The sequence below is a fragment of the Anguilla rostrata genome, chromosome 5 (assembly GCF_018555375.3).
Source record: "Anguilla rostrata isolate EN2019 chromosome 5, ASM1855537v3, whole genome shotgun sequence".
Lineage (NCBI taxonomy): Eukaryota > Metazoa > Chordata > Actinopteri > Anguilliformes > Anguillidae > Anguilla > Anguilla rostrata.
Genome location: NC_057937.1, coordinates 47,238,437 through 47,352,272, shown reverse-complemented (window position 1 = coordinate 47,352,272; position 113,836 = coordinate 47,238,437). Strand labels below are relative to the sequence as shown.

The 113,836-nt window shown below is 42.8% G+C and overlaps 4 protein-coding genes and 1 long non-coding RNA gene across 19 annotated transcripts; 3 read left to right on the top strand and 2 right to left on the bottom strand.

The window, feature by feature from the left end:
- Positions 1–2,139: 2,139 nt before the first annotated feature.
- Positions 2,140–22,813, top strand: LOC135255477 (lactadherin-like). 2 transcript variants are annotated; one of them, XM_064336709.1, is made up of 10 exons: positions 2,140–2,326; positions 9,292–9,417; positions 9,572–9,703; positions 15,156–15,269; positions 15,711–15,892; positions 16,286–16,441; positions 16,784–16,928; positions 19,119–19,303; positions 19,563–19,718; positions 20,422–22,813. In XM_064336709.1, the coding sequence occupies exons 1-10, from the start codon at positions 2,248–2,250 to the stop codon at positions 20,563–20,565; spliced, it is 1,419 nt and encodes a 472-aa protein (XP_064192779.1). In that variant the 5' UTR covers positions 2,140–2,247; the 3' UTR covers positions 20,566–22,813. The 2 variants fall into 2 exon arrangements, with proteins under 2 accessions (XP_064192779.1, XP_064192778.1); XM_064336708.1 differs by having other exon boundaries at positions 19,101–19,303.
- A 3,571-nt stretch (positions 22,814–26,384) lies between these two features.
- LOC135255476 (hyaluronan and proteoglycan link protein 3-like) lies at positions 26,385–32,450 on the top strand. 2 transcript variants are annotated; one of them, XM_064336706.1, is made up of 5 exons: positions 26,385–26,526; positions 29,500–29,681; positions 29,794–30,162; positions 30,276–30,578; positions 30,867–32,450. In XM_064336706.1, exons 2-5 carry the CDS (start codon positions 29,558–29,560, stop codon positions 31,148–31,150), a joined length of 1,080 nt encoding a protein of 359 aa, XP_064192776.1. In that variant the 5' UTR covers positions 26,385–26,526; positions 29,500–29,557; the 3' UTR covers positions 31,151–32,450. The 2 variants fall into 2 exon arrangements, with proteins under 2 accessions (XP_064192776.1, XP_064192777.1); XM_064336707.1 differs by having other exon boundaries at positions 29,482–29,681.
- A 2,330-nt stretch (positions 32,451–34,780) lies between these two features.
- Positions 34,781–55,302, bottom strand: LOC135255475 (aggrecan core protein-like). 2 transcript variants are annotated; one of them, XR_010330171.1, is made up of 19 exons: positions 54,953–55,302; positions 48,656–48,741; positions 47,655–48,038; positions 46,388–46,562; positions 45,868–45,995; positions 45,455–45,748; positions 44,908–45,210; positions 44,359–44,533; positions 44,059–44,186; positions 43,450–43,743; positions 43,255–43,332; positions 41,958–43,127; positions 41,508–41,621; positions 38,498–38,656; positions 38,330–38,412; positions 37,750–37,894; positions 37,397–37,579; positions 36,244–37,065; positions 34,781–36,211 (listed from the first exon to the last, which is right to left on the bottom strand). XR_010330171.1 is itself a non-coding variant. In XM_064336705.1 (18 exons), exons 2-18 carry the CDS (start codon positions 48,732–48,734, stop codon positions 36,977–36,979), a joined length of 3,981 nt encoding a protein of 1,326 aa, XP_064192775.1. In that variant the 5' UTR covers positions 48,735–48,741; positions 54,953–55,302; the 3' UTR covers positions 34,781–36,976. The 2 variants fall into 2 exon arrangements, 1 of the variants encoding a protein (XP_064192775.1); XM_064336705.1 differs by having other exon boundaries at positions 34,781–37,065.
- A 15,193-nt stretch (positions 55,303–70,495) lies between these two features.
- LOC135255474 (inositol hexakisphosphate and diphosphoinositol-pentakisphosphate kinase 2-like) lies at positions 70,496–107,140 on the top strand. Of its 12 annotated transcripts, none has more exons than XM_064336691.1 (32): positions 70,496–70,699; positions 75,218–75,745; positions 76,438–76,633; positions 76,998–77,088; positions 77,476–77,561; positions 78,597–78,751; positions 79,693–79,794; positions 79,947–80,108; positions 80,210–80,331; positions 80,438–80,539; positions 80,934–81,020; positions 81,111–81,186; positions 82,011–82,120; positions 83,576–83,661; positions 84,582–84,707; positions 85,830–85,874; positions 87,504–87,625; positions 87,856–88,038; positions 88,870–89,011; positions 90,125–90,348; positions 90,603–90,730; positions 90,822–90,936; positions 91,232–91,339; positions 91,428–91,544; positions 91,628–91,768; positions 92,461–92,554; positions 93,501–93,626; positions 97,241–97,303; positions 100,528–100,707; positions 103,874–104,011; positions 104,411–104,524; positions 105,036–107,140. In XM_064336691.1, the coding sequence occupies exons 2-32, from the start codon at positions 75,599–75,601 to the stop codon at positions 105,617–105,619; spliced, it is 4,272 nt and encodes a 1,423-aa protein (XP_064192761.1). In that variant the 5' UTR covers positions 70,496–70,699; positions 75,218–75,598; the 3' UTR covers positions 105,620–107,140. The 12 variants fall into 12 exon arrangements, with proteins under 12 accessions (XP_064192761.1, XP_064192762.1, XP_064192768.1 ...); XM_064336692.1 differs by having other exon boundaries at positions 70,496–70,729; XM_064336694.1 differs by lacking the exon at positions 70,496–70,699 and adding an exon at positions 71,364–71,588.
- A 1,787-nt stretch (positions 107,141–108,927) lies between these two features.
- LOC135256130 (uncharacterized) lies at positions 108,928–110,131 on the bottom strand. The gene is made up of 3 exons (XR_010330395.1): positions 110,009–110,131; positions 109,658–109,788; positions 108,928–109,468 (listed from the first exon to the last, which is right to left on the bottom strand). It is a non-coding gene; the product is annotated as an uncharacterized LOC135256130 (long non-coding RNA).
- Positions 110,132–113,836: the final 3,705 nt, after the last annotated feature.

Genomic DNA, 113,836 nt, shown 5'->3' with positions numbered 1-113,836 from the left:
GTATATAGTATGCATACAGACTGCACAATGTACTTACAACACAGAGTCAAAGTGTGTATGCATACTAAAATCCAGATACACAATGACTTATAATAACAAGTTTATTTTTAGTGTGCATTTTAGGTGTACATTTTTAGTGTACTACAGAAATCCATCAAAAAATAAGATTAAATATAATATTTTAAAAAAATAAAATAAAGTAATATATACACCTACTACCTCTGGAGGCATAGGATCGCTGTACAGGCTGCTTTTGAGTTTCCTAAAGTGCATGTTCCTGCTTTGGACTGTAAACCCCGGGTGCCCCTAGACCAGTTGTTGTTAAGCTGCAGGTCTTCAGAAACTTCTCTAAATATCTAAAATATCCTCCATCGCTGACAGAAACTGTTTGGGCCAATTGAAAATATACACTAAAACTCTTTAACTTTGGATAATTAACTCCTGCTTAGAGGCGCATAACGTCACATTCAGAATTGGCCTGCCCATTAGGCCATATAGGTGATCGCCTAGGGCCCTGGTGTAGTTAAGGAGCCCCTGTGCGGTGTTTGTACCATGTTTTTAAGGCCGTCATTAAGAAAATAGTGAATGAAACTGTAATGCAGATGTACCAAGGTTATTTGCAAGAGCAGAATGGGTTACTAAGGGAAAATGATGAGCCTGAAGAAGATGAGCAGTGGGCACCATACCACGATGCTCAGTACACAACTCTGTAAAACGGGTAAAAATCTCAGTGGTAGCTGGTAACCGGTCACTTACAAAACAAATGGAAGATCAAGGAGAATGCATGCTTATAATCAAATAATTGTTTTTTAATGTTAACAAAAGGGTGGAGGTGTGATAGAAAATTGTGATTTAATGGCATTAAAAATGAAAAAAACTAAATTTTATGCATTATGTACTGTGCATGTTCTAAACTGTGCCTCTGTGTATGTGAATGTCTGCTTGTATTTTTAATGTAAAATCTGTTGCAACCACTATTTTCTGTTTCTCTGGTAAGCCCCCGCAGGTTCCCCTTAGGGAGAGGCGGCAGTACATCCCGCTCCTCTTTTATCACCAAGCCCAAACTTCATGCCAGCAGACTAGAGTCTGTGTGACCCACACAGCCTAGGGTAACAACATGTGAGTTGTGAAGTACTGGTGTGAAGGAACAAAGGAGTGTGTGGCCCTTAGAAAGTGTATAAATCGAACACGAACAGAAGCTTTTTTGAGATTCGCTTCTCGAGCTCCTGCGAGAGCTCTTGAACCGTGTCTCCTATCTGCAGATATAATAAAAAGTCTAGAAGTTTTAAGCAGTGTCTCAGTCTCTCTTCCTTAGATTAATAAACCGTGTTGATTTTCCACAACAATACTTATCCTTTTTATTATTTACTATTTTGGGGCTCAATTTAAAGATCTTGCATGGGGCCCCGCAGACTCATGGGCCGGCTCTGGTAACACTCCAACATGTCGCCCTATTCATTTTTGTCCTCCATCCTTAAATTTGGCCAGAGTGAGAGGCCCACAAAAATAACCTGTCATCAAACAAATCACATGCTGCAAGAAGTACCATAGACGTTGGTGGCCTGGATTCAATTTACATGTCGTTATAGCTTTTATGATTAAAGTGTTGTTCATTTAATTCTTTACTATCACAGATTGATTTATTTTAGTGATTAATACATTTCCCAAATTTTATTAATCAAAACTTGCATTTTATTATAAGTCAAAGGTGAATGCTGATTGAATTCAGGTCATTGACATGTTTTTTTTGGCTGGAATGCAACAGCTGGCCCAGCCCCGCAAATGCGAATGTCTGTGACTGACTGAGTGAGTGACTGAGTGAGTGATGAAGTTACACCATTGGTCAGCCGAGTTATGAAGTCACACCATTGGTCGGCCGGATCACATGTGTTAGGTCCAGCCATATACTAGGTTTTAACCTGGTCTTGTTAAATGGAAAATAGCCTGCTCCTTTAAACAACCTTACCCATGTTCTTTTTTTCTGTTCTTTGTCAGTATAAAGTAACATAATGACGTGACAGGCTGTGAAATTGCAACACAGGCAGCAATCTATCCTGGCTGGGGGTTATTTCAGAAAGAGTTCTAATTGGATAGACGCACAAACACACGTGTTGCTGTTAATCCGCCTAGTCTAAATGTGATACCCACCCCTTCTCTTTCAATCACAGCCGCTGACCAAGAACAGCAGTGTTCTCGGAGGAAATTTGAAAGTAATGTGAGTAGAGAAGTATCGGGAGCCAAAACAATATGAAAACTCACAGCTTCACGTTGTCCTTGCCACTTACCGCTGCTTATTTACTATTTGGCGTTATCTTCACAGTGAGCGGTGAGTCTGATTTTATTAAGTTTGCATTAGTTAATGCTTTGTAATACTGTAGCAAATCGGCTCGCCAGTATAGCTACATACAGTACGTCATTTTTCTGTACGCGGCTGTTTGTGTTGTTGCTGGGTGGTTGTCCGTGTTCATTGCACATGCTCCAAGATTTTCTTTATTATATAATTTTACAAGAAAAGTCCATTGTCTCCGTTAAGTTTGCTTGCTTGTTTTGAAAATTTACGTAGAAAGCAAAAGGGCAGTTTTATACCATATACACTTGTTTTGTTTTACTGAACTTTGATAAAGTCATGCAGTACAGCACACATCTTAAATGTAACGGTGCCCTGCAGATCTGTATTTTGTGGATAAACTCTTTGGTTAAGTGCTGCAACTCTTAAATAATACGGCAATGTTGTGCTCGTTTTGTCCACGGCACAGGCTAGACTCGTTGTTTTGATTCTATCTGTGCTTTGTTTGCTTGTTTTCACTCGAATGTTCGCACGGCATCTGAATGAATGAAAAGCTCCTGTTTCCAGATCGCTGCAAAGACAATGTAGCCTTAAATATTGTACTGAATGAACGGTGGACTAGTGAGCCGGGCACTGGGACAACTTCAATCAACAAAACCTTTGGCTGGACAGCCAAATGAGGCCTTTCATGGAGTATTTTTTTTATCTTTTAGTCGACATTTCCCAATAGTAAAATGGCAAGAATGTACGAAAGTGATTACTTGTTTTAACAGCTTGCCCCCTTAATCACATCACTATAATGCAGTATATTAACTGTATGTTGAGTACCTTAACGTCGCTTGCCTTTTGTAGACAACCGTTTATGAGAGTGCAGTGTTTCAATGACAGTAGATGATGTTTCTGAGGGGCTGTAAAAATAGCTGACCTCATTATAAATTTCATATTAACATAACAGTTGCTACAGCTATGTAGGCCTAATAAAAAAAGTAAAGATAACTCCACCAAATGTTCCTGTATTTAAAGTTGTCATGTCTCCATCAACAGGCTTATCATAGAAACAAATGGGACTGGCGTTGTCTTTCATCAGAATGCCAAGCTCAGTTTTATTGTAAAATGTAAAAATTGGTCTGGGAAGAGTTGTTTCTTTGCATTGCCTTCAGCGCCTACTTAAAGTGTTCAAATTACGTGCTGCGTTTGGTAGACACGTTAGTCTCCTGTGACAAGATGGTGGGAAGATGCTTTCATGTTTCTTCACTTAGGCGGCACTAGTACAAGGTGAATGCATTTATTTCAGACCATGGTATGGCCCTCAGCTTGTTTGTGTGACTGTCCAGTAAACTGATCACTTAAGGATGTCCTTGTTAATTGTGATGCACGGCATCCATTTTGGCTGTGTCTGTTTTTCATGTGCTGTCAAAGATTATGCTGTATCATTGGAGTTAACCATCTGGCAATCATCGTCTTTTGTTTGAATTTATGTGCATGATTAGTTATGATTACAGTACTTTTAATGGCAACCCCTCCCAGTCCAGGCATATTGGTTTTGTCAGGCATCTTCGTAATTCATTGCTCGGTTCTGTTGTGAAATTATTTTATTGCCACTCTGTTTGTGCTTTGGTACATGTAGACTAACCTTTTAAAAAAAATATTTAGTGACTTTTCCAATATGGTTTCTATAGGACTGTTTCTAGTCATGGTCTGGTGCTTTTCTGGGAAACATAGCTACAACAGATGTCAGTGTTGAAACATTTGACATCTCTCCACTTGAGGTTACGCTGTGTGGAAAATCTCATAAGCCTCAGAGAGAAAGAGAATGTACTAAAATGTGAAGGATATGACATATCCTGTTATTGGGAACAATGAGCAGGCTAATTTTAATGTGTGATAATTAATTGATTGGTCACATCACCAGCGTTCTTCTTGGCTGCATTTATCAACTTGACATTATAATGTCCCCGTTTCCAGATGATTTAATGAGGTCCATTTTGCACTGTTGAGTAATATCACGGTTTGTGCTCCTTCAGCAATGTGGAAAACTTTCACTTCAGACCTTTTGTGTTTCTGGTTGTATTTTATTTATGTTTTCATGTGAAATCCTTTATTTGGAGAAGAAAAACAACAAATTCGGAAATTATTTGCTCCCTTTTATTTTTAGCAGCAAGTATCTCCGCTGCTTTGGGATTGTGCCTGAAGATTATAGAAATCTTGCCTGGAACCATTTCTCTAACCAATCCATGTGCCTGCTTATCACTTGGGTGGATTATTGTTTCAGCTGGGTTCACTGTGTGCTGTCATACTGTTCAATTGTTTTGTTGCCATGTAACACGGATAATTGGCCTTGAAATATGGAACATGGTCATTTACAGATCTTTCTGTGCAGTGCCCATATTTCACTCAGTTGTTTCTTCTATTTATGATAATTATAGTTCACCGATTTCTCAACTTGCCTGCAACTGAACCTTATTTTGAAAAAATCTGTTTTTGAAGTCTGTCAGTGCTTTGCCACCTAACTAATTTAAAGCCTTGGGAGTAGGAAAGTGTTCACATCATTATTGGTCCACACACAGTTAGCTGTTGAATTCCCAAGTTAAGAAACCAATGCATTTTGGGTCAAATATCATTTTTCTTGTAGAGTTCTGGTTGCCATGGTGCATGGAGATTTCTCTCTTTCATTTAAATAATATTGGTTGTTTTTCATGCGGATAAAGGATTTTTGCTTTTCAAATCTCTTTGAGCTTCTCAGCACAAACATGTTGAGGAACCCTTTATGTCCGAGACTGAAATGGACAGGGTTTGCTCCAGGAAATTTAAAATAGAGGATTAATTTGTAAAATTAACTCATTAAAAACTGTATACACATTAAATTGAAGTTGCTTGAACAACTCTTGGATCCCGGGAATCAGCTCCACAAAGTTTCTTCCACTGTCCACATAGAATGCTAAATTCTGTGGTCTGTCTGTGGTCTAGAGTAGAATATGTCATATGGAAATATATTATGAAGGTATGCCTATATGACTCTAAGGTTTGTGAACAATTCAAAATCAAATTTTTATCAAATTCATATTCTGTGCAGTAGATAAAGTGGAATGATTTTCCCCCCAGTGCTTCTTAGACAATTCCAGTTATAATATCTCTGTATATGAGATACTGTGTCTCATTTGTAACTAGATTTTTTCCCCATATTTATAGTGAAATGCTAATGTCATGAGGTGTTAGCATAGTGTAATTAATGAGTTATGTATGATTCTTGTGTTTCTAAGATTCCTGTTGAAGTTCTTGTGAACACTGATGGTTTTGACTTGACCTTGATTCACAGTATTGTCAGTAGTTGCTTCACTGAGATTAGAGCGCAGCTGGAATTGCTATCAAAATAAATAGTCCAGCTGCAGTAACTGTAGCTGGGATTTAAACCTCGAGTTTAAACCACAAGGCCTCTGAACTCATCTCACAGCGAACTGCCCAATTTGTAGACCTAATAATCAAAGCACGTGGTGATTTAAGCCTCTGACGGGGTCATTGCAGTTCACGCAGTGTGTTAGTCCTCTGTTGGTATTAGGTTAGGGTCTGCCTCAGAGATTTGTCACAGTTCACTCAAAGTTTATGCTGAGGAGTGAGATGTGTTGGTGCAGTTCATAGTGTGGTTGAGTCTCAAGCCATATGTGATTTCCATACTATGGTACTTTGTGAGCTGTGATCCCTTCTCTATCTGTTACCTTCTTTGCTTTCTCCCTGTCTGAATAAAACAAATACGTGAAAGGAGGGTGAACTTTCCTATAAATCAATAAAAAAAGTTGTGGTATATCATAATGTCAGTTCAGTATATTTCACCTAAATATATGCTCTCACAGTTCACCAGAAAGGCCTTTTTAAGGCCTTTTTAGATTTGTTTGGTGATGTTTTGATCTCCAGGCACATTAGCCTGTCCTTATTTTCTGAAGGTCCTCATAATTTCTTCTGACTCATGACGTGCAAAGCTGTTTTTGCACTTTTGAATTTGGATCAGGAAACGTACATATTGCATTACTCATCGGGAAGAGGATTCCACACCCTGTGTTCTTCCATTACTAATATGGTAAAATACAGTCCAGGAATTCTGACTTCCTGTTTAAAGAAATGACAAACACTCTCACGGAACATTAAACCTAACAATTTGATTGCCCCTGGGGTGATTTTTTTAATGGTGTTCTTAATCTGTTTTTCCCTTTTGTCTGTTGTCAAGGGATACTGTAGTATGTTTGACAACTGATTAATCCATCTCCACTTAAATTTTTCACTGTCAAATTTATATTCTAGCCATTTGTATGGAATGACTCCCTTAGCCAGCAAAAATGTGTATTCTATTTCTTGCTGGCAACAGATTTTTATTGTCTTTAGCTAAAAAAAAAAATACATGTGGAAATACCAGTACAGGCTGGTTCACTGTCATCTGATTTTGAATGCTTTCAGAAGAAAGTTGGTTAATGTGAACGAACTTAGCATGAAATACTGAGGCATTAAGAATGCCTGCTAATGTCTTCTGTAGTGTCTTGATATTCATTTTGTGAAATGTTGAGTTCAGAGTTAGTCATGCGCCTCATTATTATGGCCAAGTGAAATAACAGCCATTGTTAACCATTTTTTGAAGTGTAGTCTATTCAGTTGAGATTTCTTTGGAGAACTGACCTTCTTGTCTTGTCTGCTGCCAGTTTTTGTCTGAACAGTGCTTAAGGCAGAGCTGTCAAGACTTCAGTGTGAAGCTGGACTATGACAAAATGAACGGTGTTTCAAATGTGTTTTTTGTTCTACTTTCCTTAGACATGAAGCCAAATGGGTTGATGTGCAGTGTGTGTGATAAAAGCACTTGTAGCTCTCTAGCCTACACAGTGGTTATAAACAGCAGTGAAATGGCTCATATACAGTAGCATTACGAGTTAATTGCTGAAAAGACCTATGAGTGACAATATTTATAAACAAAACGTGTATCTCAGTTTGGTAAAAATTAAACTGCTGCATTTCTACCAAATCAGTTTAGTATCTAATAACCAACACAAAATACTGTAGACAACATGCTTTTAAGTTCTTAATGCCTCAGAAATGCCGGTGAAACACTCTTGTTCGGGCAGAAACATGTCGGTTAGTTGTCAGTCCAGTCCATTCATCAAAAGTATTAACCAAAGCTCTGGAACAACCTGCTGTTTTCTCTCTCATTGATTGCATAATGAAAATACATTTGTATTTGGGTGATTTGTGTTGGGTGAGTTGTGGGTGATTATAAAAGGTGTGAGTCTGAGTCAGACTAGACTTGATTGAGCTGAGACAATTTGTATCCAATCTGTGGCTATGGTTTGGTTTAGTTGACATCACAAGTAAATTAATCCGTATTGTACAGGAATACCACAGAAGCCTTTTGATTATTTCTACTTGTATAATGAATGGGGCCATGTAAAATTTAACCACCTAACTGAAGTTCAAGAGATCACCTTGTTTGCGTTGTGGCCACATATACATATTTTGTAGTGTTAGTTTGATGTATGCAACAATCAACAAGACTTCTCACCCATAGTGTGGTATAAGATATTTTAAATATGCCAAACCTCAGAAACATAAATTATTAAATGTTTGTCACAGAGAAGATGAACATGGCCCTCAAAATATAATTTTTACAGTCAAGACCGTTTGAGTTTGAAATCATGGGATTAGCAACAATTGTATGTCACTGGTGTTTCTACTGTTCCTGAGCACATTTAGTACGGAATCACGCTGTAGCGTAGTGACTGTCTGTGAACACATGCTACACTGAAAAAGCTGCAGTGTCATCTGGGAGGACACCCTTGAGTGTTTCCGTTCAGATGAAGTTGAAATTTCTGACAGATCTGGATGTTTTGCTCAGTTCATCTTTGAGAGCCATTGACCCCAGTTATATTTTCTCAGAATTAAGAGCCTGCTTTTTGAAGATGTGTGAATGAAGAGCTCGGAGACGTATAGGGTGTGCAGTCTACACCACAGTATATCTTAAAACCCATTAAAACCTACAAGAATTATAATACCAGCAAAATGATGGGCTAGGTTTCTATTTATATACTGTTTTTCCATTCCTATAACTCAAGACTTAGTGGGTTATGCCCTTGCTGGAAGCAAAACTGCCTGAGGAGATTTGGTTCTAAAAAGAGAACTATGGCTCAAAGCAAAACATCACAGCTTGGGTTTAATTAATCTGTGGTAAACATGACAATTAAACAATATCATTAAAGTCTATTTTTTGCATCTGAAAAAAAAAATTATGAAAATTATGTTCTCTGAAGTGTAAGACACTGCTAAAGGTTAAATCATCTTTAAAATCTGTGTTTTGGTGTATAAAAACAGTTTTTGATTCTGTGCATGAGCTGTTCCACCAAAATAAATTTTTGAAAGAAATTGTTGTGTTACAGGCATTATATAAATTTAAATGAAATTGTACTTTTTATTGTCTATGTTTTGAATACACTTTGAGTAGAACTGTGCTGAAAAGTTTTCCCTGGAGGCGTACCATGATGGCCTGTTTCTGTGTGGCTGAATGCACCATATGGTCGTGGTCACACTTAAAGCCGGGGAAACCAGCTGGCGAAACATATTGCGCCTGTCCTAATGGGAACATCTAGCATGAGTGGGTTTATATCCCCAGTGTGCATTGATGGCTGTGCCCTCAACCTATACTGAAGAGGTCACACGGGAAAATCAGTCGTGGGTGAATTGAGCTATCCAGTACAGTATGTGGCACCTGACCAGTCTCACTGACCAGCATCTCTCAGACAGCTGACTGTAGTCTCTTATCACTTAGCCCTTATCATTTCCATGTGTGAAAGCCAGTGGGGTGTCAGCCACACCTGTTGGTGTCCACAGTGCGTGGTGCTCATCGATGAAACAGTTTTTTTTTTTTTTTTTTTTTCCCCTCGATCCTTATATAATTTCTTGTTTTAAAAAAAAAAAAAAGGGACTCGCTCACCCTGTAAAGCAGCAGTACTGTACTGATTTCTCTGCCTTTTCAGGAGATACCTGTGAGGTGAACCGCTGCCACAATGGAGGGACGTGTGTGACCGGACCGGGGGAGAGCGCCTTCATCTGCATCTGCCCTGACGGTTTCGCCGGAGATACATGCAGCGCCAAGGAGAACGGTAAGGAGAAACCATACTTGATGCCGATTGGCTGGAAAGTTGTCAAGGAGCAGCAGCTCACAAATTTTACAATTGACGGCAGAAGTGGTCGAGGTGGCGCGTCATCCTGTTAACTGGAACAGTTCTCTTACGTCTCCAATGCTATTCCATTCAGGTCCCTGCAGCCCCAACCCCTGCAAGAACGATGGCAAGTGCGAGGTTGTCAGCGAATCGCGGCGTGGGGACGTCTTCAGCGAATACGTCTGCAAGTGTCCACCAGGCTTCGATGGCGTTCATTGCCAGAGAAGTAAGAGCCCCGTCCATTTCTTCTCTTGACAGCTGTTCACAAAGTGATGGCTGGTTGTGCTTGCAATCACATCTGTGCAGCCCGCGGCTTAAAATGGTTGCCTGTTTCAGTTATGTAGCTTTTGCAGTCATGCGGTCCCTCCACGGTTAAATAAATAAGTAGGCTATCCTACAGGAGGAGATTTTTAAGGGCTCAGCAGTTCTCAGTGGAAAATTATTTGTATGCGAGCAAGGGCTGGATCTTGATTTACAATGGAAAAGAGAAGCAGTTGGCTTCACAGACTAATACTGGAGGCACTGTAAAGATAGGCCCATGTTCAGCATATAATGTTGCACCATAATGAAGACCCTTTTATGTCTTTTTGTTTCATAATCCCTGTAATGTAGAGAGAGATACAGAAGTTCATCTGTCCGCAAAACTTATGAACTTAGTGTCGAGTTGTCTGCAAGGTCATATTGTGACCCACAGATGAGCCCAGTATGTATTTGGACAGTGTTGTACTACAACCAACTGATCAGTAAAATGATGTTACTTTGAGTTTGAGAAAATGCACGATAGGTCTTCATAATGACACTGTTGTTTTTGAAGTGCGATATCCATTTTTAAAGTTCATTTACATATGTGGTTGGCTTCATGTGCCGTATTGATCTGTGCGTGGGCTGTGTAGTGGCTCAGTAGCTCATCTGCCTGTAGTTAGTGTTCTGTGAACAGTGCTCTGCCTGTGGTGATCTTCTATGTGAACACAAGGCTCTTCCTGTGGTGATCTTCTGTGTGAACGCAGCGCTCTGCCTGTGCTGATCTTCTATGTGAACGCGTAGCGCTCTGCCTGTGGTGATCTTCTATGTGAACGCAGTGCTCTGCCTGTGCTGATCTTCTACTGAAAGCCGCTTGCTCAGCTCTGTGGAGCCGGAGCAGATGAAGCCTGTAATTGCCCCGGCGGGCAGATCAGCCCCCGTAGCAGGCACTGACACGCACATGCTGAGGAGGCCACAGGCCCTCTCCCTGCACACGCCCACCCCTCCTGGAGCTGCCCACCGACAGGAGGCCATCGAACCCTGTCCACCTACGGTGTACCGCTGATTTTCTCTTTGGGTGGGAAGTTAGTCGTTGACAGATGCATTAATTCTTTTCTGTTCATATGACAGTAGTAATGATGTTTTCTTGTACCTCACCCAAATCAGAGAAGAAGCTTTTCAATTTGGCACATGAAATCGGCATGGCTGCGCCATAGCGTGATCGTGAAATTGGTGCTGACAGCCCCTTAGCCTCTGCTGTGTTTATTTTGTGACTAAGAAGGATCCAAATCATAATTTTCACGGTTTTTGGCAGCCCTTTAAAAAAAAAAAAATTTCTAGCTCCCCCTGTAAAGTTTGTAGCTCCATTGGGGAATTTGTCAGAGTCGGAAGAGCAGAACTCCGGAGAGTGTCTGTGACAATCCCGTGGGATGTGGTGGAGTGCTTGTTGATGGAGCCCTCTGCCCCAGAGAGGGCGGGGTCAGCTGGGCCTCCAATGCCACGGTTCCGCTCGCGGTCGCTGACTCACTCTGAAAAACGCTGTGTGACTCACGTCTGGCAGGAGTCCCTACCTGGCCTAAATGTGTCAGTCGCAACTTTTACATTCAGCACATTGAAATGAACACCCCTTTTTTTGTTTGCTGACAGTGTGGTAATTGTGGTTCTTTTTTCTCCCCCCCGTTTGTTTGGATCCGTGCAAGCTGACGAGGCAGGGAGGCAGTCCTGTGCATGCTATGGAAAGTTATTCCCCCTGTCCTGCACAGATGGCAGTCTGTACCCTGGTTTGTGAGTCATGTCTTCCGGGCAGCGCCAGGTCTTTTTATAGAGTCCATGGACCGCTGGCCTGCACTCTGCCACCAGGGCGCCCTCAGGTTGACTGGCCACATTCCTAGGGCTGCCGGTAATGAGAGATTCTAATGCTGGGTATGGAAATGGCAGCGGCAGTGTACTGCTCCTCCGCATGCTGTCAGGTTACGCCACGTTTCATTGTGCATTTAATTAGTCCGACTAATTCCTAATGAGTCTCCAAACAAATTAGCCTGTATGTATGCATTCGTCCTTGTTGGGTTTACTCAGGCTAATTAGAGTAAATCTTGTTTAATCTCTGCTTTTAGTCACACTGGCTGGGCTGTATTTATCAGTGGAGCTGTTGCTCTATTGTTTTTGGTATCGCAGGCTGACTTCAAATTTAAGTATCGAGTTAAATTTTAAGCTCTGTGAGCATTTTTATCATTGCATTCCCTTTACTGCTTGCTCGCCTATTGTGTTGACCCAGTTTGTTATTGAGTGCAGTATGTGTGTACTGCTGTACTTAACTCTAATGCAGAATGTCTAGCCTGTTTTGTGAGAATAGCTAAATTTGTCAGCACAGATCTCAATTCTAAATAAGCGTGTGGGTGATCAAGCTAGATCCTGCCCGAATAAACATTTTATGAACATCAACAAAATGTAGCAGAGCTGAAATTTGGGCTAGTGACCCACTAGGTCAGGCAGTGTAGTCTTCTTGCTTGCGAGCAGCTGTAATGTTCTGGAATAGTTTTCTGTTTTCCTCAACTCTTGCAAGAACATTCTGTTGTCCTGCTGAGCAGGGACATCGCCACTGCGTTTCGTCATTTCCCTAATGCGAGCCATTAAATCTCCCTGGAGCTTCCCTTTCCTGTTCTAGTTTTCTTACTGCAGTCATTGTCATGCATGGCTGACAACAAAACTCCAGTGCTGGGGAAAGAAACCCACGTCTGGTTTAATTAAATCTCTCAGTCCAGCTGAATCCAGTGTTCAATGTATGCAAGATTCATATTTTCCAAACAGACTCTGTGAATAGTCACTATTTATTTTGTTGTTTTGAGCTGCCTCCAGCTGTTAAGGAAAATGTATCCATAAAGGCGAAATATTGTGTCTCAGCACGCGGTGTCGCACAAGGCCATCACGCTATGCTGTGGTGTCACAGGGTGTGGCTTCCTCCCTTTAACGCCCCCAGTTCACACTGCCGGTCCCGCCTGTGAGGAACAGCAGAAGGTGCAGACGAAGCGCTTCTGGCGCTGGGATGACACCCCTCTAAACAACAACAACTCTGACCTCAATTAAGCAGATTATGCGCCTGATGAAGTGTGGTGTTTATGTGTGTGCGGCCGCGAGGGCATGGCGGTTTGGACCGCCATCCAATCCTCTTAATAGCACAGGGAGAGGTTGCAAAACAACCACAGACGGAGCAGACGTCGAACCCGTGTCTGTCTTTTAGATTACAGCCTTGGCTCGTCTCCTGGGGAGGGGGGGGGGGCACCATTAGTCTGTGATAATCAGGGTGTCCACAGGTGCAATGCACTGAGCCTGTTAGAACCTTTATAGCACAAGCAGAGCAACAGGGTTTTGGCCTTACCTGTCAGCGCAGCCTGAGGATGTGTTCAGTTGTGCCATCTGAACTGTGGAAACCATCTGTCTGTAAACAGATGCCTGTAATTGTAATAATTTAGGTCACAGACTGTGTGGACTACATCCAGAGTGTAAAAGCGCTTTCATTCCAGTTTTTCTTAACTTTTTAAATATACTGGCTATTAAGCTATTAAAAGTGGCCTGTCTAACCAATTTAACCCCTATTCATTGTTTTTTTTTTGTTGACAATGTTTCAAACAGACTTCTCAGATAAGGTTTGTCATTTTTTCCATGAAAATGTTTTCCCTAAACTGCCCAGTGGAGTTTCTTTAGTGTGGGTGCACTGAATTTATTTATTTTGGCTGCTTCTTGATGTGCTTATCCTTTTCACATGAGTCATTTCAAAATTATGACAAGGAATTGCGGTGAGAATATCCATCTGTATGTTGAAGGCAAGTGTGCCACTCAGTGGAGATTTTGGGAAGTGCAGCGAATTGGCTCGGATTGAGTTTCTAGAGGCAAGGAATAGTTTTCATTCTCAAACTAAAGTGTTTTAAATTCAGTTACATGTGTGTATATATGGCTGTTTCCACTATTCAACAGATCATTTGATTTCCAATTGATAAGGATTGCAGCAGAATCTTTCACAAGTCACTTGCACATTTCCTGTGTCTATGTAGGTGGCAGAAACGGACTCAAACAGACTCAGTCAATTCCAGTAAGGACACGGGGCCACACCTTCCTTCCTTGAGGTCTTAATGATCTAAATTAGGAAGGATTTTGGTGTCTACAGTTGCCAGGTGCCATGTGGTTAAATCTGTCTGGCTTTAATTCCTCCATTGGATAACTTCCGGTCAATACACACACACACACACACACGTACACACGCACTCTCTCTTCCCTCTGAATCAGTCTCTGACATACAGCTGGACATGCATTTGACACAGGTACAGGCTTACTGCCATAAGACCTATAGAGAGCTAAAGAGAAATCCCTGGACTCTAACTTTCTGTGTGCTCCTTGCCAGTTATTTTATAAGTTTGTATTACTTATTCCTCACAGGGAAAATGTGATTATTCATTTTCTGTATTTTGTAGCTTTACAGAAAGGCCATACATTAATGTGAACTATTTCTTTCCAGCCATAGCCGTTGGTCAATAGCTGCATTTATGCTATTAATAATCATGAACTCAGGCGCAGCCCCTGAATCCCGCCCCATGCATGTTGTCCTTGGCCTTGAGTGAAGCTCCTCCCACTCTGATAACACGGCTGCCATGTGGGAGCAGGTTTACGGGCCCGAGCCGCCGCCCTCAGCACCTCCCCGTGCTGACCTGCCAGCGCACAGACTCCGCTCTGTCTCCCTCCCCGCTGGGCCCCCCGGCCCCAGCAGTGTGAGCGGGGCAGAGCACCTGCGGCCGGCGCAGCAGGAGACAGTCGCAGTATTGTGGGCCTCCGGACTTCAGTCGTTAAGCTAATTAACCGGCCCACATGCCGGAGCTACAGCGTCTGCTGGCAGGCTCGGTGCGCCGGCCACGCCCGCTAGGTCAGTTAACCCTCTCCTGCGGGGAGCCAGAACAGCAGGCCACAAAGAAAGCCGTTTCACAGTGGACTGGCAGTGCAGAGCTGGGCGTGCTGGGTCTAAGGTGGAACCCCTGCGACCCTTGCCTGAATAATCACTCGAATTTAATGGGATGCAGGGCCCTGGCTAAGGCCTTTAGTTATGCTTGTAAATGCTAACATTTGAGCATATGGAAGCAGTTGTAAGCCTGTTCATTTTGGTTTTCTTCAACTGATTTTTTTTTTCATGAAAACCGTTTTGAATTGTGGCAGGGTGTGCAAGTGTTTTCAGAATTTGAGAGAAGCCTTTCTGGAAAGTGCTCGCTATGTTGAGATGCACGTTATTTACATGATGTCTGACTGCACAAATGGATCACAGAATTTTACATGCAGTTTTTTACATGTAGTTTTGCACATTATAATTGGAAACAGACCACTTTGGCGGTTGTTTTTAATGACCGATTGTTTCAGCGGACTCGGTGTAGTGAGTGAGCTCTTATGTCTGCTTGCAGACGTGAATGACTGTGCTGGCCAACCTTGCAAAAACGGAGGGGAGTGCCGAGATCTGGACGGCGATTACTCCTGCAGGTGCCCCTCGCCCTATGTTGGGAAGCAGTGCCAACTGCGTGAGTATCTGCCACACGCAGCCCCTCGAGAGCCCGGGAAACTGGTTCCCTCTGTAAATTAAGTATTCATTTTATGGGTGGGTAGTGGTACAGGCAAAGAACTGCGCTAGTACAAAATCTCACGAGGCAAATCGGCTCTTTTGTGGAAGAACGTAAGTATACAGCCAATACTGCTGTGCTAATACTTCAGCAGAAATGTTTTTCCTGAATTAAATGTAGACTCATGGACAAAATGTATTACACAATATAGATTTTAGGTAGTAATTTAGGTTTTAGGTAATAACCTCAAATGCAGAACTTTAACCTCAAAAAGAAGGAAGTGGGGGAGGTGGTTCTCAAAAGCCCTGATTTATCCTATATGGTTAGTGGTAGATGGTTGAAAGGTGTGTGACTGAGGGACCTTGAGGTGGACCTGAGGCCACCTTTGACTCTGTCTCCCAGGGTGCATCTCTTTGCTGGGGATGGAAGGGGGTGGGATTGCTGAGTCTCAGATCTCCGCCTCCTCTGTGCACAATGGAATCCTGGGGCTGCAGCGCTGGGGCCCTGAGCTCGCCCGTCTCAACAACAACGGCATCGTCAACGCCTGGACTTCTGCCACTTATGACAAAAACCCCTGGATCGAGGTGACACCTCATTAGGCCTGCATTTTCTTTGGTTCTAATTTTGATTGCAAGTAAAACCTCAGGTGATGTGCGATTATGTATATACGGAGAATCCATTAAAAGTATTACTTCTGTTGAGCTGAAGAGTTCTTAAGCTGGTTTGAATGGAGTCATGAGTCATGTGGGTTTGGGCAACCAGGCGTAAATCAGAATGTTTTTTAAATGGGGTTTGTAATCCTGGGATTTTGTTGAATGGAATTGGTCGTGATTGGAGCACCCAGGGTGGTGAAGAGGTTAACTGTTTGTGAATGAGGTTAACTGAGGTTCTCTGTTTGTGAATAAAAATGAGGGATACTGCTGCCTGTTTTCTCTGTAAATCACTGCTTGAAATCCTTCCTTCCTGTGTATTCTCAGATCAACATGCAGGGAAAGATGAGAATCACAGGCATCATTACGCAGGGAGCCAGTCGCTTAGGCACTCCCGAGTTCATCAAGGCCTTCAAGGTGGCGTCCAGCCTCGACGGCAAGACCTATACTGTCTACAAAGAAGAGGGACAGAGTAAGGACAAGGTGAGACACAAATGATTCTGGAAAGAAGCAATTTTGAAACCGTTCAGATGCATCTGAGCATTATAATTACATTGTCTGGAAATCAAATCACTTAAACTTGCAAAGTTGCAATGCATTACACGCTGTGATTCTGAGAAGATTATTTCTGGTGTGTAATTTTTATATTGGTCACACTGCATCAATCTCGGCAATGTGATTGAAGAACTTGGCTCAACTGCAGATGGCCTATCTACAAATAGATCTGAAATGAAGCACTAATCACATTCCGGTCTTTTACAGTAGGTTTGTGTGGCAGTATCGCAGTGCAGCCGCTGAGCGTTTTTTGTACCCGATGTTTCGCAGGTGTTTGTCGGGAACGTGGATAATGACGGCACCAAGACCAACATGTTCGACCCGCCCATCGTGGCGCAGTACGTCCGCATCGTCCCGGTGGTGTGCCGCAAGGCCTGCACGCTGCGCATGGAGCTGGTCGGCTGCGAGCTCAACGGTAAACAGCCGTCTGCGCGGCACACGGGGCCTCTGACATCACCGGTGCGGCTCTGGGGAGCCATTACAAGGCCGCGAAACATAAACAAAGGCAGAGTATATAGATGGTCCTACGAACAGGTGTTGTCAACAGTGTAAGAGCCAGCTCCTTTGTGTGTGCAGGCTGTGTCCAACCGACTTCATACGGTTTACTTCTAAGGACAGCCAAAGGTGCCCGTTAATTGAGATAAAGAGGCCGTGACATGACTTACAGGAATGTGAGCTGGTGTTGGTGGGGGGTTCTGGTGATTAGTAGGGAGGTTTAATGCAATTTATTGCTCTGGATTGCATTCCTTCAGTTGAAAGTAGCTGGATGAATCCATTGGTCAGAATGACAGTTTTCGTAATCTGAAACCAGGTGTGGGGTACTGCCATTGTACCCTTGAGATGTAGTTAACCTTTGCTTCAGTCAGAAGGTCCAGCTGAAGAAGTGGATAGTATGTTAGAATGTGAAGTTGCTCTCTCTGGATTGAGACATCTGTTTAGCAAATCATGTAATGTAATTTAAGTTAATTCCCTGGGTTCCCTTCCTGTGGACTGTAGCCACTCTACTATGGCTGGAATTCTTGCTTGTGAAATAGTTTTTTTCTGGTCTAACTTTTGTTTATCTTTGCAGTTAGTTTGGCTGATTTATATTGAGAATTACTGAACCCTTGTCTCAAAATTTGATGTATGTATTTCATGGTGTGTTTTAAGTATGTGTGGGGTTGTTTGAGCAATCAGAACTCCATTCTGCAAACCTAGACCCTGGCTGTTCTCTCCCAGTCACTTATACGAGCCAGCTGGCTATACTAGCATCCAGTGATTTTCATAGTGTAGAAATACATCTGTATACATAGCTCCTCTTGGCATTTTACCATGATGGTATCTGAGCATACTGTGTCAATCAGTTTGTGGTCTCTGCATGGTGGTTTTTTCCAGTACAGTTCCTTCTTGCATTTGCGCATCATTTTCGGTTTCCTATTAGTTCTGGTTCAGTTGTTTTTTTTAAGCATTTCTAAATAAGGATGTTAGCACTATTCACTAGCTGCATGGTAACATATTGCTGTATAGCTCTGTATGTGAATTAGGCTTTCTGGGGGCAGCAGAGAATGATTCCTAAGGATTAGGAACTATGTGGGAGGGATCAGGGGTGAAGAGTGGGTCGTGCCAATTTTGCATTCCCCACATTACAGCTTCTCTTTGTGTTGACACATTACATTCCTTTTCACAGAGGCACTCGTAGTGCTTGAGACCCATCGCTAATGTTAGCTCAGTTCACCCCCCCATAGAGTAAGGTCAGAATTTTTATTGCAGTGATAGAGAACCTCAATGGCTATAGGTTTGAAAATGGAATGGCACACAAGCATTTATTATAAAGCAGTGACTGGGACAGAAGCTGTTGTGGTACATGATTGTAGTTGTATTTGTAGTTGAGTTATTCAAAGAAGGAAAAGCAAGGGGTTGAATGGCTTAATTTAATGCATAAACATATATTTGTGCATCCATATACAATACAGGTAGTGATATATCACTAATCACTCCACCTCCTCACAGGTGAATATCAGTGAAAAGCGTTGCCATTATTTGGCACGTCGTGTCTCTCATTGTTCACAGGCCAAAGGACCAACCCCTTCAACTGCCCATTCTCCAAGGGTTCCCTAACATTACATTGCAGAAATTCTGGTTACATTTAATGTCCTTAATGACAGAAATGTCTTTTTGTTTCACTGATTGTTTAGGTATGTTATACATTTGCCTTGGCCCTTGCCAGCATACTGGCAGCACCCAAATCCAATGCGAAAGAAGAGCAAGGTCATATTTAGCTTCGGTTAGACCACAGAGTACATGGTATTTGCCACGGTTTCCTATGGCGTGCACAATGGGAGCGGATCACGATTCACAGCACTGACTTTACAGTGCAGTGCGCCTGGCCACGTTTCATGGCTCTGCCCGCTGCTGCTCCGCCCGCTGCTGCTCCGCCCACCGTGCCACTGTCTAAGCTGCCATGCCACAGTGCCCCTTGTTCGCTACCCTGTGTCTCGCGTCTTATTTTCGTACATTTGTTTTGTTTTTGTCCGTTTTCGTCCTGTGTTTGCTTACGCCAGTGCTCGCCCTGTGTCTATCACTCTTCTCTCTGCTGTCTTGTTCACAGTGTATTTAAACACGGCAGGTTGCTCTGAGCCCCTGGGCATGAAATCCCGTCTGATCTCAGACGGGCAGCTCTCGGCCTCCAGCGCCTTCCGCACCTGGGGCATCGACGCCTTCACCTGGCACCCCCACTTTGCCCGCCTGGACAAGCAGGGCAAGACCAACGCCTGGACCGCGGCCAGCAACAACCGCTCCGAGTGGCTGCAGGTACGGAGCTGTGTTCTGCCCCTGGCCTGGGGGTTCAGCTTTGGGTCAATTTAGGATCTCGCTTTCAATTGAGTCGTAACTCATTTTCAGTATCCAGCAGGGAAGTTCACGCCTAACTCTGTGTTCAGTTAGATATTCCTGATATGCTTGTGTGAATAACCCCACATGAGATGGGTGGGATGAAATGGATGAAATATAGAAGACTGTTTCTCTCTCCTTCATAGTCACCTTAGCTTTTACCTCTCTTGGTGGTGGGCAGGTTGACTTGGAGTCCCCTAAGCGCCTCACTGGCATCATCACGCAGGGTGCCAAGGACTTTGGCACAGTGCAGTTTGTGTCTGCCTTCAAAGTAGCGTACAGTGATGACGGCCATTCCTGGAGCATATTCAAGGACGAGAAAACCAAGAGAGACAAGGTCAGTGTTTCACAATTTAATACTCCCGTACTTGACAGGTGCTTTAGTACTCTGTTTAAAATGTACATTTTTGTGGTGTGCTACCATCCAGGTTTGGCACAAGGTCTTGGGCTGCATTCTTTTGTAGGAGTGATCCAGTCCTTTTTAGGGCCTAAGCAAGGGGCTCCACCTCATGATTCAAATTTTTTTTTTTCTGTGCCCTGAGATGCGCAGTAGTTTGCCAACTGTGTGTGCTGGTTATATGTTCTAAAAGAGGTCTGCGCATGCCAGCTGTGGTTATGTATCTGTGTATTGCCACATTCATTCTTTTAAGAGAAAAAAAATCGGAGGGGGGGAGGGGGGAGGGTTACCATTTGTTCAGGTTCTGTTTGGAGACATTTATTGATTTTGTTGGCTGTGCTGTAGCAATGATTGTTTTTGTTTTTGTTGGTATACATTTGTGGGTATACCTTGATTCTGGCCTGGACACCCATTTCCCCTTCCCTCCATTGCTAGAGAGATCAGACCAGCGCACATGCCTCTTTTGGTAAATGAAAATGTTGAATGTCGAACATAGAACCAGTCGCATTACAGTCGTCATTCGCAAGCACAGGAGATGTAGCCTCGCCCCTCCTCAGCGGCCGGTTGTGTGTTGGAGTGGACTGCTCAGCCAGACCCTCGCTCTTGTCTGATTTAACTTTGTTGTGGTTTCGGTGTTTTACAGATATTCCAAGGCAACATTGACAACAATGCGCATAAAAAGAACGCGTTTGACCCCCCATTCTACGCGCGCTTCGTGCGCATTCTCCCCTGGGACTGGCACGAGCGCATCACTCTACGCATGGAGCTCCTCGGCTGCGACGATTAAAGCCCCTCCCCCTCAGCCTCTCACTTCGCCCCGCCCCTCTCTCTGAGCTCCACCTACCTGCCATGCCTGCATTGCCTTGTCTGTAGCTACAGGGGGAAGCAATACCCTGCAAAACTCTTAATACCTTGGTGTGGTTGTGTTGGCTGAACACCTTAGTTGATTTGCCCTCTGAGGATCGTCATACTCAATCTGTAATTCAGTGGTAAATAATAAGCATGCAGTGAATATTGTGACCGCATAAATCTCATACTCTGTGGACTTGACCCCATTCCTACACCTAGCTTTTTGCCTTTTTGTGTTAAAAATCCATTACTTCATGCTTACCGACATTGCAGAGCTCTACAAGATAGATGTGTTTTTTGAAAATTTGTATTTTGTCATATTAATATGATGGTTTTACGATGCGTAGTTTATTGGTGTGGATAGTCTTTCAAGCTTATTTGAATTATGAAACTTATTTCGATCTGGTTTTTTTATGATTCTCATGGAATTTAAAAAGATAAAGATCTTGAATTATTCCACCAAATGAATCTACTCAGGTTTAGACAAATTAATTGGCTATCTTCTGATGTTTTTACTGTCCTGGGTTGGGTAGAGACCAGGCACTACTGCTAATTCTTAACATTGTGAAAAACTGCATGTTTTTTCTTTTTTGAAGATTAACTCTTGAAACTGTTGGTTTATAGTATGATTAGCCTATGTAATAGTATAGTTTTCTTGGATGCTGTTGAAAGAATTGCTTTATTTCTTGAAGAAAAATGCAATGAATATATTTTGTGATTGATTGTGGTCCTACAGGTTCTATATTTGTAAAATGATTTCATATCTCTCAGTGCTAAAACATCTTAAATTGAGTTAGTATTTTCAGCATAATAGATGATGGATAAATCCAAAATATAATTTACTTGGTATTATATAAATTTATTTATAGACAGTTTAAGAATTTTTATTCTTTCTTGAGTAAAATGATGTGGGTCCATTTTGTGATTGTTGTCACAAACACACTACTTTTAAAAGGAATCTTAAAGGTTTGTGTTAACTGAGAACTGGCTTAATCCACAGTGCATTTACTCAGTATTACATGGACCAATCCACCCCTATTTATCGAGGAGAACTGCACATTTGCCATTAAAATGTAATCTTTTATTTCTTTGATCTAAAAGCTGAGGTGTGATTGATACCAGATCAATCTTTCTTTGCAGCAGCAGGATAAAAATACCTATGAGTGATTAATGAAAGCTAGAAATGATCTTGCACAGTGTGCAAGTGTTTTTTTTTTCCTACCAGAGAGTAGTACCTCTGAGGAAAAAAAACCTTTCATACCCTGTCCCAAGCACAAAAGCTCAAGCTGTTCAGCTTGCTCATCCCTACATTCCCAGCCTTTGTTCTTCCGAGGATCCACCAGTTCCAACTTGCTTGGCATGCTGGGACGCTGGTGGGATGTCACTTTGCCAGCACAGTGTTTGACCCCAGTGCTCCTCTGTTTCTGAGAAACTGTGATTCCCTGGAAGTCACACTCCTCCATCACTGTGCGTACCAAACTCACCTTTTACCCCACTGAATTAGCAGAGGTTCAGTCCATACATTCTGATTCCTCATGACTGTAGCCAAAATAAGTTGACTGCCAAATGAAAAATATTTTCTGAAGTTGCATGAAATCGCATACAATGCTTTGTTCAGTAGTTTGCTTCATAGTTAAATATGAAAATGCCCTTGCATACATAATCACATTTGGGAATGTGCAATACATTAGTGAGCATTAAAAGTTTATTTTGGGCATATGCTAGTGAAATAAAAAGAACAGATGGTAAAATGTGGACTATATTTCACTGAAATGCAAGTAACAGTCACCAGAAGCATACCGATTATTCCATGAGAGACATTGTAACATATTTATAAATGTTGTGGAGACTGTCATTGAAGACTTTATTTTAGTGTTTTCCAAAGAGTGTATGTACTGTGTAACCTTGTAATATTCCAGTTTTAACTTTGCAGTTCACATTGCGCAAAAGTGTAACATTATTTTGACCATTGTTAGCAATGCAACAATTGTGTTTCTTTCATTTGGTTTTCCTAGTTTCATTTGGTTAATAAAACATGTTCACCGGTGTAGAATAAAAAATACAACCCTTCTAATAGATAATAATGGCTGGGTTTTGTTTTGCATTCTCATGGTTGTGAAGAAAATAAATCCATTATGTTGTGTGTTTTAAAGTGAATTGCTAAATAAAAACACTGAGTAAGTTGATTCACCTTGTTATTCTATATCAAGTACGCCTAAAGCTACAGCGTGTTGCCTATGACACTGTCTCAGACTTTCTAGTATGCTGAATGTAGTTGAACAAACTATGTTGCATTCAACAGTATGGAAATAAAATTAAAAAAATTGTAATCATTGATAGAATTTCATTAATTTATGCTTGCCATTTTTCTCTACAGAATCATTTTCGTGCTCCACATCTCTTCGACTTGGCTACGATTTCAAATCTGAGCAGTCTTTGTATGATTGTCCTCCACACTACCTCACAAGTAGCTTTTATGTGGCCCTGTGTGTTCAGACACATTGCATTACACAATGCCACGCAGGCACAAAATGAAGAGATGTATGCAGGGAGAGTAACATGGGAAAAAGACTTGAGTGCAACGATATCTGAACTGGGTATCAACACACATTGTCTCCTGTAGAGAATCTGAGCTGAATCAGAATGGAATACTACATACTGTACTACGTACTACATAAATTGGCCTTTGAAAATGTCCATCCTTCCGTCCATCCATCCATTTTCTCAACCTGCCTATTCCTGGTCAGGGTCGTAGAGATTGGGGGCTGGCGGCTATCCCAGCATGCAGTGGGCAAAAGTCAGGAATGCACCCTGAATAGGTTATCAACCCATCGCAGGGCCCATACACAATTCACTTGCTCATTCATATCTACAGGCAATTTGGAGTCTCCAAATGCCCTACACATGACTGTGAGGAAACCCACACTAAGTGAGGAAATGTGAACTCCACACAGAAAGGCCCTCGGTTGGCATTTGAACTTGATACCTTCTTGCTGTGAGGTGACAGTGCTATACACTGGAGAACCCCCATTTGAAAAGGTTTGTTTCCTTGTGCTTTTTTGGCATTTTATACAAAAAAATTGTGTCACAAAGTCAAATTAGATCAGTGTCACATGGTCATGGTGGTCTAAATGTATACTTTGGAAGAATTAAGGATAGTTGGGGGTTTCCCAATCTCATGACATTAAATGACTTGCAGGATGCTTCAATCTCCTGTCTGCATGATGAGAAGGTTTTTCTGCTCAAGCTCACGTCAGACGTCAGCACTGACCATAGGGTTAACACTCAGATCTGGGGTTTTGCCAGTCCATTTAGAAATAGCCACGCCAGTCTGGTCACATGGTCCTTTGATGCCATTGTTCCCGGGCAGCGTGGCAGGATGCAGACCGAGAGCATGTGTCCCCATCGCTTGATAAGGAAAGCAAACTCCACAAAGGAAGGGCTGATCACGCTATGGATCCACTACAGGAACTCATAGTCCCATGACATTCGGGGAACCCCCCGAAGCCCAGTCAGAAATGCTGTGCAGAGTCATGTCTGACCTCAAGGATGGCCAGGAAGATGTCAGGGTGACTCAACCAGTGGGTATTCTCAACTGAAAAACAATTTTTTATTTTTTATTTCTTGTGACACTGCTGTTTCATTGAATTAAATCAAAATAACAAGTGAGCTACCTCTTTATTGCGTTGTATTAACTGTTAAAGACTTTTTTGGCAGAAAGAGTAAAAGGCCTTAGTGTAGAGCAGGGGTGTCCAATCTTATCCAAAAAGGGCTGGGTCAGTGTGCTTTCCTTGTTTTCCTTCTCATTTTTTTGTTCTTTGTTCAGGTTTTTGTTCTAGACCAGCATTAAGACAGCTGATTCTACTCATCAAGGTATTTAATTGAAGACCACAATTAGTTAACTAGTTGAATCAGGTGTCATAGTACTGGGCTAAAACAAAAACTTGCATCCACACCGGCCCTTTTTGGATAAGGTTGGTCCATCCAGTGTAGAATATAAGGTCCCATTTACTATTTTAGAGAAAAATAATGATTCAACGTGAAGGCTGGTGTATGAAAACACATATGCTATGAGTGACATGTAAAGGTTTGTGCTTGAGGAAATGAATTTCCCTGTCAGAAGTCAGAGTGAGAAGACAGAGAAGGATATCCTGCCATGTAATAATCTAATCTTCGTTTATTTAGTGTTTCCTGGAGTCCTTTCAGTCAATCTCTGACCGCAGCCACGAGACCAGAGGGCACTGTTAACCATACTTAGAAAGAGAAAAGATTAATTATTACTGTCATATGTAGTGCTGAATTATGGATAACCATTAGTCTCCCGCTGTCATCAGTGTTTTGTTAGGAATTGTTCAATGGAGAGATGTGTTTGGAAGGATGAATCTCATACCCTTTCTTGGGGAAATTCCCCACTATTTGAGCGGATACAGAACTGTCTGTTCTTAGCTCCTCAGTACATCTTTAAAGCATACTTAACTCTCTTAAAAACCCTGTAATTACACGGCCGGTTCCATCAATCTTTGAGAATAATCTTGTACTTGGCCCGTAAAGCTGTCTCACAGTCCAGCCAACAAGTAGCGCAAATAACGCGTTGGCCTCTCCATTGTGAAACTATCCTACCACAGGGCGATTTTTGTCTGTGGGTCAAACCACACTTCACGTGGAAAGGCTGTATTGCACCCAGACATGCTTGACATGGAACGCTCTTCTGGCCTTGAGTTTATTGTACAAATTATACCTTCCTGCAGCTCCCTGCTATTCACACTGCTCTGGTATTTATAGCCTCTGGCAACTGCTTTCATCTGCACTTTCTGAGTACACAAAAAAACAGAGCTCTTCAAACACATCTGTAATAGTCAAATAGTCAATTGCATCTGTGAGAAGAGCGGAGTGAGACGCTGGCAGGAAAAATGTGTCCAGAAACAACAGCGATACCTTTGTGGTGGTCGGGGGTGGGTGGGAGACGCTGACTTTTAGGTGCTTATTTGACAAAGGATAGTAAATGTGTGTGTGTGTGTGTGGGGGGTGGGGGGGGGTGGACGGACATGGGGGGCTTCTGCAGGGCATTCATGCTAATTCCACTTGGGAGTCATGTGGTACAGACAGGAAGACATCTGTAATCTTAAAAGACAATAATACATTGTTCAGATATGTACACTGTTAAATCAACAGTGTCCAGTGGGCACAGGAGAGCAATGGAATTCCATATTTATGTTATTTATTTACATGGTCCAGTATTGCAACTCACTCACCCAAAACCTGGATTCCAGTGTGTTGAAAGAAGTTTAAGATACAACGAGCACAACTGAAATTCAAGGTCCTTCTTGAAAAAAAAAATCACAGGTACATGTAAAAGAAAAATATATGAAGCCATAAAGAAAATTAGGGAAGTTCGTATCAGTAAAATGAAGTGTGATGCTAAGCACAATACAAACTTGCTGTATGTTGCCTTGAATACCGTAAATACTGAAGACGTCCAAGAAATATCTTCAATGTCAAAGATTGTCCCTGCTCATCAATAAACACCGCTGTAATCTAAAACAACGGCCGTTATACAAACTATAATGCACTGTAAATAAAAACAAGCACTGGGGTAGTATCCTTATCAGTATGTTTTCTTGTTGCCATCATTCTCAAGTGAATTACAATTAATATGCAAAGCGTACGGGTGCTGATTCCCCTGCTTTATTCCCTGCAGAATGTTCATGTCACTTTAACAGCAGGCACTATCTTAGTTAAGAGGGACTGGCTTGCTCTGGTGACGTAATACTTTCTGTTTTTCTACAAAGATCAATGAGGAGAGCGGTGTTTCTCTATTACAACAAAAGTACTTCTCTACCTCCAGAGAGAAAAAGCAGCATAGAAGAAAACTGGAAAGACGTGTGCAAGCGCGAAGTCTGTGAGTAACTGTCTGCCATGCATTTTATAATTTACTGAAGTACATAATTGGTATCAAAATGCATTCGCTTGTTGTGTGTGCTTACACGTGGAAATATTTGCATTTCATTTCACAATTGTGATATAATGTAGTTAGTAAGGCTGTGTCAAAAAAAAAAAAAAAACACTTAATACTTAAAAAAATAAAGTAGGCTACTGTGTATTGCACATTAAACATATTCCAAAGAGTTTAATCATGATATACCATAACAATGCTGGAGACGAGGCAAAAGCATTTGATATGTAAACCGCACGCATTTGGAATACGAGAGTTTAGCTCATGAAACGCTTATCCTTCTGAAGTTAAAGGAGTACCATGGTGATTTTCACACTTTCTCTGTTTTATGTGCTATTTGCACAAGAGGCATTGAAGAAACACAATGAGCAAAGTATTAAATATGTCCGTTCTGTATTTTTGGAGAAATATGCGTTTTAAATTCATCGTCCCATTTTCAACCGGTTGAGAAAGTTGTCATTTTTCTACGTCACGAATACAGTAACCACTCCTATTTCCACGCCCCGTAAAGAAACCCTGCTGTTCAGACAATGCAAATATTTGACTAACGTTAGGTTCACTTAAATTAGAGTTCCTTTAGATTATTTCTGGTTATATTCATTTAGCTAGCTAGCTAACGTTAGCTAGCTAGGAGGTTTGCTTTCATAAGGCAATGTTATCGATAACGTTAGCTTGCTAGTTCGCTTTTATGAGGACGTTATAGTTGTGCTTTTATCTTAACTTGGCTAGCTAGATAGCAAAAATTGTAACTGGATACAAGTCAACGTCCTTACCTTAGCTATCTATCGATACTTGATATACTACTAAGCTAGCTAGCTTGTGAAAATTCAGTCTCCCAAAGAGAGCGCGTATCATGGGGGTAGCTATGGTAATGGGGAACGGTCTGTCAATCATAGCTAACTGACAGTTCTCATTACCACGCCCAGACGGTTCGGGTGAATTTTTATAGTGGGAAATTTAGGCTTAGAAAAATACGTTTTAAAGTACATTGAAATGACTGAAGAATAAAAAAATTATGCACATTTGTTTTGTTGTTGCCTGAAGACAACTGGGAAGTGTCACGTTCAACCACCATGGTACTCCTTTAATACCGGATCCATCCGACTGTTGGAGGAAGACGAAATTCTAAGAAAATAATATTTACCATTTTTGTAATGGTTCATTTCAAAGAATCAAGCAGATATGCAATGGTCACAGCAAATCATTTATCAATATATAGAAAATTTGAGAATTAGGATACGGCATGGTCTGTATAATACGAACACCACCTGATACTTTTTAGGTCAGGGTTCCCTTCAAGCCACATTTACACACTTCATGATGATGGCACTTCATAATTCTAGATCAGGAGGGATTACTAAATTAATGTTGTCAGTGCCAATTGAGGCTGCCTATGAAATTTTATCTTTGAAGAGATGGTTTGGGTAATGTTTGAATGTTAGAACTTACTTGAAGTGATGCATGTGTATAAGCGATGTTATGGAAAAGACTGTGCTTAACGGCGTAGGAAAAAATATTGCAGTGTGTAACGCTAATTGAACAAACATGCGTTTCTTGCTAAAAATACTTATTTTCCGTAAGGAAGGGGTCGCGATGTTAAAAAGTGTCAATAATAGAAAATACGTTTCTATTTAATTCCGTTGTAAATGTATTTATGAATTTTGCCCGCATCTTTTAATAAAGAGATCAGATAGACCACGCCCACTCTTTTTAGTCTACAGGTGAATTCGCCTACATCAATTATTTTTTATTCGCCAGCAGTCCTTTCTGCTAATTTTTCCTATTTTAAAGATTCTTCTGCCATTTCAATTTAATGTGGAAATTTGATTATTTTTTTAAAGAAGACAAGTCTTTAGGAGAATATTATGCTGATGAAAGTTTAGTTTTCAGGTATAAAATACATTAACATTAAATAATTAATATTTTGTTTAAAAGTATGTCAGTCCGTATGCAATGATAGGACTTTTATTAAACAGCGCCATACCTTGGGTTGTTTTAACTCGACAGATCTGTCCTCATTATTAGCAGATTGAAAAAATGAATACTGCCTGCCTTATTAAATTAATGAATGTAATTTGTAAATATTACCTTGACCTTATTAAAATATTTCTGTTATTTGAAATCTAATTTTCATAAAATCCTTTCGTATATATGCATAGCTATGCCTTTTTAAAAGCGTGTGTCTGCGCGCGGACGGCTTTCTTATTAATGAATGGTCTTCGGCAGATGTAAGAATAGTTTCTCCTTTTCACATTGGAAAATATGTTTTAGTGCCACTTATACAACATTTTTAATTATTACATAAATCCCAGAGTCGAACAATGCAACAACAATTATCTTCAAATCAAACAATATTTTCAGTGAATCTATTTGAAAACATTACAAAGTAAGAGTGTATAAAACTTTGTCCCACAATGTTTGAGGGCTGGGATTGTGACTTCACAATATGGAGCATTATTGGCCTCTAGTGGTAGCATTGAGTGATAGCCATCTGAAATTAACTACCTTGTATTTCTGATTGTAGTAAACTATTTATATATTAGAGTTTATGGCATGATGAGCTTATTAAAGTTGTATGTGATTCACTTTGATTATGATTTAAAGAAGTAATGGTTATGGATTATTGCATTTGAGGGGGATTATTTCTCATTGACTAATTGACTGATAGGCCAAGTGAATTTACTCTATTCATATTAAATTTACTGTCATACTTGATGAAGGATATATAGGCCTAGCTATAACATGTCCGTGTTCATCTGTGCCTTATTATGATAGTATTTAATTCTAAATTGTAAAAGGTTGGAGATTGCAACCTTTTCCTTTCAGGTTTTTTACACACATAGTTAATAATATAACAATATGTTGTATACTCATAGATTTTGCTGTTCATATTTTTAACAGAACTTGTTTCCTATACAGCTGCATGTATTTGGCATAAACCCCATCAGGCAGAGACACAGTGAGAGTGACTGGGATCATGCTGAGAATACTCGCCCTGCTGGCTGTGCTGTTGCAGCTTCTTTGCTGTTGCCTGGCTGCTCCAAGCTTCTCCAACGGCTTCTTCTACCATGACATCACGAATGGCAATGGAAATGGAGAGAGTACGTGCTCATGAAGCCACAGATAAAATCAATGTAGTCTGTTTTATTTTGCACCCCAAAGAGCAATCTGTGAGTTTCCCTCCTCCAACTCACCCCTCTTGTGTTTGTGTAGTTTACTTCAACGGGGTGCGTCTTCACGTGGAGACGCCAGAGATGCCCATCTACGCGGTTCGGGGCAGCAATGTCACGCTGCCCTGCCACTACCGCTACGAACCCGAGCTGAGCGCCCCCCGCAGGACGCGCGTGAAGTGGTCCTGGCTGCCCGCCGTCGGGGGCCACGAGACGGACGTGCTGGTGGCGGTCGGCGTCCGCCACCGCAGCTTCGGGGACTTCAAGGGCCGCGTGCGCCTGCTGCAGAACTCCCCGCGGGACCTCTCCCTGGTCATCAGCGACCTGCAGCTGAACGACACCGGGCGCTACCGCTGCGAGGTCATCGACGGCCTGGAGGACGAGAGCGCCAGCGTGGACCTGGAGCTGCGAGGTACGGCCCGCCGTTTCCGTCAACTGACTCGAGCGCCGTCGCACTGTCTACCTGATGTCACGGCATGTGTGACGTAACGGGCAATTTCCCTTTGAACTCCCGCCCCCCCTCAGGAGTGGTGTTTCCGTACCAGCCACCCAGGGGGCGCTATCACCTGAACTTCCATGCGGCGCAGCGGGCGTGCGAGGAGCAGGACTCGGCGCTGGCCACCTTCGAGCAGCTCTTCCTGGCCTGGGAGGAGGGGCTGGACTGGTGCAATGCAGGCTGGCTGGCGGACGGGACGGTGCAGTACCCCATCACCCTGCCGCGCAAGCCGTGCGGTGGCCTCGGCATGGCCCCCGGCGTCCGCAGCTACGGCTCTCGTCACCGACACCTCCACCTCTTCGACGCCTTCTGCTTCTCCTCCTCGCTCAGAGGTATGTAGTCTGCTTCAGTGCAGCCGTTCTCTGCCCGATTGAAACTTCTGTGGTGCTCACTATCCCTGCTCAGCCTTGAGCTGACTCAGGGATCCATTTTAACTGACACCTCTGTTCATAAATTTAACCTAAATACTATCATTGCCTGAGCCAAAAATGTGAGCCAATTTTATAACCGTGCCCACAGCTGTTTACAGAGTTTTAATTATTGCTATTCTTTAGTGGGTGGGGCATTGCGGGCGTGTTGCGAGCTAACGGGCTGCATGTTTGTGCTCCGCCCCTTCTCAGGGAGAGTGTACTTCCTGCAGCACCCTCAAAGGCTCAACTTCACGGAGGCTGTGCAGGCCTGTAGCCATGACGGAGCTCAGATAGCCAGGGTGGGCCAGCTGTACGCCGCCTGGAGGTTGACGGGCCTGGACCGCTGCGACGCGGGCTGGCTGGCCGACGGGAGCCTTCGCTACCCCATCACCAGCCCCCGACCCAACTGTGGCCCCAAAGAGCCCGGCGTGCGCAGTTTTGGCTTTCCTGCCCAGCAACAGAAACATGGCGTGTACTGCTATGGGCCCCGGTAAACTGCGTACGGGCACGGACCACACGCTCTGTTCTCACATCGGTCAATGGGACAGACTGAGACACCTCACCTCCAGCTCTGATCTTCTAGTGTACTTATATCAAAGGTAGTGCACCAGCAGTTAGATGCCTTTAGTAATTGTGCCATTTCTGGCTCAGTGGCCATTTGACAGCCCGGTATCACTGCTGGTACAAATGCGCACAAACTTATAAGGACAAAATCGAGCTATTAGACTCCTGTACCAATCAGTCATACATTAGAACAATACCTCATGGAAGTAATCTAGAACACTCTGATCAGAAACTTGCTAAATAAAAATGGCAGGATAGGACAACAAATGAATTCTATTTTGAAATGTTATTCTTTCCTCACTGTCTTTTATTTGCTTATTAGACACCCCTATGAAATGCATCTTTGTGTACATTTTTTCATAGTATGCTTTATAAGATTTGCAGAAACAATTGAGACTAAAAAGAAGTGCAAGGGTATAATAACAACAGTCTTCCTGGTAGGTCAGCACGTCATTTCCAAACCTCTACTTCATATTGCTGCTCAATAGCACTGACGGCATGTATGCAGTCTGTGATCCTTTAGTAATGATAGCACACAATCAACTCTTAGTCACCCTGGTGTTTGTTTTATGTAGCTGCATCACAACTGAGAAACACCAACCATTTGCTAACTGTAGAAACAGTAGAACTATTTGGCTGTTTTTATAGTACTCTCTAAATGTATCTAAGTATTCAACTGGAACTTTTCCTTGTTTTTTCTAACTTCTGTGAATTGCTCATTATTAGTATTGTTATTTATGTCTGCCATATTCAGTGATTTTTGGCTGGACCGCAACAGCGGGGCCAGCCCTACAAACGCGAATGTCTGTGACTGAGTGATGAAGTTACACCATTGGTCGGCCGGATGAAGTGTATTAGGTCCAGCCATACACTAGGTTTTGACCTGGTCTTGTTTTAAATGTCACATAAATGAGAGAAAAATCTTCTCTTGGAAATCATGCAAAAATCAAGGACTGATTGATTAGAGATTATTTAAGGGGATGAAAGTAAAATTTCAGTGAATTCTGCCATGGACTGTAGTCAAATAATGTGTTCAACAGGAAGTATTTACTGACTTGTGACAACGCTATTCCTGGTTTGAAATATGTACTGTACCTTATATATCTTATGGGACCTCAGTTTATATATTCATAAACATCTGCAATGGACTTTTATGTGTTTTAAGTTTTAAGTGGTTCAAAGAAATGGCATATTTTTTGTAAAATAAAATCTATCTTTGTAAAGACATCACGCAAGTGTGGCACAATAAGTTCCTGTTGTGTTCCATTAACATAACATAACATAATATATTTTGTTCAAATATATATTTATATTTATATCCATAGAGGACAGGTTATCTGTAGTGAAATTATGCTCCCTGATTATCGTGAGCTAAAAGGGCTATAGAGGGCATAATATGAACAGAACCAACTAGTCAAAGCCATACCCTCTGTTTAGCTGTCACTATAATATGCTCATTCAATAAGAGGAAAAGTAGAGTGCTGTCACAGTATATTTAAAGTAGATGAACTTCAGGAAGTGTGAACCAAGGTGCTCTTGAAGGCCAAGTAATTACAGAGTTGTGGGAGGAATAGCCGAAAAGGCATAAATAATCTGATTTACTAGAGACTTCAGGCACACTTGCGGGACATAAAATATTTTTAAAGCCTTTATTGTAATGGCATATCTGCTTATATTAAGTAAAAAACCAACCAGTTTCTTCAGAGCTCACAGTGTCTTTATTTACACCCTGATGAAGATCCTGCAAGGTCAAAACCGGTTGGTTCTTTTACTTGATATCAGCAGATATGCCGTTACAACAAAAGCTTTGCAAATATTTTCTTTCGCGCAGGTGTGCCTGAAGTTTATAGTAAGTTGGATTCTTTAAATCTTTTTGGCTATTCTTATTGCGAATATGCTCATTCAGTTTGGATGAGTATGCCTTTTCTGAAGTGTGTGCCACCAGCCACTCCACCATCAATCTTTTGCATCTGATGAGTGCATGTCATGCAGTTAGTGCAAGCAGGCTAAAAATTTACAGCTGATGTCCAGAGGAGTTCTTCTTGCACAATTAGTCAGGGACAGACCCAGAGGAGAAATGAAAACTAAGGAGACATGGATGACAATGAAAATGTGGTGACAGACATGTGAACTGATTGCAACAAAAATTGATTTTCACACCTTTTTTATTTTTGCCTGTTATAATGGGGAGATTTATGTGGTTATGTTGGTACAGAATAATATATTTTGTAGAAAGGTGTGAATATGAATATGGGTAAACTTCCACAAACCAGCAGTTAATGCTTGTATTGGCCTACCAAGGGTGTGTTTGCATTGGGCGGCTCTCAATATGAAACAGCTATTTTCAAACCTCGATATTTCATAACCTGGCTACTTTTAAGCAATTTGCCAAGGGGAGAGTACATGTTGTTTAAAACACAGTAGACATGTACTGTACGGGGCTATAGCAGTTGTCGAAGCACTGTGCTGATACATCTTCTTGGAGAGCTGGCTGACACTAGCATTAGGGACAATCAATTTAATCTTTTGAAGGGTTTGGCAATACAAAAGAATACACAAACATTTCACTCAAAATGTTGTATATAATTGGTTTTAATAATACTTGCTCAAGATGTTAGTAGTTTGTGTTCTTCTTAGATTCACCAATAGAGGGTGCTGCATGCAGGCAGGACTTCTACGAGGAGCTCTGGGTTAGAGAGGTGAAACGGCACTAACACACAGACGACCAGTGTGAGAGAATCTCTCGATAAGGGCCCCATTCATGCTAGGGGAAGTCACTACAGAACTGCAGAAGCCCCCCTTGAAGAGCAAATAAAAAAATCACTTTAATTTTATTATTCTTATGACTCAAAGACATATCCTATTTACACCAACCTTCTTCGCAACTTTGTGGGATAAAGGTGCATTTGTTCCCCTGCCTTAGCCGTTTTGAGAACTCAAAATGAATGAAGGTACACACTCTGGGGCAAAAATATAGTCAAAGATATGAATGTAATTTATTCCATTTCTAGCTTTGAGAGCACTGGAGGCAAACATACATTAAATTGCTCTTTGTACTGAGAGCACTGGAGCAAGTAACTTAAATGTGTCTTGTCAATGTCATAATTTGGATTCAGTTAATACTGGCATTCAATATAATTTAGTTCATAATATAAGTTGACAAGTAAATGCTTAATAAATGTACTTAATAGATTAGTCACAATAATTAAGGATGGGTATGTATCACAATGCTTTTGTGCATGATTTATATACATCACTGTTGATGCTACAGAAAAAATGTTAAAATTATGAGAAGGGTATGTATTTTAATAAATAACAAATTATATTTTCCTGATATATCTCCAATACTAATAAGAAAAACTAAATATTGCAAATTTTATTAAACATTTTTATGCCATGAAATTTCATCAAAATAGTCAGACATACATACAAGACAAATTTCTGTATTGTGTGAAACACACAAACACACAAATACACGCACAACACCAACCAATCACTTCTATGAAATTTGCACATGCATATCCCTGGGCCAACACCACACACATGAAACTACCGTCCTATCAGACGTAAAATACAGAGTGTTTTATTTGGCATCATTTGCGATGTCTCAGCAAACTGAAAATACACACATCAAAACACAATTGTTTTGTCTCTGGTCATTTCTGGGATGCATTTGCATTCAGCAAAACTCTGACTGACACCAGCTTGGCACCACAACGGTGACACAGTGACATGAGGAGAACCTCATTACAGCAACAGTTTCTGGCCTTTCCCTCTTTCAGTCTGTGGCTCTCCCTGGCTCACAGAGAGAAACAAATGAACCTAACTTATTTGTGAAGTCTACTGATGATTTAATAGTGAAAATGCTACGCAGGGGTGCCCTATCTCACCCCTTTGTCGACAGCGAGTGTACTGTGCTGTTTGTGTGACTACACGTGAGGCAACCATCTCTTTGGTCAAAACTGCATCTCCACCCCACCTCTGAGCTCTACAGCCTAGATCTGACATTTTTTCAATTTTCTTTCTGCAAAGCACAAAGGTTCACAGAGAACTGTGCGATTTTTGCGACTTGTCTGACTCTATACCCCCATTTTACCTTCACAGACAATTCATTTTTTAGAGGATGCACTACGTAAGCCTACCTTTCAAAAAACAAAACATTTTGAAGTGCCCAGTATGAACCAGTATGACATTGTCAGTTTCTTTAAATTAAAATTGGAATAAAGGAGGCACAGCCCCCAGCTAACATTATGATAACAGCGCTATAGATAACACAAGAAAATGTTTCCAGAAGACAGAATGCAAGATTACAAAAGAGCCAGTACATCACCAATGTGGAGCTGATATATTTTTTTCTCTCCTGAATTTAGAAGTGCCTTAGACTAACTGAGAGGAAGTGAGTGAGCGTAAACAGAGAAAGGAAGCAGTTGCTGTAAGCAGGTTGCTCTTGGTTATGCTGGCCCCGCAGAAGTACTGTGCACTGCACAACCCTGGGGGGAGAAGCTGGCAAAAAAAACAATAACAATAAAATGCATATTTTCAGAAAAAATGTACATTAAATCAATGATCCTGTTGTAGCCACAAATGCCCTGTTTGCTCCTAATAACATTCAGTGTCACTCCAGTAGCTGAGGGAAAATCTGAGTCAATCTCTCCCCCTATGGCAGAGTGTGCCAGGCTCAACCAATTGCAGGGCACTGCCAGTCCAAGTGCCAGTCGGATCCCAGCACAATGAAATATCAATAAATAATATATTCACATTATGCAGACCTACCCATCTCCAGAAAATACCAAGATAAGTCAGGAGGATGTCAGCCCCTGTGTGCTTTCTGCCTTGTACTATTCTCCAGGACTGATACTAAATACCCCAGACTCCCCTATTGCCCCCTCCCCTTCTTGCGTACACATTTATTTTTACAAATAGGACTTTCCTGATTCACATATTCTTGATAAATGGGTTAATGCTAAAGTTCTCACCACTGCTGGATTGTGCTGCTGAATCTTGTTAGTCACTTCCAGAAAACTGTTCTTGGACCTCCGATGATACTTACTGAATTACCAGAAATTTATGTAACATACTGTGTACCATTTCTCTCCTGCTCCCCTCAGTCTACATGGGTTTAATAAGAATGTCCCAATGATATTTAATTGACCTGCTCTTTTCTTGCTGTCATCTGTCTAGGCCAGAGAGACCACTTTGGTTCAGTTTGCAGTGCAGTACCAGTCCATTGCAGAATGCTAGCTGGTCTAGGTGAAATATTTACATCTAAATGGGCTATAAGATCCAGATTTGCAAATGTCTTGGAACCTCAGCAATAATTCTTCAATAATGCGACTGTTTTGGCCTTTAACATGGGACTGTGAACTAATATGGCTGACTGAGGGGCCAGTGACACTTTAGTACTTCCTAACTCTACAGATGGCCTAGCGTCCTCCAAATGATAATAAAGAAAATGATATGATATAATAATTCAAACATTTCAGTGTGTCTGGCACAAAAACAACAAGAACAACAAAATAAAATCTTCACTTGTTTTATCCCCCTAAAGCAAGGCATAGAGTGACACTCCGAAACCAATACATCAACCAGATGGACTACACAATTATGTCTAAACTTGCTTTGGTGTTTGTATATACACAAGATGGGAAATTTTACTTCATAATCTGTTTTTTTTAGATGGAAGAATGACTTTTTGAATATGTGTTCTTTTAAAATAATTATCTTTTAAAATCTCATTCAAATCCCTGTTTTCTGGTTTAACGAAGTTTTCCCCAAGATCTGCTGCTGGCTGTTTTTGATCGTCTTTTGATGGATCTTTTCTGTAGACTGTGGTCGGTTGTGGCAGCTGGAAAAAAGAGACACATCAGTCACCATTTTGATTAATCTTCTGAAGTGCTGAATGTGGAAAGTCCTTGATTCTAATGTATACATAATTTGTGTATGTCAGTTTTCATGCCCTTGCAGCATGAAACACTAAAATGTATAAATAACCACAAAATATCAGTTGCGCACACATTCCTGCCATAAATTTGCCTAGTGATCCTTTAAGACACAGATTGTAAATTAATGTGTTCATAGTTATATTTCCTGACATGGGCTAAATGTGTTTTACTATGAGTAGTGCCCTCACTGATGTGATTTGGCGTGTGGCCATTATTGCGACAGTATGCACTCACAGACTTTACATTCCACTTTCGGCCTCTCCCACTGTCCATCTGCCATGCAACGCACCACAGGCAGGTGGCGCTGTGTGAACCCAGGGTTACACTGGTAGCGAATTATGGAGCCCACTTGGTAGCGGTCTCTCCTATTCCCAAACATCCTGGCATTTTCCACTTCAGGAGGGAGGCCACATAAGACTGGTGAGGGGAGGGAGGAGGAGAGTGACATGAAAGATGAGAATATAAAGGTCAGTTAATTGTACTGGAATACTAAAATGTAATTATTTGGGGAAACTAAAATGTCTGGGTTACCCTCTGCTCTGCTCCATTCATAGTACAACCGAATGTACCCCGACCCCAGCACTCACCGGGCCCAGTCTTGCAGGTGAAGGGCAGGTGGTAGTTGCAAGGCACGTCATTCCACTGACCGTTCTCATGCCAGATCATCACCACACAGTCCTCTCCAGAGTTAAAGTAGTTATCCGGCTGATTTGGCCTCCAGTTCTCATATTGCTGAAAGGCATCAAGTCAAAGAACAATGAATGGCACGAAGCAAGTAAGAAAACAATGACTGAAAAGATTTCTTTCTTTTCCTTTCAGAATTGTCCTTATTGAAGAATAGCCATATAGCGCTTCACTTTCTCTGCTGCCACCTGTTGGCAGCAACAATGGCACTGAGGACACAGAAGAGGAAGGAAGGGATGGAAAAACCATTTTGACCAGAGGAATGAATTAGAAGACACCGATCGAGTCAACAAAACAGCCTTTTGCCTGTCTCTTGGGAAAAATCTAGAAAACCTGAGGCCAATTAAGCTCACCCGTGGTATTAACTCACCGCTCTGGGCAGCTCCAGGCCAGGGGAGCGTTATGATTCTGTTCTGTGATCAAATCACTTCATCTCCCATTAATCACACAGCTGGGTGCCCTTCTGACCCAAAGGATACTCACCAAGGCGGTTCCATCTGTCCAGCGGAAGTCATTCTGCACTGTCTTGTCGTTGAGCCCAATCCACTGGTAGTCCTGTGCATTGGCTGCAGGTAAGGGGTAGGAGTCAGGACACACACAACTAAAGTAGGACAGGTGGGATGCTGACCTTGACAATGGGACTGTACTCACAGTTGACGAACTCCTGCTCCTCTGGTGTAACGATGCTGACCAAATGGGAGTTCAGGGCTTGGCAGCGCTGCTCTGCGTCCTCCCAGGTCTGACGCTCTGAGAAGTGTAGGTAGCAGTTGCCCTGGAATTTTATCCATCCTTCCTCACAGCTCTGCACATCTGCAGTAACAGCAGGGGGCGACAGTGAGTCCACAAGCCAAAACTGGAGAGAACTCGGGAAAAGACCAATGGCAACGCAGCACTCCTTTTTTAGGATACAAGTGAATTATTTGATTTTTTTTTAATTTTCTGCATCACACTGGATTACTTTGGATACAGCCTGTAAAAAGTGCAATTTAGAGTGATAAACTTGCTGCATTTCAGAGCATAACCAATATTTTCTAAACAATCATGTCAACTCAGTGAAGACAGGTAAATTGAAGACAGGGATTCAAACTGGTGATTCAGTCATGAACTATGAGACATGGGGAAAAGGTTGAATGTGTGGGAAAAAGGTTGAAAGAGATATGTGTGAAACTTGACACACTTGTGCAAACCACCACCTGAGAATCTGACCATTGTCAAAGCTGGCACGTCCTTGGCATGCCGACTGTGGTTAGCTATGTAAGAACTGTGCCCAGATGGTAAGGTGAGAGTGTCTCCCATGAGATCTGACCATATTGATTCTGAGACTTAACTGAATCTGATATATTATTCACTGGGAATACAGTATCATAAAATAATCAAAAATGGTCCCCATGAGATTATTAACACCTATACACTAGTAAGTGTGCACACACACACACACACAGAATAGGGCCAACCACATGTGGGTTAATCTGCAACTAATGAACATATCCCAAAGGACACATATTTCACCCCTTATAGGCATGACACTTAGAACTAAAGTGCATAGGATTGTGCATCTTGCTCTGTGGATGAAAACACTGTATCTACTATCCAGTTAATTGCAAAATACATCCATGTCATACAACAGTTCCATAGAATTGAGCTGTGTATAACATCTGCGGAGGCATTAGTTAATGCAGAATAGGCTGTATGTGCAGATAGACAGTGCTTTTTATCACAAGAGAACAGCATATCAGTTTGTGCTTTCACTAAACACCTACTGTAGCTACAGTCACCATGTGGTCCCAAGACAAATGACAAGAACAGAGTCTTTTCACTACCATCGATATCTGTCAGCATTGTTTCGCTTTTCAGAAATAATCATTGTTATACATATGGGACTGTTTGTCTCACCTGGATGATTGTTACCAAACATGTCTGCATTATTTACAGGCATGATGGACAAATAGCTTTATTCTCCACTGTTTATTTCCTGTAAAACTCAAAGGTGCCATTTGTTCCTGTACCACACCATAATGACATGCAATTACACAAACTCCACTAGCACACCTGAAGGAAAACAGGAAGGGAACCGGACCTCAAGATAAAAACGTCATCAGACAAGAAAGAAATTAAACCGAGACCAAAAGTGGAACACCCAACACCAGGCAACTGTCACACCAATATTCCAACCGCTGGTGCAAGCATTCCTGTTGTTTGTTGATCTGCTCAAATTTAGTTTGAGGCTGTTAGTACACTTAGCTGAAGCCAACCTCATACCGATCTCACAGTGGCTCCCTCCGTAGCTGGGCAGGCATAAGCATTTGTAAGATTCCGTGCCATCGATGCAGGTAGCTCCATTGGTACAGGGGTTCGAGTGGCACACGTCAACCTCTGAAAAAAAGGTCTTCTGTTAAGATTCCTGCCTGGGGGAGAGGCCCCAGGGTGGGCAGTGCCAAAGCCAGACAAGGCTGGGGGAGGGCAATGCCACAACAGGAATCAGACCGTCAGAGTTGCTGCAACATTGTTATCCTTACACTGTCTTGAGAGCCAAAATGGTGTTGGAAACAAAGCCGCGTTTCCTACGGATAGCATATTTCTTACAGTTGCAAAGCTCATTGGCTTACTTGAGCAAGGTACACGCCAGATAAAGTAAGCTTATTATGGTATAAATATAAATGAATTAGTAGAAGTATTTTAACACCTTATTTGAAAATTATAAATTTAACGTCCAATTTTTTGTGTGGCTGATACTATTAAAAATATGCCAGATGTATGGATCAACAAATTGTTTTGCAGCATTACATGCATTTATTCAAAATGTTGGTTAAATTGAAGCAATGCAAGTGTTGTGGAGCATGCAGTAGGGTTGAGGGTTAGGCTTACAGGAATGCAGGCACTGCAGGACAAAAACAATACAGCAGTCGTGCAACCAAAAGTCAGTTACAAAGAGAGCTTGCCATCTGCAAACAAAGGTATATCCACGGAGACATGCCAAACACCTGCAATCCACAGAAAGCACAAGGAGTGGACCAAAAACCAGGGAGAAGGAAACCAGTACACAGGTTTAAATACACAAACAACAGAAATCAAGATCATGAAAAAAGCAACAACATGAATAATTTAAACATTTTCAAAATAATATGATTATTAAGCACTATTTGAAGGCTTTTCTGCATATGGAAATTCAAGTTGCCAATATATAACTCACCTGATAAATCTCTTGATGTGCCTATATATTGACTAAATTACCAAACCATAATGCACAACATCTATCCAACAATCTAATTTGTTTTGATGGTAGTGCCAAAGAACACTGAAAATGCTATTAATTAAACTTCAGTCAGTCCTTATTAATCAGTTTGACTTAAAAACCGCTTGATTTTAAAAATGTCATCATTCTTTCAGAGATCTTGGACATAGTGTAATATTCAAGAAAATGATATTCAAGAGTGACTTAGGTCAATGAATCTTGTATCAAATGATATTAGTAGACCAAACAGGAACTAGTGTACCCCTAATATAGCCTTTCAAACTTAGGAGGGTAGAATTACAAAATATACCTTTGGATTGAAACTATGAAATGCATAACATCTACTGTAATGCTTTCTGTGTGTAACAAAACTTTTTTCACAATTAAACTCTCTCTATATGTGATTAATGACTTCGCATCATTACTCACCCTGCTGACACTCCTCTCCACTCATACCGGGTGGGCAATGGCACAGCCCAATCCCATCTTGCACTGTGCATGAGCCGGCACCACATGGGTTTGGGTCACATGGGTTGGGTGAAGCTGAAGATTCAAGACAGAATCAGGTGAACGACTAAAAATAAATACTGGGAATAGCACACTTGCTTGATGGGCAACCAAACCGCACTAAAGTGCCGATGTCCAACTTCTGGCTTGACCAGTAGATCACACAGCTATTCAAACCATCCAAAAAGAAATGCAAGGAGACAGAATTATAAGAACACAAGTGAATTTGCTAACAAACATGCCTGATGCAAAAAGTTCAAATGCAAAGTTTAAAAAGATTCAAAAAGCAGAAGTGCCCTGGTCATTGCAACAAGACAGGAAAACATGGAAGTTTACTGAAAATGGGACTTTAAGATAATTTTGATGACATACCCTCCACTGACAGAGGCTCCGCCACAACAGATGGTGTCCGCAGAGAGAGAGCGGGGGCAGTGGTGACAGCAATTGACATTGTAGCAGTAGTATACATCTCAGTGGACTCTAGCAGATCAGAGAGGGCCTCCTCTGGTCCCTCTGTTGTATTCATGAGCTCCTGATCTTCAGATCTAGAGGTTAAGACTACAAGGGGCATTTCACTGGTGTGGACTCCTGAGGTGATCCCACTTGAGGATCCAAGCTGATCCTCACGACCAGAAAGAAGTTCCAGTCCACTGCCCTCTCCACTGAATTCCACTGGTCCCTTGCCAAGCTCTTTGGTCTCCGTTGGCCGAATGGAGACTTCAATCATCCCCTCTTCTGTCATGAAAGTGATGTCCCCACTGGCGGTGTCACCTGAAATGTCTCCAGACAGGAGGCCGGATGCCCCTGAGAGGAATCCACTTCCCACTCCAGAGGCCTCCACTGCCACTGTGGGCCTCTTTGTCAGATCAATGAAATCGGTGTCAACAAAGGCAACCTCAGGGAAATCAGAACCACTTCCGAGAGCAGAAGAGCCACTAATGTCACCGCTGGGCAATCCGCTCACCCCAGATCCTGAAATGTCCCCTGATCCGCTGAACTCCGGAGGTGCGGCTCCGTGCTCCTGCTCTGTTGGCATCAAGGTACTGAGTTCTACCAAGATGTCTTCCACCAGGGTCTCAGAAACCCCACTGCCAGAAACATCCCCTGATATGCCACTCATATCACCTGAAAGAGCGAATCCTGACGGGAACCAACTGTATCCAGAGAATTCCTCACTGAGGCCTGGCCCAGTGACGTCCCCACTTCCCCAAGGGCCAAACCCAGAGGCACTGCCAGATCCAGACAGGTCCCCACTGGTGCCGGAGGGGAATCCGCTGAGGTCCCCAGATCCCATCCCAGACGGAAAGGTAATGGTGCCTGCACTTCCCTCCCCACCTTCCTCTGGAGTGCCAGATGCTGAGCCATCCCCAGATAAATGCCATCCACTTCCCGAAAAGGTCACATTGATGCCAGATCCTTCACCGGATTCCCCACTGGGCAGCTCCGCACTTCCACTCCCAGAGATGTCTCCAGAGAAGCCGCTGGCTCCAGAGGCTGAACCAGAGCCCGACAAGTCCACATGGATGGGAGGTGCGACAGGCACTGCAGACAGAGAAAGATGGTGGGAAAGACAAGACAATCTGAAAAAGAATCATTCACAGCCCTCTGTAACACTGACTGATTCTGTAAAGATGAGAAATATGCCTTCAAAAATGAGTATGCAGTTTACCAGGTCTCAGCAAATCAGGCACCTTATGCACCACTGTTATGTTCAATCCAGTCTCATTGAAAAGAGCCAGCAGGTCAGCTGCAGAAAACACATTAGGGACTTCATTAGTACAGGCTCCACAGAAATGCATTTGGCAGAATTTTGGCTGATAGCTTTTAGCAAGACAGTTCCATGTTTGATTGAAGCTATATTTACCTCTGATGCAGTAGGCATCATATTTGGAGTACAGATCAGGGTATCCAGTCTGGTTTGGAAAGCGATAAATGGTGTGAACTCCGACTTTGCCAGCACCACACTGTGGCCTGGGGTTGTTAATGGGGTATCTGACACTCCGGTCAATCAGCCAGCCTGCCCGGCACTTGTCAAATCCCTGCCTCCAGGCAGCGTACAGCTCACCAGTAGATGCCAGAGTGGCATTTTCTTCCTGGCAGTAGGCCAGGGCCTCATCATACGTGAAGCCCTCAGTTGAGGTTACATGGAAAAGCTCCCCTGAAACAAAGAATGTAGATAGACATGATTGAATCATTCAGAGCCTAACACCCCTTCTCTCACTTCTTGTCTTGCTTAATTCTAATTCCCTTTCTGGCTAAGAAATCACCCACGTAGCTACATTCATTGAAAGCCCTTGCATGTCCAAGTAAACATTTGCATGTAGAACCTCTTCAATTGTTTTCCAAGACACATGAGGCTAGATTCAACCTCCAACCACATCATGAATACATGGCAATTTTCAAAATTGCAAAAAATGACTGATCATTAGAGTACAGATGCGTGATGCTGAAATGTTTTTCTTAGTGCTTGTACCCAACAGTCCATCGATGTAGCAGTACACATCATAGCGTTCATCTGCTGGGCGTAGACCATAGCTTCTCACACCAGGTAAGTGCTCCAGATCCCCTGAGCATTTGTCTCGTGGAGACACAATTGGGTACCTTTAAAATAAAGATACTGTAAGGCCATTTTGACTCCCAGGATGTAACAAGACAGATTTCAGTCATGAAATGAATCTGTGGAACTGAGAAGACAAGTAAGAGTGAACAAGTATGGGGGCAATCTGTCCAGGTTTGGGCCAGAAGGACCAATGCGATTGATAGTCAATCTCACCGGACGGTTTGGTCAAGGAGCCAGCCAGCGTCGCACTGGTGGAATCCCGCTTCGAAGGCAGCCTGGAGCTGCTCAGGGCTGGCGATGATGGCACCAATGCTCCGACAGGCCAGCTGCGCTTCCACGAAAGTGAGTGCATAGCGGCTGGAGCCGGTGCGATAGTGAAAGACCACACCTGCTCAGAAAATAGCAGAACAAAGAAAGGAAGTGAGGATCATACTGTCAGCATACAGTTTATATCACCTAGTAACTGCTACAGTAAATACAATTCACAGTAGTTATGTCATTCTTGATCTGTCAAGGCAAAGGGCCACAAGTTCTTACCACAAGGGTACCAAGTGTTGTCATCTCCAAAATAAATATTACATTATAACGATCACTTAAAAGGTGTGATTAATTGGAACTTAAAATTAATTTTAGGGCTTCCTTATAACATGAGCAAGTGAAAATGACTCTTGGTTCCTAATTTTTAGCACAATCCACCCTAAATATTTGTCAATCAGCTTTTCTATTGAATTTTGAGATGAAAAAGGCAGTAGAGACACTAACCGGTATAAGACATTGCAGGCTCTGTGTAATTTTCATGGTGAAGCTCTGACCCCACCCCTGGCTGGGCAGCAGCCTTGATGATGATCGGCGGTGGAAACGGTGGTTCCGTGTCATCCAGTCCAGTGACATTCATTGGCCCCTGCGTCGCCAACTCTCCGGCCACTTCACTCTCAGTGGTTGTCTTACTGGGAATGCTCACTTGGTGGTCAGTGAAGGTGACCACGCTCACCACTCCAGTCAAATCTGGGGTTGTCGTCTGCAGACCTGGGGCTGTTGTGGGCAAGGCAGAGCCCTCTTCATCATCTGCAAATGCACCAACATCATAACGCAATTCATTATTGATAAGCAGAGGTTATTTCAGGACTCTCGGGTTTGAAAGATTCCACAGCAAAGGGTTAGTGAAATGCAATAGATTTTGATGGCCTGTCAACAATCTAATAGGTATTTAAATAAAAGAAAGAAATATTCATGAACTTTAAAATAAATGCTCTGACTAGAGTTTGTGTGTGAGTGTGTGCCAGTGCAGAATATTGGATGAGTCATTTACCTTGATAGCAGATCGCATCATAGCGAGAGTCTGGGTGGGGGTAGCCTGTTTGATTTGGGAAGAGATACACTGTGCGCACGCCTAGAAGTCCACCTCCACACTGGGGCCGGGCAATGTTGATGGGGTAGCGAACGCTCCGGTCTGCCAGCCAGCCTGCATTGCACACATCCATGCCCGCCTTCCAGGCCAGGTACAGCTGCCCTGTTGTAGCCAGCTGGGCTCCCAGCTTTAGACACTGCTCCTCTGCCTCAGCAAAGGTGAACTTGTCCGGGGATATGGAATAGAAAACGCTGCCTGTGTTTAAAAAAAAACAGACCAAACTACAGTCATGCAGAGACCCTTCCTTTTCTCTGTGATGCTTCAGCTTTTTTGCCGGCATTTGCAGTTTGTAGGTAGGGCTTTGTATACAGTACCTGTCATCTTTTCAGCAAAACAATACACATCATAAGTCTCAGTGACATCTCTCACTCCATAGGTTCGCACGCCAGGGTACGTATCCTTATCACCATAGCAACCCTCTCGTGGATCATGAATGGGATACCTTTGGTGCACAGAAGACAAACATTACTTCATTATGAATGATTTTATGGCATAATATGACTAGTAACTATATATGAGTATCAGTGACACAAATAATATTCTGATCATGTGCAGAAGAATGAGACACCTGCTACAGGTGAATACTTTTTGCTTAAGCAGTTCTCCTAATGTATTGAGGCACTTCACAATTCCTTTGTTTTTGTTGGAAATCTTTACAGTGGCTGGATTATAAAGAGAAGAAATATGCTTTGTATGAGGCAGAATTAAAAAGGTTGATTGCACTGGGTTCTTTTGAATTGTAGGGAACACTACCATGATGCCATTACAGAGATTCAATGATTTGAATCTCTATGGAGATACAATGCTAATTCAGTCACTTGCAGTGGGAGCTACCTGACAGTCTGGTCAGCCAGCCAGCCTGCATCACACTGGTGGAAGCCATTATCATAAGCAGCCTGAAGCTGGGCGGGCGTGGCGATCACTGCGCTGTTTTGAATGCAGGCGACTTTGGCTTTCTCAAAAGTCAGGGTATAGCGGGTGGAGATTGCACGGTAGTGGAACACAATGCCTGAAAAGGATAGAAATGACTTTCAGCATCACATTCGCAATTACTGCTCCTATGCATGTTCATTAGGAGGAATTAAAGGGACAGGGAAGCCAATCAGATGTAGGGGACAAATTATATGGTGGTGAATCAGGGTAGCAGTGTGCCATAATTTTAGATAACTGGACTTGCAACTCCAAAATTGTAGGCTTGACCCCCAGTAGGAGCACTCGTATATACCCTTCAGAAAGGTACTGAACGTGAATTAAAATATCCAGCTGTATAAAACGATTTCATGTGAAAATTGCTCTGAAGAAGAACAACTGCTTAATGCCTATAAAACGAAATAAATTCCACTGAAACACCAAGGTTTACACACTTCTCATTAAAAAAAGGATATTAGGTTTGATTTTGTATTCAAAGGACAGCAATTTCTACAACACATAGAACTCGCTTATGCTGGGGTATTGGATTTCTATCCTGGCCCCGGGTAAAGGTTGCTTTCTATTGGCCCAACAGCGCCTCTTCCAACAGGAACCATGTTTCCCAGAAGGTTTCCTATCCAAGTCCTAACCAAGCTCACACCTAATCAGCTTCAACAGTTTGACAGGAAAAAGGGAAGAGGGTGATGTGGCTCCTGACTGTCATGAGCCATTCAGGTTCTTGGTTTATGCACAGACTACAACTAACTGTGGTCTCGCAGTAGATCTACAGTTTTGCCACAAAAATTGCAGATGAAAGAGCTGCAGAGGAATCTTAGTGAGAGTGGCCAATTTCCTGAGCGCTTGTAGAGAACAGAGATATTTTTGTTTGCAAACAGAGACAGTTCCTCATGTGGACAGTTGATATTACAGCACAAGCTCAGGCAATATGATTACAGACATAGTTTAGATTGTGAACTGAATGTATTTGTGGGAGGGCTATTCCTTGAACGTTGAGGAAAGTTTTTAGTGCTCATGAGTGGATTTAAAAATTTTCACTTGCTCAACTTTTGACATTAACACCTTGTCACTTAACTGTGAAAATTAGATTCTGCTAATAGCAGTGTGAAGATGCTAAGGGTATATTGTGTTATGTCTAAGTCAGTCTTGCCAGGAAGTGATATTCTGACCTTACCTTGCACCTGCATCTCAACAGTGTCATAGCTGTCCTCAATGCCATGCATGACCTCACAACGGTAGGTGCCAGTGTCGTTGGAGCGCAGCTCGGTGATCTCCATGCTCACGTCTGTTGGCACCATAGGGTAATTGACCATGGTAACTCTGTCCATGAACTCAGGTTCAACCCTTACTTTTCCTTCTGTGGCCACCATGATGACTGACACCTTATCCTTTTTAACGAGGCTCCACTTTATACGATGGGACAGGGGAGCAATTGTGGGGGCACCAGGGTCATGGATGGTGTGGTCCAGAAAGTAGCAGGGCACTACCAGGGATCCACCCAAAAGGGGGCGCAGTGGAAGTTCTTCGGGGATGCTGACACTCAGAGTACTCTCAGGGTCTGTGGGACATAGCAGCAGGAGAAAAGATGGGACACTCAAACACAAACACATTTGTTGGAATACAAACAGAAACAAGTGTGCTTCGAGTAACACTGGAATGGACCAATTGCAGAATGCACCAGTTATATAAATTGTGCAGCACTCTGAAATTGTCAAAATGAAGTGTTTATAAAATACAATACATTATTGTTATTATTATACCAATGTTTATATACCAGTTATAACGCATCGTCCAAAAATACTGGTATTCTCGATAAGGATGAGCAAAAACAGCACCTCTGTAGTAGTTTGATCCTAGCAAAGGGAAGGTGCACAAAGTAGCAAAAATAGGGGTGCACATCATTTTGCGGCCTGTCTTTAGGGGAAACAACATTATTGCTTAAAGAACACCTTTTCTCTGGGCAATTACATTAGTATAAAATAATATAATTGATTTTTTCTTACAAACAATATCGGTTATGACTCATTTTTACAAATGTATGTCGCTCATCTTTATCAAGCGTGCCTATAGTTGTGGAGGGCATCGTATGTGGCAAGTGAACTATACTGTCATAGTGAACAAATATATTGTAACATTTTGAGAACACCTGTTAATATTTGCCAGGAAATTATTTACCTGTGCCGGACGGGCCCTCAAAGGACATTGTTGCAGCAATAACACGCAAACATGCACACAGTAGAATTAACATGGCCATAATGTACCTGCAAGTAAAGAGAAAAAACACTTTCTTAATAACCGTAAGGCAATACTGCTAAATTTTTTACATTGTTATACACAAGGGGCACACATGATAGCTGCTATAGTTTTTATTGGATTGCGCCAATAATACTGCTTCTGGAATTTAATAACTTATGTTGTAAACTATCTTCCATTCTGCACACTGTCTCTTCAAGCTCTATGCAGAGCTGATGGAAGATATATTTAATAGGTGGTTTAAAAAAACTGATCTCCTTTTATTTCCTTTGTATTAACAGCTGCTATTAACATTTGTTTGAACATATTCAGTAAACTTAAAGGTTCCCGGGAAATGAACACACACGCACACACACACACACACACACACACACACGCAGGCATGCACGCACACATTCACACAAAAACATCCCACTACCCTTAAAAGGACAAACAACAAAAAGGATGCTTTACTAAGAAATAAAGAGGAACAATATCATATTAAAACAGCCAAAATGAGCTATTGTGTTTTCTCAGATGTAAAAAATACTCATACCAGAATCACCAAAAACAGGCTTCCTCTTTAACAGATTAACTGATGTTGCACTGCCAAACACAGGCCAAAGTTTATCTGTATAAAACGGATGCACATCTCCAAGGTGCAACAGAATGCACAGCAGACAGGATGAGTGAAATGCCTCTCAATTTGAGACTTTAAAAGCAACCTCTTTTTGACTCCTGTGCAACATTGTCATGCCATTAATGCGGAATTAAATCAGTAATCTGAACCAGAACGCCGAGGATGAAAAGTCCATTGTAACAATGAATATGCTGTATAGAACAAATTGGTCTAAACAATGATAACAATCAGGCAACAGCAAAATGTGTAAAGACAATTTCTCCTTGGCCAGCACAGCAAAATGGCAACACTTAATCCAACTCTAAGAGAGGATAATTGCATAAGTTTGGGAATTACATTTTGATTACATTAACATTCACTTTGCTATGTGAGAATAGGTTCATTGACCTAACAGAAAAGATGGTTATAGTTATTACTTGCTGCATTATGGTTAAATCAATGCATAGAGTACAGTAAGATCACTGAATTAACTCTACACCCTCTTCGGGGATAATTCACAGTCCCCAATAGGTCTTAGAGAGATACTGGGCTGCGGAACACTAGCTCACAGTAGAAGGCACAAAGGGTTCCATTGAAATAAAAAATAAACTGCTTTAGGTAAAAATCTATATGGCAATGGTTTTTTGCCAACATGCGATGTCTGGACGACTTTAGGATTTTTTCCTTTTACGAGAGCTTGCCAAATCCCCTGGAGCTCAACCTTTCACTTAACATAAAGAAAGCATAGGTTACACATGTGGAAAGCAATGGACCATTATTCCAAAAGGTTCTCTCTAACACCTCAGTCAAATAAACAAAGCCTTCACGTTAACAAGCCTGGCTTTCTCAGTCTAGAAGTGTAGATGGCACTGTTCATTAATCACCAAGCCCAACCATGGATGCTACTGTACACTCCAGAGTTGAACAGAACAGTCTAAAACAAAATTTTGAAGAGTAACAGTCAACAATTAAGACAAATCAAATGTCCAATACAAAACCAGAGAACATGTACAATGTTTTTAGTAATGCTTGACAAATGTGTACTGATACAGGCCAAACTCATCTACAGCATATTCATTCGGACACCACATTCACATCTTCAGACTCAGGCTTAAGACTGAATGTAAAACAGAGAAGGGAATGTGAGCAGGGGTTGATAGAGATGGCAGAGAGAGACCGCCTATTTTTGTGAATGTACTTGAGGAAAGCATGAACCAGACATTGCAGATTGCCCCGAGCTATCATCACTATGATGAGCTGTATGCTGAGGTGATGAATGTGAGAGTCTGGCGAGACTTCATTTGGACCGAAGAAGTGGCATAGTCATTGTTTTCTGGCGTGACACAGCTCTGAATGCAACTAACCCTGTGGATGTGCATTATGGAAAAAAGGAAGGCTCCATTTGAGCGCTTATAGCTAATGCCTTAGCACTAAGGGGCCTCAATCCATCACTGAACTAAGAAATTATGGTCAGTTCACCTTCTTCGTTATCTTTAAAATACAAAATACAAAGTAAAAAAGTGCAAAGGGAAATACTCATCTTTGGTTTGTGCAGAACACATTTATAAGCTTTTGCTGACCTTTTACACTAGTGTACACTATAAAATAAAGAGAGCAAATGTAACATAAACATTTCAAATTCTATGCCAGTGGGATACATTTAAGAAATTATGACAACATTTCAATGACAAGGTCTTGGTGTCTTTTAATCAGCAATGGCAAACTTCTTTTTGCTGACACAGCAAAAAAAGAATGAAAAGAGCACTGTTAGACATTTGTGGAAAAAGAAGCTGATCTCTCATTAGCTTTCAAATCCATTACGCCATCAGAGAGCACAGTTTTGCAACAAGCAGACTGTTTACTGGCTACACTACTCATCTTTTCATTGCTATAACAAACAGCCACTTGATGAGAAACACTGCGGTGTTCACTTTTTAAGGGGGGGGGAGGTGAGGGGCAAGCGAGAGTGAGAGAGATGAACACTCATACCCCCACACTCACTCACACATAAACCGCCTGTTCTCTACCAGCAACAAGGAGCCACTCAGGTGGAGGTTTTTTTTCTCTAAGTAAACTTTAAGGTTTCCGTTATTGCGTCGGAGCTTGATTTGGTTATTTCTGAGTAACAGTCCACCCCTTTAAATGCAAACTGCAGCTCTTGCCTGTTTCTCATGGGACAGTGTGTGAAAGAGCAACTGCTTTCCACAGAGCTGCCCACAGCACACCCTGAACACCTCCTTTGTTGGTAAAGAGAACTGAAAGATCAGATGCCACCTTGTGGAGACTTGGGACCAGCTAAGACTTGACCAAGATCAGTTCTATAGCAGGAATCTAAACTCAAATCCTGGAGGTTCACTGTGTCTGCTGGTTTTTGATGTGTTCCTGTGCTTGAGTGCGTAATTTAAGTCTCTGATTGGCTAAGGAGATGCACATTGCTTCCAAGCCCTAAATTGGCAGCTGATTGAAAGGAAATCACAAAAACCAGCAGAGACTATGGCCCTCCCAGACTGCAGTTTGAGACCTTATGTTATAAAACAACAGGACCTTAAAAGGATGGCGGGAGAAGGTAACCTTGTTCAGCTGAGATTATATTCTTCATTGTAAACTAATAGTCTCTCTGCATAGTAGGTCATATGCAGGGTGTTAGTGAACGTAGACGGGGGAAAGCTATAGAATGAAGTCCTCTTGGACATGATTTGCAACAGATCTCAAAAAATGTAATTTAATCATTAGAGTGAAATTTTTGAAATTTAGAAAGAAAGTTGTTTGTTGTTATAACATCTGACCACAATTATCCTGGTATTGAAGCTGAACACAGCTAACCACACAGGCCGATCTCTGTAACCTGCAGTTATTGCTGGCGCAATAAAACAGAACATAGGCCTACTCTACACCAATGGTGTGAATTCCCAAACAGCTCTCCAGTGCTACCCATGAAATGTCAGTTATTTCACGCAAAGGGTCTAAACGCGCTTACACTCACAAGTACATGAACAGAATAAGATCCCTTAGAAGTACTGGCCTCTCAGCTTTTGGTAAATACAGGTTCAATATTTGCTCCGAAGACAACCTCAGTTTGGACAGAAGTGCAAACAGGCCCCAGCCTTTGCGTTTGGTGTTTCACCTGAGTCCAAGGGGCCATATCACAACCCCAGAGCTGGAGGAGAGACAGCCCTCTGTTCCTACCTCTGCACTGCTAATAATAACATTACAGACAAACATCTGGCTGTGTAGCTCAATAAATAATCATCTGTGATGACTGTATATGAAACTAAACCTTGAAAAAATTGATGCAAATACATGCATGTTACTGTTGCGCTGTTTTTTACAATTTGACAACAATTGTTTTCTGTCAAAAACCAGCAAATAGAATACTTATTTCCATAACTTTCTGGCCCAGGCATCATTTTACTTCCTTAACTGGGGTATTACAATTGCCTTTTTGGTTTGAGGAATCTCTTTCCTGTCCCAGAATAACCTCTCACACACATGGGCGAACTGGTACGTAACATACAGCACACATTTTTGGCCAAGACAGAGCGAGGTAGTAGAACTCCATTCACAAACTTACTCGTCAAGATGTTTATGTGTCAAAATGTAAACTGGCAATTTTTTTTTCAGACCCCTGGATAATAGATATCCAAATTGAGGCCTGTACCAATAGGTATCCATTACAGTATTACAATTAAAATAACTTCTCTGGTGTCTCCTATAGGTACATGTCTGGCAGTGAATTCAGTTTAAGATGTAAAGACCAAGCTCAGAAAATGTGCCTTTTCATTGGCCACTGTATTATATGAGGGCCTTGCTGAAGGAAGGCCCTACAGTATTTCCATTCAGCTGCTATGGTTGGTTCTATTCCTGCAGAGGTGCACAAGCCAATAGAACTAGTTTGTTCACACAGAAGTCTGAATTATACTAACTCTAACTGCATTAAGGCCAATATAAATAGTACAGTGTATTCCATGACTATACCATTCCATTGAATACTCACAGTAGAACAGTGTCCACATTCAGGTGAATGTTAGGGGAAATGTGTGGCAAAACCTAGCCCAGGTGGGATAGGCAACCGTTTTGTACATGGCTACATAATTAAGCATAAAAAACAGACTAGTGAAAGAGAAAAATGTTGCTAGGATCACAAGTATAATACCAGCAATGGAAGAGCATTAAATCATCACATCAAATACGTAGGTATTATATTGTCATACATCACATAACCTTTTTCATAATAAACTATTTATATATGGGGGGTCCAGAGTGGGACCAAATGTACTGTGTTGCAGTTGAATTAACACTGGACATTTTACTGTGTACTACAACTACAGAGTAATATTCAGTTGAAAAAGACTATTTAGACAATAATTTTCAGTGTATGTATATGTATGATAAGGGGATGCTAATTAATCTGTCTAATTACTTACTGTAAATACTTTGATTCAGAAAGGATTCAGGTCGTACCGAATAGCACATCTATGCAAGCTGTTACTGTATTTGCAATCCCAGCTATGGTTATGTGTTGTTTATTTATCTGAGAGATGGTTTGTCTTTATTAATTACCTCAGTAAATATTCCTTTATGTCAGACTTCGAAATCAGTTGTCCCTGAAAACGCACACCATTTACAATAAAGAAAACCTGCTGCTGGTATATATGCCCCCTTTAACTGACTTGGTATTCCTGGACCAATATGAAATACTGTGTCTTTCATACAAGGGATTTAATTCTACAATATGTGCCATTCAAACATTATAGTTATTATGTATGCTTAATTTTCCTACTCTATAACCTTCAGGAAAAGAAGATGGTGGATAGGTAGCATCAAATATATGACAACCAACACACAAATGAAACCCTAATGGAACATGTTTTGCATTTGGTGCACCATGCTCAGCACTTGCCAAATAAATGACAAGATAATCATTATGGATGCTTCGGAAAGCTCACTGCTTCCTTGAGGATCGTTTCATTTGGAGTGTAATGAGCATCTGAGTCTTATTTTAAATACAATATAATTAATTTACATCAGTGTTCCATCAATATGAAAACAAACCAACTGTGGTTTCTAAGGACATACAGGACTAAAACATATTTCAACCCTTGTTCTTGTGATTCAAACTGATCTATGCAACCTAACTCTAGGGTAAATTATGAATCAGAAAATTACATTAATGGTACAAATTATAACATCTACTCCAGCAGCTCAAAAAATCGAAATGTCAAAGCTTAGACTGTAACTCTAGACAGTATTCAATCAAGATGACATATTCAACAGAGATCACCCAGTTACTCAGCATCCATTTAAAACTGTCCAACCACATTTCAATGAACTTCACATAACTGAACAGGTTGAGCCCACATTTAGATGTGTCCCCATTCATTGCAGTATATCCAGCAGCATTCAGGAATAATTCACTGCCATGAAGACAGAAATCCAACTATATAAATAAATTATCTACATCCATATGCATGCACAGGTATCACTAGTGCCAACACCTACTAGGTAAAGTCATGACTGATAATTCACTGATTTCAGTGTAATATTTTAAAACTTTCTATCTGATTCAAAAGCTATAAGCAACAGGGTGCTGCTTAGTAGAACTACATTATGATATAGCCTACCTCAGCTATTCTGTAGAAATGTAGTCCAGGGTATCCAACTCCGAGTTAGAATATTAAAATGACTTTATTTTATGATCGAATCGTTTCAGTTGTCCTTTTCAGTCTTCTTTTTTTATTTTCAGAATTTTAAATATATCTCCCCCTCCTTTTTCGAATAGAGATCTTCGGTCTTGGGTAATCTGTAATGTGATGTGGATGTTCCCGATGGTTTTCACCCGCTGCTGGAAATCCTTGACTGCTTTGACAGCTCGCGGGCCCAGGTAGAGCGGTGCTCCGCGTGTGTGTTAGGAGCAGAAAGAATCCTTTTTCAAACAGTGAACACGTTTAGCTGTCAAAGATTGAGGAAGGGGGAAAAAAGAGAAGAGGGAGGGAGATAGAGAGCCCGCACAAATTTTGAAGAGGCGAAGACTCCTCCTCGAAACCTTGCCTACCTTCTGACAAGCAAAAACACATTCTGCCACCTGTGATGGGAAGAAATGGATCGAATTTGTTTCAATGTTAGCTGATAGTCAGGGGAACCTAGGCTTAAAGCAGTGCCTACATTTAATCCCCGCTTCTTTGTATTTTCATTCAAATTGTCAGAAAATGATATTAACTGGCTCTCAAAGACGTGAAACGAATTGTTACTGATTTTGAACACAAATGAGGCTCACCGACTAACCCCCTAGAGGCGGCCAACCTCCAGTTTGCCAAATAGGAGGTAAAGTTAGTTCATGATTTTATTTTACGAAGAAAAATGAATCGCAATGTTTAATATCCCTTCGATGCTAAAGGGGTAGGCTATTGTAGAAAATCACGATATTATAAGAAAGCAGCATGAGTATATCTATATTATATACCATATAGATATTGTTTAGATAATTGCTGATTTATTTTACGTTTAATTGCAACTGACTAGGACAATAACTGATCAACCACTGCACGTGGATAGAATCATCAGCAAATATTTCTACGATCATATACAGTATACCGTAGATATATGGTGCAGGCACTGTCCAGTTGAGCTAGCACTAGTAGTTGAAGTATGGTTATGGTCATCAGAGGCTTGGTTAAATAGTCTTTTAATGTCAATGAAAAGAGAAAGCTTGAGATGCTTCTCGTGTCAGGGCTTAAAGGAGCAGTCTAGGATAAGAGGGAAGCCTGTTGCAAGTGCATACAGATGGTGTGGCTTTGTTATACTGAATGGGTGCTAATCCAAGTGCTACTCTGAATGATGAAACCAGATTTAACCCTCCTGTTATGTTGCGGGTCAAATTGACCCTTTTTAAAGTTTGAAAATCTAGGAAAAATACTTAAAATTATTTTTTCAGTATGAAACTTCTTCTACTGGCCTTAATTAGTGTAATCAACATTCTAAATGAAAATGGTTCATTTCATGTATTTGCAAACCCCCCCTGTATGTTTATATCACCCGGGAACATTTTTGCTGTACCTAAAAAATGAACAGAACAGGAGGGTTAAGTCTTTTTTTAAATTACGCTCAACAGTCCCGGAGTCTCCCATTGACAGCATCCCAGCAGACTCTGGACAAAAGTACGGACAAGACTGCGCATTGAATCAGGAGTAACCAAACATTACACCACGGTTTTTTCCACCATAGATATTTTTAAACATCATGAATGATACTTTCTTTATTTTAAATCAAGATAGCTGCAGCAACAAAATAACATTTATTTTTAGTCTAGGTTTCCACTATTGGGTGTGACAAACTGTTTGCAAAGCACATAGTTTGAATGACTTTGATTGTAGTGTATTACCTCTGATTAGCAAGGAAGGAGTCAATGTCTATCTGACTCCTGAATGCACTTGGACAAATGGAAACCTTGAATGTGGAATCCTTGAAGTAAGGTAACAGAGATAGAAGTTTGAGAGGCATTGTGGCTAACTCATCTCCCAACTTCCCTGCTCAGCACAAACTGTATGCTTTTCTTGTGACCTCTTAACATGGATATGCAATACATGCCAAATAGGATTCCTTGTGGCATTCACATTCACAAATGCACACAGGCACACACACACACACACACAGCTCCATACATATTTGGTTATTTGAGGTGTCAAGTACAAAGAATAAGCTCCCTGCAGAGTCGGTAAAGTGTGTCTGTAAAAATACTACGACTGTCCCTTGGGTCTGAAAGTGTGAATGATGTCGCGTTTTAGCATCAAATATATTATTATTATTATTATTATTATTATTATTATTATTATTATTATTATTATTATTATTATTATTTTGCGGGAATGTCTGGAGTCAATGGATGGATGGTTAATATTGCAACAGGTTTTGCACAAGTGCATGTCACAGCTGGGTGGAAGAAAGTGTGTGTGTGTATGTGTGTGTGTGTGTGTGCGTGTTGGGGGGGGGGGGGTGCTGTTGTCAGTTGCCTTTATTTGCTGAATTCCCTCGTCTCTAGCAGAACAGGACCATAAACATCTGTTTTTATATCAAAGTGAAATATACTCAGCTTTGGGGAAATAGGTCATAGATCCTGCCTGTCCACAAGATGAAGGATAGATATTCGGGACTTATGTTATGCAGTATGACTAAATGACGTACGGGGTGTTGGTTAGGCAGTGGATACCACCGGCATATGTCACTATTTCTATTTTCCCTTATCTCATCAAGTAGAAAAATAATCACAACACAACCAAAAATAACTGAAAAAGCATCATGAACTCTGTGATTTCTTTTCTGCTTATTGTTAGCATAGCTTTTATATAATACTGTGCAACCACTTAGCCAAACAACAAAATAATGTTTTTTGCCCTTGATTATTTCAATATTTGAAGCGAGAGGCTGAACCTGCTCCTAGGCACAATTAGCAGGGTCTAAGCATAGGCGAGAAGGGTGGTTGCCTAGGGCACCATCCACCTTGGGGGGCTCAAAAAGAATGGGGGAAATACATAGAAATTCTCAGGTCATATCCGTGAGTGGCCACTCCCATACCCAATGCGAAACTGATATCAGATCAGGACTAATATGGTAATTTGATATGCTTATGTGAAATTGTCCTCACCCACCTGATGGAAATTAGCTAGGAAATTATGGTCTGATGATGTCAGGGGTCCTATGCAAGGTGAATGGTGAACCGAGAGCTGCCCCCTTTGTGCACTTGTCCAAATGCACAGTTAAAGAAGATGAGGAGAAACTTAGTGAGGTTGAGAAATACAGTATTTTCCTGTGAGAGAAATGCACAGAGGTGGGAGCCCCTCCTAAATAGAGTTCATTTCCAATTCTGAGAATTTGTGAATCGCAAATATAATTGTATTCATTACAAGTAATGATTTTTAACCGTAATGATACACTTTGTTGTGCATTGAAACATATATAAAGATTGTCAACCGATCAGAATCATGATTCATTACTCCATAAGCACAATCCTTATTAGGCCCCATAAATAGGGCTTAATTTACAGTGATTTAACTGGGAACAACCTCACTACACTAAGTTATGGAAGTTTGCAGTACAAAAAGGGCGTACATCCTGTCAGGTTCCAAGTGATCAGCAGCCAACGCCCCTGCAAGCCTAGTATTGCATCCACGCCCAGGTGCAGACAGAGGGCTCCTTTCAGTTTCATGCTTGTTCCTGTGGTCAGTCTGCAGGCCTCTGAAAGCCCTCTGTACCACAGGAAATAGCAACACATGCAATTAAAAATATTATGCACATAAAAAATTGAGGAAGGTGGGACATACTTGGAAATGGGTGCCAAACGATACCGTGACTGCCTTTGTTGAGAAGTTTAGTTTTAAAAATTCAAATCAAAATGTGTTTTCCTTACATGAATTTGTATGTCTTTATTATTGGCTACTTGGACGTTCTAACAATGAATAGCTTATTCATATTCTTCAACCTTCTGTGAAAGAAACCCTTATTTGAATTATTACTTGAAACAGTGTAACTAATAACCTAGGGCCTATGGCTTGGAAATATAATAAGTAGTTTATTGATGACATAAGATAAGATGACATGCTGATTTTTGGTCTGCTGATGACTAAATTTCATAAAAAACAGGGGCAAGTACACTAATGAAATATATTTAAAGATAATGATATCTTCATTCTTCATTAGCTGGAGACACAGCTCTGTACTTTTTAAATGGAATGGTGGGTCATAATACACTGTCTAGCTTGTTACAAACTCAAAAGGTGTACATTTCTGGAGCAACAGCGAGACCCATGTTTGATCTCACGGTGAAAGAGAGATGAAGGTTGTGAATAGAATGTGATTTCTGCACATAAAAAAGCACCACCCCATGCTTTTTAAAAAAAAAGAAGATAACAATGAGAATTAATGTTTACAAAAAGTTTGCTAAAGTAACACCGCTATATAAAACAAAAGAAAATATTTCATGTTATAAACGGGCTTCATATTTCAGGGTGCATGTAAAAAACTTATTCGGAATATTACCTTAACCAGGGCAAGGGCCTGAAGTATCTGAAATACTCCATGCTTGTAAGTGTAGAATTTGACTCCAAAACAGGAAACTGGGTTAAGCACTCTCATTGGTTTATCTGTCAGACACTTATCTACCACTTGCACACATTTGTTGATTCTAGGATCTTTTCAAAAATCTTGCATGCACCTATACCTCGAATTAAAAAGTCTGTCATTTTTAAATCAATGGAGTGTGTTTCTTAGGCACCTCAATTTTTCTTGTGGGATTACATTTGTTGGTGGCCAGTTGCCATAGTGACATGTATCAGTATTTGACTTCAGGACTTTAACTTTAAAGTTTTAAAACCAGGCCTGCCTTGTCTGCCTCCAAAAATACTTACTTAAAAGCAGTGAGACTGTACTGAGCAGGAGAGACCGTTAATTGCAAGCTGAGATTAGGGGAAGGGCAAAGTCATTCAGTCATGTTTGGATTCAAATACAAAAATGTACCCGAACCACCTCAACTGAACTTCAGAAACAGGCAGTCCAGGGATAACAGTCTCCTTGTATGGCAGCATTGTGTGCCTAGCCTAAATCTTCCATAACGTAGGTCTGTAATGGAAAGGACATGCAAACAGCTTTCAAATTTACTCCTCCCTATTTCCACTTGGCATGGCTGCCAATTTATAACAGCTCTACAATGGCATGGTCTATGTCTACACTCCTCAAAAAGTGCTTTCACACTCTCCTGGTTGTCTGCTGTTACAGTTAGCAACAAAAAGATGATTAACTCATATACCATTAAAACATAAACAGGTGGCCATTTTGACTTATTTTCGTCAGTGGATTTTTGTCGTATAGAGGGATACTTGTCAGAGTTGTGTGGGGGTTTGTCTGGGTGAGTAAGAATTAAATTAACCAAAGGATGTGACCATGGTGGAAAAGGGTAGATTGACACAGCAGGAAGGAAAAGGTGTAGGCTTTTGCAACCATGTTTTTCTGAATATGCGTAACCTGGACTATGTGTACTGTAAATACCCTAATGACCTCAAACTGTATCATCATCACATGAATGTTTTCTCACATTTTCTGTTGCCTAAAGAGGGAATTTATAAGTACTTATTGGAGTGATAAATAACTATTTGAACAAATTGGACGGCCCCGAAAACAAACTATTCAGTAATATATGTATATGTAAAGATGTACCTATTCAACATAAGCTATATTGCTCTTATTACATTTGCATTACAAGTTCCCTGTTACTTGGCTTGTTTTTTGAGAAAGGTCAATGTACTAATGCACTGTAAATGGTATCAGCCCACTTACAATGAGGTGACTTGATTATCACAGTGAAACCACAAAACACTCTGTAGAGACAGACAACCGTCCAGTACTTTATAGCCCTCTCTTCCAGACTGCCAAGTAAGTGTTTTGTCTGTAATGACGTCATGCCTTAGATAAATTTGATAAGAGAAATATTTGAATATAGAAAAAAAGAAGGCGTATAATTATTATAATAGCACATCATTGTCATTGTGACACGTACATTTTTAAAACTAATATGATGAGAGTAGTAGGAGATTTATGGCTAAGGAGGCTGGGGATGCTGATTGATTCAGATGACAGTTTCAGATAAAGCCTCTAGGGACTAGCAGGCATTTGCCTTCATTCATTGGCTCTTTTCATTGAAAAGGTTGCAAATGCTTGAAACGCATGGAGTGTTCGTGGTCGGGCTGTCTTGCTTTTACCGAATGAATACAAAACTGAAGTTCAGGATAAGCACAAAGGCTTCTTCCCCAGCCCCTGAAAGCAGACACAGAGAGTTTCTTCAGCCAGTTGTAAGTTCAGGCTATTTTTCCTCTCCCCAAGCCCACTGCTTTGTGTTCAGTTGTTTGCTTTAGAGTCTGGAAGGCGAGGTGGGAACTGCCTCAACTCCAAAGCTTCAAACCTTGGAGTGTATTATTGGAGGAAAAAATCTGGACACGTCCAACTTGCTGTTGGAAAACAAATGCTTTTCAGTTGGTGCAAGGTTTTTCTGAACAATTCTGAGCTTGTCAAATTTTGCTGATGTGCCTGGTGGGGTATGTGAGCTCAGTGGAAGAAGTGACTGCTGAAATGTACAGCACACCTAATTTAACATTGATTTTATAATAAACTCCTTTATACCTCTCTAGAAGAGGCGGATAACAACATTTTGAAGCATATACTTTATGACACCCAACTGAGCGATATATTTTCATTATTACCCATACATTCAAACAGAACAAACGTAGCATGTTACAGTCAATCAAATATATATATATAGGCACACACATACATACATACACGTGCGGTCCGTAGGTATTTGGGTGGTGACACAATTTTGAAATAAAAATTTTATATGAGGTTAAAGTGCAGATTTCCAGCTCTAATTTGAGTGTGTTTACACCCATGTTGCATGATCTATGCAGGATTTACAGCCTTTTTTAGATGTAGCCCCCCTTCCCATTTTCGGGGACCATAACTAATTGGACAAAGCAACATAATATTAAAAATTGTTGTCGTATTTAGTGCTTGGTTGCAAATACTTTGCATTTGATGATTTGATTTTCTGGTGATGCTCTGCCAGAGCCAGTTAGGTCAGATGATTGGCTTAGCCTTAGCCAGTCAAATACATTCCACTCTTTGGCCCTGGAAAAATCATTGGTTGCTTTGGCAGTGTGTTTTGTCCCATTGTTTTGCTGCAAGGTCAAGCAGCATCCAATGAGTTTTGAGGGATTTGGTTGGATATGAGCAGATTTTTATTTACACTACAGAATTCATAAATATCCTGCAGTCAGCAGTCACATCATCAATGAAGAGATGTTGGCTAGTTTCTTTAGCAGCCATACATGCCCAAGCTGTAACACTCTCCACCCTGTTTCAGCGATGGGGGGTGCTTTGGATCATGAACAATTCCTTTCTTTCTGCACACTTTCCTTTTTCCATAATGTTTCTACAGGTTAATATGCATCTCATCTTTCCACAAGACTTTGTTCCAGGACTCTACTGCTTTTTAAATGTACTTCTTAGCTCATTCTAATCTGGCTGTTTTGTTCTTGAGGCCTGGCTAGCATGTTTCACTGAACCCTCTGAGGTTATGCTGGAGTAATCTTCTCTTGAAAGGCCTGTACCGTTCTCTTGGTGTATGCCACGCATGCACTCGCCCATATCCCTCTCTATGTTGTTGTAGACGGACTGTTCTTGCGGACAATCTGATCATGTCCTGCATTGACATTCTCAGTCACCTGAGGAAGAGTTGCTCTTCCGTTTTTCCTTACATATCGCACTAATGTACAAGCATCACAGTCATCAAATGTATGCTTTCGACCACAATTTCAGACCATATTTACTGATGTCCTTCCCATAGACATAAATGCAGATGTCACTTTAGGCACAGTTCCTATTGAAACACTAACCACTTAAGCAGTCTTTGTGATTGAATCACCTGCCATTTGTGTCCCGATAATAAACCTTCTTTCAAAGTCACATAGATTTTTTCCTCTTGCCATCTTGATCCAAAATCAAGGTCAACTGGGCCTGCTCAGCATTTTTATATATGCCATGATAGGATGTTTATTATTTGCTTAATTGTATCATGCAGTACAACTGTATGGAAGCGTCTGCATTCATTATGTTTCTCTACTCATTTATTCAGGTTTTTCCTTTAATTTGTCAACTGTCTGTATACACTCACACACACACAGACACACACACACAAACATATATAAATATATTTGTTACTGTGAAATGTTCCAGATTGTGACCGCTGAGCCGTATGGGACAGTATGTTTAGTGTCCAGCCTCTCTCCTTGGTCAAGCCATACGGAGAAAGGCCTCCTCTGGAAAATATGTGATTTATAATACCCAAAACACATGCAAGAGTATAAATATATATACGTGAATGAGGCTGCTATATGAGTTATTTGACTACAGTTATTTATTCATCATTTTCGGTCCCAAATTAAAACAAAATAATTGCTAAAATAATCTCTTAATATTTATATATTTATATATTACAATGGCCTTATTCACAAATATGAATTCTTCAAAACAACTAAAGACAACTTGAGTCAGAATTAATGTTGGCAAACATAATGAAGTAATTCTATTTTAAAATAGTGTTTATGTCCAATAGGAAAAAAGGCATTTATTCTGTGTTCTTCATGATAGTACATTATGATTCTGGCCAATTTCCTGTAAGCTAAATAAAAATGCAAGGTATGAAACAAGATCTTCTACAACATCCTGGCGACGAGAGCGTTGCAGGGGCTGCAAAGCCGGAGTTGCGTATGTGTGTATGCTTTTCCCAAATTCTCACAGCAGGGGGAGCTGCCTTTGTAAGGATTCAGTTTTGGCATGAGCGCTGACTGCCTGCTGGTGTCCCTTAACTCATTGCTGGGAATACAGGCATGCTGTTCACAGTTCTGTTTAGATTCACTTATCATACTATCGTATCTCTATAAAAACATATTTTCAACGTACAAAAAACCCAAGCCTCCCACGTGTACAAAGCATCTGAACAAGATGGTGAATAGACACTGACAATAATGGGTCTGTTTTAAAAATGACTGATATCAATAGTCAAATTTGAACTGAAAATTCTGGTGACAAAAAATATCAATGTGAGGTAGGAATATCAATAGTGGAGATGCATTTTTTTTTCTCTTGAAGCAACATCTAAAAATCAGTTGAAATTTGAGTAGCAGATCTCCCCTGCATGGCCCTGCTCTAGTCAAAGTTTGGAAGGGGCTGGATCACTGAGCATGTGTAGATCAGCACGTCACACCAGTTCAGGTTGGTGTGGGTGGAGCCCAGGCAAGAAAAGCCTCTTTCAGTCAGTTTCCTGCCTCCTTTGCACACAGCCTCTGACTGTCTCTCAGGGGTCCTGGAGCCTGCAGGGGAAAAGCATGCCTTTTACTGTCCATTTAAATTAATGGGTTTATTATTGATGTAGTCCTCAGAGCCTTAATCCTAACCAGCTCCAACTGCATGCTCAAGAGAATACCAAATATTTACCAAATCTTTTTTTAAAATATAAATACATCTGGCACTCAACCCCTATGGTGGTCAGTCAGATATCTAGCAGAGATGGAAATTCTGTACTGCAGCATGTCCCAAGTTTACCTTTTCCTGGAAAGTTTACCACTACCTACAATTTCCTCGTTTTCCATTAATTAATTATTCTGAAGATGCTGCCAAGATTTTTATAACTGTATTAAGAACATATTAAGCACCATGTATTATGTTTCTATTAGCAGATACTCAGTTAAGCTCATTGTGAAGTAAAAGTATATGGTCACTGTTAGATTTGAAACTGGATAAATTTATCATTAACCTTTTGAACATCCCATGGAACTCAAACTATATGAATCCGAATCGTGATGATGATAATTCATTGGTGCAGGGTAAGGAGCTCTCTGTTAAATAAAAGCTCTATTGTGCCTCTGTAGCATTTTAAAAAAATTGAACATATTTATTTCAGTTTCCTGTAGGGAGTGAACAGTACATTGTGGTCAGGGGGGCACTGGGTTTACCTGGGTCCCAGAGCAGAGGGGAAGGCCGCCAGTATCTTCTCAAAGAAGACCAGTTACTCTCTGCCATTAGTCTCTCAGGTCTTTCCCTCAATACATAAATGCATAAATACGGTGCTCTCTCTCTCTCTCTCTCTCTCTCTCTCTCTCTCTCTCTCTCTCTCCACCCTCTCCTTTTCTTAGTGTTAGACAGCTGAGGACCTAAGGACCTAGGCTTACATTTGAGTTCCAGCCATCGGTGTATTTTTGCTTAGCCTTCACCCGCAGCTTCTCAGAAATCCGCTTACAACTTGGGCACGGGCCACGTCATGCACCAGTGTGCTCACGGTCACCCAGATGCAGTTGGAATGGACATTAATAGAATGTACATATACAACCATTTATACATAATGGTTGGCAAATGTTGTGTTTTTTTTTTTTTTACCACATTCTACTTCTTTCAAAGTACATTGTTTCCTCGAAGTGCCACTTTACCCTGGTATTTGCTTTTCCTTTGTGCTCTCAGGAAACCAGCACAAAGCTCACCATTTTTGTGAATGCAGAGGTGGGAAGGGGGTAACCAAGAGAGAGATACCGTATATAATATTAATATAATGCCAAGAGGTAACTGTCATTCTTGCTTTAATTTTAAATGACTACCATAACAGGGAGGTATGAATCAAAATACCATTGTGCTAATTAGCTATGTGCCAGTCTTCAGCAGAAATAAAGCAGCCTAGCTTAAGATATAGTACAGAATGAAATGTCCTTGGCCAACTGCTCTTGATCACAGATAATGTCCAAGCTGGTATATTAAAAGTATAGTTTACAGTTTTCACTTTCTGCTATATCGTTGCATGTATCTTGGCTCCAACTATCATAATCCAAAAGTTTTTAGATGACCCCATCACTCCTCTACTGCACCTGTTTCCTCTTTGACCCAAAATAGCTGGCAGGGAAAAAAGACCTGGTTTTGTTTGCATGAGTCAAGGAAACACAGATGTCAGAGCTGCTGGACCCCTGGCACCAGCCTACACTACACTTATGACAGACGAAAGGTGGCTTCAGCTGATGCGGGGTTGTAGCACTGTGTTTAGCTTGAAAAAATTACATTATGTGGCTAAACTAATGCTTTTTGAGGAGGGCAAAAGAAAAGAAATGTGTGTGTATGTGTGTGTGTGTGTGTGTGCGCGCGTGCATGTGTGTGTGTGTGCGTGTGTGTGTGCGTGTGTGTGTGTGTGTGTGTGTGCGAGTGTATGCGCACGTGTGCCCAAGAGCATGGGAGGTAGGTCCTTATTTGGGGGAACAGTATTTCCTTATTCCAAAACACAAACCAGCCTCTCTTCTCCAAGAATGTTTCTAAGTTGAGACCAGAGCCTGGAGTGCCTACACACTGGGCTAATTGAGACACATTCCCTCAGCTTCAGCACCAACCCTGCCATCTTTACAAGCCCTTTGGGCCATTAGCTAAACCACTTTGGTCACTGTGTAACTTGCACTTATAGTTCATTGTAAAAGGGTTGGTGTATATTTACTTTAAAATAGATTCCATAGATTGACTGTCATTTTTTGAAGAAGACTGTTATGGTCATAGTTTGAAAATACATAACTGAAGGCAGATTACAGTTAGTGTGCTTGGGCATGATTGTGAAATTAAGTATGTTTTTCTATGAATCATTATTAGCAAATGGCATTGCTTCATCAAATTACCTTCATATGAAATGTCACAAATTTGTTTTTTTAAATATGTTTTTGTTTTGATATTTGAATGCCCAGCTTTGAAATAACTGTTTTATTTAAAACTTGTTGACACCCCTGGACACCCCTGACATTGGGAGTGGAAACAATAAGAAAACAGAATATAATATTAAATGAAGGGGTGAAGGGATTTCCCAAAACAACTGACACAGAAGGAATAGGTGTAAGTAGGAAAAACAGGTTTAGCAGGTTTAAGGTAATAGGTGGAGACATTGTCTAAAAATCTTTCTCCAGAATCTTTATTTAAAAAAACTCCCATGTATTTTGGTATATCAAATATTTAAGACATTTTAACTGAGCACCTCATTGCACGCAAACACAAACACACACACACACACACACAATGTTCAATGTTCACTGTATGTTTTGTGAATTATTCTGCCTTAACAGTGTACAATGAATGAAATAAACAAGCAGGCTTAGTAAGTTTGTTTGCTGAAAATGGAAAACTATATACCATGTCAAAATGTATATATTATTGATTTCATCTAGAAATATTCTAACTGAACAAATCATTATTTGATGCCTGATTAGTTAGTACGTTTTGTATTTACAAAAAAACAAACAAAAACAAACAAAAAAATAAAAGACAGCACCTTCTGGGCACATTATATTTGTCTACCATTTTCAAATTGTCCATATAAATTATCTTGTGCCCGTGCCCCATTCTGGGGCTATCACCAAGAAGTAGCTATATGAAAATGTATCATTTAGGTTTAGCTGCAGCACAGATCAAACGTAGCCTGCAGAATCTCTTGAGATAGAAAGCTGTCATATAATTGTCTGTGTGTCCTCTTCTTGGTACCTGGTTCCTTACCTCTGGGTATTGCTGCCTGTACGTTAGTTAGAGCTGAGTTCAGTTTGTGAACAGTAACATCTATTGAGATGAATGCCAGGCCTTTGCATTGACCCATGGGCCTCCCCAGGCTGTGGCCACTGCAAGAGGGCTCTAAATGAACTATTTATGCACCAGCACACTCCTCCAAATTTCATTTAGCATGATGGATGGCTGTCCCAAACCAGTTTTCACATCTCATTCTGAGGGGCAGTGTGGATCATCATGAACACACATGGCCTGTGCAGCGACTCCAGCTTGCCCAATATGAAAGAGACCCTTGCTCTTATCTTCTCCTGGGTTATCTGTGAGCAGTACTGAACCAAAGGCCGTTTTCTTTCACCTGTCTCCCTCAGATCCTGAATACACATTATTTTGTCCCCATAGGCACTGACAGAAAAGGAAGCTTGACTCCTACAGCTTTACTTCAAGTTGTGCAATAAAATTAGTCACTCACACCAAAAAAAAAAGGAAAAAAAAGAAAGAATTAATCTATTGTTTTAACTGGACTGCCAGGAAACCAATCAGGTTTTATTCCTCTGGTATATGAAACAAGAAAACACACGCCTCTGCCTCTTTTTGGGTTAAGATTCTCATGGGATCATATGTGCACACCAGCTGGAGGACTTAACACCACTCCCACAGCCCCAAGTTTTAGTTAGTTAAGAAGTCCTGGTCTACATGGCTGGCGTCTACATTCATTCTGTGTACCATCTTGCTGACAGCTTTTTGGATCACGTGTACTGAGTTTGAGTGGTGCCTTACTTCTCATGTTAATATGCGATTTCACACATGAGCTACAGTCACTGCTCTGGGCCCAATGGTGAGTATTGTTTCTGTTTGTTGCTTGATAAGGGCGCTGACAAGGGTGCACAGAGAGCCCACAAAGAAACCAGTTCTCCTGAGCCCAGGTGTCAATGCCAACCTTGGGACAGGAATGGAGTGTAGAGATGGGGACAGGTCTCTGGAGGCCCCTATATCTATAATGGACCCAGTTGTCCTGGTTTGACCCACTGAGGTCACATGCTGTGCAGCACCTCTGGTTGTACAAAATAGGAAACACATGTGGGTATTGGACCGGTGAAGGTCTGGAAACAGTGAATCTTTTGTGCATCCAGTCAGGAGAGGGGCAGGGTGGTAGCCTGGCAGGTGAAGCATGCCAGGGAATGGCCTCCATAGAAGGACAGCACTATGTCCATCTTCCAGCGATCTTCATGTGCACATTATGGGTTTTATCTCCATAATAAATAGAGCCTGTTTGATCTGAGCACATCAGTCAGAAGGTGTATTCTATGTACTCAAGTTATACTGCATTTGTATGTGGACAGGACCAAAAAATTATAATAATAAAAAAAGAAATGCTGTTTATGTAACTTGATAACCAGAAGATATTCAGTCAATGAGATCACACTGATCACACAAGTCAGTGACTCTTTAAATGAATTTATTGCTCAATCAATCTAAACAATCTAGACAGCAGCCAGACAGAGGTTTTTTCTTATTCAAAAACTTTACATCCACCCCAGTCATTGATTTTATTTTATTTTTACATTTCTATTAATTAGCCAAGGGCTATTCTAAAACAATCCATAAATATTTTTTAGGAAATAGATGGGATTGTTCAGAACATGTAAGCAGTGCACAATTAATAATATTTTAGCTCTGCCAACTACATCAGCCTAACTAGATGTATGAGTTCAGTACAGAATCTATAAGGCCCTCTGGTGGAATCATGTGCAACCTGTGGTGCTACTGATTTTCAATTCCTTTTCCAGCCAACAGGTTTTCCCCTTTCTGTGCCTGATCCCAAATCAAAAATGTTATTTTGCATTCAAGGTTTCGGTACTGCTTCTGTTTAAAAACCAAAGGGAACTTGTCATGCGAAATGTGTGCATGTTTGTATTTGTTGGTATGTCAGCAAGTCTGTGCTTTGCACCCTCATTTCTCTCAAAGGACAGCCTTGTTAGAGCAGGCTGTTGACCTTGCTGTTTATAAAATACCCTTTTCATCGGTAGCATAGAGGCTCACTGTGACCCCTCCTACCCATCCGCTTATGCCCCCTCCTCCTACTAAATCCACACCAACTCCCTGCTTGGGCGGCAAACAGGCTTGGTGCCAGGGGAGGGCTGGCTAGGGACTGACACCAAGCTAAGCTAGGGCCCATAGGGGGTCTCTGTGAGAAAGAGGCCACGGTCTGACGTCAGCCCCAGGGCCCAAGTTGGAGAGCGGCCCACAGTTGGTCCTGTGTCCTGAACAAGGCCTGTCTGTAACTCCCACAGCACTTAAGCAGTCTTACACTGCCAGACATTGTAAGAGAAGGAAAATCAAGGAAACCTGAGTTAAGTTACATTCATGTGCAGATAATGCTGTTTTTCTCTCCTGCCTGAGCACCCGAAGGGCACTAGCAAAGATCTTGAATTACGACAGCGTTCTAATGTCTTGCATCTGTGCTACTTTTGCAATGTCACTTTTTATTGCAACAAAGCCCAGCCTAACCTCATTGGGTCTTGCCCTTGATCCCACCTCCTCTGTAACCCATTGCTGTGTTTGTTTTCAATCTTAAAGTTCGTTTTCAGGGATTACGTAAAACGATGTTACCACAACAGAAGTGACAATGACCAGCAACAATATGAAATAAAAGGTTCGCTTGGATATGTTTTTATTATTATTCACAGAAAAGTCAACACTGAATAACTTTTTTTTTGAATCTTTAAAAATGCACACATAACTAGTAGGAATAACATAGTTTATTTGTCATATAAACGAAACATTTATTTTGAGGGAAGTAATTTAACGTTAGTTCAGACAAGAAAGTCCAGCTTTGATTTCATAACGATACTTAGTGCTATAAGGAAATGTAATCTGAAGTGCAGTAATTTATATTTGTGGCTATATTTTATTTGCGACGGATAATCGGATAGTAATCACTGTTTTCGTGTAGTTAGCAACACAAAAGTGTAACGTTTTCCCAGTTCCGTCAGCGGCTGCACTTCGGTAGCCGGCGGATAGAGGTCTCGCTCGGTCCTTGTTCAGGGAAGAAAATCAAAGAAACAACACACGAATTTTTAAACATCGTGTTGGAATTGGTTATTTTTCACTAGACCCCACCTCCTAGGTCAATTTGTAGCTCCTATTGGCTAAAACCACATTCTGTCTTTGACGATCAAAACCATCAAAAAAGGTAGGTTGCACTCGCAATCTGTCAAGGGAGAAGGAAGCGAACAACCGAAAACGAAGTCGTTCAATTTGTGAGTAAAGGCTCATTTGACCTGCAAGCTGTAAGCATGCATTTATTTTTATCAACTAGTTATCTAACTCAGCTACTGTTGGCTATTTGATTGATGCGATGCAATTAAAAATATCTAATGTCATGAATGCAGCGTCTTGTTTACACAGCATAAGCATAGACAAGTTAGCTATTTGGCTAACTAGCTAGCTAACGTCAGCAGGCAAGCTATAGCTACCTATTAGCAAGCAGGGCAATTATTTTCGCTCTAGTTAGCGGTATCAGCTAGCTAATTGGTTCAGTTAGCTAACATGATTCCATGACGGCGAAGGTAATAACTACTGAATAATATTTGTTTTACTGTATGGCTTGCAGTGTTAGCTAGCTAGTTTGGTAAGTTACATATTGCTCGGGCTTGGCAGTGGGGATGGATCAACAAGTGACCCCCCCACAGATTGCCAGCTAAAACTTTTATTATTTATGCTATGATAAGTATTTTTACAGTCTTTGGTGGCAAATGGGGTTAGTTTGGTCGTTAGCTAGCTAAATAGCTATCGTGATATATCAACCAAGTCAACGTAAGCCAGCCAGCGCTAATTACCAGTAAATTTTTCCACGATATATAATTTAACACCGGAACATTAACTAACGCTAGCCTTGCTAGCGAACTGAGCTAACGTCAGCGTTGCTTGTCAATGTCAGGTAACGCTAATAGGAAAATAAAATGCTGACTGTAGCCTGAGTATTGCTTGCTTGCCCGCCCCCGCTCTGTTGTGGTTAGTTGGATATTTTAAACCTACCGTTAGGAATTGCGTGCTAACAAGCTAGTTAGATTACTTAGTCTTGACATTGAGCTTCCGCTGATTTAGTTGAAGGTCCATTTCTCTAGATAACGTTACCTTGCTGAACTGGTGAGTTGACAGATCACAAAATACTGTGTGTTTTGAATGACAATTGAAATTGTGATGATATTCATGTTGAATGGGGACAGAGTGTATCTTTCTAACGCATACATTGGATTTGAATATGCGGTTAATAATTGAGCAGATAATAACCTGACGTTCAGGTTCTCATATGATTTTGTCTGGGCTCGTTAACTGTGACTACTAGACTTTCTGGAAGTCCACATAAGCTTGCAATTATGAATTCTGTGGAATAACCTCTCATTAACATTGCGTTGCCTGATTAGACAGGTGTACCAAGAAAGTAAGCTTCAGGCGCTTAATGCCTGGTGTAATCTTGTCAAGCATAGAAAGGATCCTTGGGTTAAATAAGATGCACACAAACACATAATAGGATTAACTCTGTATAAAGAACCTGCCTTGCTTTAATTTAGTGAAATTTTGAACCATGTTTGTTTTCCATGATTACTGATTTTCACTGGTGGCTTGTCAGCCAGGCAGGTCCAAGAACATATGTGAAACACACCCATAAAACCTTGCAACTCACACAGCCAGCTGTCATAGATCAGGTTTCTAATTAAGATAAATTTTCACTTGGACTTGCTGATGTCCTGTCAACTGATTTCTCAATGTTAAATGGACAGATCAAACCTAGGCATGAAGCCATTTGCAAAGAAGAATATTTAGCCTATCAAGTTAGGATTGTGTTAGACAGGCAGTGAAAGGTTTTTCTATTTTTTTTTGGGAGGGTGGGGTGGGGTGGGGGTTGAGGGGTAATAGACACATAAAATTTTAAGTTTTCTTTTTGCAATCAATACAATGTTTTTCCAAATCTCCTTCACACACACAGTATTTTGGAGTTGGCCAATCTTTTGTGCTACAGCAATGGCAGGACAATCTGTGTTGCACTGCAAATTAAATGAGCAATATCTCCATGTTGTATAGTTTCTAAATCTATCAAACAGAGACTGATAACTTTCTTTTAGTTTACTTAGTTAGATAACAAGCTAATTATTACTGAGCATGCTTGTTTTAAATGCAGTGCATTTTGTGTTTGGCTTAAGAGATTGTAGTGGTTATCTGACAGAATGCAAAAGCAGTGATTATATAGCAGTTACTGTATACTGCTACCAAATATAACCTGTGCTTTGTTTGGTAATTGTGGCCATCCCCATTAAATAGGTGCGCACATGCTGTTGAGGAAATGCTTGAGAAAGGATCCAGTTTCAGGGTTAGAAAGGCTTTTTGTAAAGTGTGGTTCTTCTGCAGATTATTGTTATTATAATATATTTTTCACAGGGAAAATAAAAATAACAACAGCAGCAGCAGGTTGTACCTCAACTAGCAAATTTGTGTTCTTTGCATTGAGACAGACATGGTAGAAAAAGCAAATCAACCCAAAAACATTGCATAAACAAAAGAGTAAACGCCCTTATATAAAACTGGCCACTGGTCCTCTCTCTCCCTCCCCCATTCCCTCTCTCTCTGCCCACTCTGTGCATGCATTATGCAGTTTTATGTTTATGAGGGAATAGGCATATATAACTGGAGGATCAAACAGCCCCAGTTATTAGCCTAGATAGGATTAGTGGTTTCAACACTGATTAGATTTTATCCAAGATCTGCACTCGGTTGCAAAAGCATAATTGTTCCAGTTTATCAGGGATTGACAAGTGTCAGTTTAAAGTCAAAATTCAAAGTGTACTGAAGTGCACTATTGCAGGCCCAAAATGGAGGACCCACGTCACCCTTGTGCAGGGTTGTATAACTCCATCAGACTTCATTATGGCCTCAAAGTGCAGTGTGTGATAAGAGCCAGTGACTTTTACATTTAGCCTGTTGTTCCGCTCTCATCTCCAGCCAGCCCATCTGAATTACAACAGTTGCCATCAGTTGTTTTCAGCGTCGTTTGTTTGTGTGGCCTTTTAGTGGCTGATTACCCTGACCTCATTCCTTCTGTGTGCCTCACTCTCATCGCCCTGGGGGTGGTTATATTAAGGAAATCCCGCCCCTTAAAGCAGGAAGGCAGTGACAGGGACTGCAGTGGTTCATGGCTGTTTACAGAGATGGAGCACTACTGGACAAGCCTGTGTGAATCACGTAGACTCTAGGACTATAGTATTCTAATAGGAGGTGTTTTGTGAGGGGTTTAGGCTGTGTACATTGCCATACCACTGCTCTGTGCATTTCCCAGAGCTTGCTTTGTACTGTACACAGAGATAAATCTGTTTTAACTGTACCATACCCAGAAATGTGATATCTTAACTGAGAGGTAATAGATGATATCTTCACAAGGGAATTGGGGAACCCTCCCCTTTAGTGAGGCCTTTGGTCTGCTCTGTCTGTTATCAGGGCGCCGCAGTGAAGAAGCCGTTTTAGTACAGTCAGAGTTCAGTCACTTCGATAAGCTCAATTTCGCTTGCTTGTGTACAATGCCTGTTGAGAATTAGCCTACTCTTTTCCAGCACCCCTGTTGCTAGAGTACATCTTCTTCGTAGAATCCAATCTTTATTTTGAGAAATGTTGTGGTTTAAAAAAAAATGAACTTACTCCCCTTTTCTGTCGTTTTTGAAATAAAATTTGTACTGCTGTGTTTCCTTGTGTTATTTCTGTGCCACCCACACGTGAGAACTTGTCTTATGAATTGGACTGCAAGCCAGTGACTATTCGTACACTACAAGCCAAGCCACCCCTCTGACCATAGAGAGGCAAAGACTGTAGCGTCTGACTGATGCTGAGAATTAGACAGATGATAGCATAGCTCAGAAACAACCATGTAGCCTGTGGGGCTAAACCTGCACAGTAGTTGAGGGCTAATTGAGCCATCCAGAAGCCCCTGTGGACTCTATTTATACTGCCAAGTGCTTTGCGATCTGGGACTTTGTCTCTTGCCGGAATTGTTTCCATGAGCTTAATTCAGTGTTGACAAAATATCCAAAAGATGTACTTAGTGTACCTACATAATAGGTTTAATATATTGCAGTCGTTGTGTTCATGTTTTTATTTAACACATTGTCTATGGTCTGAAGAGGCAGAGCAGGGATTTGGCGTAAGGAGTTAGCACTTTCCCACGGGAATGCGGCCCATCTGGATATCCAGCCCGTCTTTGCTGGGTCATTATCCTTTGACAAAAGCTAACGCTAATTGTGTGGGAAAAATTGGAGGTGGCAGGCAGTGTAATGAGTCCCTTCAGCAGCTGGGAAGCCTTTGGTTAAGATATTGCGTGTCTGTTTTGGTGTTCTCGCTCAGCTTGCCGACGGTGTCCGCTCCAGACGTGCGTGGTCTGCAGTTGTGAAACTGCAGTGCTGAGTAAGCAGGCGTGCTTCATGAGAGTCAGGGCGGTGTTAGAACTGTACAGGGCGTGCTGAACCAGGCTCTTCCCAGGGGGCTTAAGAAAAGTACAAAGTTTCAAAGTTTGTGAAGACTTGCTTATCTTACCTGGGTGTTGACCATGCGATTAGATTTGTAATTCCTTAGCTTTTGTGTTATGTCGCCTTTGCCAAACTTCCTTGAAAGCGGGTGTTTTTCTTTCGTGTAAGTCCTTATGACTGCATTTTGTGTCTGGTGGTGTACGTTGTGTATCCCAGAGCTGTGTTCCCTCTCATGTTGTGTGAATGTGTTTTGTGTTTCCCTCGCAGGTTGTGGCCTTCGTACTGACTTGCAGAATGAGGTCCCATGTCATTAGATTGACATCCATCAACTCCTAGGACCACTGGTGATATGACGCAGTATTATTGAATGAGGGCGGAGACTTCACCTTTGACACCTTGGAGTCTTCCTGTCACGCAGTGTAACTGCACCTCCACTACGGCTTCCTCACCCCCTCTCTTTGTCCGCCTCTTCCCCACACCCCCGTCTTTGCTTCCCCCCATCGCTGCGTCTTAATCTAGAGCGTGCCCGGGGCGCGGCGAACGCTGGTGCCCCCCCCCCCGCGTCGCCCTCCCCCCCGTCGGCGGCCCCGCTGTGTGTTGGCGTGCGATGGCGCGGCGGGACGCTGAGGGTTGCCGCGGCGGACTGTGATGTCAGAGCCCAGCAGCCCCGGTGAGAGCCAGCGTGGCGCTCCCAGATTCTTCGTGGGCTGCGAGGACGATGAGAGCGAGAGCCTGGACGACTGCAGCATGAGGACAGACATGGAGCTTTACGAGGACGACGAGGAGGCCGACTCGGTCAGGGCGGGGTCACTCGGGGAGGGGGCGGGGGCGGGGCCAGGGCTACTAAATCATGGTTAAGACAGACTGTGTCATATTCGCACATTGGTGCATTTCACATGGCCTGTGACATTTAGTTGTTTACTACTGCGTCAGGTATGATTAAGGAAAAAAGAGATGAAAGACTGACTGTGTGCCCCATGGTGGCTGGTGTTAGTTTATTTTCAGTCGGCCTATTTTACTGCTAGATTGGCACCAGATATGGCACAGTCTATTTGTTTTATCCCAATTTTATGACCCTGGACAGGTCTGCTGGGTGGGGGGGGCGGGGTGATGGAGCTAAGCACAAGATCTACAACCTTCTGCAGACTCGGCACAAGCATGTTTTTTTCTTGATTGGTTACATGTTAGTATATGTATAAATGATGACTGCTCCTGTAAACACCATTAAAGGATAAGTGGATGAGGAAGGGTTTTCATATGTCCTCTCCTATTATGTAATTATACTTGGTAGGATGGGCTGAAATGATTATACTTATGACAGTAGCTGCTGTAGTTTTACATGATATAGTCAGCTGTGCTGTAGATGAAGCTGACTTCAGAGAGAAGACGGTGGCCATTTCAGAATATGACTGTTGCGTAGAGGGAGTTTTGAGAAGAGCCGAGTGGTTGGGATGAGGAGGTCTAACTCGGCCCCCCCTTGCCTGCAGCCCCCAGAGCGGCAGATCGTGGTGGGGATCTGCTCCATGATGAAGAAGTCCAAGTCCAAGCCCATGACGCAGATCCTGGAGCGGCTCTGCAAGTTTGAGTACATCACCGTCGTCATCTTCCCCGAGGACGTCATACTCAACGAGCCTGTGGACAACTGGCCCCTCTGTGACTGCCTCATCTCCTTCCACTCCAAAGGTGATTGGGTCCGGCTGGTCACATGACCGCTTTAGCCCTCAGTTCTGCCGTCGCTCAGCACAACATGAGTCCGTTCTATCACTACTTTAACCACCACATGAGTCACTTCTTTAACAACTTTACAGTCTCTTTTCGACACGTTTCTTGCCTTGAATCCAGGCAGTAAACACGCTGTAGTCGTGTGCTTTGCTCTCTGTTCCATTTCCCTCTTTTATTGCTCCGGCAAATTTAAACAAATTCATTTGCTCATATTTGACAAAGTGTCATTTCCTTTTTGAGCTATTCTGGTTGTTATTTAGCGTTTTCAGACATCAGACTCCGTAGATACTTACAGTATTGTTTGCGTTTGTGTGTATGTGTTCAGGATTTCCTTTGGACAAGGCAGTGAGTTATGCCAAACTCAGAAACCCACTTCTCATCAATGACCTGAACATGCAGTACTTCATACAGGACAGGTATGGCACCGTGCTCACGCATTCCCACGTGGTCACATGGCGAACACATGACCGAACAACGGCCTGGCAGTGTGTAGGAGTGTATCTCAAGCTCATCTACTGGACGATGTGTAACCGTGGGAGGGATTATGTTAATGAAGGAGCATCTAAATCAAGCCTAGTTAATAGCGTACACATTGGCACTGTCACAGAGCATGGCTTGAAATGCACATTTTTAAATATTTATTTATGAGAAAACCGCACGCTACATTAAGAGTGTGCACCTCAGTTGACTGCTGGCTGAGATCGTTATAGTGGCAATTTGCTGAAAATGGAAATGATTTCGCCACGGTTCGTCTCCCGCATTCCGGAAGCTCGGTGCGTAACCTCAGTTTGATTGCTTTCCAGGAGGGAGGTGTATCGCATCTTGCAGGAAGAAGGGATCGATTTGCCGCGGTACGCCATATTAAACCGGGACCCAGACAAACCAGACGGTGAGTGTCAGCCTCGGTGGGCCCCGAGTCCTTTCCCAGCATTCCATCCGGCACACCTGCAGCCAGCTGGAAAATCAACCGCCCCTCGCTTCCATTAACATTGTTTTTCAGGGGTAAAGAAATTGGAAAATAATTTACCAACTTTAATTGTACTGGCAAGGTTGAGCTAACAATCTAATGCTTTATTTAATTGTGTTCCGTAGTAGGTACTGGTGGTTCTGTGGTTTTGTGAATACTTGGTTCTGTGGCTTCTCAGAAAGTCTGTACTGAATATGTGACGTGTCCTGGCACCTTGGAGCTCTCTGTGCCTGCGACAGCTGCTCTGCTTTAAGTCACGGAAGAATGTGCGCTCAGTGTTTTTCCTTTTTCTCAAACCTCGAGCGGGCATTTCAGAACTCCGTGGTTAATATTCCGAGCTGTTTGCATATCTTGAGAAGCAGAAGTGAATACTGATAAGAGTCTGACAGGCAAAGTGCGGGCAGTTGATCTAATCAGCATTTCTGAGCTATGAAACAAACATGGCTTCTCCTCTGTTTGAACTTATGACATCACAGCACAATAAAAGCTTTGTGGTGCATTTCAGGTGGCATTGAGGGCCCTGATTAGCCATATGGTTTCAAATGTAAACCTGTGCCGGGGTCACAATGCTCTGTGTTTCAGATGGTTACTCACAATTGTCCTTTCCCAGAAAGTGTTACTATTATTTAAATGATAGGTCATCACATGTCCGTCATCTGTAAACAGCTGTGTCTGCAGAAGTGGATGAAAAAGGTGGTGATTAGGCATATATTCCTACGCACTTAGCATGTGTTTTCATTCTACCGGTTTTCAGATGACGAGCATTTGTGAAGTTGAGCTGAAATTATATTTACAGCATTCTAAGGAGGTAAAAATGTGAGGAGCCATGCAAGGACAATGTTCGAATTGAACTTTCCTTCTAATTGGCCAACTGCCCATTGGCTCTTCTTTCACTGTGGCTTCAGGGAATTGAATCTGATTGTCTCTGATTGGTTGGTGCCTGTGCCCATCCCTCAGAATGCAACCTGGTGGAAGGCGAGGACCACGTGGAGGTGAATGGGGAGGTCTTCCAGAAGCCCTTTGTGGAAAAGCCGGTCTGCGCCGAAGACCACAACGTCTACATATACTACCCTACCTCGGCTGGCGGGGGCAGCCAACGCCTCTTCCGAAAGGTCCCTCCTCACATTTCAGCTCCCCGCCGCTTTCCCCAAACAGACCGGCCTGATTTAAAGGGCCCCTCCTTCTGATGACGCAAGCGGCGAAACGCTCCTGGTGTCTGGTGTGGAAATAGAACAGGCCGTGTGCGAGTCTGTAACAGCACTCCATGTCATTAAGCTATAAAGCATGCTGTGGCATTCAATTTCACGACCCGTTGAGTTGCAGAACAGATCACCTTATCTTTGGCTGTCACTTCCAGTCTTCCTCTTCGGTCGGTTTTATTCCCTGCTATAGTTGGTCTGTATGTTTTGAGAGTAAGCTGTCACTCAAAATGGAGTGGGTGGGGGTTATGACTAATGGAACGTGGTGCAGTTACCTTTACAATGCAGTACTGGATGTTTGTCAAGCACTCATTAAGCCCCTATGTTGTCCATCAGTAGCACATAAAGCTGTAGCTCACTGAACAGTGATACTGGGTTGCTGCATTGTATAATGCGATTACGCGGTGTCTGAAACATGAAAGGAGTCTCTTTGTAACAGGAACAGTATAAACGTCCTGGTGAGATTTAACAGACTTCCTGAAGGCTTTCCTGTATTATCTGCTCTCAGACAGACTTGGGACAGCTTTTATTTTTAGGTGTGTTCTTATGCTACGATTCTTAAAAGGCTGACTGAGCTGTTGATGTATTTTTGGAAAATAGTTTTGTGTCCACTTTATCAGTTTCAGATCTAAATTTGTATTTTGATTGGTCCTGCATGAAAAACAGACCAAATGACAGCTAGGATTGTTCTTTTATTATCAGTAGTTGACAGTTATTTATCATGGATTTTCTGCCTGAAAAAGTAAACATTTTTGAAAAATGAGAGAACAAATTTGATTGGGCATACCAAATCAGTGGCACTAAAAAGGCCAGTCTTTCTCAGTCTCATACATTTCTGTCTTTTTCTCCTGCAGATCGGGAGCCGCAGCAGTGTGTACTCCCCAGAGAGCAATGTGCGGAAGACGGGCTCCTACATCTATGAGGAGTTCATGCCCACAGATGGCACTGACGTGAAGGTATGGCAGTGCCCCACCTGCCCCTCTGCCCTTCTACCACTTTACCCCCTGCCCTCCTTTTCCTCTGCCCTTCTACCCCCTGCCCCACACATAGGATGGGGCTGCTGCGTCTGTACCCGCCCCTCACTGCATACCTGTGTGCTTTTGCGCAGGTGTACACGGTGGGGCCTGACTACGCCCACGCAGAGGCCCGCAAGTCCCCCGCCCTGGACGGGAAGGTGGAGCGAGACAGCGAGGGCAAAGAGATCCGCTACCCCGTGATGCTCACCGCCATGGAGAAGCTCGTGGCTCGCAAGGTGTGCCTGGCGTTCAAGGTGGGTCTTCCTGCTCTCGTCCCCTGACCGCGCGGAAGCGAAAGAGCCGTTCTGCACCCAGTGTACAGTGACTGCGCTCGTAACCGTGTAAACCTTTGCAGCAAACGGTGTGCGGCTTTGACCTCCTCCGAGCAAATGGACACTCCTTCGTCTGCGACGTCAATGGCTTCAGCTTTGTGAAGAACTCCATGAAGTACTACGATGACTGTGCCAAAATCCTGGGGTTGGTGAAATGTGTATTATTTAGCTGTTTAACTCCAGCCAATAAGTAAATCATAGCTTGTTAGCCATTTTGGTGAGTCGGTGTAAATTTGGTCATTCTCTCTCAGGAATATAGTGATGCGGGAGCTGGCTCCCCAGTTCCACATCCCGTGGTCCATCCCCACTGAAGCAGAGGATATTCCTATTGTCCCAACCACATCTGGAACTATGTGAGTGTACAGCCCCCTAAAGCTTATCTGACTATCTAGAACAAACACTTTGTTAGCTAGTATATTGGAAACTCCATTTGTTTATGAAGACTTTTGAAATGCAAGGGTGTGAAAATACATTTTACCAACTTGTTGACAAATACTTAAATATTGTGCTATTTCAATTTACCATTTACAGCCATATCTTCTTTCTGTTGTCATCACTGGCTTGAAAGTTCCTGCTGACTTGTGATCATGGTTGTGTGGCTAGCGCTGTACTTAATTAGCATTAGACCAGTGGTTTTTGGTGGGAGGGGCTCCGTATATCAAGCCCCACCTACAGTCGCCAGGGCCTGCATTTGGCTCTACATTCTGTGACAATCTGTGAAAGATGTCTTTGCCCTCCCCACCACAGGATGGAGCTGCGCTGCGTCATCGCTATAATCCGACACGGGGATCGAACCCCCAAACAGAAAATGAAGATGGAAGTGAGGAACCCAATGTGAGTTTGTGCACAAGCAATCTGTATGCAGACCTGTAATGTCCACCAGTTCTAGATCTGAATAAATTCATGTTGTTTCTGTAATCGCAGGTTCTTTGAGCTCTTTGAGAAATATGGAGGCTACAAGACAGGGAAGCTGAAGCTGAAGAAGCCGAAGCAGTTACAGGTAAATCAGGTGCTTCCTAGTTAAGTATTACTAATGTTTTTATGAGAGAACCAGCCAAAGCTTTAGGTTACACATCAGTCTGTACATGAACAGTTCCTCCCTCAATGGTATAGTTTAATTGGTCTGTTTTGTACATGTAACTTAGCATTTTCTTTTTATGATTTAAAAAATCCCCCCTTTTCCCTAATTTGGGATGACCAACTGAGTACAGTATCAGTGCTCATTACCGGAAGCACACAGTGTCAAGTCCATCTTATCAGACCGCTGCTTGGACCTGGACAGGCTTGAGTTGGTTGAAGTCTCTTCATGTGCAGCTTAGCAGTCAGAGCAGGGGGGGGGGGTCCCTAGAGATTGATGAGACCCAGATCCATGCTGACTGAACCCTCTCTAACCCGGTGCTACTGCCAATTATGTCGCCTTGTGGGGACACTGGCCACCGACACGGCCGGGATTTGATCCCAGACAGCAGGGCCGGTCGTTTTCAAAATCTGTATTGACACAGTCCAGAAAATAATTAAAATCGAATCAATTAATCTCAAAATTTTACATAATATTTTAACAGTAATAATTTAAATTATTTTAAGTTGACAATCTGTATTCGTATGGATGTACTGTACTAATTAAGACTAATTAAGATCACTGCATCCTGTAAAAAAATAAAAAAATAAAAAACTGAATAATGTTATGAGGTTACTGATTCTGATTATTAATAGGTTATCACTTATTTTTCTTATGAGTTTATTGTTAAATGTACAGTGTGAATGTTTGATGTACGCCAGTGAAAGGACCCGCTTGTTGACTCTCTGTCTCTCTTTGTGTCTCAGGAGGTGCTGGACATTGCCCGGCAGCTGTTGGCAGATCTGGGACAGCACAATGACTGCGAGATCGAAGAGAAGAAGTCCAAACTGGAGCAGCTGAAAACTGTTCTAGAGATGTGAGTGAGCCCTGAAAACTGGGCCAAAGACAGCATTTGTGTCGGCAAAGGACGGTAACTGGTGCAGAACACGCTTGTAGGAGTAACTGCATTGTGAATCATTAGACATAGAATGTTCATTCTTTTAACATGAAAACTAGTCAGACTTTCTACAAAAAAATATTGGTGTTCTTGAAAGTATTTACTTGAACAGTTAAGGGAATATAAGGGAAAGTACTCCAATAGACCTTTTCTTTTGTTTGTTTTTGTATCTTGGAAAATCTATCAATTAAAAAAAAAAACTTTTTGATGGAATAATATAATTTACTATCCAGTGCAGTACTGTTGCTGTGCTTATATTGCCAACAAAGTATTGGCAGTTGGCAACAAAGTATGCCTGGTATTAACTGGCTGGTATCTGTCAAGCAGATTCATGCGTGGACATGTCCTAGCAAAAATGTCCTGTTAGTAATGCTGTATCTCATAAGGTATTAATTCCTTCATTTCTATGTTCAAGCCTGATTTGATTGGGAATCTCACTGGCGTTCAGTGCTGTTCAAAGGCAGAGCTTACAGTGACACCCATTCTGCTTTATTCACACCAAGCTTCTCTACTGATAAGATTATTTTAAACTAATTTAAAACTAATTTGAGTTTTTTCTCTTTCTTAAGTGTTTGTAAAATTGCTTTAACATTCTCTGTCTCGCTCCCTGGCATCTCCATGTGTACTGTAAAGGTCAAGAGCTTTATTTATGGAAAGGTAGAAGGTTTCTCTACTTCATAATTTACATTGTCACTTATATTAATTTCCAAAAGTGTTTCCACAAGCACGTTCGCTTGCGGCAGAACCACAGAGCTCTGCTTATGGCTGACTCTCTGCAGGTAGCACAGCGTGCTCACTGTGTAGTAGCCTCCGCGGCTGGGAATAAAAAGGGCCCTTCTTAGGATGTGTTTGCGATGGAACCCGCTGGTTTGGGCCAGGCTCAACCTGCTAGCGAATGCAGCCCTGCGGTTTGTCTGTCTGCCTGTTCGGGGAAATATCTTAATAACGTCCACCCTCCCCCCTCCCCCAAATTCAAATGTGCCACTGTCTGAATATTTTTACATTGCCCTGGAACTAAAATAAGCAATTAATTCTCAGAGCAAATTTTTTTTTTGGCGTTTCTGAACCCAGTTTGTTAGTGTGCCACAGTAATGAGCTCGACACACTGTCAAAGTGAAGTACTGCTGTCGGCTCGCAGTGATCTAAGGAGAAGATGATTCACAGTGGGGTACGATGGTGTCACCTTTCACAACTGCCTTCAGAGTCTATTATATTTAACGCACAGACCATGACTTTTAAAGGTCATCGTGACATGCATCTGAGACAAGCAAGTGACTCAATACGTGCTAGCAGTTGAAACATTCTTGTCTGAAATTTTATATCTTACTGGAGAACTTCTATTAAAGTGCCTGCTCTTCTGTTCTTGTTTTGCAGGTATGGCCATTTCTCTGGAATTAACAGGAAGGTGCAGATCACATACTTGCCTCATGGCCAACCCAAAACATCTAGTGAGGAGGAAGGTATGCAAGCAAGCATACAGGACATTTTTTTCATGTATGCCAGTTGCGGTAGCAGCTGGATATAAATTTTCAGATACAATTAATCACTGAATTAAATTTTGTTGATGACAAGATGGCCTGGGGATTAAAGGTGTAACTCTGTTACAAGTTATTTTTAAAAGGCAAAAAGTAAAATTTGACCTTTTGTTTATAGTTGATGGGTATTTCCTATGAATAAAGTATCCATTACAGCAGCTGTTATTCTTTATAAAAGACAGCTAGTAATAGGCAAACTATGGATGGCTAGTTTCAGAGTCAGTGGTGACCATATGACAGAACTGCTGCAAAATGCCATCCGTATTTAGTGTTTTTCTTCAGTTCAGGCCAACCCCTGGTGCTCTAGGGATGATATGTCAACTCCTTTTAAGTCCTGCCCGCTCTTGACTTGGTACATGAACCATTTTAAGATATAATAATCTGCTGTAATAATAATCGTATTCCATTAAAAAATTGCCTTTCCTCTTTTAGAGTGAGGTTGCCTATGTTTTCTACAATGTAAACATTGTCAATTATTTCGTAGTCTAATAAGAATACATTTGGTTATCAGTCCATGCGAAGTTAAACATATAGTATGCTATTATCTAATTTACTTCAAACTTATATTGAACTAACGGAACACTGTTTATAAGGCACAATCCAGCGAAAACGTAACTTGCAGTTTTTCCTGAAGTATATTGAATTGTCTTGTTGAAGAAATCTTGAATAAACAGTGTTTCCACTAGGATATTTTATTTTCCTGAAGCGGTGTCTCAGAAGACAGGGGCCAAATTTTCACATCAATAACGGCAGCCTGGGCCGAGCTCAAGGGAGCAGGGTGCGAGGCAGGGGTTTGTTCTGCGTGGGAGTGCGTGCGTTTGAACTGTCAGGCCTCCTCCTCCCAGACTCCCGAAAGGATGGGCCGTCCCTGCTGCTGGTGCTGAAGTGGGGCGGGGAGCTGACCCCCGCGGGCAGGGTCCAGGCCGAGGAGCTGGGCCGGGCCTTCCGCTGCATGTACCCCGGAGGACAAGGTACGATACGCACCCGCGCACCGCCGTTTCCGGGGGGGGGGGAGGGGGGTCGCCCGCCCGAGGGGGGAACTGTTCTGTGTGGCTTTCCTCTCTGCACCTGTCATTCACTTCTTCCATGTTTAAAACCGTAGCGGCAGAGCTCGCAGCTGAGAGAGTGCTATTCATAGACCAGAGCCGTTAAAGAAGACTGTAGCCCACAGCTTATGAAGTCCTAAGTGTCCTGTGAGCTCTTCTAATCCTGTTCGTGTGCCACTTTAGATACGCAGTACCAGCAGAAAAAACAAAAGAGACAGATTTGTCCGGTGGGATGTGCTTATAAAAATTCACATTTTTACAGCCATTCGATTTTCTAGAATTACTTTTTCTAGAAGCTAATTGTACCGTGTGTTCTTGTGTTACTTTTAAACATCGATTCATTCTTGCTCCCTTGCTGCTATTGCTGCTTACTGTGTGAATTCAGAAGCTCTTCATTGTGATGCTCTTTCTCATTTCTCTGCATTGGAGTGACTGAATTCTACAGAGCTATTTTTGTTCAGATCCAAAGGACAAACAAGGCCTCGGTTTAAAGGGTACTTATCCTATCGCCTGTGTTTTTACCTGTGATCGGACTTTTTTAGCTGTAGACTGGCCTCTTGGAAGTCCACGCAACAAGTTCAGTGCTGCTATCACTCACATTCTAAATCAGTGTATTAAAATACAAATTCGCTGGAATATTTCATGCTTTTGTGGAATATTTTAGTGGTTTAAAAATATCAAGTAATTCCTCACGCATATGTGATTTTCATGCACACACGTTGATGCAACTCATTATCTAATTATGCTTTTCTTAAATGCTTGACATTAACATTACTTTTTGTTGAAACACCTGAACGGAGAAGTATATAGCCAGATCACATGTTCACTAATTCCTTGTGAAAGACGTTTCCAAGCCCATTTCTTAAAATAGCCTCTGTGAATCCTATTGAGTCTGTATTATCGCTCAGATATATCACAATTTACGAGAGACTCTAGAACATTCTTGCAGAATCGCTTTGCCTTATTAAATGCGGGTGACTTGGACGGTGAAATGCAAGTCTTCTGTTAATTCTCCTCTTCTCTCCCTGCCTTTTATGACTCATTAAGATGGTAGCTGCAGGGCCCTGGGCTGCCAGTCCCCTAATGGCTGTGGTAAGAAGGGCTTTGGACCACCTCTCGCTATCTGTATTAACATGGGCCTGATGCCTTGCTGCCCCAATCTCCACGCTAAAGCCATGCTGCACCTAACATATCCATCACGCTAACGACCCCGGGTGACCTGAACAAGACCATCTCAGCCGCACAAGTTACAGAGAAGCATTACCAGTTATCTGGGAGAGCGTCAACCAGAACCACCAAATTAAGAACAAAGACAACTTAAAGTGGCGATGCTTGTATTTGTCTACAGACATTAGGTTCTTGGCTGGAGCCAGTCCATTATATTTACTTTGTGTCCGGAATTCAGACATCTGGTTGACTTCATAATCCTGGACAAAGTCCAGAGGGCTTTGCAAGAAGCAGCAAGACCAGAGTCCGTAATCTCTAGCGAGAATGTGCTTTCAGCATGCCTTTTGGTTTTTTTAATAGGTCAGGAATTAAGAAGTTGGGGTGATGGAATGTTAGGTTCAACAATGGCGAGGGCAGGGACCAAATTCTCAAATTTGCGTAATTGGAGCTCGATTTCTTTTTGCCAAAGTCTTTGAACAAACCATGGGGTCCTGTGAAGAGAAACATTCCGTACCAAGATGAACGATCCATTCTTCTTTCTGAGTCAGCAGTATGCTAGTGGAGGAGATTTAAGTGCCATAATGTAAGACATCCCTGAAAAAATATTGATGGAAAGGGATAAGAATTTGCAACCTGTGATATTTGTAGTGTATTTAACGGATAATAACTAAATAACTGTAATATTCCACTTACATTTGTTATTTTCAGTTGTGCTGAGATTACTGTTCACTCATAACTAAAGAACTGTTTGCATTAGTAACAAAAACGTTGTCTGCGTCTGGAAGTATTCTGACTTATTGTGTGGCCTAGAAGGCTGTAGCCTTGAACAGTATTCACGAACACTGCCAGTGGGGAGAAATATTTGTGTAGTGTATGTGATATATTGACTTCATCTCAGCTGCCCCCCCCCCACCCCCCCCCCCTTGAGGTTTCCCAGGATAAATGATGTTGGTGGAAGGTTTCATTTTACTGCTTTTCCCAGCAGTTTTCAATGACATCTGAGGCTATACCTCCATGAGCTATGGCTACTGGCAGATCTACACTAAACACTGCCATAGCAGCAGTTTCTATTTTAAAAAGGCACAGCGAGATGGAATAATGTACACCTGGTCAGTTCAGTTAGCAGTTGCCACAGAGTGGTCCTTTTCTTTTCCCAATTATTGTAATGACAACCTCAAATTTGTCCTCAATGACCTGTCTTCGGGAGCCATTTTAAAATCCAGCAGGGAACATGTAATCCAATCATTTGATTGTGCATTTTGCTTGCCAGTATATCAACATTGTATTTCGGGGCAGTTTTCACCACGTGATTTCTTTTTTCAATCCATTCTATCTTACAGCCGAGTATTATATTTTAAGGCTGTTGATGTTTCATTTACAGGTGACTGAGGCAAGTTCCCTCGGGATCTTTCTCAGTGAAATATTAGCTAACGCGCCATTTCTCCCCTGGATTTACAGATCTCCTTCTAACGAGAGCCTGCGTGTCCATCGCGTGGCTCTCCGTGGGCGTGAGCAGTGCACGCTGGGTCTGACGCTCTGCTGCTTTCCTCACAGGCGACTACGCTGGGTTCCCTGGCTGCGGCCTGCTGCGTCTCCACAGCACCTACAGGCACGACCTCAAGATCTACGCCTCCGACGAAGGCCGAGTGCAGATGACCGCCGCGGCGTTCGCCAAGGTAACCGGCGTCCCGGCAGTACGCCCAACGGCTGTTTGTTTTGTGTGCCGCGCCGCCAGGGGAGTTAAAACCGCAGACCTGCTTCTCCAAAAGGCGTCGGCTGCGACTGTCATGCCATTTTGTTGTTTTTTTTTGTTGCTTACCCACAATGCAGTGTTATTGAAGGGAGAGGCAGCGAGCAAATCTGTGCTGTGTGTGTGTGTGTGTGTGTGTGTGTGTGTGTGTGGCAGGGGCTGCTGGCGCTGGAGGGCGAGCTGACGCCCATCCTGGTGCAGATGGTGAAGAGCGCCAACATGAACGGGCTGCTGGACAGCGACAGCGACTCGCTGACCGGCTGCCAGCACCGCGTCAAAGCCCGGCTCCACGAGATCATGCAGAAGGACGAGGACTTCACCGAGCAAGACTTCGACAAGGTGAACCAGGAAGTGCTCGTCACCTGGCCAGCTTAGCTCCCAGCCGCTATCAGTGGGGAGGTCCACCGTTTTTGAAAATCCTTTCAATTTAGATTAGTTTTTTTTGGAAATTCATGGAGAGGTGTTAAATATTCTAATGTCTGTGAGTCAAAATTGCTCAAGTTTAAGTATGACCTTACTTATTTTTAATGATAACATGATTTAATTTAATATACGCTCTAGCACTATCACTGCACTGAATTGCTAAAAGAGTTGCTTGTTTGTTGGGTTGTATCATATTTCCACCACAAAGAAGTTGCAGAAATTATTTATTTTATTTATTTAAATTGTATTTTAAAATATATTTCCCTCTGCAATCCTCCATTGGAAGTGGGCCAAATCTGTAAGGCATACCTTCTGTTACATGAAAGAAATCTTACTGTAAATTTAACCTTTAACAATCAATGAAAATGCAAATATAAATACAGCGTGTGGGAACAGGACTGCAAGGGACACCTGAATATACATGATTAGCGTGATCTTGTTAGTTAGTGCAGCTCCCTGATATTTTGTAGATGATGGTAATTACTCTGAAGTATCTAACCTTTGATCAAGCTTGAGCTGATCATTGGTTATAATGAGTCCACGGACTCTGCAAGCCCACTGCCTTTGCTCTGTAGCTGACGTAGATAATTAGGTCTTATGCTGTTTCTTTGCAGTGCACACAAATGACTAGCTCAGGTTTAATGGCGAAACACACCATTTCATGAATGACCAAGCCTGGTGTTTGGAATGTTAAATAGAATGTGTGTTGAGTGTGTTTTTGAATTTTGTGTGGGTCTATGTGCTCAGCTGGCTCCAACAGACAGTCCATCCGTGGTCAACTCTATGAAGATGGTGGTGAATCCAGTGAAGACGTGTGACCTGGTTTACGCCCTTATCCAGAGTCTTACCTCCCAGATCCGCAAGAGGCTTGAGGACCCCAAATCCGCAGGTCCGTCGTTCTCCACACCCTCTGTTATATATACAGCAGTCCCGTACCGTCTGTGGATTCCATGCTCCTACAGTTTTCACTTTATATTCCATTTTACCAACGGGGAAATTTCATTTTATGTTTCTTCTAGTCAGCCAGGGAAGTTCTTGAATATTAAATAAAGTATATCTGCAACTTACGAAACGTCCACAGCAACTACAAAGTAAACAAGCTTAGCCATATTGTAGTTGCTTTATCAAAGATAGCAGTTATGCTCGGGAGCTACTATGGTTTTGGTATCTATAGTAGTATTAGCCTAGCATTCTAGGCCACACATAACGGTGATGATTAATTACTGTATGTTCATAGATTTGTGACGATGCCATTTTGAACAGGTTCTATTTTAACCGGCTACACAAGCTAACTTCAGCAGCTGATGAATATTTTTTTGCTGGCTTATCTAATTAATGTTTAATATGGCTGGGTAGCTTTCAGTGACAACTGTACCTCCGTGAGATACGATTCACAATGAGTTTCTTACCTCTCTGAACGTTAGAGTGTTGAATTATTGATCAGAATCACAGCAAATAACCCGTCTCTTTCTTAGGTAATACATTTAAAATCACTCCACTCGTCAAAAGTAATTAAAACCAAGCTTTTGCGCTGCTGCCACTGAATACCTAATATCAATTTTTTTTCAAATGGTGACATTGTTTTTGTAGTCAGGAATCTTATGCTTGTGTGTGTGTATATGCATACTACTCTGGTACAAACTGCAGTGGTTGTGTTGCAAAGTGTCTCAGCCTACTGCAGCTGACAGCTGTTATGGGATTCTGAAGAGCGCCAGTTTGTCTTCTGTGTTGTTGAGAGTTAACCGTGGCTGTGGGACCTAACCCATTATTTCCCACAAGCCGTTAGTCTCGCCAAATGCAGTTTTGCCAGCCGTGGGTTTTCGGGAACCTAACCCCTGTAGTCGGCAAGGGACTGTTGCATATGTAGATACTCAGTGTTGCGCGTTTTTGTGAAATGGGAGGGATTTGGTCGGCTTTGTTTGGAGTGGAAAGATTTTGGAGGGATTTGGTTGTGACAAGCGAGTGGAGGCCTGGCATAAGTGGAGGCCTTTGCGCTCTGCAGACCTGCAGCTCTATCACAGCGAGACCCTGGAGCTCATGCTCCAGCGCTGGTCCAAACTGGAGCGGGACTTCCGCATGAAGAGCGGGCGCTACGACATCAGCAAGATCCCCGACATCTACGACTGCGTCAAGTACGACGTGCAGCACAACGCCTCCCTGGGCCTGGAGGACACGCTGGAGCTCTTTCGGCTGTCCCGGGCGCTGGCCGATATCGTCATACCGCAGGTGAGAGGAGGCTCAGCGTGCCAGTCAGTCTGGGGGCCATTTTGGCTCTTTCCTCTGCTTTTATGTCATCCTCCTTCCTATTGACCAATAGGCTCAATCATTTATATGGAATTAAGTGCTTTTATGCTAAATGTAGAATGTTGAATGTTGTCAGGTCTTGTTTTATGTTTATGATTACCGTAGGTCCCTGTGCAAAACAAATTCTCAGAGCAGTTTCTTTAATTAATGTACTTCCTGCTTCATTTCCTCTACAGGAGTACGGCATTAACAAGGTGGAGAAGCTGGACATCGCCTACGCTTACTGCCTCCCACTGGTGCGGAAAATCCAGATGGACCTACAGAGGACGCACGAGGACGAGTCGGTCAACAAACTGCACCCTCTGTGAGTCTGGAAGTCTAAAAGCTTTTGGTAGTGGTTATGGGATTGCTGGTACCCACTGAGTGAACGCGTCACGTGCGCCTTTGCTCTGCAGGTACTCCCGAGGAGTGATGTCACCAGGACGCCACGTGAGAACCAGGCTCTATTTCACCAGCGAAAGCCACGTCCACTCCCTGCTCAGCATCTTCCGCTACGGAGGCCTGCTCGATGTTAGTATGAAGCATGCTGGAAACAGGAAGCAGAAATAATGTAGACTGACTGTTTGGATGTTCTGTCCAAATGTTTGCTAAGATGTCTTCAGCTGCTTGATTGTGTGTGTGTGTGTGTGCATGTTTCTGTGCGTTTTGTGCGTGCATGCTTGTGTGTGTGTGCCTGTTTGTCTGTGTGTTGTGTCTGTGTGTTCGTGTGTGTGTCTGTGTGCGAGTGTGTTTGTGTGTGTGTGTGTGTGCGTGCGTGTGTGTCTGTGTGTGTATGTGTATACGTATGTGTGTGTGTGTGAGGCAGGAAGAGAAAGACCAGCAGTGGAGGCGTGCCATGGATTACCTGGGTGCCGTGACTGAGCTCAACTACATGACCCAGATTGTAATCATGCTGTATGAAGACAACAACAAGGTAAGCCCTGCCCCCGCCCCGCCCCCGGCCCTGCGTCCCCCCGCCCGGGCTCTGCTCCCTGCTGACCTCTCCATGCGCCTCCTCTTAGGATCCCACCTCAGAGGAGCGCTTCCACGTGGAGCTGCACTTCAGCCCCGGGGTGAAGGGCTGTGACGAAGAGGAGAACGCGCCCCTGGGCTTTGGCTTCCGCCCGGCCTCCGCTGAGGTACGGTGGGACTCCCCTTCAGGGTTCTCTCCTGTGGTCCTCGTCTGTTTTCCCTGATGCCGTGTGACTGTCGACTCGCGCAGAACGAGCAGAAGCAGACGGATCCGGGCAGCCTGGAGGACCTGTCCCGAGACGAACCGGATCGAGCCGCGCCGCTCTCTGAGCCAATCAGCATCCAGAGGAGGTCCCCGCTCATACGCAATCGCAAGACAGGCTCCATGGAGGTAGTGAGCTGCTGCACTTTGATTTCATGCACTTCTAGCAGTACGTGTGCCAGCTTGTAGTATCTGAAGTGATGGTTCACCTTCAGGGGTTTTTCCACCATATGCTTTCAATCAGCGCATACAGTTTTTGTTTGCAGTAGAGGATATTGTTGCTATTTACATACATTTATAGGCTAATTTATAGGCTTTATGCACAGTAAAGTCTTTATATTGTGGCCTTAATCCAGTGGAAAATAAGATGAAATGCCATTTTGGAAGAATAATTGGGCAATATACACATGTACAACCTCTGGAAACATAATTGGAGTTACTTGGAATGTATTTTCTTACTTTAGACTATAAACCCCAAATTCCCTTTTACCCACCAGTTTAAAGCTCTTAGGTCATAAGAAACATCTGTAAGTGTCTAAAATATGACACACACAAACACACCTGTAAAAAAAGACACACACTAAAGCCCCGAAAGTGAAGTTGCATTCATGTGTTGTCAGGCAGGTCTGCTAAAGCTATGCATGTTATACACGCGGGGCTCAGAACAATACTGCTTGAATAGCACCGGTTGTACACTGTGTCTTTGGCCCCCAGAGCATGCTCTTCTCCAAAGGTCTGCAGAGGTCCTCTGTAAACGTTAGCTGTAGAGTGGTAGCCAGACGGAAGTGTGCGGGAGCCTGAGTTTGTCCCCGTCTGCGCAGGTCCTCTCTGAAACGTCCTCCTCCAAGGCTGCGGGCTACCGGCTCTTCCCCTCCTGCTCTCGTCAGTCCCCGGAGATGAAGCAGAGTGGATTAGGTTGGTGTCGAGTTTCTCCTTTTTAGCAATGGTGACACCGCGGCATTTCTTCCCTCCTACTAAGCTCTGGTACACATGTACAATGACCTCTTTGGGTAATCTGCTGTAAATGAATGCACAGTGGGAATGTCACAGTTCAGCACACTGACACTCTACTCTTAAGTTCGGGGAGCTACTAGACTCTACTGTTTACATGGACCGCTTTACAGTGATATTCAAAATCTGGGGTTCAACAGTCTACTGGTTACTGATAGGTGTTTTGGTCAGCAACACTTGCGTAACTTACATACGTAATGGGTATTGTGAAGGGAATAGTATTAAACCTTTACATAAGATAGGGTAAGATTAGTTGCTGAATACTATTTCATTCAGTTGTGCCAAGGTACTAACAATGCATAATATCTTACTGGAAGAACAGTCTGACATGAAAATAGTTTTTGTCCACGAATAAGAATGGAAACCTATATTTGCTGAATATGTACACAATGAAACAACATTCAAACACTATTTCCATTCTTATTTTAAGTGCTGTAGAGGGAAGTGCATGCATAACTTAGTCTAAAAAGATTGGTGCTAGCAAGTACCAGATAAATTCTTGCCTGCAAGTACTTGAGCAAGCTAAAATAAATATTGTTGTCTATGGAGGTGCTTTGTAGTTTCCATTTAATGCAGTACTAATGTTTAATTTGCACTGGTTTCATTTTCTTTCCTGTTAATATAATTGTTAAACTTCATAGACCATCCAAGGGGGCTTTGACACCGGCCATAGCTTCTATCTGGGAGAAGCAGTTAAATGACCTTTTGTGAGTTGTGTGTCTTGATTTAAACGCCTCCTTTAACCCCATGGTATCTGAGACATGTGCATTTTTTGAATAACTGCATGTGGTGTAGTGGAGACTAATCCTCCCCCCCCAATCCCGTTCCATCCCGTGGTTCTCCTACACAGGGTCTCAGTGTGCAGGACTCTTCAGTACCACCGTCCTAGGGGGGTCCTCTAGCGCCCCCAACCTGCAGGACTACGCTCGTACACACCGCAAAAAATTCTCCTCTGGCAGTCTGTCCTATAAAGACGGTACGTCCCACCAATCTCTTGCCACTGTTGCCGCGGCAGTGCGGAAGATTAGGGAGTCTAGTGACACGCCCAGGCCTGCTCCTCACCAAGCTTTCAGCAGTCACAGAACAAGTTAGTCCCTTGCATTTTTTTATTTTTGTTTTTATTTTCAGCCACTCATTGCCATACCAGCTTCAGTCATCGTCACTGACATAGACTGCACGAAGCCTATTCTTTTTAGCTGGAGGCTGGAGAGAAGCCTACCTCCTGCCGAGTAATCATATGTGCCTGGGCATCTGGCCCGTACAGTACTCAATGTGATTATAGCATTACTTGTATTAATAATGCGCATGTATTGCCCATCTAGCTTTTATAGGTGTAATGATATTCACATTCTCAAATTTAGATTTATTGTCTTATTTTTGAGGCTGCAGACATCCCCACTAAACGTCTCCACTATATAATTCAAACCATGGTGTAGGCGTATCGTAATTTGGGAAGTCCGTAGAGGCCACGCATTATTTATTTATTTGGTCCTGTTATCTCAAGATCAGGCGTTACTTATTTTGCAATCCCAACACAGCGAAAGTTGTTTCTTGTGATCACAAGGTAATCTCTACCATCTGAATCCACAGTGATTGTGTGTGACAGACCGAGGATAGAACAACATTATTCTACAAATCTATAGTTCAAGTTTTTTTTTGTATTAACAGCAGACCTTTCTCAGATACTATTGAAACCTTTAGCCTAAGGCTTGACTGAGCCGAGAGTGCCAGATGGGCGGAGTTTGTATTTTTGCAATCAGATCGATTTCATTGTACCAGGCTAGCTCAGTCAAGAACGTCAGAGCATTTAAAAATATTTCAGTACATTAATGGCCCCTGTCTGATATACAGTAAATTAAATGTTAATTTGCCTACAAATCAGTAATATGTTGTAGTTATTGTCTTTGACTTATATTGTGACAGTCTGGACTAGCAGAAAAAATGCACAATGATTGCATGTGACGGACTGAAGGATATAGCATATGCTACGTTGCCCTACAATGGATTAATGCATTCCATTATACTAAACTGACTCGGGTAGAAATCTCGTTACGTTTATTTACACTAGACAACTTTCAAGTTTCTACCTGAAAGTTAGTCCCTGGTCAAAGTAAACCGCCAAGTTGTCGATTATTGATAACCATAATGGGACTTCTACCTGAGCCTGTCCCTGGTCAGAGTAATATCGAATGCACTCATACATCATAGGCCTGCGTAGCATATCCCTGGTCCGTCACAGAGAACCACTGTACATTCAGACGGTAGCGGTTAGCTCGTTATCAGGAGACAACAACTTTAAATATGTTGGGGTCACCAAATAAGTCGTGATGACGAGAAAACAGCTTGTTGAGATTGTGAGATGTCATGACTGCAAGAAAAGTTTTGTTGTCGAGATCGCAAGATAATTTGTAATGTTGAGATAACGGGACTTTATATAGGCCTTATATAGGCTTCTACAGACTTCCGTACATAATAGTGCTTTCATTTCAACCAATTTTTATTTATTTGTTTACTTTTGCATGATGTGGCGCGAATGTGAAGTTCACACACCTTATTTTAGTGCTTTATCCTGCTTGGTGAGAAATGTAGCTAGCACCTTGCTTTTTGTGACTGTTTACTTGTTTTGTTTTTAAGTACGTAAAATAAAAAACGGTACGAAGTAGATACAGCTCATTTCCGTCCTTCAAAAGTATATTAATATTCAGGTTGTTGTAGTAAAATACTTCTTGTTTTTTTTTTTTTAATTAAGTGATACGTTTCTATGGCTTTAGAACAAAACACACTCTATTGTGTAGGCCTGACGTAGATTATCTTTCCAGAAAATTCTAGTTTCTATCCGCCACAGACCTTATGCAGTTATCAAAACAGCCACCAGATGGCTCTTACAATCTGAACGAGAAATTCAGTTCAATTTTGACATTTTCTTTTATCAGTGCAACATTCTAAGTTGTATTGTTCCTCATACATTCTTTCAGTTTAAGTTCTGTATTTTATATAGCATTGTAGGCCTATTTTATTCATTTAAAGTTACTTGCTACTGAATGAGAGGGTGTAGGGCTTGGGGTGGGAATTCAAAAGACTAACCGAAACTATTTTAATTTGCAATTGATCATACCATAAATATGTATGTAAAACCTGCATAATCTGATAAAAAGTTTTAAGGGTCACAAACATGTTTTGTAATTTCTTATTTCACTGACCATACTGACCTGAGTAGCTAGTGGCTTGTTTTAACTTTATAAGAGTAACATGTCATTGTAGACAGGAAATTGGCTACGAAGCCACAGTAGTTATTGTCCCAGCTGACATGTTTATCTAATGTTGTTCATTATTTTTAGAAGGATTTTTGTATTTCTAATTGTACAGGCCTATCCAGTACCATTCAGAATAATACAAATTTTTTGTTTTGGTATGTCAGAATCTTGAAGTGGCACTAATTCATAGAGGCACTTTTGTCCCAGAAATTGCTTCATTTCAATTTAAAAGCATCGAGCTGCCAGCTTTAGTAATCATGAGGACACAATGAAAGGGACTGACTGAGAGAAGACCGAGATGAATTTAAAATTGTGAACCAACGTCTTACACAATATTGTCCACTAGGTGTCACTGTAAAGTCAGAAAGATGAATTTATTCCAGCAGCCATTTTCTAGAAGGTTGTCTGGTCTCGCTCATGAACATTCTTAAAGGTCCCATCATGTGTTTCATATTGTCCTGTCATGTAATACCATTCTGCTCCATATTTTCTAATATTTCTTGCTTTAGTTACAAGAGAGAGTTAAGAGTAACCCTCCCATCCAAGTTGTTTGTGAACCGATCATCTATTTAGTCAATGTGAGGTAGGCCATTCGAGACGTTCAAAGTGCAATTTCATTTATTGTTGATTCTTTGTGTGCATATGTGTGAGACAGGAAATTCCTCAGTCCGAATGTCCTCGGGTAGGTTGCCTGAGAACCAGATTTCAGTGAGAAGCAGTATCCAAGAGTCACAAATTGGGATGGCAGAGAGCTTGAATACAGAACGTTCCTATAACAGGACTATCTCACTTCCTGAGGCCTCAGATAGAGCACAGACTCCAAAGCATGCATAGGAGAGAAGGAGCTTTGTATAGGCAGTTTATAATTTACAATCCTATTCTCTTTATGAGTGTGGTCATAGTTGATTTTGCACACATGCTGGACAGTGAAAGTATTGAGGTCTTGGTAATGACTATCCCCTCCCTCACACCAAGAGTTATTGTTTTTTCTAATTATATTGGACATTTTCAAGGATATCATTTGTTGAACTTTTCTTAGTGGCTTCATCAGGATGGCATTAGATCACAAGAGGAGTTTATTTTTAGGGCCCAGTGTTTTTCTTTTTAAAGTTTTTCTAAAACTAGCTCTACTCACAACTGCTTCTCAGTTTCCTACTCCATCCAGATCATACACTCTAACTCAAACAATATGTCCTCACCCTCCTCTCCTAGTGCCTTGCTCCTTCACCCCCTGCAAACACCCCCCCCCCCAAAATAAAAACCAAAAGAAACAAAACAAAAAACAAACAGCTGCACAGTGGAAGAGTAACTGTAGTGACCTTTTTTATTTCCTCAGAGTTGTTGTCTATGCCGGCAGTAAAGCGATTTTCTGTGTCGTTTGCAAAGCATCCGACTAATGGTACGTCTGCTTCTTTCAAGTATATTTCCACTTCTCCACCTCCCCTTTGTCTTGCATGTCTGTGGAAAACACATTGTTGTATTTTTCAGCTTTTATTGTCCTTGGTAATGAACTACATTGTCCACGTTGTCTCCAACCTCCCACTGCCTCAGATCTCTTCTCTGCTCAGTCGCTTGGACACTCACTGTCTTAACAACCGTTTCACATCCTGTCCGTACTGTAACTTCCTGTACAAATGTAAAATTTGTCACTCCCACTTAATGATTCAGTGTTTGTTTTTTTCCCCCCTCAACGGATAGATGTGTGTATGTATGTACATGCCAGTGTTACATGTGTATACACATTATCATCTATCCTCAGAATGTTTTGAATGCAAACCATCTTTTGAAAAATACACCAATTATATTAACCCTTCCCCTGTTATTTTTTTTTTTTACTTTTCGGGAAGTCACTTTTTTAGTGCTATTCTGTACGAAAAGTACCTGCAGATTGAAAGTCAACTTCAAATTGTAATGGAGTAATCTGCCACCCTGGCTAGTGGAGTGTAAACATGACCAGACCTGATCTGGGCCAGTCATTGCTAATGGGGAAAGGGTTAACAAGTGATCTGTCTCATCACTCATATATGTCATCGTTTTGATTAATCTATTAATTCATTTGAATGAATACAAATGATGTGCTTTTGTGTGTTTTTGGGGCCCGTGCCTGAAACCCCTCTGCACAGGGACAGTGTAAACGCCTGCATGGGGGGTGCGGGTGGGGGGGGGGGGGTCCTGCGCCAAGGCCAGTAGACTCCTCTGTAACCGGGCCCCCTGGTTGCCATGGGACCCCTCTAAGTGTAAACCGTAAGGAGAAACACTCTTGAAATTGCTTCAAAGTTAAGCAGCACTGCTGGATGTGGGTTGATTACATTTCCTTTTTTCCTTTTTTTTCTTCCTGTGAAGGATGTTGTCTGCACAACGTTTTTTTTATTTATATCTCCCACAGCGACGATAAGTGTTCAGGCGACACGGCGAGACCCCATTTGCTGGCAGCCTCCTCAGGCTTGATTTTGCTATTCAGTGAGGTTCACGCGGAGGTGGCGAATGATGTCATCTGGTGGTCAGTGCCTGCTGATCTCTTAAATTTGAATGTTAAAAAAAAACTTGGAGCTGGGTGGGGGTGCTTTTTTAACATTCACAGGCTCAAACAAATCTGAGGAAAGCAGGGCCATTTGTTGCTGGTTGCGGTCGAGAGTCGATTTTGATCGAATGGGAGAGTGAACACATCCGGCACATCTTCTCAACAAACACGGTTTCGGTGGTTGTGGAGGTTCATTAGTCTCTACATTGTGGGTACCTAATGGGTCTCTAGCGCCCTCTCTGGCAGTGGGGTGGACCTGCGGGCGGGGCGGGGTTTAACGCGGGCCTCGGAGCCAGTGATGTCATCCACCCGGCCCTTCCGTGTCCGCAGCACACTCAGCACACATCTAAAACTCAGAACTAACCCGCTCCACCCGCTTCTAACTGCCGCCCCAAACCAAACTCATGTGTCATCCATTTCTCTTTCACTTAGAGTAGTCCTTAAATCCTCTTCTCTTTGTGTGGTGTGCTCAACTACAACTGCTTCGGGTCTCTAACATGGCTCCATGGTGGAGAACATCTGGCTCCAGCGTATTTCACGTGTATGGAACAAAAAGGCCGGCTCGTTCAGTGATGGAAAAACCAGCCCCACTGCACAGCATGCTGATCCATTTCAGGTTTTTGTGCTACGTGGTGTCTTTGGGCTTGCACTGAAACAGTAACCCTTGGGTTTTCTGGGCATTGTAGTAGTTGTAACTACTACTGTTCCTACAGTCATTTGTTTAGCAGTTCACACTAACTAGACTACATTAACCTGCAGGAGTCCACTAATCTGCTGATGGTAATACCTGGAATGGCTTTATGCATTGGGATCAGTATTTATACATGCAAAGCTGGGCACAGTGACTTGGTTCATTGTGGATAGATAGCTTTGTCACGTTGGGATTTTTGTTTACTGGGCAATAGTTCTTCTGGTTAATTACACAAATACACACACTCACACACACACACACACACACGCCCACATAGATGCAAATACGCACAGTCCAGAGTCACTCAAAACACAAAGCATGTTGCATCATCTGTATCACCGTGCCCTATTTCTCGGGTAGTGTGACTCGTACTCCTCCACCTCGTTTTAACAGGAAAGGCAGGAGTAATGGTGATCGTCTGTGCATTGAGGAGACTACTTATAAATCTTTTTTTATTTTTTTCACCCTGCGTCCACAAAACCCATCTAGTATCAGCGGTAAATTACACAAAGCGATGGCATGGAATAAGCCGCTTCACTTAAATGTGTGATCTGTTATTGCTTTTTTGAGGGACAGGTCATTTTAACCCATGTTATTATGATACTGTGGATCGATAGTGTGGAACACTTTAGGTGTTGAGAGGCTGTAGCCTGTGTGCTTTAATAATTCATGTGTATCCACCAAGGTTAGCCAGTGCATATTAAGCGTGGTAAACAAGCTCCCTTGAGAGCAGTTTCTTTCTGCAGGCAAGAATCTTTTGTTTCACAGGAAAGTCCACACCATATCTGTTTTATATTGCCAAAATGAATTATTAAAGAAAACATTTTTAAATTACTTTTAGGATAATGACCTTTATATCGTATTGAACTTATTTAAATTCGCTTCCAGATTTTTCAGTGGTAGGACTTGCAGGCTGACCTCTTGACGTTTGAATTCTGCAAATCTTTGTGTCAGAAATCTGTATCACAGAAGCTCGTCCGTGAGCTCAGCTTTGTGGCTGCGGGTAACAGGCAGGTAAGGAATCCAAGCGTTTACTTCCTGCCGTAGCGCAGTGTGAACCTCAAACCTTGCCACTGAACACTGCGATAGGCCTGGTCCATGTTTGGCGTTACTGTATTGCCAGTGATTGTAGAGTTAAAAGCTCTGGATGCTTGATCTGGATGTTTGAGGTGGTTATCTTCCAGTGTTAAGCCCTCCGGCGTTGGTGTCCCTAGGCCTGGTTGGGTGAGACAGCGAAGCAGAGCACTGCCACCCCCCCCCCCCCACCCCCCACCCCCTGCGCTGTCAAGATGCTGGCTCCTCCTCCACCTTCCACCTTTGCCCCTACAACTCCTCCTCCTCCCCGCCCCCCCGTCCCTCCCTCCCTCCGTCCTCCTCTGCTCTGTCCTTCCTGTACCGTCTTCTTCCCCAGAGCCCCTGGAGGAGCACCATGTGGCCCAGCTGCTGAGGCGGTCCTCCACTGACCTGGCTATGCGGTACCCGCTCTTTCTGGACACTGCGCTGGCCCACCACCTGCACCAGTGCTCCTACCACCTGCGCCTCTTCCGCAACTGGTTAATCTCCGGCCAGGACACCATAGAGTGCCTCTACGGTCAGACCTGCAGACCCCGCCCCCAACCCTGCCCCAGCCCCTCCCCCCTCCCCCACTCTACCCCTCCCCCTTCATTGTGCCCGTGCTGGGGAACGCCCCCCGCAGTTGGCTCGGCTTTGCGCTATGCTGCTACCTTACCGCATGCTCGCCTGTGACTTGGACAGAGGACGTTTGTAGGTGGAGGTTTGTCGTCTATTCTTCCTTTTGCACTCCGTATTTGTTTGTTCATAACTGTATTTTTTTGCTTCTCCGATAACGAGCTCTTTGAATAAACTACTTAAGCAAATTGCCCTTTAAGGAGTCCTCTTACTCAAATTCCCACAGCTTGGCTCTTCTGTCCTGGGGAACCATGCAGGCTTTTTAACCTGTGGTGGGATTAGCACACTCATTTTCTGTGAAACCCCCAGTTTGTCTCTGCAGTTCCTACTGTGGAGTGCTGGACCGTGCAACAGAGACTGCACATCAGAGACTATAGTACCTTCCCTCTGCATAGAGATGAGCTTGCACAGTACATAAAGCTCCTTTACCTTTCTACCAATAATTATTGTTCTGTAGCGTGATAGTCCTCCCAGGTCCTCAAAAATACCCTGGCAGTACTTCTGCTCTCTAGCAGTGACCCAGTTTGAGATCCAGGAAGTAGCTGGTCCCTGTGGAGTTAGCTGCAGAATGCCTCTGCGGTGTGGGGAAGGCGGGTGTGTGGGTTCTTTTCGAGGGCCTTGCCGGCGTCGTGCTGGAGTGAATGGCTGTGAGTGCGCCCGGTGGGTTTGGAAAGCGGCGCTCGGGGGCACAGAGCGCGGCGCGGCCACCTGAGGCTGCGCTGCGTGGTCTCCGGAGTGGGCATAGTGGGCATGGCATCACGGGCTGTTTGAGTGCCCACGCTGTGACTGCATGTGCTGTGGGAAGGAAGCATGACCAGTGCGCGTGTTCTCTCTCTTCTCTATCACTTTCTCTCTCTCTCTCTTTCTATCTCCCTCTCTCTCTTTCTCTCATTCTTTCTCTCTCATTCTCTTGTTCTTCCACTGTCTCTCTGTCTCGTTATCTTGTTCTCGTTCTCTCTCACTTGATCTCTCTTGTTCTCTCACTCGTTCTCTCATTTTCTCCCATTCTCTCATTCTCTCTTGCTCTACCTCCCCTTTCTCTTTCTTTTGTCCTTTTCTCCACTCTCGTGTTCTTCCTGAATCCATTCCTCCACTCTCTCTTCCTCTCCCATCTTTCCCGTCTTTCTCTCCATCGGTACGGCCTCACAGGGAAATGGTAGGCTGTGATGTGGTAATACTGCTGCGTCCTGCCCCTCCCGGATACCGCGTGAGCTGAATTTATGAGTCTCACAGAGAGGGAGCAGCAGAGAGAGAGAGAGAGAGAGAGAGAGAGAGAGCGCTTCCATTCGGGAGCACGGCATCGGCATTCAGCAAGAAGCAAAATGCCATTTCCATCAAAGGGTGAAAGAACAGTCGGTACCATTTCCCAGAAACGGTGGCGGAACTAGAAACGGGTCACGCTCTCATTCGGTACTAGCCCGGGGGGGGAAGTGGAGTCCGTCGTGCCGCTGTTCTGGCCGTCATTTTGTCGCTCCTGAATTGGAGGAGTAGTTTTTGGCGTGCTCCTTAGGATGACGCAGAAGCGGCTTGTTTGCCAAACTCAGTCCTACGCGAAGCATCCCTCAGCATCCGTTACAAAGCGAGCGTCTCTTACCGAATCTGTCTCTGATCCTCTCTGATCCTTTTGTGGGAAGCATTTTTCAGCTAACCCTGCCCTGGGACTTTCTACACACCCCTGTTCCCAGAGGCAGCAGTGGCTGGATATTCGGTGCTCTCTAATAAAGCAGACTCTCTTCCCCCATTTTAAATTCAGACTTTGTCCTACCCAGGCAAGTAGCAGCTACGCTATCTACACCAGTCGCGCCCAGTCATCTAAAATGGAGGGCCAAGACTATGCAGGTTTTCATTTCAACCAATCACTGCACCTGCTGAGTTCACTTATTAGATCCCTCCCCTCTCGGTGAAGGTGTGTCAGTTAGTGAGATCAGTGGGTGTAACGGCTGGTTGGAATGAAAACCTGCATACTCTGTGGCACATGATTGGCCACCGCTGCTCTACATTCTCAAGCAGAAAAGACATTTGACCTTATGGAAGGGGCTGTATGGGTCGACATTGTGCTGAATGGGTTTGAAACTGATTCATATTACGTTTCGCCAGCGCAGTGTGTCGGTCACCCCTAGAGGAAGCCTGCGGCAGAAAAACTGCGAATACTACAGAAACACTGCTGGACGCTCGGGTTATATAACTTGATATTCTGAATACGCTAAATCTTTGAGGAAAACGTGATGTATACTAAATCTGTAAGGCTAAAGAATGGTCTGCCATAATGAACAGAGTAGTGTGACTGATGTATTTGGGGTTCTCATTGCAAGCATGCTTATGGTGCTTCTCTCTGCCATGCTAGACTCTAACCTGTGTGTTTCCTTCTAATGTAGAAGCATTCGCTTCGTGTGTTTCATATAGTTATAATAAAGATTGTACATAACCGCACATTTTTCAGTAATGTGAATGAAGTGCTCTCCTTAAGTTTCCTTTTTAACTGACCTGGTATATACAGTGTGCAGGAGAAGAGTTTTGCTGTGATTGAATTGGCCTCTTATTTGGAATTGGTGTGTGGCTTGTACAGTTCTAAGATGCGCTCGCTGACAGAATGCACACGGCGAACAGATGGAATGCGCGACGAATCAAACTGACCGATTTGCTTTGTCTTTTTGACGAGTGACGCGCGTTGCCGTTTGGACTGAAGCGTGTGGCAGAGACTGGTTTGCTGCTGCGGCGAACGTGTTTGAGGGGCTGGTTCCGGAAGCTTCCATTCGTGGCCCTGTGTTGGTGTGGCTTATACCAAACCCAGCCTGTGGACCGAAGCCGGCTGTTGCCTGGACCGACGTGCCGCCGGCGTTCTTTTTTTTACCCGGCGTGAAAAGGCCTGGTTTGGTGTGCGTCTCTGCAGTGCTTGCGGGTAACCTCCTGTACGCGCAGTACCGGGGTGTGACAGCAGGGGGAGTGACTGGCCTTATGACGCAGTGGTGGGCGCGTAGGCATCTGGAGCTGTTTCGCGGGGAGCCCTCTTGGCACGGACTGATGGCGGGGGTGCGGTGTTGTCGGCTTGTGTCTCCCCTCTGCTGCAGGGTTTGAGGGCTGCTCCATGGTGCCCTCCATCTACCCGCTGGAGACGCTGCACAACTCGCTGTCGCTCAAGCAGGTGGACGAGTTCCTGACGGCCGTGTGCGAGAGCTGTGGCGAATCGCACTCCCGAACCAGCAGAGGTACGGCCCCCCACCCCCTCTTTCACGAGCACGTCACCCCTGCCCCCCCACTTTTCACTTAGAGAAAAACAGAAATGCGAAATGATTATTTACTGATTTGTGTTTTCATGCCTGCTAGGCTGACTGACAGAACTCCAGTCTGTTAGCCTAGCGCCTGACACCTCTCCTGCAGATGTAATTTGCCTGGCCATACCACTGCCCCAGCTACAGCTTTTAATGTGTTAAGGCTTTCACAGTTAGTAATTATCCTGTTTCTGCCGCAGTTTTTATGAATAATAATAATGAACTAATAAAACTCGTTTTTTGCCATTAGATTACGCCTCTTTGTGCTGTGTGTAATGGTGGTCGTTGCGCTCGCTCTTCCCCTCCAGTACTAACGCTGCTGTGTCCTGTCCACAGCCCTCTCCGCCATTTTCGACTCTCACAGCCAGCCATCCGTGGACGCCTACATCCCGCAGAGGGTCCTGTCGTCCTCGGTGTCCCTGCGGCAGCGCGGGGAGCGCCCCCCCTGGTGTGAGTGCCCCCCGCCCTCGGTGCCCCCCCCCACCGCCAAGCGAGGCTCAGAGAGCATGGCGCGAGATCGCCGGGTGCCACCTTGGCTTCACAGCGCCGTCCGCCAGCACTCTAGATGTTGAGATGCAGTTATTAAGCTTGAAGTGGGGCTGTGGTTAACATGACGGTCCAGTAAAGGGAGGCTCTGCTGTGACTCGCTGCTGGAGTCAGGCCTTCCTGTCGGGGTCTGCCTCTGACTCGTGTGTGCTGTTATTCGGTTATTCAGCTATTCTCAGGTCTTTATTACACTGGCAGAGCTGCTTAGTGGAGCGGATTTCTTATTTTAAACTTGCTACACTTGTTCCCCTTTCTAATGGTTTGTCTGTTAGTGGCAGTTGTTTAGTCTGTGGTATGGGCAGGAGGTCCTGCAGTTTAGCCCTGGGTTTTTGCTGTAACTGGCCTGGCCTGGCAGCTGGTTGGCGGACTAGTCTCACCGCTCAGCGCCCGCTCCTCTCTCTCTTTGCGCCCGCAGACAGCAGCGGTCCGTCCAGCACGGTGTCCAGCGCCGGGCCGTCCTCGCCCACCACCGCCGACACGTCTCCGCGCTTCAGCTTCAGCGACAAGACGCCGCTCACCCCCCAGAGCAGCGAGGAGGCGCACCCGGGGCCGCAGGGCTCCGCCCCCGCCGCCAGCCCGCCCCCCGACGCCAGCCCCACCGCCGCCTCGCCAGTCGCGCCCCCGCAGCCCGGCAACCGGCCGGCCGACGGCGCGGAGCCTCCCGTCCGCGAGCCAGAGGCGGGGAGCGAACCCGAGCGGGGCCCCGCGGGGGCCTTCGGCGGCCCGGGAGAGAGCCCGCCCTGCTCCCCGCTGGCCGAGCTGTCCCTGGACAGGCTGGAGCCCTGCTGCGGCCCCCCGGGGCCCCTCCCCGTGCTGCTGGAGCTCAGGGAGAGCGGGTCGGAGGCGGGCTCCAGCACGCAGACGCCCCTCACCCCGGAGGAGCCCGACGAGTTCTTCGACACGCAGGAGACGGTGGACATGTGGACAGACATCCCCCCGAACCTGCCCCACCCGGGAACCCCGCTGGAGGTGGGAGCGGCCAATGCGTCTGAGCCGTAGGGCCTGGGAAACAGAGAGAAAGGGAGAGGCGGGGCCGCCTGAGGGCTCTCGCATACTTTCAGTCTGCGTTGTCCTGAAGGTGCATTTTTGAACTCGAGTCCTATTCGATGTAGTCAAATGTATACTACTCATACTGCTACTGAACAATACTGTTTAGCATGGCACAGGACACGAAGAGCAGTGTCTTGAGTATCATGGCTTGCTTTGCTGCAGTCCTATGCAACTGCCTCAGATTGAAAAGGGGAAAAGATCCCTTTCTCTCCCGCAGCGTTTGTGGTGAGAGGTGCACATTCACCCATTTTCTGCAAGGAAGCAATGGCTCCCAGCTTAGTCTTAATCTCCCCCTCTTAGTATGAGACGGGCCGCGGAAAGCAGAGCATTTAATGCTGCTTTTCTGGGCTGAATCCAACCCTCTGAATACCCCTGACGACTGCCTCTGCTTATGTCAGCTATGTGCTTCACCCGTAAATGAATTTTCTTCCCCTGGCCGTGGAAACCAGCTGACAGCTGTCTGACAATGCCTGGCGACTTTGCTGTTCTTCTTTGTTGGGGGGAAAAAAACCTCCCCTGTTTGGGAAGGCCATTTTCCAGTAAATTCTTTGCACCACGGCGACTCAGAGTGGCCGGTGGATCGAGCTACAACCCAGAACTGCGCTGGCTTAGCGAACGAGTTTTGTTGGGGTGTTCAGTTTTTTCTGTCCAGTGTGAGATACGTCTTGTTCCGTTCGTTCCTCAATGGAAAGTATTGACCTTTTTATGTCCTTGTTTAAATACGGTTCTTTTGAAAGCACATCAGGTCTTCACCACTATCTGCCTCTTATCTCTAACCTTACTGCTGAAACATTGTACATTTCAAGGGACGAACATGGTCATGGTCAAAGGTCACGGTCCACTGTGCTGCCATTCTACCACAAATTACTCAAACCCTATATTGAACACACATTTTAGAAAAGAGAAACAATCACTTAACTGCTTTTTTGCCAAAGTTTTTAAAACCATCATATGCCACTAATATAAAGAATTATATATATATATATTTTTTGACTGCAAGTGAGGACTAAGGAGCAAGGTAGGCCTAGTATTTTTAATGGCTTCGAAAACACAAATTCATATCAGGTTTGTATTTTTGTAGCATTTGACATCACAATAAAAAATTAAATTAACATTTAAATTAATTCCAGCTTAATTGCCGTTTATTATTCTCCATGATTATGGCTCACACTTCTTATCATAAGAGAATTTTTGAGAGTTGTCACCACTGAAGTACTGCTGTTTTTGTAATATGATCTATTCTTTTTATTTGTGTGTATTGTACAGTATTGGCAATAAGTTAAATGAGATTCTGTATTTTATAATTGGATTTATTTAGTGTTCCTTTTGTATAGTATAGATGCTGATTTACGTAGAGGAAAAATGTTATTTAATGTCAATCAGAGAAATGAATGCTGCTCAAAGCAAACACTGTAAAATATCTGTCAATAGATGTGGAAAAAGTGAAAATTAAAAATGTCCTTGATCAGATTCTGTGTGATTTTTTTCTATTATTCCTTAAAAGGATGTATAATCATGGTCTGATTTCTCCTGTGGGAGACTTGCAAATGGTTCTCAATAGCTACTGTTTGGGATGTGGAGCAGGTCGTTTAATCAGATGCAACAGAATGAGGCTGGTGGATATCGCAGTGACACCAGTGAGAATCTCAGTACCTGCTTTTATATGTGTAGACTGTGAATGTATGTCTTCACCTCTGACTATTTTCCCCACCCTCCACTCACCAGGAGACTTGGTGTTTCTGGGAGTCTTGGAAGGTGAGAACTTTGTTATGCTTTTTGTTTCGCTTCAGTGGAGCGGGTAAGGTCGTTTTGTGCAAACGTGGATCGTGTCTTCGTCAGACGGCTAACTGTGCCATTTTCCTCCCTAACAATCTCATTATGTTAAATATAGCCAGATGTCTATACTGCTGCTTAATTAGACTCTTAGAGGCTGCCTGCTTATACATCCTTTTAGAAGGTCACTGTTTTTGATTAGAATGGGATGAGAGGGCAGAGCAAACAGGAATAGAGCCATGCTCTCATTAGCAAGACTCCTCTCTTCCTCAAAAGGCAGTGGCTTAGACTTGGTCGCTCTGGATAAGAGCGTCTGCCAAATGCCTGTAATGTAATGTTCTAGTGGAGTATTTGTCCTTCTCAGCATTGAAGCGGGTTGCTTTTTACAAAACTATCGTGCCAAGGGCTATCTTAATTTTCTCCTTTGGTCACACTCTAGTACCAGTTTGCGGAGCTTTCTTTCCATCAGCACTTCTTAGCTCACGTTCTCCTTGGTTGTCCTGTCCCTGGCGATCCACAGCGGGTTTTCAATCCATTACGCCCTCCGCTCTGACCAATCCACCACCTGTGTCTCTGCTTCACCATGTTATTTACTGCTGTCATTTTACTGACTGTTCCCAGCATCCCCTCTGCACCTCTGTGCCTGCTACCCAGCATTCCCTCTGCACCCCTGTGCCTCCTACCCAGCGTCCCCTGCACACCCCTGTGCCTCCTTAATCTGATCACCACGTGTTTTGTCAAAGATGATAAAAGATGTAATTTACTAATCCCTAATATGCAGTCAGGACTTCAGCGCATCCATCACTGTGAATGACCTCATGATTGAGTAATGAGGTGGTTTACACCCTGCTGATTTAACACCTCCTCCCTGTGTGATGCTTTGGCCACAGTGCAGATTGGATCCCACCTGTAGGGTTTATCACTGTGCTATGCACACTATAAACCTTCAGTGAATATGTCCCAGATACTGTTTTATTTTTTTATAGTTACGACACATCAGAAGCTTGATGATTTTGTACATAGATGAAAAATGCTATGGACACATTGACAAAATGTGGAATTTTTTGTACAGTTCACTTTAAAGAGGAAACTTTAATGGTAGGTGGTTTAGAAAGAGGTGTCAATGCTAAGTGATTACACAGCTTGTGCTCATAAATCTGTCTCAGTGCCTTCCAGACTTTGTCTATAATGTTCTAGTGAGTCTTAACTATTGAAGAAAATTTCATCATCATCTGCTTTGCAGTGGGAGCACTGGCTGGATGTGCATTTGGTTTTCCCCCTACATAAAAATTCATTTTTAAGTTCAGTGATCAAGTACTTTGTCATAGACTGGTCAGACTGATGAATGTGTGACAGAGGGCAGATATCCCAATGAGCCCCAGAGGTGGGATGACATTTCCACCAGCAAGTGGGGAATTTGGGCAATCTGATCAGGAAAACATGGCAGCACTATACTGAAAGACCAATGAACCACACAGAAAATATTCAGTCAGTGGATTGTAATCTGGGGGCAGGGGGATAGTGAGACAATGAAAAATTAGACCGACACTTTGATGATAATGTTCCATCTTGCAACAAAAGCTGTATACATTACTATAATGGGAGTAATTTTGTTTGGAGAGATTTTACTTTTTCAGATAAGAGGACCGATGTGCATTTAGACGTGCAGACAGAACTGCACGAGAGTTGCCTCTCTGACCTCTCACCTCTGTTTGGTGTTTGGGAGGACGTGGGAAATGAAGGAAAAGAAAGCAAATGGTCCTCGGCGAACCGGTGAAATGCCGCAGTCAGTTTGAATGAATTCCTCTTTGCTCTGCCTTTTGTGTAACTGAAAATCTCCGCACAGCAATCGCAATGCAGGGCTTGCCACCTGCCGAGGCTTTTGCCGAAGCAGGAAACGCGAGGAGCTCAGGCAGTCAGGACCCGTATTACTCCTGAGAAACGACTCCTTTCCCTCCGCGCAAGGTCAACCGTGACTCATCCGTCATTACCTGCATCAGTCTGTTGCCATGGAGATGACTGTAGCTGGAGATGCGCGAGAGAAAGAGAGACACACAGCACACAGGCAAACAGTATCTCACTCTGAACAATGGGCTATGCAAGGTGGCAGGAAGGAGAAGGATAAAACTTCATGTTACTTCAGGGCGTCTTCAGGACGTCAAAATCCACAGAGTGAAACTACACAATTGCATTTGAGGGCAATTGTTTACTTACCTTCCAACTCGTTATCCTGTGTTGCTTCGCCTAGCCTGTGGAATCTTAAAGCTGGCATTCCTGAGCTCCTGTTTGGTCACATTAACCAGACGGATACAAGCTTTCACATTGTGATCTAATCACAGTGGAAACTGAAACAAGAAGATAGTACATTTTTAAGAGACTTGCTTGAGAGCCCAAGTCTCCCCCTCACCCTCACCCCCTCACCCTCTCACCCTCACCTTTACCCTCACCCATCCTACCTGCTGCTTTTGTTAACCACAGGTGAACAGCATTAATTATAGACTTCTCATTGATGAAACAAGGAAGAGAGTGTAAATGGTATTTAATCAAATTAGTGATAGCTCCCACCTCTTCTCTTCCAGATTTATTCTTCACTACATTTTAAATAAGTGTAGCCATGGCAACCTCTCACTGAGAAATTGTGCCAAGGCCATGTTGCCTGGTGGGTTGTTTGATGAGTCTGTGTCCCAGGGCCCAAACAGACAGGATGGCAGCCAGGCGCTCAGGTTATTGCCAGCACTGAGTTCAAATAACAGGTTCAAAAAGTCACCCTCCCCAGCATCCACAAAACTGGTGTACTCAATGCACAGGGAAAAGGGGCTTATTTTGTATGTGTGTCAACGCAGCTGAGAATTCTTGAATGGTTTATAGGGCCATTCTCTGAAAAACTATCAGGAGACTCTTCTATTTCTGCAATGTATTTTTGGACAGGCATCCTTCTGACTCTGGCTCTATGCCTCCCACTTGGGGTCCTAATTTGTAAACACTGCAGGGAGCATCCATTTTGTGCATTCAATCAATTTGTGTCTGTTTGACATCATTTAAGTTCTTCCCAAAAAATGTTCACCATGTTAAGGTAAGTTAAGCAAATCCTTCTACAATTAACATTTTGTGGTCGAATTAGCTTTTTTCATGAAGGAAGCAGAGTACAAATACATTCTTGTACATGTTGAGAGAGACAGCATGCAGTTTGACTGTAGTAGCTGTGAGTTCAAATGCATTTTGTTACTTAATATTAATTGTTGAATACCTCCTATTTGTTGAAAAATACACAGGTTTATTTAACAAAAGAGATGGTGATAATTACTTCTGTAGTCACATCAGAAAAACAGCATGCAGGGAAACATGTTTTGGCCTGATGTGGATTTCACACTGATATTTGGATTGTGTTCCGTTCCAAAATGCATTCATCATGGTCTTAATGAGGGTCTTGTCTGGTCTCTGCCACTCAGTAAGTACTTAATGCAAACATGATGGAGCATATTGGGTCATGAAGACCATGGTTTTTTATTAAAACAAGACAACCCTGATTTAACAGGGTGTGAAGTAATGGGTTTACAGCAGTATCGTGACTCTGGAGGAAATAGTCACTTTAAGACCACAAAACATTTTCTTTTTTCATCACTATATGCATGTTTGCATTGCAGGTTACAGTAGAGCAAGTAGATTTTTGACCCCTAACTCCCCAGTGCATGTATCGCATAGTTCAGTGTATAAGTTAATGCTCCCTGAGATGCATATTCACCCACGTGGATATCCCTCTTCAATGAAAAGGCCTGGCGTGTCATCACATAAATACATTTTGATGCATTCGGCGAAGATGAAACCAGTTGTGTGTCAGAGACATTAATAAACTGCCTGTCATTGACTCTGTCCTCTGCTTGGCAAAATGTTTTGTGGGAACAGAACATGTGGCAGTTGAAGTAGAATCCTCCCCAAACCTCCCTTTAGGTTAACACTTACCACTCACCCCCACGACTCCCCACAGATTAAAATGTCCTGTCCCACCAGCCTACATATAAATACCCAGCCATAGGTACTGTATATTGCTTTGAAATTCAAGACATGTTGGAACACATGGCGCTTACACCCCAATCACTTACCACGGAGCCATGGCTGAAATAAAAGTGACATAAAAATGAACCTTGGTGTGTATACGGGGGTGTATGCCAGTTCCAGATTTGGAGCATGAATGCATCTGCCCATCGCCCCCAGGGGTTATGTTCCATCTGTTTCTCACAGGAAAATAAATACCAAATTCTCATTTGGTACAGTTTGTCTATTGCTAGAGAAAAAAGAAAAAACACACAATAGAGTTTTACATAGAGAAACCCTGTGAGGTAATGTAAGATACTTACCTGAGCACTGCTCCCTGTCGATGTGGAAGGCTAGCATAGTCTGCCTAGTACACACGGGGAAGTATTAGTTAATGTACTCACTTTCATCTTCTTCCTTCTCTCTCACTCATGGTGGGGTGAAAAGAGTTACGTTAGAAAAAATATTTTTGAATGCTATAATTATGCTAAAATCAAGCATGCAACAGCATGCGGTCTTGCAAATCGCTGCAACAAATTAATGTCAGTGCGGTTTATGTTGTGGAGCATTAACAGTTGATTCTGGTAATTGTACTAGTTTAATGTTTACTGTAGCAATGTGGCAGAGTAACAATTAGTATACTATACTTTCACAGTGAACTCTGGAGGTAGTAGAGCAAGTGTATGGCTGTAAGGGACCTGTTTGATTGAGCATTGTGGTTTTGTCTTCAAGGAAGTCCACAGTTCATCCTGTACTCAGCATTACCTGTTTACACTCAGATACAAAACCCCTGTTCTTCTTTAGTCCCCTTTGTCAAATGAATGCATTTCAAAATGAAAGGAAGATGAAAAAAGACGAGCAAAAGCTTTACTCCAACAACATCTGTCACCTCCCGGTAAAGGGTGCCCATGTGACCCGAGCCATGATGTCATTGCTCTGAGATTTGAGCCTGCGCCAGCCTGCCGTTGGACACGCTCGCTGCTCACTGGCCCGTCCCTCAAAGCTGGGATTGTGCTCACCCCTCAATGGTCCACTTGTTGTGCAAATACTGAGGCCAGTTTATTTGATTAAAAACAAAATTGAGAAAAAGGTTAAAAAAAAAAAAACCTGGCACAGCTGGTGACGGTCACCCTGAGTCTAATTAGATGTATGGATCAGAGAAAAGTCAACCTGAATAAACAAACTCTGGAAAGTATGTGCCAGCACTCCTCCCCACGCTGGTTTTTTTGGTGCAATGGCTTTGAAGGTTTCCGTATCTTTGTGTAGATGTTGCTTTACTTCAGGCGCTGGTATTTGCCACAATGAAAGGCCTTTGATCTTGCTGGTGGCAACACAAAATCTTCTGATGCACTTTATGCTCAAAGAGTCTCGCCCATTGTCAGATCTGAAGCAGAGACATGCAAAGTAGGAATGAAATACAAAAATATATATTTCCTGTCTACTTCACATCCCTACCTAGTCTAGATTAAGCACAAGAAATATGTGACGGGCTGGATATCCATTATAGTGTATCACACTGAAAAAGACTCACATACAGGACTGTATAGATGTGAGAAGGCTTGGAAATCATCTCTGCTGGAGAACAAGCATAAATTTGTCCTGTAGACATCTCTGCCGTTTCCTTGGAGCTTGCGGTGGCAGCTTGTTTGCATAATATTCTTCTGCATTGCAAATCTGGGGCCAATGTATGCATGGACTGGGTTCAATATTGAGCCTAACAGATTTGCTGTTTCAGGATTGTTGTGCTGCACTGGAATCATGCCCTTCTGCCGACCTATGCCTGTGAAACTATATGTGGGAGGTTATCAAATGATATATGTGTTATCAAATGATATGAAGAAATAGCAACGGAATCTGATACACTAGAGGGCTCACACCGAGCAGTCACTTCCTCTCACCCTGTCTCCCCCCCTCTCTCAAAGGCTGCTTGTCTGAGCAGCTGAATTCCTCCTTTCACCCTTGTGTACAAATGGTGCTTTCTCTCCTCTCCCTTTTCTTTTCAATCACTCGCTCATTGTAGCATGAAAGCATGCGCAAAAAATCGAACACTACCTTCCAAATCACACCCGGCCTGCTTGACCGTGCGCAAGGCTCTTTTTCGCCCTCCCCTTTCTCAGTTTTCATGGTGCAAAAAAAAAGCCCATGGGGCAATTTCAATGACAGTAGCAGAAGCACCTCCCTCCGCCCCAGGAAACCGGGGTCAATTGTGTAGCTTCGCCCTCTTTTTGGCAGTGGGTCTACAGGCTACCATTGCAGTCTGCACATTGTTCTACTTCCCCAGACCTCCTTTTCAGACGCAGAAAGAGATTAATCAAGGTCCAGTCAGTCCTGCATGTTTTCAGCATGACATCAGCCCCCCGT

Coding starts and splice junctions, on each gene's coding strand:
- LOC135255476 (XM_064336706.1), top strand. CDS start 29,558: ATGCTGAGAATACTCGCCCTGCTGGCTGTGCTGTTGCAGCTTCTTTGC. Junction 29,682..29,793: donor TGGCAATGGAAATGGAGAGA/GTACGTGCTCAT, acceptor GTGTTTGTGTAG/TTTACTTCAACGGGGTGCGT. Junction 30,579..30,866: donor CTTCTCCTCCTCGCTCAGAG/GTATGTAGTCTG, acceptor GCCCCTTCTCAG/GGAGAGTGTACTTCCTGCAG.
- LOC135255474 (XM_064336691.1), top strand. CDS start 75,599: ATGTCAGAGCCCAGCAGCCCCGGTGAGAGCCAGCGTGGCGCTCCCAGA. Junction 80,109..80,209: donor AGGTGTGCCTGGCGTTCAAG/GTGGGTCTTCCT, acceptor AAACCTTTGCAG/CAAACGGTGTGCGGCTTTGA. Junction 93,627..97,240: donor CAGTCTGTCCTATAAAGACG/GTACGTCCCACC, acceptor TTATTTCCTCAG/AGTTGTTGTCTATGCCGGCA.
- LOC135255477 (XM_064336708.1), top strand. CDS start 2,248: ATGAAAACTCACAGCTTCACGTTGTCCTTGCCACTTACCGCTGCTTAT. Junction 2,327..9,291: donor CGTTATCTTCACAGTGAGCG/GTGAGTCTGATT, acceptor CTGCCTTTTCAG/GAGATACCTGTGAGGTGAAC. Junction 19,719..20,421: donor AGAAAACCAAGAGAGACAAG/GTCAGTGTTTCA, acceptor GGTGTTTTACAG/ATATTCCAAGGCAACATTGA.
- LOC135255475 (XM_064336705.1), bottom strand. CDS start 48,734: ATGGCCATGTTAATTCTACTGTGTGCATGTTTGCGTGTTATTGCTGCA. Junction 45,749..45,867: donor TTTTGCTGAAAAGATGACAG/GTACTGTATACA, acceptor TTTTAAACACAG/GCAGCGTTTTCTATTCCATA. Junction 41,622..41,957: donor GGAGCCTCTGTCAGTGGAGG/GTATGTCATCAA, acceptor TTGAATCTTCAG/CTTCACCCAACCCATGTGAC.